Source organism: Setaria viridis, chromosome 1, assembly GCF_005286985.2.
Source record: "Setaria viridis chromosome 1, Setaria_viridis_v4.0, whole genome shotgun sequence".
NCBI lineage: Eukaryota > Viridiplantae > Streptophyta > Magnoliopsida > Poales > Poaceae > Setaria > Setaria viridis.
The window spans coordinates 34,739,460-34,874,295 of NC_048263.2; the positions used below are offsets into that span (position 1 = coordinate 34,739,460).

At 48.0% G+C, this 134,836-nt stretch overlaps 20 protein-coding genes across 26 annotated transcripts in view; 13 read left to right on the forward strand and 7 right to left on the reverse strand.

The window, feature by feature from the left end:
* The first annotated feature begins 3,596 nt into the window (after positions 1 to 3,596).
* LOC117833980 (uncharacterized) lies at positions 3,597 to 4,386 on the forward strand. Its single transcript, XM_034713576.2, has 2 exons — positions 3,597 to 4,021; positions 4,142 to 4,386. Exons 1-2 carry the CDS (start codon positions 3,751 to 3,753, stop codon positions 4,204 to 4,206), a joined length of 336 nt encoding a protein of 111 aa, XP_034569467.1. The 5' UTR covers positions 3,597 to 3,750; the 3' UTR covers positions 4,207 to 4,386.
* Positions 4,387 to 4,840: 454 nt separating this feature from the next.
* LOC117833964 (binding partner of ACD11 1) lies at positions 4,841 to 7,761 on the reverse strand. The gene is made up of 5 exons (XM_034713558.2): positions 7,650 to 7,761; positions 6,742 to 6,854; positions 6,594 to 6,669; positions 6,124 to 6,207; positions 4,841 to 6,038 (listed from the first exon to the last, which is right to left on the reverse strand). The coding sequence occupies exons 2-5, from the start codon at positions 6,846 to 6,848 to the stop codon at positions 5,115 to 5,117; spliced, it is 1,191 nt and encodes a 396-aa protein (XP_034569449.1). The 5' UTR covers positions 6,849 to 6,854; positions 7,650 to 7,761; the 3' UTR covers positions 4,841 to 5,114.
* A 257-nt stretch (positions 7,762 to 8,018) lies between these two features.
* LOC117833984 (uncharacterized) lies at positions 8,019 to 8,621 on the forward strand. The gene has a single exon (XM_034713589.2). The coding sequence runs from the start codon at positions 8,019 to 8,021 to the stop codon at positions 8,295 to 8,297; it is 279 nt and encodes a 92-aa protein (XP_034569480.1). The 3' UTR covers positions 8,298 to 8,621.
* Positions 8,622 to 9,506: 885 nt separating this feature from the next.
* Positions 9,507 to 15,564, reverse strand: LOC117833956 (oligopeptide transporter 4). Its single transcript, XM_034713548.2, has 6 exons — positions 14,911 to 15,564; positions 14,692 to 14,789; positions 11,089 to 11,667; positions 10,703 to 10,955; positions 10,392 to 10,574; positions 9,507 to 10,302 (listed from the first exon to the last, which is right to left on the reverse strand). The coding sequence occupies exons 1-6, from the start codon at positions 15,439 to 15,441 to the stop codon at positions 9,682 to 9,684; spliced, it is 2,265 nt and encodes a 754-aa protein (XP_034569439.1). The 5' UTR covers positions 15,442 to 15,564; the 3' UTR covers positions 9,507 to 9,681.
* Positions 15,565 to 19,908: 4,344 nt separating this feature from the next.
* Positions 19,909 to 25,256, reverse strand: LOC117858783 (oligopeptide transporter 4). Its single transcript, XM_034741951.2, has 6 exons — positions 24,602 to 25,256; positions 24,371 to 24,468; positions 21,584 to 22,162; positions 21,231 to 21,483; positions 20,924 to 21,106; positions 19,909 to 20,827 (listed from the first exon to the last, which is right to left on the reverse strand). The coding sequence occupies exons 1-6, from the start codon at positions 25,154 to 25,156 to the stop codon at positions 20,207 to 20,209; spliced, it is 2,289 nt and encodes a 762-aa protein (XP_034597842.1). The 5' UTR covers positions 25,157 to 25,256; the 3' UTR covers positions 19,909 to 20,206.
* An 8,449-nt stretch (positions 25,257 to 33,705) lies between these two features.
* Positions 33,706 to 36,192, reverse strand: LOC117833993 (polyubiquitin). The gene is made up of 2 exons (XM_034713600.2): positions 36,032 to 36,192; positions 33,706 to 35,020 (listed from the first exon to the last, which is right to left on the reverse strand). The coding sequence occupies exon 2, from the start codon at positions 35,018 to 35,020 to the stop codon at positions 33,869 to 33,871; it is 1,152 nt and encodes a 383-aa protein (XP_034569491.1). The 5' UTR covers positions 36,032 to 36,192; the 3' UTR covers positions 33,706 to 33,868.
* A 7,366-nt stretch (positions 36,193 to 43,558) lies between these two features.
* Positions 43,559 to 45,936, forward strand: LOC117836904 (probable xyloglucan endotransglucosylase/hydrolase protein 30). The gene is made up of 4 exons (XM_034716432.2): positions 43,559 to 43,926; positions 44,115 to 44,215; positions 44,858 to 45,066; positions 45,158 to 45,936. Exons 1-4 carry the CDS (start codon positions 43,731 to 43,733, stop codon positions 45,702 to 45,704), a joined length of 1,053 nt encoding a protein of 350 aa, XP_034572323.1. The 5' UTR covers positions 43,559 to 43,730; the 3' UTR covers positions 45,705 to 45,936.
* Positions 45,937 to 51,369: 5,433 nt separating this feature from the next.
* Positions 51,370 to 58,608, forward strand: LOC117834010 (lysine-specific demethylase JMJ706). Of its 2 annotated transcripts, none has more exons than XM_034713621.2 (11): positions 51,370 to 51,490; positions 53,149 to 53,506; positions 54,067 to 54,223; positions 54,313 to 54,532; positions 54,826 to 54,879; positions 54,946 to 55,025; positions 55,144 to 55,421; positions 55,540 to 55,941; positions 56,021 to 56,373; positions 56,454 to 56,681; positions 57,843 to 58,608. In XM_034713621.2, exons 2-11 carry the CDS (start codon positions 53,251 to 53,253, stop codon positions 58,212 to 58,214), a joined length of 2,400 nt encoding a protein of 799 aa, XP_034569512.1. In that variant the 5' UTR covers positions 51,370 to 51,490; positions 53,149 to 53,250; the 3' UTR covers positions 58,215 to 58,608. The 2 variants fall into 2 exon arrangements, with proteins under 2 accessions (XP_034569512.1, XP_034569510.1); XM_034713619.2 differs by lacking the exon at positions 51,370 to 51,490 and adding an exon at positions 51,529 to 51,837.
* Positions 58,609 to 58,758: 150 nt separating this feature from the next.
* Positions 58,759 to 73,850, forward strand: LOC117834019 (probable transcription factor KAN3). Of its 4 annotated transcripts, none has more exons than XM_034713630.2 (7): positions 58,759 to 59,764; positions 67,909 to 69,495; positions 69,586 to 69,662; positions 70,819 to 70,873; positions 71,035 to 71,206; positions 72,603 to 72,669; positions 72,939 to 73,850. In XM_034713630.2, the coding sequence occupies exons 2-7, from the start codon at positions 68,886 to 68,888 to the stop codon at positions 73,056 to 73,058; spliced, it is 1,101 nt and encodes a 366-aa protein (XP_034569521.1). In that variant the 5' UTR covers positions 58,759 to 59,764; positions 67,909 to 68,885; the 3' UTR covers positions 73,059 to 73,850. The 4 variants fall into 4 exon arrangements, with proteins under 4 accessions (XP_034569521.1, XP_034569528.1, XP_034569544.1 ...); XM_034713637.2 differs by having other exon boundaries at positions 72,606 to 72,669; XM_034713653.2 differs by lacking the exon at positions 58,759 to 59,764 and having other exon boundaries at positions 68,247 to 69,495; positions 71,047 to 71,206; positions 72,606 to 72,669.
* A 3,674-nt stretch (positions 73,851 to 77,524) lies between these two features.
* Positions 77,525 to 81,599, forward strand: LOC117834071 (uncharacterized). The gene is made up of 6 exons (XM_034713692.2): positions 77,525 to 77,682; positions 77,998 to 78,119; positions 79,743 to 80,248; positions 80,349 to 80,519; positions 80,673 to 80,805; positions 81,305 to 81,599. The coding sequence occupies exons 1-6, from the start codon at positions 77,608 to 77,610 to the stop codon at positions 81,342 to 81,344; spliced, it is 1,047 nt and encodes a 348-aa protein (XP_034569583.1). The 5' UTR covers positions 77,525 to 77,607; the 3' UTR covers positions 81,345 to 81,599.
* Positions 81,600 to 82,313: 714 nt separating this feature from the next.
* Positions 82,314 to 85,890, forward strand: LOC117834055 (TOM1-like protein 1). Of its 2 annotated transcripts, XM_034713676.2 has the most exons (5): positions 82,360 to 82,472; positions 82,655 to 82,766; positions 83,049 to 83,572; positions 84,335 to 84,577; positions 85,231 to 85,890. In XM_034713676.2, the coding sequence occupies exons 3-5, from the start codon at positions 83,054 to 83,056 to the stop codon at positions 85,642 to 85,644; spliced, it is 1,176 nt and encodes a 391-aa protein (XP_034569567.1). In that variant the 5' UTR covers positions 82,360 to 82,472; positions 82,655 to 82,766; positions 83,049 to 83,053; the 3' UTR covers positions 85,645 to 85,890. The 2 variants fall into 2 exon arrangements, with proteins under 2 accessions (XP_034569574.1, XP_034569567.1); XM_034713683.2 differs by lacking the exon at positions 82,655 to 82,766 and having other exon boundaries at positions 82,314 to 82,472.
* A 140-nt stretch (positions 85,891 to 86,030) lies between these two features.
* On the reverse strand, positions 86,031 to 90,078 carry LOC117834046 (4-coumarate--CoA ligase 2). The gene is made up of 6 exons (XM_034713665.2): positions 88,738 to 90,078; positions 87,360 to 87,558; positions 86,831 to 86,976; positions 86,624 to 86,691; positions 86,441 to 86,543; positions 86,031 to 86,342 (listed from the first exon to the last, which is right to left on the reverse strand). The coding sequence occupies exons 1-6, from the start codon at positions 89,836 to 89,838 to the stop codon at positions 86,223 to 86,225; spliced, it is 1,737 nt and encodes a 578-aa protein (XP_034569556.1). The 5' UTR covers positions 89,839 to 90,078; the 3' UTR covers positions 86,031 to 86,222.
* Positions 90,079 to 103,628: 13,550 nt separating this feature from the next.
* Positions 103,629 to 108,461, forward strand: LOC117834098 (uncharacterized). The gene is made up of 7 exons (XM_034713718.2): positions 103,629 to 104,037; positions 104,143 to 104,238; positions 105,195 to 105,615; positions 105,924 to 106,014; positions 106,502 to 106,838; positions 106,915 to 107,063; positions 107,588 to 108,461. The coding sequence occupies exons 1-7, from the start codon at positions 103,690 to 103,692 to the stop codon at positions 108,102 to 108,104; spliced, it is 1,959 nt and encodes a 652-aa protein (XP_034569609.1). The 5' UTR covers positions 103,629 to 103,689; the 3' UTR covers positions 108,105 to 108,461.
* A 354-nt stretch (positions 108,462 to 108,815) lies between these two features.
* On the reverse strand, positions 108,816 to 110,866 carry LOC117834109 (uncharacterized). 2 transcript variants are annotated; one of them, XM_034713728.2, is made up of 3 exons: positions 110,706 to 110,866; positions 109,978 to 110,160; positions 108,816 to 109,273 (listed from the first exon to the last, which is right to left on the reverse strand). In XM_034713728.2, exons 1-3 carry the CDS (start codon positions 110,763 to 110,765, stop codon positions 109,046 to 109,048), a joined length of 471 nt encoding a protein of 156 aa, XP_034569619.1. In that variant the 5' UTR covers positions 110,766 to 110,866; the 3' UTR covers positions 108,816 to 109,045. The 2 variants fall into 2 exon arrangements, with proteins under 2 accessions (XP_034569619.1, XP_034569627.1); XM_034713736.2 differs by lacking the exon at positions 110,706 to 110,866 and adding an exon at positions 110,470 to 110,661.
* Positions 110,867 to 114,404: 3,538 nt separating this feature from the next.
* LOC117834156 (secretory carrier-associated membrane protein 5) lies at positions 114,405 to 118,089 on the forward strand. Its single transcript, XM_034713784.2, has 12 exons — positions 114,405 to 114,631; positions 114,778 to 114,912; positions 115,009 to 115,071; positions 115,171 to 115,204; positions 115,318 to 115,440; positions 115,564 to 115,626; positions 115,814 to 115,907; positions 116,200 to 116,245; positions 116,338 to 116,405; positions 116,747 to 116,795; positions 116,970 to 117,035; positions 117,852 to 118,089. Exons 1-12 carry the CDS (start codon positions 114,578 to 114,580, stop codon positions 117,882 to 117,884), a joined length of 828 nt encoding a protein of 275 aa, XP_034569675.1. The 5' UTR covers positions 114,405 to 114,577; the 3' UTR covers positions 117,885 to 118,089.
* Positions 118,090 to 119,340: 1,251 nt separating this feature from the next.
* On the forward strand, positions 119,341 to 121,712 carry LOC117834135 (phosphoribulokinase, chloroplastic). Its single transcript, XM_034713768.2, has 5 exons — positions 119,341 to 119,988; positions 120,243 to 120,327; positions 120,434 to 120,518; positions 120,691 to 120,935; positions 121,170 to 121,712. The coding sequence occupies exons 1-5, from the start codon at positions 119,444 to 119,446 to the stop codon at positions 121,419 to 121,421; spliced, it is 1,212 nt and encodes a 403-aa protein (XP_034569659.1). The 5' UTR covers positions 119,341 to 119,443; the 3' UTR covers positions 121,422 to 121,712.
* A 392-nt stretch (positions 121,713 to 122,104) lies between these two features.
* Positions 122,105 to 123,996, reverse strand: LOC117834145 (uncharacterized). Its single transcript, XM_034713775.2, has one exon. The coding sequence runs from the start codon at positions 123,419 to 123,421 to the stop codon at positions 122,249 to 122,251; it is 1,173 nt and encodes a 390-aa protein (XP_034569666.1). The 5' UTR covers positions 123,422 to 123,996; the 3' UTR covers positions 122,105 to 122,248.
* Positions 123,997 to 125,412: 1,416 nt separating this feature from the next.
* Positions 125,413 to 126,815, forward strand: LOC117856222 (protein ALP1-like). Its single transcript, XM_072291154.1, has 3 exons — positions 125,413 to 125,975; positions 126,063 to 126,288; positions 126,370 to 126,815. The coding sequence occupies exons 1-3, from the start codon at positions 125,466 to 125,468 to the stop codon at positions 126,813 to 126,815; spliced, it is 1,182 nt and encodes a 393-aa protein (XP_072147255.1). The 5' UTR covers positions 125,413 to 125,465.
* Positions 126,816 to 127,246: 431 nt separating this feature from the next.
* LOC117856231 (uncharacterized) lies at positions 127,247 to 128,390 on the forward strand. The gene is made up of 2 exons (XM_072291429.1): positions 127,247 to 127,582; positions 127,663 to 128,390. The coding sequence occupies exons 1-2, from the start codon at positions 127,247 to 127,249 to the stop codon at positions 128,188 to 128,190; spliced, it is 864 nt and encodes a 287-aa protein (XP_072147530.1). The 3' UTR covers positions 128,191 to 128,390.
* Positions 128,391 to 133,400: 5,010 nt separating this feature from the next.
* The window catches only part of LOC117843481 (uncharacterized), a 4,528-nt gene continuing 3,092 nt past the window's right edge, over positions 133,401 to 134,836 (forward strand). The window contains exon 1 of the mRNA XM_034724086.2: positions 133,401 to 134,684. Coding sequence (XP_034579977.1) covers positions 134,104 to 134,684 — 581 coding nt within the window. The 5' untranslated portion in view covers positions 133,401 to 134,103. The remainder of the gene's footprint in view (positions 134,685 to 134,836) is intronic.

The window sequence follows — 134,836 nt, forward strand, 5'->3', positions numbered from 1 at the left end:
ATTCCGAGTGGTTTCCCATTGCCAATCAGAAGCCTGAGCTGCCATCGTGTACGGGTTATGGGCCAGTGTCAGTAGCCAAGTGGCAAAATCTGCCAACCTCGGAAGAACAAGTCCAAGTAAACAAGCTGTTGGTGAAGATCGCCAACCTAAAGGTACGGGGGCTAACACCCGCAGCCATCAGCATCAATTTCTATCAGAGATCGACACAACCAATCAAATATTGAGTACATCCATCGTACGAGTACTCAGGGCTAGATGACCCGACCCAGGAGGTCCCTAGCAAGGTACCTGACGAGGCAGTCGTTAGCTGGGTGTCCGAGTTCTTCAGGGGTGAGGTCAGCAACAGGGACGCCCCCAAGGCCTTTTCGTTGAGGAGGCCGTCGCCTACCCCGGTAAGTTTGTACTTATCTTTATTTTGATTTTGATGTGGTGTGTTACTTGTTTGCAATCTTTCTTACTTGGAGTAATGATTTGGCTTAGGATGACGCATTCAAAAAATCATAACTAATTCATATTAACTCGGATAGAGATAGTTTTATACAAAATTGTAGCTCTCGATGAGATTTACAACTTTGTAGTTCAAACTGTTTTCATTTGGTGCCATCCTTGTGCTCAAATAATCGACACAAGTTTCAGATCTAAAATTGAATTTTAGATCTGAAAATTTTGTCAATTATTTGAGTATCAAGATGACACCAAATGAGCAAAATCTACAATTTTTATATAAATTTTATCTCCATCCGAGTTCATATGAATTAGTTATGATTTTTTGAAAATATACTGTCTGAGGAGGGAAGTTACTGCCGGTTTAACTGGCGGTTGCTTGCTTCCGCCGTTTAGTCAGGCGGTAGGGTCTATTTCTGCAAATTTTTGAATTAGCTATTTATTTCTGCAAAATTGTAAAAAAAATAAAAAAAATTGGAACGGGTCAGACAGAGGGCTTGCTGCGCGACTCTAGGCTCTAGCACAGCCCAGGCTAGCCGGGTTTTTTTTCCTTTTTGGAGCCCGTGCAGGGCGTGCACCGTGCCCGGGCTTGCTTCTCCGAAACCGTCTGCCGCTTTACTGGCTTTTGGCGAAACAGCGGTCTATTGGCCGATCGAGACGTGAATTGCTGAGCACTGTGTTCAATTATTGGTATTCTGAGTCTTAGAATAATCCATCCGACCATCCCTACAGTTTCGGACGTACGGTTAGCTCTTGTTAAAAAAAAACAGCCTTGAGATATGCCATGCACGAAAAATACAACTAGTGAGATGCGTAACGTGCAAAGTACTAGACTCTTTATAAAATTGTGTATAGCACGAGAAAGTGCGACAAGTGTACCCGTACCTATAGAGTTTGCCCGCGTAGTTGCCAACAGCAAAACTAGAGACGAACAATGGGCTCGTGTAGGCAGCTCGATCCATCGACGTGTAGCTTGGCCAGCTGGCGTGCGGCTCGCCTGGCGTCCCTCCGCTCCCGGCGCGGGGCGACCTCCTGGTCATGCTTCGCGGCCAGAGCGGGTTCGGCGACTTCCCACCGCACTGCACGCATACGCCTGGCTTCCGTCGCAGCAAGGGCAGCAGCATCAGCAGTCCTCGCCCACGGGATCGCCCAGTATCCTCTCGACGTGAGCGAGCCAGCACTTCTCGTCGCCCCTGCAGCGGACGTAGCGCCGGCCATTGCGCTCCTCGACGCGGCGGACGATCCGGTCACGGCAACAGACGCGGTGGTGGCGGTGGCATATGCCCGTGCTGAAGGCGCACCCGCACCTGATGCAGTAAGCGTCCGTACCAAGGCGCCTGCTCGCTATCGGTTCCGAGTCATCTGCCCCCGTCGGCTCCATGCCAGAATCCTCCATGTTCTCGCGGGAGCTGCCTTCTTGGGTGGTTGAGCGGCACACGAGAGCTCAGGCTCAGCGCATCTTGGAGTCGGAGGGGAACCGCACAAGGCCTCGCTACTTGCAGCTTTCCGCGCCGATCTCGGCAGCGAAAGCCCGTTCCAACGTCTGAGGTAGGCCCGAGGGTGGACGGTATTTCATTTACCGTCCACGTCCACCCCGGACGGTAGATGAAATACTGTCCACCCTAGGATCGGACCGGCCAGCACCGACGGGCTGACGCCGTCATGGACGTGGACGGCGGCGCGGGCTCGGGCGGCGATAACTGCGTGGTGCAGCGCTTGCGGTGGGGCAGCGGCGGCGTCCTAGACGGCGGAGAAGCCGTCGGGGACGACTGGAGGAGGAGGGTAGCACATCAATCTAGCGACTGTCTTCTTTCCCGTATGCTATGCCTGATCATAAGCAAAATTTAGAACACCCAACACCTAGTAGTGGGCTTGCAAACGTACGTATACCGCCACCTCATGCTTAACAGCTGGTAGACTCCATCCAGGGGTCAAGAGGAATTATTTCCAGCAGGGAAAGAGGACTGAGCAGAGCAGCCGTCGCGGGTTTCCTAGGCTCGCCTTGTGTACTCTAGCTTGTTCGCAGTACGCGTAGGCACCAGGCATAATTTGTTGCCAAGTTGGGCTAGGCCAAGACTCAAGCGTGCGGTGTAGGGATTAAAACGACAGAAAACGATATTAGGGATATGAAGTGCATCAGTTTACCCGGTGCCAAATGTGATGCAAATATATGAACTGCTACACATAGGACAATTATGTTCAGGACGACAAATAATACTCCCTTCCTTTTTCTTTAATATATAAATTTATACGCAGTAGGGGAAACCCCTCCTGATTCCTAAAAAATGCTACACAATTATGGGAACATCTTATTACCGATGTGTAGCTTGGTCATCTTTTTTTCTGAAAAGGAGTAGCTTGTCCATTTGTCGCGCGGTACGCCTGGCATCCCTCCCCTTCCGGCGCTGGGCCACCTCTCGATCATGGTCCGCGGCACAGGTTGGCGAGCAGCGCGACCAGAGCGGATGTGGCACCGGGCCTCCGCACTGCACGCACGTGCCCTTCTTCCTCCTCAGCAACGGCTGCAGCATCAGCTCGCCGCAGTCCTCGCCCACCGGGTCACCTAATACAGGCTCCAATCCGACGAACCACTTCTCGTCGCCCTTGCAGCGGATGTGTAGTGTCGGCCGTCGTGCTCCTCGATGCGCCGGACGATGGAGTCACGGCCACAGCGTTGATGGTGGTGATTGCAGATGCCCGTGCTGAAGGCGCACACGCAGTTGACGCAGTAAGCGTCCCTGTCGGCGGACGTGGCGAAGTCGTGCGCGACGATGTGTTTGACGATGTCGTCCTCAATCGGTTGCCCGTTCGGGTAGTGCTTGGGGAAGGTAGGCCTGCCCGGCGGCCTCCACACCGACACGGATGACGGAGTGGGAACCTACTAGGATGTCATGGTGCCAGTAACAGCAACGGGAGTAGAAAGCCTGCGTGCACATGATGCAGTAGCGATCCCCCCGAGGCCAAGGTGGACGTATGTGATCCGCCTTCACGGCTTCACCCTGCCACCGACACCCGTGAGTCGTGCGAGAGATACGAATGGTTCGTGTCCAACCAATGAACCAAGGCTGCCCCCACATCTCTACCAGCAGGCCAGCTTTTAGTTAGGCGTGATTCAGCTCCAGCCAACATGTTTTATCCACCACCTCACCTGCAAGATATTTGCTCGTTCCTTTGCTTGCAGTTGAAACCAAACCAAACCAAACCAAGCACCCGCTCCAATCCCTTTCGCCCGCATTTAAGCGCGTCTGCCCCTAACCGCACTCACGAAAGCTTCTGGCCACCTCGCACTATCGCGCGCCTCCAAAAATGCACAGGCAGCTCAGCCTCTCGGCAAGCCCGAGGCAGCAGCAGGGGCAGCAGGACGACGGCAGCGGCAGCGGCATCGGCATCGGCATCGGCATCGGCGGCGACGCGGCGCAGGCGATGGCGGTCGGCGAGGACGAGTCGGCCTCGCACTCCAAGGCCGACAGGGCGCGGTCGGCGATGAGGGAGGAGAGGGCCATCCACCTCATCCCGCTGCTCACCTTCGTCTGCTTCCTCCTGCTCTTCCTCTGCTCGCACGACCCTTCCGCCTCTGGTACGTTCCCGGCTCCCCCATCCTCGCATCCGCATGTGATTTGCTCATCTGACGAAAGATTTCCCTCGCGACAATGCGAGCGTGTTGATTGTTTGCGATTCCGTTTCTGTTCGTTTCAAGATATGTCGAGCTTCGCTGGAGGCGGGGGACTGAGATCCGGGAACCGGAGGTTGAGGATGCTATAGAAATTCTTGGCAGTTATCAGATGCGTGTCCGTCCAACGTCTTTCATTTTCAATCACTGTATCTTGCGCTCAAATATGGTGCAGCATTTAAAGTTGTACTTGTCCGGCAGTAAGAAAAGCATGGGGCTTCAGTTCATGCCGCTGGTTGCTTTCCTTGGTAATAACTATCAGCATTTCGACATTTTCCTTATCATCAGAGTTGTCTGACAAGATAATTAAGGATAATACACTCTCACAGAAACACGACATGAAGAGATGGTATAACATGAAGATAAGGACCCTTGGGATAATGTGCTTACACAATGGCTGATATTTGTGGCCATATGGGACAATTATACTGTCCAATGTAGATGGAGGGTGATGGCCAAACAAACCGAGCGTTGCCCACACTTCGAGCAGTGGATAATGGTCCAAATTCACAACCTTACAGCTGAGACATGATTTGCATACAAAATATTTTTTTAGCAAGATCCAAAAAAAGCGCATATAAGGGCAACACGGTCTATGTTTCAAAGAAGGGGAAAAAGGGAATCAACCTCAGAACAAGGTTGAAATGGACAGGTACTGCCATACTTCCAGCAGAGATGCTAAAGCAATTCATCACAAAAGAAAAGAACTGTAGAAGACAACTCAAGTTGCAGCTTCATGAAAATAATACCCAAAGAACACTAATTGATTGTTACTACAATCTTATCACCTCCATTATGCCTGAAAACAACATTGAAGGATGACACTCAACAGCTAAGAGCTGAATGAAACTACCATTTACTGAAAACAACTCTGAAGGATGGCGAATGAAACTATCATTGCCTGAAAACAATTAAGCCCGAAGGTGAAGGATAGCAGATTCAACAACAAGTACTGAAAGAAACTATCGTAGTCACTCCAATCTGTATTTACAATAACGCATTACAGAAATCCCTGGGCAGATTCAGGCTTCTTGGGAATGTTGCTAGAATTCCCATCAGTTGTGGCCATGGTGACTGGAATAGTGACAGGACTTCCAGAGACATGGGTCTTGGCAAACTCACCACTCGGTTGCTTGTGCTCCTGCTCAGTTTGTTCAGCCATCAGAAGGCTATCTGGAATATTGGCCTTGGATAGTTCAGTCTCATGGTGGTTAGGCTCCTTCTCAGCTATTTCAGTGTTTCCTTGCACATGGGTCACTGCGATTTCACCCTCCTGATTTTTCTGTTCCTCTTTAACCATTTCAGTGTTGCTTGGCACGTTAGTCATTTGACGTTCACCCTCTTGATGCTTGATCTCCTGATGAGTCGTTTCAGGACTTTCTAGGTTTCCAGATCCTTCCTGATGCTTGCACTCTTGCTCATCAGCTTCGGAGCTTTCAGGCAAATGAGTCTTTTCAAGTTCACAGTCTCTATGCTCTCCCTCCTGCTCGGACATCATCCTTTCCTTTGCCATCGCACCAACATCAGTTGCAGTGGTTGCAACCTTGTTATAGGCACCAGCTACCCATGCCGCCCCTGTAAGGACATACCTGTTACTCATGATAGCAGAACCGGCAGTAGAGACGGTCTGTTCAGCAGCGGCTAATGCTGACTTTGTCTTCTCTGCAACCTGGTATTTCTCATCCATCTCCTTCATTTTCTCATTTACAACTAAGGTACTGGTGTTGAACTTCTGGCTTAGACCCATTGTTTTGTCAAGGGAAGCGACTTTGGCAGTTGCAGTCGATGTGAGTTGATGCTTTTCATCAAAAGCCTTTGCTTTATCAACAGCATCCATGCCAAGAACAAATCCTTTGGCTAGCATAGAACCAACAATATCCTCTGCCTTCCGAAGGGCGGATTCCATGCCACCAACATTTTTTGACTGATTATGCAAAAGCAGAATTAGGAGTTTGAGATTGCCGAAAACAATTTGCTAATGGAGAGATTTGAATATGGCATGGTTCTACCTCCAAATCAGCTAAAACGGATGCCGGCAGCTTGTATTCAGTGGCTGGTGTGATGATGACAGACATATCTGTTATAGTCGCACCCTGCATTAAAGCACAAATTTGCACAATAGAGTTTAACAGTGTACGAAATCACAAAGTTTATCATTAGTACAGGAAAATATATTATGTTGGGTAAAAGACACAAAGGGGAAATCAAAGGAAAGATAACTCATACTTAGTAACCAAGGACAAAATAAATACACTACACATTACAGTTTCATGGCAGAAACGATATATGCAGGCTGTATTTTCATATTGAACCCAGGACTCACAAGCTAGAAAACGAGAATCGTTAGTCTACACATCTTTCCTTCAACAAAAATCAATGGAGATAATATTACGAAATTCAGAGGTAAATCGTATTATGATCAGCATCATTATCAGTAATTCATAGCAAAGACTGTGTTAACTAATGGAAGAACCTATACCGTAAGAAGCATAGCCCTTTCTGCTCCTTGGTTATCTCCGAACGTTATGTAGGCAAACTGTGACCGTTCATCACAACTGCAAAGCATTCTTGGTCAAATTATGCATGATTTGTACAAATGATATCATGGAGATCATACAGGCACTAACCTTTGCAGTTCGACATGTACTATGTCACCAGAGAACGAAAAGAACTCGCTAATATCTTGCTCTGATGCATTAAGTGAAACATTGTGGACCTTTATCGTGCCAGTCATGCTTGCCTTCAGAAAAATGAAACAAAAAGAATTAATCAGGTGTTTGATCTTGACTAATGGTTGCCATACCTAGTAAGTGGGAGGAATGCAGACAGTTCATCGACAAAGAACTTCAGAATTTGGGGGGAAGGGGAAATCCACTAAAAATGTTTCTTTTGGAAAAATCGACTACAAAGGACTTTGTTTTCTTAAGTATAGTCACATGGATAACCTGTTACAGGGTTAGAAAGAGAGTAACGGTGATTCCTTTTTGGCGGCTATGTCTGACAGCCGTGGCTATATCTGGAGAGCAATAGGGTGAGTCTGAATGTAAAAACTGAGTAAGAGCAGGGCTTGCAAACCCAAATTCAAATGTTGTAAACTGATTATGACCTGTTGGACCTAGTATCTGCTAAAGTGCTAATGCATACGGACAGGGGCTGCTCCCTGCCACTCTTAAAAAGAATGCAAGAATCCACTTACAGTCTATAATTGAATCGATGCCAATGAATTGAAGCGCGCCTGAACAATATCACTTGAAGCCATAACACATGATTTAAATCAAAGATACGTAGTAATGCATTTTCTCGGAAATTTGAAATTGAATCTGCAAATGGACAGGATTGAAAACTCTAGGCACTCGCAAACAAAAACAATGAACAAGATTCAGACAACAACGACAAGAGCCCCTAGAGCATAATCGATCAGGTATCAATCTGGAACCAAGCTAGTCCTAACCAAGATCCCCAAATACACCTATGAACCCATCGTACTTGCTCCGAAAATCCAAGAAATAGCGAATTTCAAAATCTGCGTTCTCACCTCCGCGGATGCAATCCCAACGGCCTCGCGCTCCGTCTGGGAACAGGAATGAAATGGGGCGGCAGAAATGGAACCGTCGCGCGCGCATTTTGGTGGCGGTTTCGTAGGAGCACAAGGCTGGTGCGGTGGTGCCTAAACCTGGAGAGCGTGACGTGGCTACGTTTGGGACCACAAACCTCTGGGCCGTAGCCTAATCATGGGCTGTCAGCCCATTTACTCCCCTCGAAGATACAGGCCTAGCCCAATGACCGACCTCTCTCTTCTAGTCTTCCGTATTCTTCCGACCCCGACGCCGACGGCTTCCAAGTTCCAACCCAGAACCCTCTCGTTCCAGTCGGGGTGGTGCGGCGAGGTGAGCACGGCGGCGGAATGATGGCGAAGGGCGGCGCTGGCAGCGGGCTAATCTGGGCGACGGCGGAGGATCTGGCGCGGAACCGGCCGGTGGTGCTGTCGCTGTACCGGCAGATCCTGCGGGCGCTGAACTCGCCGGAGCTGCCGCTGGGGCACGCAGCGCGGCTGGCGAAGAAGGCGGAGTGCCGCGCCATCTTCATCTTTGGCGCCGAGGAGAGGTCGCTCCACAACATCCGGGACCTCCTCGACGCCGCGCGCCACACCCTCGGCATCCTCAACCGCGGCCGCCTCCCGTAGAGAGGAACGAAGAGTCTCGCAAGTCTAGCCGTTCCCAATCCCCATGGGTATCTCATCTACCATCTTTCTTTATAGGACCAATTGTAAGATTTGGTGCTGCTGCGTGCCGATAAATGGCTAAATTGGTGTCGTCTGCTCTAGTAAGCTGCTGCTCCATATGTCGACTTGTTTCTATGCAGACTGGTGAAAGGATATACTGTAACTTGCAAATTGAAAGAAAGAAGTTTTTCAGTGTGAAACTATGAATGTGTTGTAACTTGAGTCATCGAATAGCTGGTGGTTCTCTTCTTAAATTTGAGATTGGTATGCATGGTTTTGGAGGTATTCTGCAAAGAATGAGTAAATTGTAGCATGGGGGGTATTAGCATTAATAGCACGCCTTTGTGCTATCCAAATGATTGGTGCATTATGTCATTGTTTTTTGCACTAGTGTTTAGATTTGCAATTCGTGTGATCAACTGCATTTCACATACCAGAAATATGTGGCGTTAACATAACTGGAATGGGTTGTAAGTCCATAACTAATCTTGCAGCCATTTTTTGGGATGTTAGACAATTAGAACACAGGTAGGCACTGTCTGGACCCAAGTCCACAACTTAGCGGTAGGCTACTAGGCTTCCCTCTTAGGCGTTGAGGACAGTTGATCCACAACACCAGGGATTCAGGGACTTCCTCGACGCAGCACACCACATCCCTGACTCCTCAAGCATGACGCCCCACCGTATAGAGGAACCTAAAAGAAATGATCTCACGAGCATAGCTGCGAGCTGCCTAATCCCGTGACTTTCTCTTCTTTTTCAGGTTTCAGCCTACGCCGTTATGTGCTGTTGTAAGCTATGGTTCGCCTTTGTGTAGATGAATATCCAAAATTGGTGTCATTTCCTTGCTAGTTGCTCTATGTAACCTGCAGAACATATATATTGTAGTTGCGAACCATTTTTTCCCAGCGTAAATGTGCTGTCACCATAGGAACTGATACTTGTCTCTTTTGACTTTTATTTGAGGTGTGTAGTTTTGGAAGGTATGTTCATGGTATGAATAAATTTGTAGCATTCAAGAACTAGCATGCCTTTTAGATCTTTTCTTCTGTGAAATTGTTCTTCTCTTTACATTTGAGGTGCATGGTTTTGGAGGCTATGTTCATGGAATGAGTAATTTGTAGCATTCAGGAGCTAGCATGCATTTGCATTGCTGAAATGACCAACATGTTACACTAACACCATTGCTGTTGGCAGTTTTTCAGATCTTTCCTTCTGTGAAATTGACTACAGTATACAAGTCTATGACGTTTACATATGGGAGCTTTTGTATTATACTCCAAACAACACAAGGGAATTGATCAATTAATCTTGCAGCTGTACCTTGAGACATTAAACTCCCAGCTTAGAACACTGGGCAGACGCTATCAGGACCCAAGTCCATCCCTTTAGCCGTAGGGCATGAGGCCAGAGGACAGTGTTCTCCAGCTGTGCCCCACCAGTCGATAGTCTTGTTCTCCATAGTCAGCGAGAAGTACAGCACCACACCCATGAATGCAACTCCAGCATCGAGCGCGGCAGAGAGAATGTAGTTGTACCTTGTCCACCACTTCTTCTGGTAGCGGAACACAAAGAAATTGAAGATGGTGCCAATGAGCAGCCATGAGTTATAGTTCACAGCCGTTGCTGGGGGCATGCTTGCAGTGGCACCAAGGAGCACTGGCAGATTGATCAATGGTATCCACCTCTGGTTGGGGTACATCCTGTGGAGAGCGTATACAATAACTGGGCCTGCTGCGCCAATAAGGAAGAACCAGTTCAGGGCGCCATAGTTCCCAGCTGACCCAAAGATGCGCCTCGGACCAACAAGGCCCCAGATGACTGATGCATCGAAGAACACACGGTCACTAGGGCATGTCCATGGGCTCTCTGGTGGTAGTGAATCCGAGCAGATGTCCTTGATGGAGCCGAGTAGCCACCATGCTGTCCCAAGGTTGACCGTGCCAGCCACAATGGTACCAATGAACTAAAAAAACACATTACCTGAAGGTTAGTACCTTTTGTGTCTTTTATACATGTCATGAGTACAAGAGGATTGCATTTTTCATTTATTACCTGAACAAGGAACATGGACTTGGGAGGGATCTTCATATAGTGTCCAAGCTTGAAGTCCGAGAGGAAAGCAACAGCCTGTGACATGCTCATGTAGCCATAAACCTTGAAGCAGACGTTGGCAATAGGATACCCCGGCATAATCAGACCCATGGCATACTCAGTGATCACATTCAGACCAGGCGTCTGCGCAATGCATTTCAGAGGGTCTATCAGTTTTTTTTTTACATAAATGATCACAATGCAAGACAATACCTGAAGAATGTGGCCTTTTTTTTCCTTAAAAACACCAAGCATGCTGTTGTTTTACTTGCCTGGTTGGTTGTCGCAGTGATGATGCTGATGGGAAGGGTGAAGATGAATGCCATGCCACACGCGAAGATGAGGCCCCACCACGGGAGCTGGACCTCGCGCTTAAGTACAGTGCAGAGGAGGAGGGACACTGCAACTGAAAGCGCCATCAACGAGTAGAACCACCACGCAGGGATGTCATCGTACTTCTCCATCAGCTTCGTGTGGATGTCAGGCTTCTCCTTCTGCGATGCTTTGAAGCGGCGGTAGATTTCCCTGCACATAGGTATGGTCCCGTCTTAGAGAAAAATCATGCATTTCAGTTCAGAAGTCACTCGTAATCTGAATCTTTACTTCATGTAATCAGAGCATGTGTTTGTTTTCTGTGTACTAAGTTGAGATGTCATACTTTCCGTAGAAGAGCCCGACGTGCGTGATGGTGGCAGCAATGGTGGCGAAGCTGAACCCATAACTGAGCGCAAAGAATATGCTGAGATTGACTCTGCCGCGCTGATTGTACGCGTCCTTGTCAAGCTCAAACTGACTGTTCACAATTGAAGGGATATCGTACTTGGTGCCGTTTGACATGAACAGGTGCGAGGAGAAGATGGGGAATGTCTTGGCGTTGTACAGGTTGAACCCCCAGTATGCTATCGGCATGATCAGGTAGACGAAGAACACATAGCCAAAGAAGATGTTGACAGTGGCGAAGAAGGGCGAGATGAGGGGACTGAAGAGGAAGGAGGAGACTGTGGACCAGTCGAGTGTGAAGGCGCCGAGACCAAGCCCCTTCATGCCCGAACCCAGCTGCTGCGCCGTCACGGACTTGGAGCAGACCCAGCACACCCATGAGATGGACGTCAGCGCCGGGAAGAGGTAGCCTGGAACGGCGTACCATGCGAAGCTGCATGCCAGCGCCACCAAGAAGAACTTGGAGCGGGAGATCTGGCGCGAACCTTTGCTGGCTTCGTCCTTCTCGTGCAGTGCCCTGTTTCAAGGTTGAGACATGATCAGAGCTGTTGTTAGCGGCATTTCCACCGCCGAAACGTTACGTCATGAAAATATGCAGTATGTACTGTAACTACAGCTGCTCTTGAACTAGATTGTATCATTGTACAAATTAATCAATTATATATGTTTTATTGTGAGGCAACCAATTGTACAGTGAAAAGTTGCAGTCATTCAGAATTCGTCGAATCTGATTTCACAAGGTTGTTGCTTATGTAAACAAGATACTAGTCCTTAAATAGTATGCTCAGGGAAGTTTTGCCAGACCAAACGTATATGCTGCAGCTATAGAAGCAATTGGAGAAATTTTGATACAAGACGATTCTTACAGCAGTCTTCAGATTTTTCTCTCCCAAATGTGCAACAGACAGTCTTCTGATCAGTTAGCAGATTTCAAATCCCTTCGCAACAATACTGGATAACGTAGGTGATCCATCCCGTTTTAAACAATCGCTGTGCGAAATGGTAGATCACATATCAAATTCTGTTTAGTTGTTGTTTCTTGTTTGTTGTCAGTAATCTCTTTCAGTGCGAGTTAAGCAAACATCCAATTTCTAGCCTAACACGCATGAGCACGCAGGCCTGCACGCATGTGCAAGGATCCCTGTTGCTGCTGCGCCTTTTCAGGGCCACTTGGACGCGCCTGGACCACGCGCGAGCAGTCGGCTACCGGAAATTCACCCACTTGCAAGCAGTTTCTTTGATTCTTTCAGAATTAAGACACGCCCATCGCCCGGTCTCCCCTCCCCATCCTCTCGGTCAGAACTGTGCAATGCAAGTCAGTCCTCGCAGACTCGCCATCACCCGCGCGCGCGCGCGCGCGTGGGGCGGGCGTTCCGCCGTTCACATCGCGCCGGCTGCGGCGCAGGCCCAGCGCCAACGCATTCTCGCAGGAACCAAACAGGGCCTAGAACTGGCAGAGAAAAACGCCGACCCGGGATCGCTCTCCCCGCCCGTCAAATTATCCTGGACTAGGACCCGATGATGGGATCCAGCGAGGAAGCGCTGCACGCACGGAGCCCATCGCCATCGGGCGACTGAAAGCTTAGTTTGGCTTCTCATGTCGCGGAGACTTTGATCATTTGGTCTAGGCGTCTAGCGTCTAGATCACGGGACTACGGGAGATAAGGTATAGCCAAGTTCAAGGGCTCCGTCAGCCACACAATGCACTACACAAGTTGCCGTTTTTTTGTATAGATGAAAGATGAGCAACGTATAACTAAACTAGCTGCGGATGCGGCCACGGCCAGTGCGGGCGTCGCATGGCGCCAGGGCCTACTTGGCTTCATAGGAAAACGACTGCCCATTAACAAGAGAAACCTCGCCTCTATCATCTTTTTTTTTTTATACTTGCCTCTATCATCTTGAGATGCAGAGAAAACAATGCTGCGAATGGGACTCATGATGCCGGGCGACGAAGCGGGGCCGTCAGAGTGATGATGCCTCCGCAATCATGGGCTATCGCTTTGGAATCTCGCGTCCTGATGAAAGGGAGATGTTGATTCTTTTTTCAGCTTAATTAAGCGGTATCAGTACGTTTGGTTTGTATTGCAATGTAGCACTGCAAGAAAGATTCAGTATCAGGTAGAGACTAAATGATGGTGCCTATGTTAGGTTAGTTATAGTTCGAGCTAGTCCATAGAAAAAACTAGTACGAACTAGGATTATGATGGGAACTCTGTTCTCTTTAATGTGCAGGTAAAATTGTAGATTTGCAGTGGAGATCTCTATCCACTGACAAACTTTTTGTATCCGACCTGTCACCGCTGCACAGGTATAGCACAAAAGCTGAGGCACTCCTTTCTCTTGTGCGTGCGCTCGTCAAAAAGATCTTGCGACGAGTACGTCGACGAGAGCAAAAATCCTCCCCTACTCACGTTAGTCCTAGCTTTCTTTTCTGAAGAAATCAACCATGTACCGCCATATCAGTCGGCCTGGATAACGCCTTCTACCAGAGTGGACAATGCAATGCATGTCTGAAACAAAACTTGCCCGTTTTTTAGGACAAACCAAACTTGTCCTTGGTGCGTGGGAACACAATTTGCAACGACGAAAATTTCTCTCCAAGCACACTGATTATTGAGGACTCCATCAGACATCTATCGGCGCCCAATCCGTAAACCACCACTCAATCCAGAGCCTGCAGCACACACCTATGTTCGTGGTGGGGTACTAAGCCCATCTATTATTTGCATCAGTTGGTGAGAGGGCCATCATCTATCGTGAAGAGAAAGAGATCTTCCAACTCATGCACCATGATGATGCTCTCAAGATTCTTCCATTTTTTAAAATTTCACTTATTTAAATTTGCTTTTGTCTTGTTAGTAGAACACCTGAGTAGCACGTAACATGTCCAGGTTCGACTTTACGTGGGTGAATTAAACGGGTCTAAATTAAAAAAAATTATAAAAATAGGTATGGGCTACTTGGGTAAAAAAATGTCATCGGCCGTCGGCCAGTTAAGATTAGATTCTCCTACGTCAAACCTACGCTTTGGTGACAACTGTGGCTTTGTCTCCAGGAAACACCAACACCCTAGCATTAAGATCACTAATCTCACAAGAGAGTGTCAAAGATCGCTAAACCAAACACCTAGTTTTGGTTCCTTTGCAAGTTTTGTCAGTTTACTAATGGGTCCATTGTTTTTTCAGTTCCCTATCAACTTTGCGTCCTTATCAGCAGACTAGCCAAAAAAAAATCAGAAAATGGTCTAAAAGAAAGTTGTACTACTAGATGCTCTATGCAGAGCTACAGACGCGCACGAGCAGACATGCGTGTAGCTGTAGGAGAAACCAAACGGCCAACCAGAGTCCAAAGTGAAGAGCAGTAAAAGTTTAAAGAACCCCAATGGTAACCAAAATCCAACCAAACTGAAGAACGCGGGAAAAGAAAATTTAGAATGAAAAAAAAAACCCGAAGGCAAGAACACGGAAAGGAAACACAGCACTGGCATGGTTTTACTGAAGTAGAGTAAGTAGGGTAGCAGTAAAAAACTTGTGCTCACCGGAAGAGGGAGACCTGGACGAGCGTGCTCGGCCACCACATGTGCGCCGGTTCCACCACGTACTTGCGCATCAGCCCCGCCCACCCGTATCCGAGCACCTTGATGCCATTAAAGCAATAGCCAAGAAATTCCACGAACAAGTTAATGCCCGAGTTAATTAGCTGATGGTAATAAGAACAGTAACGATTAAATAACCTCTCAGAGACGTTATATAGGTACCTGCGTGGTGATGACGAGGAGCCAGGCGGTGAAGAAGGAGATGTGGCGGTGGTAGAAGGCGCGGATGATGTCGATGATCCCGACGGCGTAGGCGTTCCCGCCGCCGAAGGCGAAGCCGGCGTTGGCGAAGATGGAGATGAGCACGTGCTCCTTCATGTTGAAGGGCCCCGGGTTGAGGCTCCACTCGCCGCCGCCCAGCAGCTTGGGCGCCCGGTGCCTGGTGCGCGGCAGCACCCGGGCCATGAAGTGGCCCACGGGCAGCGACGCCACCTGCACCGTGATCTGCGTCACGACCAGCGGCTCTGTCCGGTAGACGAAGAACTGGTTGAGGAAGCTCATGAGCGCGCACGACAGCAGCCCGATGCTCCACATCCGGAACGTCCACACCGGCAGGGAGGGGTCGTCCGTCGACGGCACCGTCAGCCGCACCTGCTCGACCGGCGACGACTCCTCCTCCTCGCCGTCGCCGACGATGCCTTCCTCCTCCTTGCCGGCGGCCTGGCCGCGCTCGGCCGTGCCGACCTCAGCCATTGCGCGTGGCCGGATTGAATAATGCCCACCAGCTGGGCCTGTACTAGCTACCTGCACGCGCGTGCTGTGCTCTGAGCGCGCGAGCGAGAAAGAGCTTTCTGCGCTGCCGGCGCGCGTGGAGGCGTATTTATCGACGCTTTGAGCACGGCGGCGGCGAGTTATGCTAATTTATTAATTGGCGACTGGGAGAGGCGTCGCGTCACGTGGCCTGTGCTTTGTGGCTGCCATTTATGACGCGAGAAGGGAGGAGTATATGGAATCCGGAATCTGATAGCGTGTCAACCTTTTTGCTGGCGAGTGAGGGCCCGTTTGTACTTTTACTTATTTTTAGTACGTGTCACATCGAATATTTAGATACTAATTAGGAGTATTAAATGTAGACTATTTACAAAACTCATTACATAAGTGGAGGCTAAACGGCGAGACGAATCTATTAAGCCTAATTAATCCATCATTAGCAAATGTTTACTGTAGCAATATATTGTCAAATCATGGACTAATTAGGCTTAATAGATTCGTCTCGCCGTTTAGCCTCCACTTATGTAATCGGTTTTGTAAATAGTCTACGTTTAATACTCCTAATTAGTATCTAAACATTTGATGTGACGGGTGCTTAAATTTAAGCAAGTGAACCAAACCAGACCTGAGTGGTGTGGTGACTATCCGAATCCGATCCCAAGATTGTCAGCAGCCATGAGCCATGACAACGCAGATCGCCAACCTTTCGTCTCAGGGGTGTTTGTTTTTTTTACCTCCTAAAATTCCTATCACATCAAATCTTATACTAATTAGAAATATTAAACATAGATTAATTATAAAACTAATTGCACAGATGGAGACTATGCAAAAACGAATCTATTAAGCATAATTAGTTCATGATTTGACAATGTGATGCTACCGTAAACATGTGCTAATGATGGATTAATTAAGCTTAATAGATTCGTCTCGTGAATTAGCCTCCATCTGTGTAATTAGTTTTATAATTAACTCATGTTTAGTTATCCTAATTAATCTTCGAATATTCGATGACATGAATTTTAATCCGAATTAAAGATCAAAGACCTCCTCAATTGTTTTTCTCCTCAATCGTTTTTCTCCGTGACTCCATGTGAATGCAAACTGTTCGAGCTCTTGACGAGCAACGTACCGGCACCGCTGCGGTGCGGCAGTTCGGCCTCCGTGATAGCCACCGCGCGGCATTGCCTCACGTGGCCGTCCAGGGCGCGTCGTCTAGCTAGTTATAGACCGCGACGCGAGGCCGCAGTGGTCGTCCGACGCGCCCGCGCGCGCGCGTGCCGACTGCGCAGCGCGTCAACGGTTGGGTTTTTCATGTGCCGGCGCTGGGCGACGGGGAGGTTGAGCTGCAAGCCTGCAAGTGGGAGGGCAGCCTGGCGTTTTCCTCTCTCTCTTGTCCGGTTTTACTTAAATGGTTGGTTACTTGACCTGTAGGTCGTGTCATGTCGAATATTTGAAGACTAATTAAGAGTATTAAATATATGTTAATTATAAAACTAATTGCACAGATGGAGGTTAAACGGCGAGACGAATCTATTAAACCTAATTAGTTAATGATTTGACAACGTGCTGCTCCATCTGTTTAATAGATTCGTCCGCGTCTTCTACCATAGACTAATTAGGCTTAATAGATTCGTTTCGCCGTTTAGCCTCCATCTGTGCAGTGGGTTTTGTAAATAGTTTATGTTTAATACTTCTAATTAGTACCTAAACATTCGATGTGACGGGACTAACTTTAGGGGTGGGAACCAAACACCCTCTAGCAGTTTACGTGGCTCAGAGCCAAAGCTGCACGATGCTGCAGGCTGCAGCTTCGACCTGGATCCATGGAAGGCAATAAACAGTGTGGCACTGATGAAGAGATGATGAGTAGCCAAGCGGCAAGGAACGGCAAGAACCGATGATACAAGACGCAGACGATGTCAATGACGACTGTGTGACGGCATACGGCGTCAGGCAGGGCGACCGGCGGATAAACTGGCGCTGAACCGGGCGGCGGTGCTGTCGCTGTAGTTGCAGATCCTGCTGGCGCTCAAACCGCCGACTCCGCTGCCGGCCGGGGCACTCTGCGCGACTGGCGAAGAAGGCGGCCATCTTCCTCACGGGATTTTCCACAACATCATCGACGTGGGCGTGAAAGTGAAACCGCCTTGGATCCTCCCCCTCGCTGCTAAACCCTCTTGGAGTCTTGGTACAGTTTCGAGTCCTGAGAGAGGAGCAAGTCGCGTGGGGAACGCGGCCGCGCGCGCTCCGGCGAGCTGAGCGCGGAGGAGGTGTGGCGGCCGTCCGAGACGGGTCACCGGAGGCACCGGCCAGGGGGCAACGCGTTTCTGTCGGCGCAAGCAAGGGCGCCGCCGGGAAGGAGTATGCGGAGGGAAGCGCTTCCAGTTCCCGGGAGGCGGCGACGCCCGGGGAGCCACGGCCTGATGGCTGATGCGGTGGGTGAGGCGTTTGCAACGACCAGGGGGGTGAACGGTATTTCCTAGCCCTCGGTAGCGGTTCGATCGAGCACGTGCGGTCCAGATCTGGCGCGGGCGCGGATGACATGGTCAGGGAGGCAGGGACTCGGTCGTCCCGCCCGTCCTCGTCAGGCTCCAGCACAAAGCTCCGTTGCCGTATGTCTTCGCCGGCGCGGCCTGCCTCCAGCTCAGCTGGTGCAAGCAGCTTGTCACTCCTGAGTCCTGGGACGCGGCGCTCCGGCGAGCGGCGGGTGGCGGGCGCGGCACACGTGCAATGGCTCGTGCCCGCATAATCCCGCCACGGTGCTCCGAGCTAGACGTCATGCCGAGCTGCCGGCCACGGCGCGGTGATAGCGAAATACGAACACGGCCGCGGGGACGAGGCACAGCTACTGGTCGGCGCTTGGAGCACCCACCATTGTTGAACGGACGCCGGCTTCCTTCTGATCGCCCAGCGCCACGGTGTTCGGCGCGACGCCGCGCCCCTCGGACGCCGGCCGGACGCGAGCCACGGCCTGCAGCGGGCGAGGCGTCCCTGCAATGACAGGGATTCAGGGACTTCCTCGATTCTTCGTGCCACACCACCGCCTTCGCAATGCGCGCAGCCCGTGAGTCTCTCATTTCTTTCAGGAATCAGCTTTCCCTAATGTTGTGCGCTATTGTAAGGTCTGGTTCAATTTTTTTTAAAGATGAATGGCCTAAGAGCAGGCCCAACGGGGCTTGGATGCCACATGGAGGATGGAGGACGTGAGATGGGCGTTTCGCAGGACGTCAGATTACCTTGCAGAAGCGCCGATAGCCTGGGTAGGAAAAGGGGAATCTTCGGTGAGAAAACTGGTGGTCCAAGCTGGTGAGAGAGAAAATCACTGCAGAAAAGAGAGGAAAAGTGACAGGTGTTGCATAGGCTTGCGTTGGGAGACATGATGGTGGTTTTGATCCACCAGTTCCTACGTGGACAGTAACTTTTTGCTGGGGCTAACGCGCCCGTATTACTGCTTTGGGCTTGCTCTAGGAGCAGGCCCAACGTTACGTTGGGCTTGATCTAGGAGCACGACCAACGCGGGTGCTCCACTGGTTGCAGGCCAGCTCGGATGCCAGCGTGGGGTAAAAATTGGGTGCCCTGCCGGTGTCAGAGGCTCCTGCAGAAGCTACAGGTGCTTGAGGAGATAGAAGGCTGTTTAGGAGAGTCTTGTTTGCATGCGATTGGCTGGTGGGTGAGTGGTGGGCCTAGGAAGTGAAAAATAAGGCCTTGTAGTTGCCAAAGTTTGGAGGTGCCAAATTACTGTTACAGCACTGTAGCACACTGTAGCGTTTCGTTTGTATTTGTGAATTATTGTCCAAACATTGACTAATTAGGCTCAAAAGATTCATCTCGCAAAGTACAATAAAACTGTGCAATTAGTTTTTAATTTCATCTACATTTAGTACTCCATGCATGTACTGCAAGTTTGAAGTTGATGGGGAATCTTCTTTTTGCACAGTGTCAAAGTTGGGAGTTGGGGGTGAACTAAACAAGTGCTAAGATGGCTTCCCTGTGGAGGTCTCATAGAGATCAGGACTGTCACGTTGAATGTTCGATACTAATTAAAAAAAATTAAATATGAGTTAATTATAAAACTAATTGTAGAAATCCTGAGCTAATTCGCGAGACAAATCTATTAAATCTGATTAATCCATCATTAGCAAATAGTTACTGTAGCACCACATTGTCAAATCATGAACTAATTAGGTTTAATAGATTCGTCTTGCAAATTAGCCTCTATCTGTAAAGTTAGTTTTATAATTACACGGTCTAGTTTAGCCTAAACCTACATGTCGCGCACCTTTTTATCTGAGGCCGCCGCTGTTATATGCTTTGCGTTGGGCTGTGCTGTCATTTCCTTTTCAGTATGGATGCGCTGTTACATGAAAAGCTGGTATTCTCCTGTCGTGTTTGAGGTGCATATGTTTGGAGCGTATGCTTATGGTTATGGAAAAGGGCTGAGTTGAAGTGTAGCGTTCAGGAATTAGCATGCCTTTGCATTGCCCAAATGACCAACATATTACACTAACACCATTGTTGTTTGCAGTTGTTTAGATCTTTCCTTATGTGAAATCAGACTAAGTATATGAGAATAAAATTTACACATAGGAGAAGCTGATGAATTACACTTCATACAACACAATCTATGGCACCAACATAACTGGAATGGATTGGCAAATCCTGCAGCTGTACCTTGAGACGTTAAACTCCAATTTGCTCAGAACTTTAGTCTTTTCTACCTCTCTCCTGACATGGACTTACCTCCATCTTAGAACACTGGGCAGATGCTATCAGGACCCAAGTCCACCCCTTTAGCGGTAGGGCAGAAGGCCAGAGGGCAGTGCTCTCCTGCTGTGCCCCACCACTGGATGCGCTTCGTCTCCATGGTCAGCGAGAAGTACAGCACCACCCCCATGAATGCAACTCCAGCGTCAAGCGCGGCCGAGAGAATGTAGTTGTATCTCACCCACCACCCCTTCCGGTACCGAAACACAAAGAAATTGAAGATTGTGCCAATGAGCAGCCACGCGTTGTAGTTCACGGTCGATGCTGGGGGCATTATGGCCGTTGCACCAAGGAGAACCGGCAGGTTGATCATTGGTATCCACCTCTGGCTTGGGAATACCCTGTGGAGAGCATAAACGATGACTGGGCCTGCTGCGCCAATGAGGAAGAACCAGTTGAGGGCCCCATAGTTGCCAAGTCGGCCGAAGATTTCCCGCGGTCCAACAAGGCCCCAGATGACCGATGCGTCAAAGAAGACATGATCGTTGGGGCACGTCCACGGGCTGCCTGATGAAGGGTCCACATGACAGATGTTCTCGATGGAGCCAAGCAGCCACCATGCCACCCCAATGTTGACCGTGCCAGCCACAATTGTGCCAACAAACTAGTAATATAACACAGAATGTTAGAAACATTGATTTCTTTGTACTTGTATAACTGATTTGCTAACTAGATTAATGGATCTGGAATTTTTGTTTACCTGAACAAGGAACATGGATTTAGGAGGGATCTTCATATAATGGCCGAGCTTAAAGTCTGAAAGGAAGGCAATAGCCTGTGACATGCTCATGTAACCGTAGGTTTTGAAACAGACATTGGCAATGGGATAGCCTGGCATTATCAGCCCCATGACATACTCAGTGATCACATTCAGACCAGGCGTCTGCCCATCAAATGGTAGAGGTTTAGTGAACTTTTTAATCTCAGGAATCATCGGAATGCAGAAGAGTACATCATGTTTCTGCTCTTAAGAAAAAATTTGACAAACATGCTAAAATATTACTTGCCTGGTTGGTTGTTGCAGTGATGATGCTGATGGGAAGGGTGAAGATGAAGGCCATGCCGCAGGCAAAGATAAGGCCCCACCATGGGAGCTGAACCTCGCGCTTCAAGACCGTGCAGAGGAGGAGGGACACGATTATTGACAGAGCCATCAGTGAGTAGAACCACCACCCTGGTATGTCATCATACTTCTTCATCAGCCTTGTGTGGATGTCAGGCTTCTCCTTCCGCGATGCTCGGAAGCGTTGGTAGATTTCCCTGGATATTTGTATGTCACATTTCAGACACAATTAATTAATGAGTAAGTTTAATCTCAGCTTGTATTTGCTTTTTCATGTACTCAGTTGAGAAGACTTACTTTCCATAGAACAAGCCGACATGTGTAATGGTGGCAGCGATGGCGGCGAAGCTGAGCCCATAAGAGAGAGCAAAGAATATGCTGAGGTTGACCTTGCCAAGCTTATTGTACTCGTCCTTGTTAATCACAAACTGATCGTTCACGATGGATGTGATGTCATATGCCGTGCCATTTGACACGAACAGGTCATTGGAGAAGATGGGGAATGTCTTGGCGTTGTACAAGTTGAATCCCCAGTACGCAGTCGGTATGATCACGTAGACGAAGAGCACGTACCCAAAGAAGATGTTGACAGTGGCAAAGAAGGGAGAGATGAGTGGGCTGAAGAGGTAGGCGGAGACAGTCGCCCAGTCGAGCGTGAAGGCACCAATGCCCAGGCCCAACATGCCGGAGCCCAGCTGCTGCGCCGTCACAGACTTGGGGAAGACCCAGCACACCCATGAGATGGACGTCAGTAAGGGGAAGAGATAACCCGGAACTGCGTACCAAGCGAAGCTGCATGCTAGCGCCACCGCGAAGAACTTGGAGCGCGTGATCTGGCGTGAGCCCTTGGGGAATTCTTCCTTCTCGTGCAGTGCCCTGGTTCACCATGGAGGACAGGATCAGAGCTGCTGTTAGCTACATTTCTACATCTGAAATATGCAGCCTGCACTGTAACTTTAGCCTGATGATATGAAAACATGCAGTCTGCAATTATGCTCTGTAACTGTAGCCATAGGAGTAATTATTTTTTTTCAGTTTGAACCTATGTTTCAGTGAAAACTACAAGTAATTCAGAATTCATGGACCCTTCAACTGACTCTGAAGCTTGCTTTTGAAAACAGAAAAGTGGTTGATGAACCATGATTGATGGTACAGTCAATGTCAAATTGTCAGGTTCAATTGACGCAATAGAATGTTCTAGCTGGCCAAGCCAACCTCATGATCAATTGATCATTCTACCAGACAAAATATATGCAGAGAGCTATACAGCACAAGCGATGGAAAAATCCTGATACAAAAGCACTCTTTATAGTTGTCTTGAAATTTATTTCTATGCCCTTTTATATATATGTAGAGTGGACCATCTCTGATCAAGCAGTACATGGACGCAAATCCGTTCAAAGCATAAAGATGATTGATTGCCATGTTGTTTAAGCAATTGCTGTGTGTGCAGTGCAAGCAAGTGAGCCATTGCAGACAAACGAGTTTGTCCAGACTTGGCATCGCTGTCCCCGTCAATTCCGTAATCCTGGACTTGGACCCGACAGAGAGTCCAGCTAGGAAATACGTCACGCACGGAGCCTATTTGGTTTTCCTTGACGTTGCTGTCGTAAAATAGGGTCTTGATATCATTAGTCATGGGAGATACCAAAGCATGCACGCAGAGCAGCCTAGTGGCGACGTGTGAGTGCGTGTTACTGAACCAGTTGCGGATGCTGCCAATGTGGCAATAATGTGGCTGTCAGCAAGGCAATTTGGTTCACGGGAAAACGGTTCCTCCATGTTGTGCGCTTGTCAAAAGATAATTGCGACGAGAGGCGAAGGGCGCGTTTGGTTGCTTGTACGCGGCCTGATCAAACTCGGCGCATGCATCCGACGAGTGATTGGTTGGCTGCAGCACCGCTAGCCAGGTTCCGCGCGTGCAACTGAAGGGCGATTGGTTGCTTGCATCTCCGTCTGGCTCGTGCGTTCGCATGCAGAAATCAGCACTCAGCTCCTGAGAAACGAAACTGGATCTCGTTTCTTCAGAGCTGGCTCTCGCTCGCTGCTGGTCCGTGAGAGCCTCCCGAGAGCCGAGCCGGCCGGTACCCAGAAGAGAACCAAACGCGCCCAAAAATCTTCCTCACCCAGACTAGCTTTCTTCTCGAAAAGAAATCATCGTTGGCTGCCATATCATCTCATCAGTCAGTCGTACTGGATAACGCCTACTCATGCTGTAGCCTGTAGCAGAGTTGATCAGGAAAGCACGCAACGGGTGTCTGAAAATGGGACCAAACAAATTTGTCCGTGGTGGGCGTGGGACCACAGTTTTCTAAACAGAAAATTTCTCTCCAAGCATTAATCATTTAGGATTCCTTCAGGCATCCTCGATGATGATGATGCTCTCAAGATTCTCTGTCCTTCAGGTATCAAATGAATGACGTTTTTTTGTCTTGTCAATTTCGTCGGCCAGTCAGTATATTCTTCCATCTGGGACCAACTTTTCTGACAACACTCGGCGACGTTTGTTCCCAAGGATCGGCAGGACGATGCTATGCGTATAATACTTATAAAGATCGTTGACCTCGCAAGAAAATGGTAAGGATCGCTAAACTAACACCTTTTTGGTTCCATCGCAAGTTTTGCCACTTAACTATATATGAGCCCGTAGTTTTCTGTTCTCTATCAGCTTTACGTACGTTCTTGTCGGCAAACTAGCAAAATACTCCCTCCAGGCTGTAGTAAGAAATGGTTTAAAAGTTGTACAAAACTACAAATTGATGCTCTATGCAAAGCTACAGACACGGACGAGCTGCCTTGAGTGCAGCTGTAGGAGAAACCAAAACGACCAACCAGAGGTGAAGACTGAAGAGCAGTAATCAAATTTAAATAACCAATGAGGCAATATGCAAGGAACGCGTTGGTCTGGTCTCGCCGGCCTCCGAAAATCCAACCACAAACGGTAGCCAAAATCCAACCAAACTTACGAACGAGATAACTTTTAAAAAAAAACAAAATAAAAATACCAAAGGCAACAGCATAGAAGGGTCACACAGCACCAGCTTGTTTTTACTGAAGTAGTGTAGTAGTAAAACTTGTGCTCACCGGAAGAGGGAGACCTGGACGAGGGTGCCCGGCCACCACATGTGCGCCGGCTCAACCACGTACTTGCGCATCAGCCCTGCCCACCCGTACCCGAGCACCTTGAAAGCCATTGGAGCAAAAGCAAGAAATTCCAAGACCAAGTTAATGCCATCAGTACTACGGAGTACGGAGTACCTTCAAATCTTGCAGAAGCTAGCTATGGACTACGGAGTACTATAGGTATGTAGCTACCTGCGTGGTGATGACGAGGAGCCAGCCGGTGAAGAAGGAGATGTGGCGGCGGTAGAAGGCGCGGATGATGTTGACGATGCCGACGGCGTAGGCGTTCCCGGCGCCGAACGCGAAGCCGGCGTTGGCGAAGATGGAGATGAGGACGTGCTCCTTCATGTTGAAGGGCCCCGGGTTGAGGCTCCACTCGCCGCCGCCGAGCACCCGGGGAGCCCGGAACCTGGCGCGCGGCAGCACCCGGGCCATGAAGTGGCCCACGGGCAGCGACGCCACCTGCACCGTGATCTGCGTCACGATGAGGGGCTCCGCGCGGTAGGAGAAGAACTGGTTGAGGAAGCTCATGAGCGCGCACGACAGGATGCCGATGCTCCACATCCGGAACGTCCACACCGGCAGGGAGGGGTCGTCCGTCGACGGCACCGTCAGCCGCACCTGCTCGATCGGCGACGTCTCCTCCTCGTCGTCGTCGACGCCGAGGCCCTCCTCCTCCTCCTTGCCTGCGCCGCCGGCGCCCACGGCCGCGGCCAGGCCGCGGTCGTCCGTGCCGATCTCACCCATTGCGCTCGCGTGGGCGGCGGATTGGATGATGCCCAGCTGTGCTAGCTGCCCGCGCGAGCTAGAAAGAGGGGCGCCCTTGTGCGCTGCGGCTTGTGTGTTGTGAGGCGCGCGCGTATATATGATATATCGGTGCTTCGAGCACACGGCGGCGGGTTATGTTAATTTAATTGGTAACTGCCATTTTATGACGCGATGAAGGGGAATCCGGAATCTGATGCTGTGTCAAACCTATTGCTGGTGACTACTACCGGATTGACTCCGTTCTACTAGCAGCCACGGCCATGCAGTTTGATCGATCGCCAACATTTCGCTTTGCTTCATGTGAATGCAAAGCATGCGAGTTCTTTACAAGTACCGCACCGCTGCTGCTGGGCCTCCGCGACAGGACCCAGCGCCATTGCCGTGCGTCGCCGTCCAGGTTGCACCGCATCGCACGGCCAGCTAGGATGCAGTCGCCGTCGGACGCGCCCGCGCGCGCGTGCAGACTGCACAGCGCGTCGTCGGTTGGGTTTTCATGTCCCAGCGCCGAAGCAGCACGGCGCTGCAGCCTGGGCCCAGACCGATGGACGGGGACGTAGTTCCCGAGATGCGGGGAGGTGCAAGGCGCCTGAGGATTGGCTGGGAATACTAGCCATTAGCGAATCAAGCTGTTCGTATCCGGTTTGTCTGTGTTGTTCTTGTGCTAATCACGTGTGGGGATGTGTTTAATTGGCTATCAGCCTCTGACCATGTCCATGTGATTCCTTTGGTAGCATCGAGAGAAGGCAGTAGTGCCTTGCCGTGTGCACAAGAGTACATGGTCTACAAGGATCCCTGAAAATTTGCAATACCGTCAACATCACGATGGAGCTCTCCTGGACCACATCAGCGCCGCCATGACTGCGCTCCTCGACCTCGAGGACAATGATGCGGAGCAGCTGAACGAAGCACTACTCCACCACGCAGGCAACGGGGTGGCGAAGCTACTCCCGGAGGACGGTGCTCTCGATGCCTGAAGGACCGTCAACGGCTCCACTGCGCTACAAAACGTTTTTATGCATCTACATCGCTACTGCTTCTGCCACCGGCACCGCAGTCTTCGCCCTGCTAGCTGCGACCTTCGGGCAAAACACGAGACACAAACCGCCGGCCACATGCCAAACCACGACTTAAACCATCCTCCTTATCGCCCTGCTGGCTGCGACCTTCGGGCATCAAGTAGACCTATAACGAGCCTTGCTGGCTTCAACCTTCGGGCACTAATCTAGATTCTGTGGAAACGAACACTCCCAACGACACTCCTACCTTCCAACCGTGTGATGGCTGTGGCCATGCCCGGTTCTAGGAGAGCGAACACAACCCCAGGATGATAGTAGGCAACTATAATGTCATGTGTTGAACGTCTGCGAACTAAATGCAGTAGGGAGATGCCTCACGGTGCATGAAACGATCGCGGCTATGACGTGCCACATTGCATGCCTCTAAGAAACGAAGCTCCACTCCATCGACAGAAGCCTTGCACACTTCCTGGGCGGCTACAGGCTGAATTTTGCTTTCAAGCCGGCGCACGGTACCAAAGGAGGCATCCTGATCATCTGGAACGATAATGTGGTCGACCTCCAGGACATAGAAATCGGGCGATACTCACTCACAACCATGGTCGCCGTTAAGGAGGCTTTCCTCCGGCACCTTCGACACCTCAAACCGGCGCCTGATACAAACTGGGTTCTCTTGGGGGATTTCAACCTAATTTACAGAGCGCGTGATAAAAACAACCGCAACCTAAACCTTCGCCTAATGAGGAAATTCAGAGTGGCCCTAAACTTTTGCGAGCTCAAGGAGATACACCTTCAGAATAGAAAATTCACCTGGAGCAACAAGAGACGCATGCCAACACTTGTCTGTTTAGACAGGTTCTTCTGCAATCAGAGTTGGGACCTCACCTACGACAGCCACATTCTGCACACCCTATCCTCGCACTATGACCACTGCCCACTGTTGTTATCACACCAAATAGGGCCAAGGCGATCGACACCTTACAAATTTGAGAATTTTTGGGTGAAGCTACGAATTTTCAGGAGATCATCAAACAAGCTTGGAATGCGCCAACAATGGAATGCGCCAACAACACACACAGAACCGTTCCACCGTTTAGGCCACAAGCTGTATACAAATGCGAGAGTCTTACACTCCTGGATCCAAAACCTCCTATCAGATGCAAAGCTGAAACTCCACATGGCCCAAGATGTAATCTTAAGGTTAGACGTGGCACAAGACTCCAGACCCCTCTCAGACCAAGAGTTCACACTCCGAGCCAAACTAAAGAGAAGAGTTTTGGGTTGGGCGGTCATCGAGAAAGCACGGAAAAAACAAAGCTCCTGGATAAACTATCTCCGCGGCAACGCCAACACTAAATTCTTCCACCTCAAAGTAAATGCACGCAAAAGAAAAAACTTCATTCCAAGGCTAAGAAAAAACAATGGCTGGGCCATCTCCCATGAAGAAGAAAAATAGGTCATACAAGACCATTTCAACGGCATCATGAGCAGCCCCCCCCCCCCCCCCCGGCAAGAACCAAAGACCTCACATGGGAACCACTGAACCTACCTCATCGGACCTAGACAAATAATTCTCTGAGGAAGAGACATTTAAGGCCATCTCGTAGATGCCTCAGGACAAAGCCCCAGGCCCGGATGGCTTCACGGGCCTTTTCTTCCAGCGATGCTGGTTGATAATCAAAGGAGATGTCATGGCTGCAATCCACGCCTTCCACAACATAAGATGTGCGGACCTCAATTTGCTCAACTCCGCAAGCATCGTCCTAATACCAAACAAGGAAGGGGCAGAGAGCATTTTGGATTTTAGACCAATCAGCCTAATCCATGGGATAGTGAAGATCATCATCAAACTCCTCACCCTACACCTTGCACCTCACATGAACAACCTCATTGCACTGTGTCGGAGTGCTTTCATCCAAGGAAGGAGTATGCATGACAATTTCATTTACGTCCGCAATATTGCCAACGTTTCCATAGGAATAAAACACCAGCGCTACTAATGAAATGTGACATATCTAAAGCCTTTGACTCCGTCAGACGGGATTACCTTCTAAACCTACTCCAACAAAGAGGATTCCCGCCGTGATGAAGGGACTGGATAGTTGCGCTTTTAACCACATCTACATCGAGAATTCTTCTTAACGGCATCCCACTAGACTGGATCGAGCACAGTTGCGGATTATGGCAAGGAGACACCCTGTCTCCCTTTCTCTTCATCCTTGCGATTGACCCTTTGCACAAACTACTGGCCAAAGCAACTGATATGGGGCTGCTAAACAAGCTTGGTGGGAGGATTGCTCGATTCTGGGCATCAATGTATGCGGATGATGCCGCGATCTTCTTAAAACCGACGACCAGAGACATACGAAACATCAAGGAGTTGCTGATCAGCTTCAGAGAAGTCACTAGGCTATGTACGAACATCCAAAAAACAAGCATCACAACCATCAGTTGCAACGGCGTCGACCTTAATGAGATCCTCTTCGAGTTACCGGTCTCACAAGCTAGGTTCCCCATGAAATACCTTAGGCTCCCATAGCGATACAACGTCTCAAAAAACTCGACTTCCAGCCATTATACAACAAGGCCACACAAAAATTGTCAAACTGGCAAGGGCAGAATCTTACCATGGCAGGCCGATTGAGCCTCACTAAATCGGTACTAACCTCACAGCTGGTCTACCTGCTCACGGCACTTAAAACAACGCAAGAGATACTCCAAGACCTCGACAAGATTCGAAAGTGCTTCCTTTGGGCCGGTAGCAGGGAGTTAACAGGCGGGAAGTGCAGGATTAATTGGATAAGATGCTGCCTCCCGAAAGAAAATGGCGATCTAGGCATCCTGAACTTGGAAAAGTTTGCAAGAGCATTGCGGCTCAGATGGTTGTGGCACGAATGGGCATCGCCGGAAAAAGCATGGGTGGGCATCGGCGTACCCTGTGACGAGACGAACCGTCTTCTGTTTGCAGCATGCACCACAATCCACTTGGGAACTCAGCCTGGTTGTGGTTGCAAGGACGCCGTCCAAAAGACATAGCGCCAAACATATACAACATCTCAAGAAAAAAGAAAATAACGGTTGCTGCCGCCTTAACGCAGAATACATGGATTAGAGACCTCAACATCTCAACTACATTCTCTTCCTGCCATATTGAGGAATTGTGGACCTGTGGCGCCTAATTCAAAGCGTCCACCTCGACCAAGACAGTGAAGATCGCATTTCGTGGAAGCTTATAAGATGGCTTGTACTCAGCAGCTTCGGCCTACAAAGCGTAATTTCTAGGAAGTACGAACCAATGCAACTCAGCTCCATCTGGAAAGCCTGGGCCCCACCAAAATGCAAGTTCTTCGCCTGGCTTGCCACCTAGAATAGAATCTAGACAGACGCGCGCCTCGCCATGAGGGGGTGGACACACAGCCCAGCCTACGTTCTCTGCCGACAAACCTTAGAAACCAATATACACTACCTAGCTGAATGCAGATACACTAGGAGAGTTTGGAGTATAGTGGCGGATTGGGTTGGACAGCCAGACCTCAAGCCAACTAACTGGCAGCCGGCTGATGACGCTCTGGTTTGGTGGTTGCACTCTACCTCGGAAAGCGACTACAAGCCTAGTCCTGCTAGTCATTTGGGAAGTCTGAAAGAACGGAACTCGCGAATTTTCCGTAAGGTCGAAGCGTCGGCACATTATTTAGTGTCCAAAATTAGAGTAGAGGCTGAGGCGTGAATACGAGCGGGAGCTAAAGACTTGGCTCCCTACTCGTGAAGGTGTAACCTTTTTGTTCGCAGACGGCTTACCGGCTTATTTCTTGTTCTCTCTTCTATATCAATGAAATAGGTACAATCTCGTACCCGTTAAAAAAAAGAATAAGTGTAATGCCCAGCACAAAGAATTTTCAGTGAAGAGATGTGCAGAGTACGTGTGATTGTGTGAAGTTAGCAGCTGTGACATGGAAAATAAAGTACGCATACTGCCAAGGATCTGAGAACATAGGCTTCTAACTGTGATATGTTTAACCAGTCGTACGTGTATACCGTGAAATTTTCGCAAGCTGTATTTGGATGCGACCAAACGGCTACGTCGACCTCGAAGAAGAGGCATGGCATTTCGATCCACGGATGTTGGTTCCCACGACGAGCAGTAGGCGCGGACGGAAGCGAATTGTTGGCTCGTTCCTACCTAGAGCGACGGACAAAATGCATACCTCGGAGCATGCGGTGGGGTTTGTACATATGGACGCCACCGCTAGCCACGGTTCCGGCAGCCGGATTGGAACACATGCAAGTCAAGTCTAAATTAATTAGACTAGTGACGTGTGATCAGGAGTTAATGACTAAACAACTAAGCTCCTAAACTCCTCGTGTCACATGTCAGACTAGACACCAGACAAAAGATGAACCTAGCTCAATAGTAACGTGGCACGAAAGAGTTTGTAGCTCGATCTCAACAGGTTGCACACCCAACGCGTCGCGATCACGCAAACGCAATGCTGGCGCTCAACGGGAGGAAATGAATATTTCAGTCTGTACAAGTACAAGCTCTCGATAAAAAGCAGAGCTCCTCGCGGCAGTGGCCATTTTCTAGGCCACACCGCCATAGCTAATCACGTGCTGCAGACCCCCAATGCGCAGTGCCAGTCGGGCAGTCGGGCTCCAAAGAAGTGAGCTGAGCGAAAACGACGCGAAGATTCTGAACGGACGCTGCCACAAATCGGGCTCCATTCAGCAGGCATGCAGGGGTGTTTGGTTACTCTGACTTATTTTTAGTACACATCACATCGGATGTTTAAATACTAATTAGAAGTATTAAACGTAGACTATTTACAAAACCCATTATATAGCTGGAGGCTAAACGGCAAGACGAATCTATTAAGCCTAATTAGTCCATGATTTGACAATGTACTGCTACAGTAAATATTTGCTAATGATGGATTAATTAGGCTTAATAGACTCATCTCGTCGTTTAGCCTCCATCTGTGCAATTAGTTTTATAATTAACTCATATTTAGTTCTCCTAATTAGCCTCCGAATATTCGATGTGACACGGACTAAACTTTAGCTCGAGAAACCAAACACCCCCTTTAACGGTCGCTATCTCCGTTCCCTCGTTCTTCCGCTGACACAACATGTTACAGCTACTGGGAGTGGAACTGGAGTCATAGTTTTTTAGGGAAGGACTAATTAAATGTATTAAATATAAACTAATTATAAAACTAATTGCATAATGAAGACTAATTCGCGAGACGAATCTATTAAGTCTAATTAGTCCATGATTTGATAATATGATGCTACAGTAACCATTTGCTAATGATGGATTAATTAAGTTTAATAGATTCGTCTCACTAATTATCCTTGGGTTTCTGCAATTAGTTTTATAATTAGCTCATATTTAGTCCTTCTAGTATCTGAACATTCGATGTGACAAGAGCTAAACTTTAACCCGAGGATCTCACACGCTCTTCATGGGCACCGCGCGCTTGCTTTCTTCAGATTAGGTCTTCACTTGCACATGGACTCATGGAGCTGCACGCACGAGCTTGCAGATCAGAGTTGGGAGGGTTCCATTTGGAATTCCGCGTTTGCAGCTGGAGGACGCAGACACCCTCCGGGGAAAACAGATGAGCGCTTGTTTAGCTGGTAGGTAGAGGCTACGATGGCGCGCAGCTGGATAGAGATAGGCGAAAGAGAGACTGAACAGGGCGAACAGCACGTATAGAGAAATCCAAGCTTTCCCACTGGCCTAGGCGTCTAGCAAGTTGATTCAAGTTGTGCATTGCGATTCTGGGATCGGTATTAACGATTTCTGTATAACCAGCGCTATCTGTGTCTTGTTCAGTTCACCTCCAAATTCCAACTTTAACACTATGCAAAAGAAGATTCCCCATCACATCAAACTTACGGTACATGCATGGAGTAATGAATATAGATAAAATCAAAAACTAATTGCACAATTTTATTGTACTTTGCGATATGAATCTTTTGAGCCTAATTAGTTAATATTTGGATAATAATTCACAAATACAAACGAAACGCTACAGTTACACTACAGTAATTTTGCGTGCTCAAAGTTGAACAACTAAATAAGACCCTAGTTCGGATGGATGAGCTCGATTACCATACAAGTTGCAGGACCCCTGACGCGTGACGCCTGAGAGTATTCTGCATTTCTGCTGGTGTAAGCACTGATAGGCATATGGCAGGCGCAGATGGCAGCAGGCGAGCGGTATCTTCGAATCATGAACTAATTAGGCTTAATAAATTTATCTCACGAATTAGATATTCCATCTGTGTAATTAATTTTATAATTAGACATATTTAATATACTCCTAAGTAGTATCTAAACATGCATGACTGAATTTTAACCCCCTTAAGCAAACACCCCTATGGAAAAACTTGGAAGGGTTCCCGTCACATCGAATGTTTGGACACTAATTAGAAGTATTAAACCTAGACTAATTACAAAACTAATTACACAACCTCTAGGCTAAATCGCGAGACGAATCTATTAAGCCTAATTAGTCCATGATTTGACAATGTGGTGCTACAGTAATCATTCGCTAATGATGGATTAATTAGGTTTAATAGATTCGTCTCGCGATTTAGTCTAGGGGTTCTGCAGTTTTATAATTAACTTATGTTTAGTCCTCCTAATTAGTATCCGAACATCTGATGTGACAGGGGTAAAGTTTAGCCTCTAATATCCAAACATCCCCTTAGCAATACACTACATTCTTCTCCGTTCTCCCCATGTTCTCTTGTACTATGAATCGCAGGATGTTGCCATTCAGGGGCTCAGGGCAGCTAGGCTGGGTTCGTCACAGCTTCCTGATAATATCAAGTGGGCAGAAGTTGCAGCGCTAGGCTAGCAAGCCTTCTACGCTCCCGCGTGCTGCAGGAGCTCGCACACTCGCACTCCGGGTGCCAATCTACCAGCATGTTTTATTTGCAGTGAAGTTTTCAATTCCACTTAAGCCATGTTTTGAAGTGGAGTTTTCAAGCTTGTCATTCTCCAGGTCAGCATAAGTCATATTCTAGCACTACTGACAGATTTAGCCTGGGAAACCAGGCCGTGGCATTCACGCCTAACGCCTTCAATGGAAACCCTGGCACAAATCCGAACAGTAAAAATGTCAGATAACCATGCCATTAAATTGATCAATCAGAAAAGCTAGTGTACCCACCAGACCGTGCCACAAACATCATAGTTGAAAACTGATCAAGCAAGCGCAAAGTGAAACAAACGAATATGCTAAATGTCTGCTTTCCATGTTGAATACTGCACTCTCCCTTAACTAATGCAGTATCAGATATTTAGAGAAGTAAATGCCAAAGACCAGACAAGCTAATTCATTCATGTTGAATACGGCACTCCCTCTTTAACTTTTAGATCTAGACAAATGAGCACAAAAGCAACGAGCATTACCTTGCCAGGAAACAAACTATGATCACACAGAAGCCAAAAGAATATCACGAACGAGCATAAGTGCCACATTATAAAGCAACACAGGTATGTGAGGAAAGAAACCAGGAATACTGAGTACGAAAGCAAAAGTTATAAGAGTTTACACGATGTAACACAGAATACTACGAGGTACTAGGTCCCAAAGGAGTTGCAACATCACACTACAATTTCCAACCACATCAACTTCACAGCAGGACACTCATGCTTGATCCCTTAGTTAACAAGGCCACCACGGAGGCGCAAGACAAGATGAAGAGTGGATTCCTTCTGGATGTTGTAATCTGCCAAAGTACGGCCGTCCTCCAGCTGCTTACCAGCGAAGATGAGCCTCTGCTGATCTGGAGGAATCCCCTCCTTGTCCTGGATCTTGGCCTTCACATTATCAATGGTGTCAGAGCTCTCCACCTCCAAGGTGATGGTCTTGCCAGTCAATGTCTTGACAAAGATCTGCATCCCTCCCCTGAGACGCAGCACAAGATGAAGAGTGGATTCCTTTTGAATGTTATAGTCCGCCAATGTGCGCCCATCCTCCAGCTGCTTCCCAGCAAAGATAAGCCGCTGCTGGTCTGGTGGGATGCCCTCCTTGTCCTGGATCTTGGCCTTAACATTGTCAATTGTGTCAGAGCTCTCAACTTCAAGTGTGATGGTCTTTCCAGTGAGGGTCTTGACAAAAATCTGCATCCCTCCTCGGAGGCGGAGGACCAAGTGAAGAGTAGACTCTTTCTGGATATTGTAATCGGCCAATGTGCGCCCGTCCTCCAGCTGCTTTCCAGCAAAGATGAGTCGCTGCTGGTCCGGTGGGATGCCCTCCTTGTCCTGGATCTTTGCCTTCACATTGTCAATTGTGTCAGAGCTCTCGACTTCCAGCGTGATAGTCTTCCCAGTAAGTGTCTTCACAAAGATCTGCATTCCTCCTCGAAGGCGAAGGACCAAGTGAAGAGTAGACTCCTTCTGGATATTGTAGTCTGCCAGAGTACGGCCATCCTCAAGCTGCTTTCCAGCAAAGATGAGCCTCTGCTGGTCAGGTGGGATTCCCTCCTTGTCCTGAATCTTCGCCTTGACATTGTCAATGGTGTCGGAGCTCTCAACCTCAAGAGTTATCGTCTTCCCAGTGAGGGTCTTCACAAATATCTGCATGCCACCCCTCAGACGCAGAACAAGGTGGAGGGTAGACTCCTTCTGAATGTTGTAGTCAGCAAGGGTGCGACCATCCTCTAGCTGCTTGCCAGCAAAGATGAGCCTCTGCTGGTCCGGGGGGATGCCCTCCTTGTCCTGGATCTTGGCTTTGACATTGTCAATGGTGTCTGAACTCTCGACCTCAAGAGTGATGGTCTTGCCAGTCAGGGTCTTAACAAAGATCTGCATCTGTTTCAGAACAATAGAATAATGTCAGAAAGCTTGCAAACATGAGTTTTGAGCAAAATGAAATATAACTTCACACACAAAAGTCCATAAACTCAATAGAGAACACATATGTACCTATATAACTAGGACATTACAACAGTATCTGTTTGAACAGGCTAACATGTTCAAACAAAGGATGAGAATAAGACAGATGTGCCAAAATATTAACAATGTTCTGTCCTTCCTAGTGAAGGATCAGACAAATTTCACATCGAAAGCTCTGGATTACATATAGGTGAAATCGATGGATGAATAATAGCAGCCTTTAGAATACAAAGCCAGCTACATCATAACCCCTGAACTAGCTTCATTTACATACAATGATTCCATTCACAAATAAAATGACACGATCACCAAAATAGCTACTAAATCATACATTATTAATCACAATGAACTAAACCATGATCAAACTAGCCTCATGTTCCATGATTTTCAGATAAGTTAGGCACCAATAGACCAAAAAAAATCAGATAGATGTATCACAGAACTATAGAACTATAGCACTTAACCATCAATTTGTCCCAATACGTGACTTTCACATCTACTTTTTACCAGGACAACTTGTTGGCAAGAATAACAGGCCAAAAGCATGCAAAATATATTGGACCTAAATTTTAAGTAACTTGTACTACATGGATATCAAAACAAACTAGTCGACAGCAAGAACGACTGAGCCTAATCTAGATTCTTAGATCACGACATAACAGAACCCACTAACCCAGCCTCTGCAAGTAACCGCGTCACATGGCGTGATTAAGCAGGTAGCGCCGACGCCGCATACAAATCCTCGATTACTCCAAACATAAACTACGATGCGCAACAAACGAGCAAATCGCAAATTGCAAACAACTGGGTCGCTCGAGAAACCCTAGGCTTCAGATCGGTGCAAACCGCAGATATATGACATAATCAAGTCGCATCGGAGCAACATCTCAACCAGATTGGGATCGGAGCAAGGAACTGAATCTATACCTTGCTGGGGCGGAGATCGCTGTCGAGCGACGAGCCGGAGGCGTCCCTGGGAACCGCGACACGAGAGACCACAAGGTGATTGGGGAAGAACTGGGGATCGGAATCTGATCTGAGTCTTGCGGCATCGGGATGGGAGGGTATTTATGCCTCGAGGGCGAGGCGGGTCGTGGCGTGCCTTGCTGGTTAAGGTCGCAGCCCAGCCCGCCGGCCGTGTTGGACCACGCACGACTCCTCCGCGTCGGTGGTGGGTCGCTCTCGTGTGGCCTTCCAGAATTCACGAGGAGGATCCGGTCTCTTTCCATCGCCCGGTGACCGGGCCGTCGTTTTAGAGCTTCAGGCCCATGTTATGTGAATCGAAGCCCAGCGCAACATTCTTGGATTCTACCCGGGCCCCTACGAGCCATTCCTTTCTTCCGCCAACGGGTTGCGAGTTGCGACGAGGCGGTGGCCCAGTTTCAAGTTGTCCCGAGCCGCGCAGACAGCAGGGCCACGGGCCACCACCACCTCGGCCGTGCTGGGGCGCATACTGCCGGCTCCACCAATCACCAGTGTTCCGATGTCTCTGCTGACCGGCACGTCGAGCTGTTGGCCGTTGGATGTTAGCGGGCGTGAGTTTCCTGCTTGGCATTTACACAGTAGCAGCTCCATACTTCCATTCTTTCGTGTGAATATTTTTTGTTATGTTCATACCCTGGCCAAACACTGTTTCTGGCGTTAACCCCTTCAACTCGGAAGCGTCACGACGCCCGTGTCACCTGACCGTGCTCCGCTAGCGCGCGCGCCTGGGTGGCTGCGTGCATTACCCGTGTCGTCGCCTAGCGGACGTCGTCGTTTGATGATGGCCGAACGAGTAGTTACAGGGCCAGTTACCTGTAATCCACGTAATGGCATTATGACAAGCTGTCCAACGGCTCAGCGTGCTTGCTTCGGCTTGCGCGGCCGCACGTGGCACAGCTGTAGGCTAGTGGAAACCAGCCCACGGCCCCTCGAGCAGCTGAGCTTTAGCCCCATTCACCCCCGGCTCTATCTCTGCCTAGTGCCTAAGCATGGACCAGCACGGCCGAGATTAAGCAAGCGCCAAAAGAGAAAGGTTACCACAGGTCCACAGCTATAATATAAAAGCGCAGTAGAAGCTTCTAATCCTGGATACTTCAAAAACGGCATGCTGGTTGATAGTATACTGGTAGTATAAGCCTTTTTTTAAGGTTCTACACATGCTTGCTTTAGTGATGCTTACTGTTGTCTATCTGTTGTGAGAAACGGGATAGACGGGAGCAATCATGCATGGAAGAGTGGCACGGTAGGCAGTTGGCAATCTACTGAGAGGGGGGCCTCGCCACATGACATCTTTCAGGCGCAATGACCGGAAGGTTAGCGGAAGTTCACTTAGACGCTGGTGTGCCGCGGCACTGGTCTTGGGCACCGCGTCATTAGGAGATGGAGGGATTAGTGGTCCTCTAATCACCACAGCCCGCACAACCTTATCTTTTCAGCTCTTTGCGCTATCTCTCTCCTTTTCCCTCTCTTTCCTCTATTCTCTCCAATCCAGATCGCTGCTCCGCCGGCCGCCGGGGAGAGAGCGCTCGGAGCCCTCCCGCCAGTGAGGCGTGTCGCGGCAGTACTGGAGGTCCCTCTCCGCGCAGGGAGGGCACAAGGACGGCGGCCGCGGCGCTCGCCGCCCGCGGGCGGACCTGGAGCAGCAGCGGTGGGGCTCTCCCTCCACGCGAGGAAGGTGGCCCCGACGATTAAAATGCATAGCAAAAAGGAAAAAAAAAGAAATTAAGATTGCCAAAATTTAAGATTGAAAGAAATTAATGAAATTTAAGATTGCTAATTTAGTTATTAGCAGGAGCGGAGAAAACGGAAACTGGAATGTTCCCTGGTCCCTTCCTTATTTTCCAAAGAGTTCTATATGGTAAAATATGCAAATGAAATATACGCTTTTAATTTTTTGAAATAAAATGTGCAAAATAATATTTTGCGGATGTTTTCAAGCATTACCTATTTTTGGAAGCGCTCACGCGTAGATAGTGTTTGGTTCAATGATTTGTCACGTAAATAAATTACAACGTTAATCAATTATGATAGATCGTATTTGTTTCCGCAGCTCTATAATCAAATACCCTATAATCGGATAATAGCGCTGTAGTAATTTGATTCCACTGCAAATCGGACGTAACAGGAAATCGAGCTTTTGCTCATTCTGTTACTGTTACAAGCGCCAACCAAACGTATCAAGTAATCACTTACATTATTTACGTTACTAGAGTTTTTCCTTTACATTTGTATTTCCGTAGTCCAACAGTACCGTACCTCGGTCCTCCTCTCCCCCCATCGAGAAAAAGTGATTATTGGGGCGCACTAGCGCCTGGCATTGTCCTCTCTCTCTCTGCTACGTGTTGTGCATCCCTCACATTCACACGTGGTTCGCTCCCAACACCGGCGCCGGGGCACACCGCCTCCAAATCGTCACTTCCTTAGGCTGCCTTGGGAAAGCACTGCGCGGCACGTCTGCTCTGGGGTGGATGGGCGCGGTGGGGTTGCCTCCGCATGAGATTGCGATCTGCCTTTGTTGTGTGTGCCCAGCCCCCCAATCCGTGCGTGCTCGGGCAAGCTTATCCTCTTATCCTTGCTGTGCAAACTGCGATGCCCAGAGCATATGGGAGGCGGCTGAACAGTGACCGTTACAGTGATGGGCAAATGGCGTTGGTTCGTTATTGCACTGACAAGGATTGCTGCGCCTAGTGTTACCTCTAGTCGCCGTATAGCTTCGGTCCCCAAGTCCCGATCGTGCCTGGTAGCTGCAAGCTGTAGATTGTTGGGGAGGCGAGCAGAGGTTCAGAGCCTCCAAGACTCTGCAATGGAAACTGAAAGGAGAAATCGTCTATGAAACATCTGCCTACTGCTAATCTAGGAAGGAAATTCCTTCTGTGCCATCCAAATTTATCCTCATCCCTTCCATGCCATTGAAAATATAACTATCCCTCCCTCCAGTGCCATTAGTATATGCCATTGCCGTTTGTTTCTGTTAAATCCCACCGTTACATGACCGTTTGGAGTGCCCCTCCGTCTCTATCGCCTGCAAGCCGCACCCGCCCATCGAAATCTCATCTCACATCAATCGAAAAAAAAAAATCAAACCACAGTCGAAAGTTTCTCAATTTCTCATCGGGCAAAAGGTGCCCATAACATCATTTTTTGTTGTCCAGTGGCTTCGGTTAGCAACATGAGAACTTGAATCTGATGACGACAAGCTCGATTTCATGCATTGAAGGTTCGGTTTGGACGTGCTTCCTTGAATCTCAAGCGGGAGTCTAGTTCCGGCACCACCCTTGACCCTTCTCGCGGCATCGCAGGCTCGTGCGTAGTAGCGAAGGGGATACACTCAAGCGGAGCCGGGGTCACGCTGGGGCGGCGCGCTCTAGTTGTGCGGGGTCGTTGGCATTGGTGCCTGGGCCCGGAGGATGGTGGGGTCGCGCGTGCCAGGCGAATCAGGCGACTGGTGTCGGCGGCTGTGATCTCCAGGGGAGACCAGTAGACTGTAGACTGGAGCGAGATGCAGGGGACCGGGGACGCTGTCCGCGTCCTCGTCGTCGAAGCAGCACCAGCGTCCGGCCGTGCCCGCGCGCCTTTGGTGCCGCTGACCTCGCGGGCGGGACGGCTTGCCTTTGCCACATGATTTGATTGAGGAAGGAAAGCATCGGGGCACGGGGCAACTCGGCCGTGGCTGCTCGGCTCAGCATCGAATCGACGGCGCGCGTGGGCTCGTAATAGAGAGGAGCACCGCCCTTTATACTATAGCACCTTAATTACATTTTCATTCTCATTTTGTGTAAAAGTGTTAACTCGAAGATACTATAACTGGTTGACAAAGACTTATAAGTTAGCTCCTCCTTTACTCAATCGAACATGTGCAGCTACACTCATGGACCACACTGAGCAAATCAAATTTGGATCGGGTGTTATAGTGCAGGCTGCAACGCACAAGTGAGGAAGGGAAAGGCGCGACGCAGCCGGAGGTGGCCACGGCGAGGTGTGGGGAGGAGCGCAGATCAGCGGGCGAGAGGAGGGAGAGGATTTGGGCGTGCTGGGATGCAGCGGCAATCCTCGCCTGACCTTGCTTGCACAGAAGTCAGAGCAACAAATGCATTTGGTTTGCTTGACGTGCTGCCTAGGGGCCTGTGCAAGCAAGTTTTTGCTTGCTGAAGCAAGCGAGCCGGAACGGCTCTCCGGCACCGGTAAGGTAAGCCTTGCCTGGCAAAGTGTGGTCAGGCAAAGTTCTGTCTAAAACTAAATATGCCCTTCATCTGTTAACAGATGTAACCATGGAATGTTAGTAAAAGTAACGGTAGTGGCAGGGATGAGAAATTAAAACTGATGGCACTGGGATCGTCATATTTTCAATAGCATAGAGGGGATGAGTTTAAGTTTAACCTGAGATCCATGCCAGCAAAATCCGGCGCTCATGGGGCATGAAATTTTGCCACGACGTGCGCGTTTTCAGACGGCCCCATCTTGGACACGATCCAGAACTTGGACAAAGATGGAACCCTGTACAGATTGACGCAGGCGCAGGTTTTGTAGCTCGCGACGCGCGCCCGTGAAACCAACTAGTAGCACGCGCGCGGCTCTCATTGACCACGCAACAGTCGGCTTCACGTACCTCTAGACGACTGGACCTGGACGCAACAGGCGCGTCCGAGGACGAAACGTTCTCACAGGGCGAACAGCGCACCACCGTCTGCAAGCTGCCGCCGCTATGGCCGAAACGGCCAAGGGAACAGGCGGCTGGGCGGGCGAGGGAGACGCCGTCCGCGAGCGCGCGGCGGTCTGTAGCTGTGTTTTGAAGGGCACGGGCGTTTTGACGCCGCGCGCAGGCACGACACGACCCATGTGTGCGTTGTTCTCGGGGGACGACGGCGCACCTGAAAAGGGTGCCGCGGCGCCTGCCCTGTCGTGTTGGCCCAGGCCACTACTCATTAGTCGCGTCATGTGCTCCTTTACGGCCATTCTTTATGCACAACACCTTGCCCCTTTCGGTCCCGGCGGCGGCGCTACTATACGCTAATCATGTGCTGAAGACGCGTCGAGGAGTACAATACCTTTTTAGTATTTCGATGGAGCCATTGACGCGTGTTTGATCTTTTGTTGGTTGGCAGCTGAGCGCTACAGAAGCTTTCCTACTCTGGGTTATACGCATATATAATGGTGTACAGTCTTTGGTTATACACGCATTAGAGATTAATCGCGTTTACTACCGTGAAACTCATGGGCTACCTACTATTGTCTACTGCCTTGGATGCTACGACAGGAGAGGAGCACTCGTGCAGGACAAGGACGCAAACGGACAACGGTAAAAAAAAAAAGTAGAGGAGGGCGTTGCGGCGTTCGCGTGTGTGTACAGCTGGTGCCTCGTTGGACGTTGCATGTACAAGTGCGCTACGCGCCATCCTGGCGGTGGCAGGTGAAAGCAGCAGCAGCACAGGCACACAGTGGCGGATGGCGCACCGCGCAGTCGCTGCCTATCCACTGGATTGGCTCGGGACCGGTGGCCAGGACACGGTGTAAAAATAAATACGCGGTCAAATCACACCTGGACGCAGGACGTTGCAGCTCACCTGCTCCGCTCAGCTCGCCACACGCGCGTCACCCTCCGACTCCGAGTAATTAACCTCTCACCAGACGCCAGTAATGGCGCGCGAAACCGCCCCCTCCTCTGGCAAAATGCAATCGCGTCACCATCCGAAAGTCTCCCGGCATTAACTCGAAATCCAGCCAATTTGCTGCGAAAATACGCTTGGATGCCCCCATTTTTCGCATTACAGCCTTTTGATGGCTACAAACAGGACAAGGCAACGGGTAGCCCAGGACCAAGGCCCTTCCCCGTCACCAGCAAAGCTGAGCTGTTGCCTGCTCGCCCTTCCGTTACCCACCACGTTCCCGCTCCTTTTCCGTGTCAAACTGGCGCGGCACGGCACAGCGACAACCCCCCGCTATAGGCCATGTTTTTTGTTTCTCATGGACTTAAGTATTTTGCACTAAAATCTGCATTTTAGTTGGACTAAACAGCTAAATAATTGACTAAAAGTGAACTAAATCCTTTAATCATTTAGTCCACAAAATTGGACTAAAATGGATTAAAATGTGTTGGGACATCCCTACCCCTCATTTGTTACCCTCTCTCCCACCCGCCCTGCACCCAGTGGTCCTTCCGCCCGCCACCGTCGCCGCCAGCCTCCCTCCCACCTGACCCCCGCCGGCGTCCCTCCGCCGCCCCCGCCATCAGCCTCCCGCCCAGCCCCCGCCGCCTTCCCGCCCGGCGGCGGGACCGCCGCCTGCCTCCCTTTCGCCCGACTCCCGCCGCCCCCACCACCGCCCTCCCTCCTGCTGCACTCCCGCCGGCCCTACCGCTGGCTAGCAGACACCCCAGGCCGCACAACGTCGTTGCAGCGCGCGGGGCGGTAGCGGCGACGCAGTCGAGGATGAGGAAGAGGAGCTCGTCGGCGAGGGCGTCGATGGGCCCAGTCTCGATCTGTATGGAGTCCGACGGCGGCGTGCCTGGAGCACCTGCATGAGCGGATCCTTGGCCTCCCCCGTTGCCCTCCCACCCGGCACCGTCGCCGAGGCCACCACCATGAAGGTCCCCTGCCCCTGCCTCGACCCTGCAACCCGCGACCAACGACGCCGCGTGGTGCTGCAGCCATCGCGCCATGACCGCGTCCTTGGAGTCCCGCGCGGCGGCGGCGGAGACGTTGCCACTCTGAGACCGCTTCTGGGCCGCCGCCGCCGTGCTGGGACCGCTTCTGCCGGCAAGCAATGCTAATCAAGATAGCGTCTGTCTGGTGTATGACTGGAAGCAGAGGAGATGGCGAGGGTACATGGGGTAGGGAAGAAGGGTAAAAATATATTTATTCAATAGTATTTATAGACTTTAGTCCATTTTAGTTCATGGAACTAAAGTAAACTTGGACTAAACTTTAGTCCATGGACATAGAGGGCGTTTGGTTCCACCGACTTATTTTTAGCACCCGTCACATCGAATGTTTAGATACTAATTAGGAGTATCGTAGATTTTTACAAAACCCATTACATAAGTGGAGGCTACACGGCGAGACGAATCTATTAAGCCTAATTAGTCCATGATTTGACAATGTGTTGCTACAGTAAACATTTGCTAATGATGGATTAATTAGGCTTAATAGATTCGTCTCGTCGTTTAGCCTTCACTTATATAATGGGTTTTGTAAATACTCTACGTTTAATACTTCTACTTCTAATTAGTATCTAAACATTAGATATGACATGTGCTAAAAATAAGCAAAGGACCCAACGCACCCTAAAGGAACCAAACAGGCCAATCCATCACCATCCACAGTAGTGGAGGCGTTGGGCCCACGCCGCACTAACCGAGTCCACCTCAGCATGTGCTGCAGGTGCGGCGCGGCGCGGCCTTGCGGAAAGGCGGCTCCGAGCATCGCATCGCATCGCGGCCGCATATCTATCGCGCCCTTCCTCCGGCTCCTGGCCCCGGCCATTATAGCGAGGCCGCGTATAAAAGAAGCCAAGACTTTTAGGCAGGCCAGGCCAAGAAACGCGTCAGAGTCTGGCTCTTGATCGTAACGCCGGTGCAAGAGAGAGGGAGAAGAGGAAGGGAGGGAAGGAGGCGGCGGTAAGGTGAGGTCAGAGGCTGGGAGCAGCCATGGCGGTGAAGGCCGCGCTCTTGCTCGCCGCCGCGACGTGGGTGTGCCTATCGGCGGCGGCCGCCTCCGCCTTCGAGTTCGAGGACGTGCCCACCGTCGCCTTCGACGAGCGGTTCTCGCCGCTGTTCGGCGACGGCAACCTCGTCCGCTCCTCCGACGACAGGAGCGTCCGCCTCCTGCTCGACCGCCGCTCCGGTACGTGATGCTGAACTGCTTATTGCTGGTGCAGCTTCTTCTTCCATCCTTTCCACCCCCCCTATTTTTTTCACACAAACACGCGTCGCGTGTGTGCTCGCCTCGCACACGAGTCTCTCATGAGTCATGCCCTGTTCTTGCCGTTCATACGGCCTCTGAGACGACATGCTGCCGTTCGTTCTGCGCAGGTTCTGGGTTCATCTCCTCGGACTACTACCTCCACGGCTTCTTCAGCGCCTCCATCAAGCTGCCCAAGGACTACACGGCCGGCGTCGTCGTCGCCTTCTACGTAAGCATTCCCCATCGATGCTCAACATTTTCATTTCATCTCGGAACATCCCTGCCCAAAGCAAAGATTTTTTTTCTTATACTAGTATAGTAGCGTTAGCGTATCCCTGCTGCTCTTTCGAGCCGTTGGTTCTTGCCTTGTCACATGGCGTGTCAACACGGATTCGGCAACCGCTGCGGCGGCTGCGCTGCTGCCCAGACCGGCGGAGCCGTCGCAAGTTGCGGGCGCGCCCATGTCCTGCGCCGCGGTGCAAGCAAACAGCGCGACCCACATGGGCTGTTTGGACTCTGGAGCCCAGAAAGGCTGCGCCGCCTGCCCCCGGGAATAAATGTTCCCTCTCCAGTCAGTCATTCACGCCCTGATTGATTATTATTATTAGGCGCACCAGAAAAATAGTTAATGCTGATGAACTAATAGTACTCCGTGTTTGGTAAGTTTCTATTCACACCCCAGCGATAGATATGATTGCAGTGGATGGTGTTCTTGTGGTAGATGGAATATCCAACTGCTCTGTAGTTGCTCAAGCTTGCAGCGTACAGATATTCCAACGAACACATGATTGCGTTTTCAATTGCCATGACTTTCTTCATTGCTACTGTCTTGATGGAGCATCGGTGTAATGTTCTTTTGATGCTGATGCAGCTGTCGAACGGGGACGTATACGAGAAGACGCACGACGAGCTGGACTTCGAGTTCCTGGGCAGCCGGTGGGGCGGGCAATGGCGCGTGCAGACCAACGTCTACGGCAACGGCAGCACCAGCCACGGCCGCGAGGAGCGCTACCTCCTCCCGTTCGACCCCACCCTCGAGGCCCACCGCTACTCCGTCCTCTGGGCTCCCACCCACATCATGTACGTACTCCACGCACAACGCGCTGCACACTTTTCCGGCCGCGCAGAAGCGCAGAACACTGATCAGTGATTGATTCCTTTGCCCCTGCAGCTTCTACATCGACGACACGCCGATCCGGGAGGTGATCCGGCACCCGGACATGGGCGGCGACTTCCCGGCGAAGCCGATGGCGGTGTACGCCACCATCTGGGACGGCTCCGCCTGGGCCACGGAGGGGGGCAAGTACAAGGTCAACTACAAGTACGCGCCGTTCGCGTCCGAGTTCTCCGACCTGGCCGTCGTCGGCCCCCGCGCCGACCCGGTGCTCCGCTTCCCCCGCCGCGCCGGCGCCGGCGCGGACCAGGACCTCCTGGGGCTCATGACGGCCGACTATGCCGTCATGACGCCGCAGAAGCGCGCCGCCATGCGCGCGTTCCGGGCGCGGCAGATGACGTACACCGTGTGCTACGACGCGGTCCGGTACGCGTCCGGCCCGTTCCCGGAGTGCGACAACTCGGACGAGGAACGCGAGAACTTCTCGGCCTGGGGCGAGTCCAAGACCGTCGTCATGAGGCCGCGCGCCCGCGGCCGCCGCCGGGGACGCAAGGCTGGGGCCGGGGCCGGAGCCAAGGGACGCACCGGCGTGGCAAGCAGCTGAGATCAAAAGCAATTCCGATCGGCTGCGCAAGCTATTGGCACAATGGTTGCAGATGATCAGTTGATCCGGTACTGTAATTCGAATTCTTTTGGGGGGTCAGAAGCATATGCAGGTTGTAAAGGTAGGTGTAGGGACTAGTAGGGATTAATGCATTATGATTATTCTTTGATTCCTTCATTTCCTTGGGTGGCAGCTAATAATAATACAACATATGATCGAATTATTAACATTATGGACTAGGATTGAGCCCTCCAAAAGATTTTTGAGCAGCATGAATGATTAATCACGGGGATTTGGTGTTTGTGTTGGGGGCGATCCATTCCAGCAACGGACAGGAACATGACAACTGGAGGGATTGGTGTTTTCCGGCTCCATCAGCTACGTTCTTTCAAGTCACTCGTTCGTTCTGCAGATGCGTACTCCCATATGTCCCTCCCGTCGAATCGATCACAGCTGTTGTGTTTGGACACAGAACTGGTGGTGGTGGTGTTCAGAGAGGGTGGATGGGCCGATCGAACACATGGCTCGGGTGTAGCGTTGTACTTGCCATGTAACGCTAGCGTGCATGGTAGCAGCACCTACCAGCACGATCGCCAGAGAATTAATCTGCTCTCGTGTCTTTTCTGTTCGTCTTTGCATCTCGCCCTCCTTTTTGCGCCGGCCACTCGGATGGCTTGTAGCTGAATCTTTCGCCTCGGATGGGATCCGTGAACGTCATAAAGTAACATCCTCCTTTTTTTCGTTTCAGGTCTTCGAAAATGGTTATTATGTTATTCCTGCTCGTGTAGAGTTACTGCGGCTGAAGAAATATACTGCCTTTTTTCTGTCGAATACAATAGTGACATACTCCATCCATCACAAATTGTAGGCTGTTTTGACTTTTTTTCCTCTAAATATATAGTTTTTGCTATGCATCTATCAAAAATATCAAAGCAACCTAAAATAGATGAGATAGGAATCTTTATATCTTTGTATTAAAAACGAGAACTACATTATTCACGCTCGGTTACACCAAGCTGTCAACAAGAATAAATGTACGCACTCCGTGTATGTACTGGAAACTTTGACCCAAGATGTTCACTTTTGATAGTTTATGAACTTGTAGGCTTCTTTTCCGAGTCTCCAACGCATTTTTTTAGTAGAGGAGAGAAGGAAACGGAAGTTATGAAAGACGCGGCCCGTTTGGACGATGGCAGATATGGGTTAACACAAGTTTCAACTAGGCCTGCTCCGCTGCTCGAGAGCCTTTACGGGCCGTCTAGAGACAGGTCCGGAAATAAGATCTAGCCCAACGTTGGCCTCCCTAGCTCTCAGAGATTCCTCAGTACACGTACGTACGCGCTGATGCACAGCACGCAGTTGGAGCAGGTAGCCGCATCCGTACCGGCACCGCGCCGCGCACGAGGGGGTCGGTCCTCCCTCTTTGCCTGCGCACTGCGCTCGCTCGCTTTCGCAACGAATCGTCCTGAGATTCTTCGGTCGCCATGCGCGCTTGTCCTCCCCAACGTCACCTTTCCCTTTCCCACAGCACACTGACACAGTGCCAATGCATTCTCCTCGCCTTTGCTCTGCTCCTAGATCTCCAAACAGTGCAATGCTTGCGCTGGAGCGCTAGCGTCCGAGCTCGTCATCAGGCCGTGCTCGGCGCCGCAGCTTATCTCTCGGAAGTACGCTGACGACGAGGACGACGACGGCGACAGGACAGCAACGGGCGCGACCGGCCGAGGCACCTTTTTTTGCACGGCGATCTCAGGCTCCTCAAAATGGAAAAGGCGACCCATCCCTCGCGGGCCTCAAAAGAACGAACGGATTGAAAATCGTCGAATTCTTTCCCTTATTTTCTTGCACGAATTATTGGATACTTTCCGGTCCGGTACACCGTGTTATCTTTTGTTTATTCGTACCTAAATCCCGAGGTGCACGAAGAGAAGATGGGTGTTAGGCGAGACCAGCTTCCTTATCCTCACGAACTGATCCACCCACGCCACAAACTTCCCGGTGTAGCGTCCGAGATCAGCCCGCTCACCGTGCGGACTATTCCTCGTTCCAATACCTGGATTTTCTAGCGCGAGCGAATGAGCGATGATGACCCGCAGGAAGCTGGCTCGCGGATCACCGTGGCATTTTCAAGGTGCGCGTGCATGGATGGTAACTCGTTGATAGAGAACGTCGTCGCTCCGGGTAGGTCGGACACGGACGTGAACGGATGTCAGTCGCTCGTCTTGACGTCTTCATGGGCAAATTGGCCATCGAACTGAACTCCTTATAGTCTTATCCTTCCGTGCCTGTCTTTTACTGTTCAGCGACGAGTCGCTTTAGGCGCGTGTGGAAGCGATTATTCCCCGGCCGGAGTCAGCCGGACGGACGGGCTCACTCATCATCGCCCGACGCGATCACGAATCACGAACGATCCGAGCACGACGTGGACGTCCGCGGCCTGCAGGGGAGGAGTTTCGGTTCGGTGGCCGCGGAGCCCGGAGCCGGTCGGTCAAAGCCGATCGACCAGACGGAGCTAACCGCGGCGTGCGGTGGTGATTGGGTGCGTGGCACGGGGACGGGTGGGGTGGGGGGGGGGGGGGGGGGGGTGCGCACTGCTCGGCGCTCGCTGTTCCCTTTCGCCGTCGTCGCCTGATCGCGCTTGCTAATTCCGCCGGCACCCCGATTCGCTGCACGTTTCGCGACCGGCGCGCGAGGGAGGAGAACGAAGCCACAAAGGAGATCGAGGGCCAGGCCGGGCCGGCCGTGCGCGTCGCTGTCGGGCGGAGGGCGCGGAGCGAGAGCGACGGCACTTGGAGAAAGACCGGGCAATGACTCAACTAACGACGAGCGCGCGGTGGTGGCTTTGGCTCGTGAGTCCCGACTCGGAGCGAGCGCCGGACGGGGAGCAGTAGTGCTGCAGGTACAGGCGCCTTGGGACTTTGGCTTTGGAAAAGGGACGATACGCCTTGGCGAGCGACCAGACCCCGATATCTCTAGGAAATCAGCTAATCCCCAACAATTTCTTTATAGTTTTGGTTAGAGATGCAACCACTCTGAACAAAGTTGTTCTGTTTCGGGCTTTTTGAGCAATTCCGAATTCTGATCACCAGCTCGGAGAGACTGTTCAGCAATCAGCGTAAAGCACTGTTCCTTCATATCTAACCTGGAATTTCGGCCCATTTATTGCGTGTGGTTCTCCTGGCTCTCTTGAGAATCCTCACAACTGTACACGTACCTGGAACAGTAGTCCTCTTCCTATCTGCAGCCTTTTCTTGCATGTGGATGAGGTCAGCCTAGAAGCTACGCAGAGGACGATTAGAACATGCGCGAATAGATGTGCGCGCGCAAGGTCAGATTAAGCTCCAAGTCAATGTATGCAATTAGCACCAAAAGGTGCCTTTTGGACTATTATTTTTCTCCCATGATGCGTTGGCCAACTTGGCAGACTGCGAGCTGGCCAAAAGTAAAGTGAAAGGAAAAACAACATATCAAGCGGGGCAGAGATGCCATGCCACTTGCTCCCACTTTCAATTATTTGCGTCCACGTCATCCCCCCTTACACAAAGCATGGAATCTTTTCTTAGGTAAGTTGAAGTGGGTTGGGATAAGTCGGACCCAGATGGATCCATGTTTGGTTCAGAAATGAAGTGGGTTGGGTCCATCCCTACAGAGAATATTTCTACCGTATCCGGGTCGAGATGGTCCGCCCAAATCGAGCGGACCATCCCAACCCACTTCCATTCCGTTGTGCTCCGTCTTCTGCGACAGTTGGAGCGAGTGCGAGGTGCGGCCGACACGGGGAGAAGAGGTCGCCGGTGAGGAGGGCTGAGGCACGGTGGGGAAGGGCTGAGGCGCAGTCGGGGCAGCCCCCGCGCGGGAAGGTCTGGCCGGCGGGGGAAGGGCGGTTGGTGGGGGAGGGTTGAGGTGTGGGCGCACGGCAGGGGAAGCCTCCTCTCGGGGAGGCCCGGCCGGCGGGGAGGGAGGAGGCACAGTGGCGAGTTAGGGAGCTCACGACGGCGGATGGCAGGACAACACTCGGGGGGTCGATGAGGAGCGACGGGCTAGGGAGCTAGTGGTAGTGGAGGGCAGGGGTGCAGGGCGGTGCTCGGCCGCGAGGAGCTGCAGTAGCTCGCGGCAAGAAGATAAGCATCAAATCGAAAAAAATAAAGAAAATGAGAAATATAGTGGATGACAGATGGAACCCATAAATGACTGGTGGAGCTTGCTAATGAATGTGTTAACGATGTCAAAAATGGCATAATTCATCCCTCGCAACCCGTCTAACCAAAACAAAAAACTAAAATGAATCCGACTCACTCAATCAAGACGGGTTGGACCCAACCCAGAAAATAAGGACAAAGCCAGCCCATCCCATCTGGTCCCTAAACCAAACACATGCTTATTTTATTTTACAGGGACAATCCCTACTCCAAGCAACAAAAAGCCTAACTGCTCAGTGTAGTGCAGTGCCTTTCCTCTAATCAAGGCCGCTGTTCTTTAGAATTCGATGGTACAATTATAGAAAAAGTCTTTTTTTTTTGCTATTTTATCTCTCGAGTGATATCCTGTTTCGTTTATCTACCAACTACACTCTGTGTCCGACCGATACTGTATGCCTCAAACTTTATACAGCGCAGGTGAACGGTGAACCTGGTCCTGCTGCGGTTTGCTTCTACACTTGCGACTTGTTCAGGTGCCATGGAAATTTTGGCCGAAACAGACGAGTTGCTTTCAGCAGCTGAGACCGGGGTCTCGTACGAATCGCGAGTTCCCAAAACGTGATGGCCGTGCGCGCGCGGATTCGCTGCCGACAAGCCGGTTTTCGGCCAGGGCGGCCGTGGTGCTCCTCCGTCGAATTTTTCTTCGCCAGACGCCAGTTGTGCGTAAAAAGGCAGCATCGGCGCGCGCACACGTAAAAGAGAACGAACGAACGAAAGCAACCAGAAAAAAGAAAATCACAAATAACGACATGTGGGGAAAAATAACAACGTGCTGGGAGAGGTAATAAGATGCTTCGCTTCTTCTTTACCCGAGTGTGAAAGCCGCCTCTCCGTGCTTAAAACAGCTGACTAACACACGATGCCATTCTTAATCTTCGTCTGCTGAACATGACGTTAACGTGGCTTCGCCGTGCTAACCTGCTCCGGTACCTATAATGTTCTAGAGAGTTCCAGCTGGAAGGCTTTGAGCCCTACTAACGGTTGCTTAGACAAGGACTCGAATTTAAGTACAGGCGCACGTCGTTTAGGATCACTGACAGATTTTTTTTAAGCTGGAAAACCATGGCAAATTTGACTGTAAAATATTAGTAGTCTCTCCTTTTAAAATGTAAGTCATTCTAAATTTGCTCTAAGTCAAATTTCTCTAATTTGAGCTAAAATTATAAAAAAAATACATAAATACCTATAACATCAAACTACTTTTATATAAAATCTGACTAAAATAATTTATAATTTGGAAAAAGGCGAGTATTTTATTTTTGGAATTGCGACGGTGACATGGCCAGTAGCCCTGTACTTCGTATATGCCATAACAATCGCTGACAATTCTTGCTGCAAAATTACCGCGAGATACTCCGACAATCCAACTACTCGTACACCATACATTACCTGACGAAGGGCAGAACAGTAATTAGCGCCGCGGGAGAAGACGGCCCCGTGAGGCCGTGACGACGGCCTGCCACCACAACCACCCCATCTACCAGAAAAGGTGCATGAAAACCCACGCTAATCCGCATTCTAATCCGCGGATTGGTGGTGCGGTTGGATTAGCGAGCCCCCGAACGCCATCCGCGCCCGCCAGTACAGGTAGTTATCGCTTATTAATATCAGCCGCACTTTTCCTTTCCTCTCCTTTCATCCTCCTCTTCCTCCTTTTGGCATCTCCCTGGCGCTCGCTCCTCCTCCGCCGCTCGCCGGAGCACCGCCGCGGGCGCTTACCTCCTTCGCGCTTTCCCCGACGCCTACGCGGTTTCCGCGGCCTACGCGGCGCCGGAGTTTTCGGGAGTCAGTTCCGTACGCTCGGGACGCGGCGGATCGGAGCAGTAGCGAGCGCGGATCGGAGCGCGCGGGGACGCCGGTAGCGCGCTCCGCAGGGGAATGTGGGTCCCCGTTTGAGGGGGTCTCGGCCCGGGAAGCTGAGGCGAGATGAGACGGTGAGTGATCTACGGGTCTGTGGTCTGTGGATTGCTATAATCGGGAATTGGTGGGCGGGTGCACCCACACTGCGGTTGGGTTTGTTCGAGATGGTGCGGTTTCGCGACAACTTCGGTTTCTAGGGAATTGGTGCAGGAAATTTTCGACAACTGTTTGATTCGTCAGAATTGGCTTGGCTTTCTGGACTCTGTTCATGTTTTGCCAGGATTTTTTGTGATTATTACTTTCGGCCCGTTTCGAGGCGTCCGAGTCTACTTAATCGGCGTCGATTTGGGAGTGCGGTTCTGTGAGGAGCTAGCCCAGCAATTCTGGCGGTTCATCGTCGGGATTCGTTTTAGTTCTTCGTTAGTTTTGTGTTTCTGCTGCAAATTACGTTTTGCCGAACTGTTTTGATACACTGGGCTGCGCTGTAGCATATTTGGGCGCTAATTTCGCGAGTTCCCGCGCACGCCTCATTCCATGTGTTCTGCAGCAGCTCAACCCGTAGTTTGGCGTGCTGTCGCGTAATTCTATTGCTACTCATGCCCCCTTTCCTTTCTGGGTGACGAATTAGCTTCGGATGGAGAAACCTCTCTCTCTATTTATTGTAGAACTGAGCCTAATACGGCTAACATTTAATTTCATGGTTAGTTTTCGGGTGTTTCTAAATTCGAACTGTTCCATAGATTTGACCAATTTCTGGAAACGATTTGACCATTCAGTTCCTATTTTCGCCAATGTTTCTGCTATACTAGTTGATAGGTTTGATATGATTGAGTTCGCGGGTTATAACTCTAGGTGCTTAATTTGATCTCATTTATTTACGTGAACTGATCTGAGAAGGAATTTTGAAGTATAGGGATGGTTTTGACTGGAATTTTCCCACTATGTTTTGTGATTGAGATGGCACAGAGCTGTTGGATTCCCTGAATCAATAGGAGAGTTTGACTTATTAGCATCCCACTACGAGTATTCCGGGTATCACCACCTGCGTTGGCTACAGTGCCTTTTATGGTGTGAACAAATTCAGTGACACCTCACCTTTTGTAGAATTCAGTCCTCACCTTTAGGCATATAGACTGGTGTGGAAAAGGAACACAAAAGTGACACATGTTCAGGAACTACTTATTTACATTTTACTATTAGACTCTCCTTTTGGGTCGTAACATTCTGTTTACATGAGCTCAGACAGACTTTTTACGCTGTGCCCAATTCACTTTAGTTTGGCATCTTTTGTACCAATATTATTTTTAGTGATATTTACTATTTAGTAATGAAATGCATATACGGTTCTCTAGCAGGATTAGTAATTGTTTTTCTTGTGTACTCAGATCAAGGAGGCCCATTCTGTTGAGCTCAGGACTGGAAAGCATGAATGGATTTAGTCATTGTGCTCAGGGTGTTTAGATCAAAGGACCAATGCCTCCAGGATAATGGCAGGGAAGGATGGAGTTACTCTAAAACCCGTGTCGTGCGGGGCAAGGTTGCGCAGGAGTTGTGATGCATCACTGAGAGATGGAGGGTCCATGAGAGACCCATTCTTGAAGCACAGAGTAAAGAAGTTTGATCTATCTAGCCTAGATTGGATTGATGATATTCCAGATTGTCCTGTATTTTCTCCATCAACGCAGGAGTTTGAGGATCCAATGGTTTATCTCAGCAAAATTGCTCCTGTGGCTGCAAAATATGGTAATAGCTGCTTCTTTGTATCCTCCTTTTACTATATTCTTCTACGTAACAAGGTCAAGGATGATAATGATGGTAGACAGAGAACTAATGGTTGACAGGTGTAGTTGCATGAAAATGAAATAAAGAAATCAGCAATAGAAGTTGCTATACTTGGGCAATGGTACCACTCTCATCCATAAACTAGTTAATTGTCTCAAGTGGCAAACTCATCAAGTCTATGGACCAGCCAAGATAGTTTTGGAGTTTAAATACCTAAGTGATGCCACTTGCAAGTTTTGGCATCTTGGATGCAATCTTCACAAAATTAAGAAAAACCAGTGGCCTTTCTGAGATGCGCCCCAAAAATTTTGCTCATGAAACAATGCACTCAGAACTGAATCATACAGCTTCTTTGGTTGCAGTAGTATATGGTCATAATCTATGATTTTTCGAGTTTTATGTGCCTGCTGGGAAAAAAAGATGAGCCGCAGCCCACATGTGGAATTGTTCACAACTTTGGTTATGGATCTTTAATAGGTTTTTGTGAATGTATATTTCTGTGACTATATGCAATTTCACAGGTATATGCAAGATCATTTCACCTGTCTCTGCTTCGGTACCTGCTGGTTCTGTACTAATGAAGGAACTAGCTGGCATTAAGTTTACAACTAGAGTTCAGCCTCTCCGTCTTGCTGAATGGTCCAAGGATGACAAGTTTGCCTTCTTCATGAGTGGAAGGTTTGTATGCCCATTGATATTGCATTACCGCATGATAATCTTTTTTTTTTCCCGCTTGTATTGCATAACATGTTTGTATAAATTATCAGAAAGTACACATTCCGGGAGTTTGAGAAAATGGCAAATAAAGAATTTGTACGAAGATACTCTAGTGCTGCTTGTCTTCCATCAAGGTATATGGAAGAGGAATTTTGGCATGAAATAGCTTTTGGCAAGATGGAGTCTGTTGAGTATGCATGTGATATTGATGGTAGTGCATTTTCTTCTTCTCCCGATGACCAACTTGGGAGAAGCAAATGGAACTTGAAGGTACTTTTTTATGTCCCAGTTTTTACATGCTGTGTTTCCTATTTTGCTGTATTGGTTGGATAAAATCTGCTGATATTCGGTTTTATGGCCCTCTGCTGAAACTTGTCTTAATGTGATGTACACATTGAATTTACCTTTAATCATGTCATAGTAGGAACTAGTCTAAAAAATTAGGAATTAGTCTGTCTTTTCTATTTTGTCAAGATTTCTTTCTTTTGATCATTTGGTGACATTATTCTACATTTGCGATGATTGATGCTATCATAAAGTATTTTATTCATGCTTTAATCCAGAGATTCTCGCGGTTGCCTAACTCCACACTCCGTCTTCTCAGAGCAGCAGTTCCAGTAAGTAGACTGCACTGATGAATTTCCATCCTGTCTTTCGTTTACTTACACTTTCTATTATTTCAGGGAATAACAGATCCAATGTTGTATATTGGAATGCTCTTTAGTATGTTTGCCTGGCATGTGGAAGACCATTACTTGTACAGGTGCATGATCCATAGTTTTTGTCATGTTTGTACTTTCTACTACCTATTCTTGCCATGATAGTATGATACTGCTCATTGACCACTTCTGTTGTTCTCATGTGAGTTATCATTTTGCCAGCATTAACTATCACCACTGTGGGGCCTCAAAAACATGGTATGGTATTCCAGGCAGTGCTGCTTCTGATTTTGAGAAAGTGGTACGTGAGCATGTATATGATCACGAAATTTTATCAGGTGAAGGTGAAAATGCAGCATTTGATGTTCTTTTGGGAAAGACTACAATCTTCCCTCCAAATATTTTGCTGCATCATCATGTTCCTGTCTATAGAGCCGTACAAAAACCTGGAGAATTTGTTGTAACATTTCCCCGAGCTTATCATTCTGGTTTCAGCCATGGTAAGATCTCTTATGCAATTACCTGCAGTCACTTACTTTTCAAAACTATTGCACATCTCGAATCTTCTATTCTATTTTATGATTTATAAACATTGAAAACCTGTTGAACAAATTTCAGGTTTCAATTGTGGTGAGGCAGTAAATTTTGCTATGGGTGAATGGTTTCCTCTGGGAGCAGTTGCTAGTCAACGTTATGCACTTCTGAAGAGGATACCAGTATTACCATATGAGGAGCTTCTTTGTAAAGAAACAGCACTTGTTGCTGATGAGTTTCCCATGTCTGATCATCAAGATATAACATTAACTGGAGATGCACATACACAGAGCTGTATGAAGGCCCCTTTTGTGCAGTTGATGCGGTTCCAACACCGTGTTCGTTGGTTGCTTGTGAAAATGGGTGCTCGCACGCACTATAAAGCAGACATTGATGCAACAGTTCTCTGTGGGATATGCAAACGTGACTGTTACGTAGCTCACATTATGTGTAACTGCAGAGCTGATGCAATTTGCCTTTGCCATGGTAATACATTTTTTATCACTTGTTGCAGATATCAACTTCTTTTGTGATCATCGTATTTACTTGTTTACCTTATTTGAAGAGGATGAAATTAGGAAGTGCCCTTGCAGCTGTGATCGTGTTATATTTGTGAGGAAAGACATCTTTGAATTGGAGGCGCTATCAAAGAAGTTTGAGGAGGAAGTTGGAATACTGGATGAAGTAGGAAGCCGAATGTCTCAAAGTGATGGCTCTAGCACACATTCTTACTTGTTCGACGGCATTGACCACAATGCTAAATACTTCCCGTATTGCAAGATCCAAATAGATGCATCCCCTGAAATTCATACCTTTTCAGAGAGAGATGTTCTTGGATATGATTTGAATAAGCCATATCCTACAGCATCAACAATAACTTTTGCGCATGGACCCCACGACTATTCTACACAAAGTGATGTATGACCCCTAACTTTGTTTATACTTGTGCTCTGTATTATTGGGGTAACTAAAAATTTTATGTTACTTTATTTATACAGGAGTGTACTAGTTCTAACCCAAGAACCTTCTCTAGCTCATATCCTGAGAATGGAACAATTAATGCTTATCCTTTATCTATCCCTGATCAAGCATTCTCATCTGACAAGTTGGCAGCACAAGATAGTGATGATTCTGACTATGAGGTATTTAGAGTTAAGAGACGGTCTGGCATAGTTCTGGAGAAAAGATGTTCAGAAGATGTAACAACAAATTTAACTGAGAATCAGGTATCAGTTTTTTTTTGGTTGAATTTTCTACTCTAACTGCTACCTTCTCCATTTAAGAGTGGATGGCAATGCAGTATGCTTGTAGCTGAAACATTTGTAACTTTGACAAATAATGATAATGATTAGAGCGGTCATATGAAGTTAGCTTTTGTACTGAGGGAGGCCAGAAGACATGGTTTGATGGAGAATTGGGGAACATTGGAATGCAAGGTTAAAACAAAAATTGGGCTGAGAGAATATTGGGTATAAAATCCATAAGACCTTGGTCCTTGTTTGCTTGATTTCCAGGATAATATGTCCCTTCCTATTTCCATAAAAAAACGGCCCCCTTTATATGATGATGGATCACTCAACTTCTAATCTAACCAAGGTCCAGACTCAATCTGACTGGGTTCGTTATCCAGACTCAATCCAGGATAAAACTAGATCTTTGATTTCTGTTGGATTTGACTTCTTTGTCCTCCTGGACGTCTTGCTATTCGCTAGCACTGGACTTGGTGCCTGCATATCTGTGCTTGCCTTACCATATGTCGCCTATGCATCGTTGCTGCACCTCCTGTGTGAGTCCAAATCCACAATTTTGCAGCCATTCCAGACAAGCAGGCTCACCTTTGAGCTGCAGGACTTTATCTAACTCAACTTATTGTTCGTCGGACACTTAAACATCTTATTTTTCTTGGATTTCAACTTCTTATTCTTCGTAGACTGTTATCCACTAGTTTTGGATTCCTGCACCTGCGGGATTGTGCTGCAGCATGCCAATATGTTGCTGGTGAACCTGCTGTGATTCGTCCACAATACCACTACAGTATATTTGCGCGTCGAGCTCACCTCGCCTCGCTTGGCAAGGTCAGCCTTGCTGGCGAAGGAGAGCTATTTTGGCTCGCCCAGCTTGACATAGAAAAAGCTTGAAAGCTCGATCCCCGAGGCAGCTAGCTAGACAACCAAATCCATTGGTGCAGTGCCTATCCTTGCTAAGTCAGGCAATACAGTACCGAGCAAGAATACCAAACGCGCCCTTAGTTAACAGGACGGTTTCATTGAGTGAATAGACAGGAGACAAATGCTCAACCCTTTTTTTTCCCCAGAACTTTCAGTATTTACCTAGAGTCACACTGCCTACTCTCTTACTAATGGCTTCCTCATTGTTCCCAATGCTAGGTTTTGAGACGGTTGAAGAAAGCCCGTTCAGATGGCAGACAAGAGAAGAGGGCAACAGAAGTATCCTGTGGTACAAGAAGTGACAGTATGCGTATTGAATCACATTGTGTTGACTCTGTTTCTGGTAATAGAGAAAGCCTCATCAATGGAACCAAATTGAAGATGATACATCAGTTAGATGTAACTATTGTGGAAGATGATGTTGGTTTCAGCCAGAAATCTAATTATTGCAGTTACCTATCTCCATCTGTAGATCTTGGGCCAAAACGCTTGAAAATTCGTGGCCCATCCTTCCCCAGTACAATTTCTGAAGTGGAAATATCTTACAGATTCCAGGAGGACAGTGATTTGGCTAGTCATCACACTCAATGAGGTATGCTGCTATTGGTGCTAACTGCTAACACCACGTAAGTTAACATCAATCGTAACTTCTGGAAGATGAAGGCTCCTTTTTCACTGGATGGTTCAGATCTGATTCTTTCTACAGGCCTCCAATAGAGGCACTGTTATGGCTGGATTCATGATTCTACTGCCAGGTGACCTACGTGGCATGGGACATGAAAAAGCTATAGGCAGACAATTTTTCTGATCCTCCTTAGCTGTACATTTTCACTTATTTCCTTTTCTTGTAGGTTTTCCACTGTGAAGAGGTTAGTCTACTTTTAACGATTTCTTTCATTCTTTTTCCACCACAGATACACCTGTACCTAGAATGCTTAAATACATCGACATACTAAATGGATATTGTACATCTTTTAACGAGTCAGTCTACATTCTACTGGTCTTTCCTCCTTTTTGTAATCTGGAATCATTGCATTTCTTATTCTTGTGTCATTGTTGGTACTGGTACATTTGTCCCCAGATGTGTTGATAACTTTGATATATAAATCGATTGACGCTGACAGGAATTCACCACCACTGACTGTCATGTTGCATATGCAACAAAGTAGATGCTTTGTGATAATGTTGATGGGCATGGAAATGCTCGAATCAATCATGTTCTATGGAAAGTGGGTATAACAGAAGGAATAAAGGAGCAATTCAGTCGCAACTCCTTGCTCTTAGATCCTAATCTGCTTAAATCTGTCACATAAGATTTACTTTCTCTTTTAAATTTATTATATAATATTTGATTACCCAATTATTTTAGTTCCATTACAAATCTGATTGGTTAGCTATGTAGGTAATTTGACTTATTGTCCCATAATTGGCTTCCAATTGTAGAATGAATTCGTCCAATCTAACTCCCGGCAAGACTTGAGGTAGTCTAGGTAGAAATCACTTGCTGTTTCTTGTCTTAATGCTTTTATGAAATTCATCAAGTTAGGCATCATACCTCATATGATTAAGCTTTGCATAGCATACTAAATTACACTATCATGGTGGGACAAGCATAATAGCCCAGTGCTCAACTTCTTACTTTCACTTACCCAATGGACCATCATTCTCGTCCACCTGTTGAGAAACTGACAACACCATGAGGGCATATAAGAGCCATTAACTGGACAGTTTGGTATGATTTTTGCACGACTATCGTGGCTTTGCGTCCGTAAAGAGGCTAGTCCTTCACGAAAAGCTGATGATGGGGTTCATATGGAAAGATTTGATATCTTTTCTCACTTTGCCTATTCACTTTTCATTCTTTTGTGCATGTTCTCAAAAATATACATGTCATCAAATCATCGCATGTCTTTAAAGACAAGTAAAAGAAAGACGGATTCTCTTTGCTGCCACTCTCCAATGTCGATGATGATTAACTGCTGAGTGCTGACTGAAGCTTTGTCAAGACCCAAGAAGACTGCACTTTGTTCCCGTCCTGTTTTCTATGCGGCTTTCATGTCAGCCTCATCCTGATATTAGAAGACTTATTTCCTAATCGGCAAGGGCGCAGCATTAAGGCGGAGATATGCTTCATATAAACTGTAAGTGCGCCTAAGATGCCCTTGGTTTTATGTCATCTCTTATTTATGAATCTTGTTCAAAGATAAATGTTCCATATCCTAATTAGGAAACGACCGCAGCTCCTATGTCTAGGCTAATTGAAGAAAATAATCTCCTGATGGAATCTAGTAATTGCATTATTGCCCGCACATCACATCAGACAGGTCTAAATCACTGCTGCATCCAACTAGTCTGATTGAAGAAGAAAAAATCGATCCTTCCCAACTTTTTCACACAGTTGCCACCATGGTCACAGTCTAAATGCCTCAAGACATTTAGGACGAAAGTACCATCCGCCACTTTTGCCATGTGCTTATTGTCCAAAATGCTAATAACTCAAGCTAGGCATTGCTCGCATGGTCTTCTGCCTGCTGCTAGGCTACATGTGGTATCGGAAAGCTGCAACTGGCTAACATACTGGTATGGTTTAATAGAGTGGGGCCTGTCGAGTCATGCCTTGGCTTCCCAGTTTCCCTTTGCATGCACCTCTGCTCGATTTAAGTTGGTGGCAGAGTTAAGCCAGATGACGCTTCATTCCAATATTTTCTGCGCCGTTGTGGGCTCGTGGGTTCGGCCTCAGCATAGGTCCATGACCATGCTATGCACGCAAGCAGTGCACGCTGATGCGTGTACCTTGTTGAGTAAATTGTTGCATGGCCTCTGCCTCTGCCTGGCCATGAATGGATATCAAAATCCTCAACCAGATGTGACCACACTCTGGAAGGAGACAAATCATTAAAGGCCACAGAGTTCAAGGCCTTCCATATCTTGACCTACCTGCTCACTGCTCAGTACGATGGACCAAAATCCTGGTATACATACGCCTTGGTAGGTCATGTACTCATGTATAGTACTGGTATAGCGTCTCATTCACATGTTAGGAGTCAGGGCTGTAGGAGTACAAAACTTGGGATTAAGGGCATGCCCCCAACCGAGTTGTGCAGGCTTGTTTGGTCTGAAAGTTCTGCACGGCCCAGGAATTGAAATCTTTAGTCTGCTACTGTAGAAACTGGGGAACCAGGAGAGTACGTACAATTCACGTGTATGACTCAGTCTGGACCTTGCAAATTCAAGTGAGACTGAATTTACTGAAACCATGTGGCAGTGCTGATCTAGTTTACAGCACAGCCCTTTGCTGTACCACGACATTTAGCTCGTCTATATTTGAAAAATAAAACAGATGCTTCTTGTCACGCCGGGGCTAACTGCATGCGGTGCTTAGTCATCCAAATCCCCCGCTAAACAAAACAGCTAGTGGCCTAAGCAGATCGGGCTTTTTAATATAGTAATGATTATACAATCATCCCCCTTGTCGGCATCGGGCATATCTTATTCCTACTTACTAGATCAAATCAGATTTGTTCTGTAGTGGCTTCTATTGTCAGTTCGTGAATTGCTTAATGCAGTAGTAATATACCCGCCTCCCGCAGCATATTTTGCTGCCCTTTGACTGATTAGTCATTTCTCCATGTCAACGTCACGGATTTAAGTATTCATCTTGTCTGTGCATGGAATCTGGTGTCCTTGATTATCAAATCCACACAACACTTGTGGATGCCCTTGGTATATGAGTGTTTGCTACAGTCAGCACGAAGATAAAAACAGAACTGCCACAGTACACTGTACCAGCTCCAGTACATTAGCAAGGTCTGGATGGTAGACTAACAATACTGTAATGTAATCCTCCCCCACTCCACCATCATGGTCAAATTGTGGGCGAGGTGCTGTTTTGACTGTCGGTAGCTGGACAGGGACACGGACGGTGGGTTCCCCCGGGGATCTGGCCGTATGATGGGCGGGGGCCAACGGGCCAACCGGTCACGGAGGGTGTGATGGGGCATCATTTACAAGCGGCGCAGGCCGCAGGCGACCCGCTCCTTGGGCGTTATGTGCGTGACTCCACTTCACATTTACAAACAGCACCAGCTGTTGGCCTCACCGCTGCTGTCTCCATCCGTGCACATGGCGTGATGCCGGGGGATTGTTCTTCTTATGTTACCGCTGCTATGGCTTTGTTAAGCAATGCGTGCATGTCTCCCTGCCGTGGACTCTGCACACGTCACGCGGAAAGGGCGGTTGGGGAATCGCTTTCGCTTTAGTTTCAGTGTCCGGAAACAGTTGGGCACGTCGGTTTGGAGGCGATGTTGCTCGCTGCAAGATCATTTCTGATCCAGAACAGCACGACTGCCATGTTCATGCTACCGAGCCCGCCTGAATCGGGTACGTGGGAATAATGGTAGTGTCCGGTTATTTGATTGCCTGTGCTGTGTAGTTTCAGGTTTTTCTCCCCAAAACAAATTTTATGGCTGTGACTACTGGCCAGTTAGCTCTTTTCTCCTTCCACTGGTTGTGGAAAAGTGAGCATTAGTCCCGGTTGGAGAGACGAATAGGTCTCGAAAATCTAACCGGGACTAATCTTTCGAAACTAAAGGTCCCCCTCTTTAGTCCCGGGTATTTCATCCGGGACTAAAGACCACCTTTAGTCCCGGTTGGTATTACCAATTTGGAACTAAAAATGTTCCAAAAAAAAGTGGGCCACCAACATCCTGCCCCCTGCAACTCCGCCTTGACCACCGTACCACCGAGCTCCAACTCCACCACAGAAACAATCAAAACAATTAACACTTCACAAATTGAAGCAAGAGACATGCTAACACACAACCAATCAATTCGCACAAGATTCTGATTCACAATACATCACAATCATAAATGAATCATTCACTAACGAATCATGCACTACCACTCACAAAGGAAACATTCACCGGCTTCTCGTATCCACAAGCTCCCCTGCTCGCCATCTTGCCCGCACGTGCGCTAGCGGCGGCAGGCGGTCAGGGGTCGGCCGAGAAGGGCTCATGCGCCCGCGTGGCCGGCAACCTACCGAGGGGTATCCCGAGGTACTAGATTGGTTGGTGGGGGATCGCCAGATCTAGAACTCGAAGGTAAAAGTGAGGACACAAGACACAGATTTATACAGGTTCGGGCCGCCAGAGTAGCGTAATACCCTACGTCCTGTTTGGGGCGTTGTATATTGCGACCTGCGCTTGGGTGTTGTTTGGTGTTGAGGATTTGTTCTTTGTTGTGTAGCCTGATTGTTGGCTATTGATGATAGTTTTTTCAATCTAGGTATCCCTGCCTTCATTATATATTCAGGTGCGGGATTACTAGTAGGCTACAAGGTAGGATTACAGGGTACGAGTCCTAGTAGGATTATAGCGGAATCCTAGTAGGAGTCCGGTTTCTTCCTTTCTTGCGGGTACTGGGGATCTATCCCTGATAAGCCCCCGAGTGCTTCATAGTTGAATGTAGTAAGTCTTCGAGTACTTTTCAGATTCTCATCGAGTAATTTTGGTGCTCTTCGAGTACTTTGTCTGGTTGAATCTTCAAAATTCCTCAAAACTGCCATGAGGCTATGGTGTGCTCAAGCACTTGATCGTCTTGATTTTGTAATCTTCATCTTTGGAATGTGATATGGAGGGCGGCGAAAGTCACACTCCATATGGAGTAGGCCCCGAACCTTAGGTTGAATCGAAAAATACGGCTGAGGGTCAATAAAATCTTGAACCTTCTTCTTTCATCTTGAAAAAAATCAACTATGGGGAGTAGCTTATTAGCCCCGGAGCTTTGAAATAATTAAATAATCAATCCAAGGGTCTAGCGAGCTTAATCTTCACGCCAGTTATCATCTGAGTAGTTTTGCGGCGTCCAACCCCTGAGCTTATGCGCCAAGTGAGCCTGGGAGCCACACCGAGTAGTTATTGGCACTTAGCCCTCGAGCTTGGAAGCTAGCTGAGCCATTGGAGATATTTTGAGTAGTAATTGACGCTTAGCCTCCGAACCTAGGAGGTAGGAAAGCCATTGGACGTACGCTGAGCGTCCTGAAGAGTCATCGCTGAAGCTTGATCAGAAAAAAGATATGCATACATTATGCAACATATTGTGCAATATTAAAACTACTGAAATTTATTCAGTGATGAATATAAATGTTGTATGTCATGCTCTTATTTCGGCCATATTTCTCCCGAGTAGTTAGCCTGTTATGTTTCCCAGTCCCTGTTTAGCCATTGCCACTGCGTGTGAGATCTTTGTCTCGTGTACGCGTACTGGCACTGTTGCTACGGAGATCTTTGTCTCACATCCTACGTTTAGGTATGACAGAAGATTCGAGGCTTTCACGGATTAAGGCGTGTTCTGCGAGGATATTAGTGACCACTAAAATAAGACATTTAAAATAAGTAGTCGGCATTGCGACAAAAAGACTGCGCAATTGCACGTAAAGTAGTCATTGAGACTTTTTTGCCTTTTGGCGAGAAGAGTGCGTGTTGCCGCGCAAAGAATTAGTGCGTCCATAGGGTGTAGCCATTGAGTCTCCAACACTCAATGCATCAAACTCGTGTCCATAGCCTCCGTAATTCGATATACCAAGCCCGTAGCGGAGCTTCCGGAACTCAGTGCACAAAACTCATGGCTATAGCCTCCATAATTCGATGTACCAAGCCCATGGCTGTCGGTTAACATGCCTCAGGAATAATTGGCAAAGTGTAGCTCTGGAGGGTAATTTCCGGCAAGAGGCGTACATAAAAAAGTACTCAGCGCGTTGCCTTGCATGCGGAAAACAAGCCATAAAAACTATATAAAATAATTAAAAAAGTAGCTTGATTCGTGGACGATTGTTGACGAAGCCGTGGCGGTAGTCGTGAAACCGTGACGGTTGTTGATGAAGCCGACTAGTCGGAGTCAATTTCGACTAGTTGTTGATCACGTGGAACCCGCCCTCGACTAGTTTGTAGTCGAGACGAGAAGTTTTAGGTAGTCATTATTGTGTTGTTGAACGTTCCGGTGAAGCCAGCGCAATCATGCATGCTGAAGTCCCACGTGCATTTTTGCAGAATGTGTAGTGAAGAGGAACAGATTTCCTGGTGGTCGTACGTGTATTGAAACTCGAAAAAGTAGCCTTGCACGAAAAGTACTCGAGCTGATAGTTTCCTCGATCCGCGCACAAGCCGTAGATGAAATATTGATTGGCCTTCATTGCTTCAGTATAGGATTCAGCGACTGGAGGCAATTAGGTTAAGATGCATCGTCGGTGACTTCGACTCGGAGACGGAAAAATAATTCTGCCGATTTTTCCTTCTCACGCGCGTGGAGCAGTAGCGGATCATCAACTTTAAGCGACGCACGGAGCCACAGAGAATGATCAGCTATAGCAGTGTGACATGCAGACGAGCCGACAACCGATTGATGTCCCTCAAGCTTCTCGTATCCGTTTCGAATTGGAACTCGACGACTTGCTTCTCATCGAGTAGATTGATTTTGAAGATGAGGTCCTTCAAGCTCGCCCGATGATTTCGACGATCACCCCTACCTAGCGCGCCAGATATCGGTGTTTTATATCTTGCAACCTACCGAGGGGTATCCCGAGGTAATAGATTGGTTGGTGGGAAATCGCCGAACCTGGAACTCGAAGCTAAAAGCGAGGACACAAGATACAGATTTATATAGGTTCCGGGCTGCTAGAGTAGTGTAATACCCTACGTCCTGTTTGAGGTGTTGTTTGGTGTTGAGGATTTGATCCTCTGTTGTGTAGCCTGATTGTTGGCTATTGATGATGGTTCTTCCAATCTAGGTACCCCTGTCCTCCTTTATATACTCAAGGGGCGGGATTACTAGTCGGTTACAAGGTAGGAGTTCTAGTAGGATCACAGGATTACAGTGGAATCCTAGAAGGAGTCCAGCTTCTTCCTTAAGAACTATTCCTGACATGCGCGCTGGCAGCCCAAGGAGGCTGTGTGGCCGGCGGCCAGGGGGTCGGCTGGGGAGACCCGCGCGCTGGCAGCAGCTAGTGGAGGGAGGAGAGAGTAGGAGATGGAGGAGAGGAAGCGGTGGAGGGAGAGGGAGGCTAGTTGTGGGGAAAGGATAAGGTAGTGGGGAGAGAGATGAGGCCAGTGGGTGATAAAGGCTGCCTGACTGGTGTGGAGGGAGAGAGTCCATCGGTGGAATAAAAAAAGAGGGATATAGTCCCGGTTGTTGGTTTTAACCGGGATTAAAGATCGCCATTTAGTCCCAGTTGAAACGACCAACTCGGACTAAATCTTTAGTCCCGGTTGAAAACACCAATCAGGACTAAATGCCCCCACCATATTTCCTCGCTATTCCTAACCATTACAACCGGGACTAAAAGGGGCTCTTTAGTCCCGATTGATATTACTAACTGGACTAAAGAGCCCCGCGGAGCTAGTTTTTGGACTCGTGACTAAAGCTCTTCTAGTTTCGGGTTAAAAACGGCTGAGAGACTTTTGCAGGTAGATGGAAGGTGACCCTCTCCAAATCTGTCGCCATATCCGCCTATCCCTACAGTTAGCTCGTGTTGCCGCACAGTGTGTCTTTCTGCGCCATCACATTCGTGCTTTCTTTGCTCGGGCGCTATAGCCCTGATCCCTACCCGCGCGTGGTACCCCCGCTCTCTCGCTCGTTTAGTGTTATCCCAAATGCACCCGTCACGTTACTGTGCGCGACACGTCGCGTCACGTCACGTATGTCCTGGAGGAATGTTCAATTCTCCCACCTGGTACACGCACTTTGGGAGATCTCCCTCCCTGGCTCTCCTTTTAAGTCCTGCAGGGAAATTGATTGAAGCCGGCCGGGAGGTAAATCGTCGCAGCAGGGATCGCAATACGGCAGATTCTGATCAGCTTACCCGCTCGGCCAGATTAATTTTACCAGCCTCGCGTGCGGATGCCTCATGCATGTGAGCGTGGTGTATGTACTTAGCGGCCATGCAGGAACACGATTTGACCGACAGTAAGGTGCTTCTTTCCCGCGCCGCAGCCGCGTATTTAATCGGTCTCTGCGATCGATCGATGTCAATCGCGGCCGAGAACGCGCACATGTCCATTCCTGACACGCGCATTTGCTGCGGCCGCATCCGCCATGTGGCCACGAAGATTCCATACACGCGCCAAGGCTCCCTGAATGTTAAATAATGCGTACAGTAATCGGATTAGGAGTGCCTATTGTTGCTACATACGTTGGTGTGAGTCCCAATTATGTAAACTAGAGAATTGTTTGCGTGCCTGCTGTTTTTTGAATTGGTCTGGCATTATGATGAACGGGAGAATAGGTGCATGTCGTTGCCAAGTACTCCCTACTACACCTACTGCTGAAATGGATGTGGGAAACCGCAGAAACGACCAACAAAGCCAGTCTATCAAACGGTCGATCGAGAACAAGGATAATGAAGTGCGCAGGATAATACGGGGTATGGAAAAGAATAAACATGTCAAATGCATTTATTGGAGGACCACGCAGGTCAAAGAAAGAGACAGAAGCTGTTTAAATTACTACTAGTAGCCTTTAAAACACAATGCTTGCTACAGTAGACCGTTAGTAGGTACTCCTTCCATCCAATATAAATATAGCAAGTTTAGGATATGTTTGTAAGATGACATTTTAGCCCACAATTCCTGCAGAACATGCCATGTCAAACAAGGATAATTTCATATTACAAAAGAACCGATATGATAATCTAGCAAAGTTTATCTTGAGCAGTCAATCTACATAATTCTTTATGTAATGATGTTTATTTTTCTAAAAAAAGTTTGACAGGCAAGATTCCTAAAATAACATATATTTTGGATGGGAGGGGACACAGCACAAACACCAGCTAAATTTATGTATAGCAAAACATAAAATGTGTGCGGATATTTGAGGAATTTATATAAAAAATAGGTAGGAACCTCCCTGGCCTGACTTATTTTTTTAGGAATTTAGTTCAACATTTCCCATCAATGCAAGGATAATAAAAAGCTATGAGAACGGGAGGTGAGGTTTCAATGCAACCTATCTAGCTAGCAAAGCTGCTATCGTTTGGTTCTTTGTGCTGATGGTGCACTAGCATGTTTGGCTTGTTGAAAATAATACAGAAGTCCACTTAGATATATAATATAACCTTCGACCTGTCTGGATACACATAAGGCTAATTGTTAGCTGCTAAAAATTAGCTTAGTTGATCCAAACAGTAGGACTAACATGTGGGATAATTGTTAGACGAGCCCTCGAGTAATTCCAAATGAAAGGACTAACGCACAGAGATTATGATAGCAATAAAATCTTCCTCCTCTTGCAGGCATATATAGGTGACAACCATTCGATTGAAGATGATATAGGGAAGAAGCAAAGATGCAGGAAAAGAGGAGGGTTATATACTCCATCAATTAGTAGATCATTTGCATAACCAAGGAAAAAAAGGTGAAAAAGTGTATGTGGGTGTGCAGTGCACGCGCAAGTGTGTGTCCAACTTGTACTTTAAAAAGCTTATACTACCTATATTATTCGAAATCCGAAGATAATTGTGGATCACTATGATCTAGGAGTAATCAGCTGGTTAGCTTCTTTCTGTATTGACCACTGAATTATTAGCACCCAATAATGCCCACAAGAATAAGTACACTCACCTAGACGGCACCTAAATTGTATGGATGTCCATTAACATAGGGAACAAGCACATAGCCTGGAAAGGGAATGTTACCTCACCTCTTACATTCCCTTCCCTCCCACAGCATATATACATCCATCCCTGTCGAAAGTGTCATTCTCCCACAGCAATCTGCCCCGAAACACCCCCAAAAGCGCGTGTGTGGAGGGAAAAGAGGAGAGGCCGGGTAGAGCAAAAAAGAAAGCGGAAAGGAAAGCAAAAGGAGATGCATGGTGTGGGAGAAAAGACCAATCTATATCTTCCTTCCTAGGCCACCTCCACGCAACAAGCCTCGCCCCCTCCTTTTCACACGACACACTGCACATACAAATACAAACACACACTCCTGTCCTTTCCAGTCCAAGTTTCTTCCAACCCTCCCACCCCTCTCTCTAGCCTCTCCGCCTCAACCCCTCTCCCTCTCCTCCCCCTTCTCAACTCCTGCTCTCTCGCACTACACGCACTAGTCGTCTCTTCCCTCCCAAGCGAGAATTCCCGGCCTCCGCCTCAATTTCCATACTTCCCCAACCAAATAAAGAACATACTACACGCAGCCATACTCTCCTCCGATCCATCTACGACGAGATACACCTCCGGTTTCTCGTCACGCACTTCGAGAGAGCAAGAACATGGAGTTGTTCCCAGCGCACCCGGACCTGCAGCTGCAGATCAGCCCTCCCCCAGCCACCAAGCCAATGGAGCTAGGGTTTTGGAAGAGAGCTCTAGACACCACCTCGCCTGCGACCACAACTGCGGCGGCGGCGGCCGTCGCAGCTACCACGGCCCCGTCCCTCTCCTTCGCCTCCTCGGCGCCGACGACAGCCGTGGGATTCCACGCGGCGGCCGGCGGGCACCATCATCATCAGGCGCCGGGCTCCCACTTCGGCCTCCCGTTCTTGCACCACACGCAGCCCATCCTCCCCGAGGGCGGCGGCGGCGGCGGCGGCCTCCGGGACCTGGCGTCGATGAGGCCCATCCGGGGCATCCCCGTGTACAACACCTCGCAGCCGCTCCCCTTCCTCCAGAGCCACCCGCACCACCACCACCACCACCAGCATTGCTACGACGCGATCGCCGGCATGGGCCACTCCGGCGGCGGGCCGAGGTCCCCCAAGGCCGCCGCGCTCCGGCTCGCGGGGGCACCGGCGAAGCGGGGGGCGCGCGCGCCGAGGATGCGGTGGACGACGTCGCTGCACGCGCGGTTCGTCCACGCCGTCGAGCTGCTCGGGGGACACGAGAGTACGCGCCCCCTTTGCCTTGGCCTACGTCGCCAGCTAGATTGGGTGAATGAATGATTGGGTACTGATGCTTTTGCTGCTGGCTGTGCAGGAGCTACACCCAAGTCAGTTCTTGAGCTAATGGACGTGAAGGATCTGACCTTGGCCCATGTCAAGTCGCACTTGCAGGTGAGGGAAATCAACAACTAGTAAATTAGTACTGCTGATTACTGTCCCTTAATTTGTTAGATACAGTTTCAAAACGGAACGAACGAGCTTGTATTAGGCTGTTAGCTAGCTTCATCTCCCCTAGCTATCAACATGCTTTGCATTCCTCCTTGCATACTCCTACAATCTATGAATGTTCAACCTCTCCCCAAGTCCCCAATACAACGTACAGATCTTGTAATGTTTTTCCTAAATGAAGAGTAGAAAACTACATGGTACATAGTACTAGGCAAGATAACCACAAGCTATACTCGTTTCTTCCATGATAAAGTTGACCCCTTTTTTTTACAGTTTCACTTGTACTGGTAGCTATAGTACTGGCCGGTAGCTCATGCATGGGATAAGATCATAAGAGTAGCCATTTTTCACATCACTTGCCGCGCAGTAAATTCCTCTAGCGTATCACCAGCACCCCACCCCCACCCCATCTCTTCCTCCACGATAGAGAAAGCGAGCGAGATGGCTTGTGGGAGACGAGGTACGGTGCTCGCCACCACTGTAGCTGTAGCTTTTCCCAACACGCCGGCCGCGCAGCTTTTCAACGATAAAACCCCGGTAGAGAGATCACCGGCAGCTCAGGCCGGAGGGCACAAAAGCACGCAATGCGGCGACATGCCATTAAAAGCCCCACCGGACGGCGCATGGCGTGGCGCGGCGCGGTGGCGTCGTCGCAGCCGCGGCGGCCCGGCGGGCTGCGCGGGTGGTTTCGCCCGCGACCGATCCGTCCGCCATGCGTACGCGCACGCAGGGCCGCCGCAGCAGCAGCATTGATATGCATACTGCCCAAGAAGAGGTGGCAAGTACAAGCCAGCATCATTCCGCAATAATTAATCTTGCCCTTGGAGCTGCCGCTGGCGCGCTCGGCTGGTGCTGGCGCGCTGCACAGTAGCTGATCGAGCCATCAATGCCCCGCTTGGGCAGCCTTATTTATTCATTGGCCCTCCTTGTAGACCAGTACCCCACTTTGACTTCAATGTGCTTCCTCGATATTCCTATAGCTCGATCTTGCTAGAGTTTTTCTTCTTTTCTTTTCTTTTCTGCGGTTTGGTCATCACTCATCCGCATGTATGTCATCATCACCACCACAATATAATACATGGTTGTTTCTTGGTTGCAGATGTACCGGACCATCAAGACTACTGACCACAAGCCAGCTTCTGCTTCATCCTATGGTATGTTTACTAGGATGATCATACTGCATACCCTAGCTACGTGCCAGTGTGCAGTAGCAGCTGGGTCGGAAAAATTGATATTCAATTATCTGACTACTCCGTAGATAAATTCCAACCAGTTAAGAATTTATATGAGTATAAAGCCTGTAACATACTGGTAGAATATTTTGCAGGACAAGCAGGTGCCAAGACGATTATAGACATCCCAGACGACAACTTGTTTGACGTCACCAACACTACCAGCGGGTCTGAGTCGTCCGCTCAGCAATCTAATCCTGATGGCAACGATCATGGCTCCAGCATGTGTGCTCTCTGGAGCAACTCCTCGATAAGGTACAGAGATGTATATGACGCCATTCCTTTTTCTAAATCTATATGCGGATATTGAGTCATTTCATTTTGCTAGCCTGGTGTAATCTGTATGGTTAGTAGACCGTATTACCACATTATTACTACTTCTATCTAAATCCAAAGTACTTGCTTTCTAAGATATTCAGGGGTTTTTACCAGCAGATCTAGCTAGAGATATCGATCAATTACATGTGCTAGAGGCTAGACTCGCTCACAAGACTTAGTTGCTACCATTTCATGGGTTTAGGTAGTAACAAAGGGAAAGTTAGCTTACATTATTCATGTGAAACTATGTCTACTCGATTGTATAGGTCCAGGAGGTCTTACACACATGGTCATATGACGGCATAGTGTTAAAAGCACAAACAAAAGTACATACTCCTCAAAATACACATGTACTGCCAATTAACAAGTTTAGGCTACTTCCCGTGCATGCATGTTTCTCATCTCTCTACATGCAGTATGTATATGTTCTTCAAGAATCAGCTGTTACGTCACACGCACAATAGAGTACGTACTAGTCATTATTATTAGTATAACAATGTTCTAAAAAACAGTCAGCTAATGCACAGTTCCCGACATCTTTTCAGATTCAAACTAGTGGTCATCTTCTTTAGGTTCAAACTAGTCATCTTCTAGCCACTTTAGGCAAAACAATGGAGTATTCCTTTGTCTCATTTTCCTTGTTTACTATAACGACCACCTCCAAGTGCTCACAAAAAGCACCAGGGCTCGTACCTTTGTTCCATCTGCTCCCCATCATGGTGCAATGATCTCTCGAATATATTAAGCCCATGATTTAATAATATATGTGCTAGATAGCTATTGCAAAGTGCACACATTTTTCCACACCACCACAAAGAAACATTGCTAGATCGAATCTTGAGAAATTACATGAGAAACAACACGATGTACACACCTTTTTAGTGATCCTTTTTTTGTTACAATTATGTATGAGTACGGTTGCGATCACATTGTGTACTACGGTAATGAATAGTAGAGTACCAGTGGCCAGTCATGCCTCTATCCATATCTCATACATGAATGAACCTTCGTAACACCTAGGACATATTGGTATGTGAAGGCATTGATCGGTGTGCCATATCACATGGGAGGAGAGTAGCATAAGCTAGAATAGTATGTATACGCACAACCTTTTACCTCCAATTAGTCCCTGATCTGATAAAGTTAGCTTGTCATTTACAGCATCTTAACAGTGAAAGTAGGTGTTGCATGCATGCTTTGTTCCCTCTGCCTTCTTTTTCTCTCAATGGACTCCCACTACGGATGAAAAGATATGGAGGCATTTGATTCTCTCGATCAGTCCATGATAATCTTTTTCGATGATTGAATTCCTCTACTTTCTTCTTTGCTCCAGCAGCAGGGGGGCCTGGTTCCATGACAAATCAATAGATGCCACTCCTGGCGACATCAAATCCTTCGAGGTACGCAGCCCCCTTTCTTCTTCTTTTTTTTTTGCGAAACCGAGAGTCCATCATTATCTCCAATACCTCTCTGAAGGGCATCATGCCGTGCTAGTTAGTGCAACAGCGATCATTCGTTCCATGCGCCTTTGGACAGTGCTCCTTGTTGAGCTTTGATCAATGCATATTGTCGGTAGCAATTTGGACTCATCAGTTAGTGCAGTTATCACATCATTTCTGGTCTTTAACCTCACACTTTTTTTCTCCCTTTCCACTCGACGTTTTTTCAGGACGTGCAATCACGAAGCCTTGACGATGTCTCCAACCTGAACTCGTCGCCGTTCCAAGTAGCCGGGATGTTTGGCAGGACCAAGAAACCGAACCTGGACTTCACCCTAGGACGGATATGATCCGATCCGCCATCGGCATGTCACCAAGGACCGGAAGAGGAGACCAAAGACGGCTAGCTATCAGCATATACAGACCAATTTGCTTCTAGGCGGCCATATTTATGAGATCTGGCTGATGGTGCACATACACGGATGCATGTGTTCCCCGTATGGCCGTTGCTAGCAGAGGGAGGGGAAGAACCATAGCTTGAAGAAAGGATAAAGAGAGGCTAGGAGTAAAGAATAAGAGATAAGACAACCGTCGATCCAGGAACAAAGCTAGCTATCGCAAAAGGAGATGCATGGGGAGACATTGCATGGTGCGTGCGTGTGTGCAGTGTGCTTGCTGTTGTGTGCGTGGTGGTGGTAAGAGAGATAGCTCGAGATAGGCTTTATCAAAGGCAGCAGGCAAGGGCAAGGGGTAGCTTGCTTGCTTGCCTGCCTGCCTGCTGCTCGTCAAAGGGCATACGCATATTCTCATTGCTTGCTTCTGGAGTCTGGACTGGTGGTGTACACATGCACTGCAAAGCATGCATGAAGAGCTACAGATGCATGAGTAGTGGTAGTACTGCCTAGGTGGGAGCCGGTTGGCCGGCGGCTAAGGTTAACAAAAGTTTGCTCCTTCGTATCTTTTGTTATACTATATGCTCGTGCCACACACAAAAGTGCAAAGAGAGGTAGCGCATATATGTTGTTGTATGTGCTTGCATGCGTGCGTGTGTGTGTGTGTGTAATGGTGTGTAATGGTGTATGGACCATGGAGTATTCTTGCTCTCTGCTAGCTTTCAATGGAGGATAGAATAGATTCTTGCTTGCCCTGGGTTGGGTCTACCATGCGTACAACCTGGTCGGATCTTTATTAGTGACGATCCATGACGGAAAAAGAAGCTATGATCAATGCTAGTAGCTGAGTACAAGGTTCTCTTTCAAGTTTATTTGGTGCCAATTTGATTTCATCAGGGGGGAGAAAAACCAAGAACCTCAGCAGTAACTATACGCAACTTTATTTGCTACTAGAACAACGGATGCATCTGCACATGTTTTTGCTTATGAAAAAACTCAAATCCTTCCCTGAACGTCAGAAATAGGGACTTCTTCCCTCTACAAAACCGTGCATACGTAATGTGTACATACACCAAGAAACTTAAACCTTCCACAAGAAATGATTTAGGGTGTGTTTGGTTGCATGCATAGATGATCCTGGATGGCGTGGTTTAACCAATTTGCTTGTACCATATGGTTCACTCTAATTAGTAGAATAATGTATCAAGTGGGATAGCCTCTAATTAGTAGAATAATGTATCAAGTGGGATGGCCTCATCTTGGATGAGTTGGTCCAATTCACCCAACCAAATAAAAAGACTATTATTATTTTGAATCATTTCATACATAAATCAAATGATACAACCAACCAAACACACCCTTACTGTGTAACACGAGTCGAATACTGGTAGTAAAAAATTTACAGGTGAATAAGTGCATGCACATGCATGTACGCGGGAGCAAACTGCAAGAGCAGCAGGCGTGTCAAATTGGCCATTTGGGGAACACCCCTATGCATGGAATGGATGCGCGCATGCACTTGTCATCGTCAATCAATAAAGAAGAAGAGGGGAGAGGATGATCGGAAAAAGGCGAGCGTGGAGGGAAGGAAGAATTGAAGTCAAATCTTTTTCAAGGGCCGGAGGCCGGAGGGGAGGACGACGACGAGGGAGGCGGGGACGTCGACGCACGCTGCGTGCGTGGTGGCATGCAGCTGATGGACGACGACGCATGGGATGGATGGATGGATGGACGCGGCGGGCCTGATGCATCGATCGACCGGCTGAAGTGACCTCTCTTGGAAAGCCTTGATCCAACCACCTCCGTTTACCCTCTTCACTAGCCACCTACCTCTAGCTGCCTACTTTTGTTTCCTAGCTTCGTTCCCCGGCCCGGGCCTCCATGCATGGCTGGCTCCATGGATCGATGCCCGAGCCCAGCAGCTCCCCCCAGTTTTTTACCATTTCGAAACTACCACTGCAGTACTGCTGTTACCCAGCTGCCTGATCAACCTGACCCTCTTGCATGCATTTGCTGCATCCTTATCTTCATCTCTTCTCCTCGGCCATCTAAGCTAGCTACAATTTTCAGTAGGACGAATTCCCAGTGTAAACATTTGCTTGCAAAGAAAAGACTCAGAAGCCGACCGAGCATGCTTACTTGTTGCATGTCGCCGTGTATAGTACTACTACTAGAATTGCATGAAGTAGGTCAAGGTAGCCATGGCCGGCAGTCCGTGCTGCAAGCCAAGCAGCACAAGCAAACGCAGCATGCAACGCATAGCTCGCTGCAGAGAGACTCTGATGAGAACGAGAGAGCTTGCGTGGTTGACCGCGCGGCAAGCCGGCGACCGCCATGCACGCACCGAAACAAACAGGGAGAAGAATCCAGCGGCGCGTGATTTCCGCGGGATCCATGCTGTGCGCGCCTGCGCCCCCTCCCCCACCCACCCGTGCATGCAGCCGTGCATGCGAGCGCGCGCGATCGAGCAAGGCGCCCAGGGGCCCCGCGGCGCTTGGTAGCGTAGCCCTGGCTGGCTAGCGTAGCCCTACGCAGAAGGTCGCCATGAACTGGGGTCTGAGGCTCCTGGCTTCTCTTTGGGTCAGGTCAGCTCGCACGTTCGTACGCGGCATACGTGTCCGTGAGGGACGGGACGGGACGCACGGGACCGAGCCACTTGCTCCTCGATCGGTTGCCCTGCTTTGTTTCGCCCGCGTTCGAATTCGCACTGACTTTGAAGCACGCAGGCAGGCAACAAAAGCTACCAGCAGTAGCGTTTCACTTTTGCCTTCGCGGTCGCAGTCAGCCAGTCGCAGACACAGGATGCACGCCGCACGTGGTCATCATCCGTCGACGCTGATGGATCTGAGCTCCCGATCGATGCAGTCAGTCACGTACTGGAAGTTTCAAATCTGTTTTTAGTTTGGCAAAATGAATTACTCCAACGGGTTTAGCCGTTTAGGTTACGTGCAGTGTGCACAGCAATTTGGGATTGTAGCTAGCTACAGTAGTTATTGGTTCTTTGCTATTGACAAGGACTGAAGCGCAAGCCGGGGGCGGAAGAGAAGAATCTGTGGACGGGCGGGCGGCGGGGCGGGGGCAGAGACTGCACGCAGGCCGAGGAAGGAAGGAAGGGCCTTTGAGCAGGAGCCGCAGAGGAAATGCGCGCAGGGAAGAAGCGGGGGGAAATGAATGATGAGGCACTCCATTACGCTATGATTGGGGGGCGCCCCAAGGAGAAGCAACAAGCGATCGAGTAGCAGCAGCTGCCGCAGCAGCTACCCACCAGCTAGCCAGCCAGCCTAAACAATTGCTGCTAGGCCTGCCCCGCTAGGGGCAGCAGCAGGTGCGGCAGGTGCAAACAGTGGCCATGGCCGGCCGTGGGCCGCGCATGGCATGGCTGGCGAGAGAGAGGGAGAGGGAGGTCGCGAGAGGTCTCATCACGTCAAGCGAACGCGACGCGGGCAGAGGAGTGCCGGGCTGTGGGATGGGAGCTGGCGAGCTGCTGTGCTGGGCGCTGTGGCCTGGCCTCGGTCGCTGCGATCGAAAGGCAGCGGCAGCGTTGGCGGCCAATGGGGTTACTACCCATCCGTCCGTCCCCGAGCCCTGACGGCGACCAGACGCCCGCCCGCCCGCCCGGCATTCAAGGCCCCAACCGCTGTCCTCCTTTTCTGCTCTCTCTGCTGCGGCCTCCGGCCACACACCATCTCTCTCCCTCTGCATCTCCAACCACGGCCATGCTACTTTTCGGCTTTTTCCAAGGTTAAAATATATGTGGCGGTAAATAAAATAAAATGCAACATGTGGTCTTTGAGCTATAGTAAAAAAAATGCAGTTTTTATCGTCAGCATAGTAATGTAGGAGTACGCGTTGAGACCAGAATCAGATGATTGATTACCTACTGCTTCAGACGCGTGACGTGAGACTGAGCGACTGACTAACCATCAATCCTCTTTGTTTGGAAACTGATCGCCGCCCATTTCCGGCACTGTACGGACGACGACGCCCCGAGCTCACATGCACGCACGAGAGGAGCGAGGCAGCGAACATGCCATGGACGTGACGTGACCTCCGCGTCGTGCTCGCCTCCCTTCTCTGCTTTTCTTTTCTGCGCCACCGTGACATGACGGCATGACGCGTTGCTCCGAAAAAAATTGCCGCTTCCTTCTTCGTCGGGACTCACAAGGCCACAGCAATCACCACAGGCCTCTAGTATCAATGGGCCGTCCGGCCTACCTGTCTGTGGCACAGTCCGCCCGCCGCCCCGCCAGCAACGTGGTAGACAGCACACAGCCCACGGCCCGAGTTCACACTCTGTGGCCCATGGTCTTTGTTGGACCAACTAACTCATGGGAGTCGGCTCTCAAAAAAAAAAAACTCATGGGAGTCGTCGTGGGCCCAATTGGGCTAACCTGCAGAGTGCGGCGGTTTTCACTTGTCTGGCTTCGCGTGTGCGCCTTTCCCTTCCATTCTCGTCGAAGTGGGTACAGTCCAAGCAAGGGCGAAGAGAGGTCGGCGCGATTCGGAGATGGGCAAGGGCGGCGAGCTGTGGGACGACTCCGCGCTGGTGGACGCCTTCGACCGCGCCGTCGCCACCTACAAGGTACGCTTGCTCGGCCCCGGTCCCGACGGCTTCCCGGATCGCTGCCTCTCGCCGCAACTAGTGCTGCTAGGGTTTAGGGTTTTGAGGGCTTTGCGGGACGGCTTGGAATGGGCAGGGTACGCTGTAGATAGGTGGTTGGGTAGGTGGGGTGGGCACTGGAGATTTGGATTGGGGGTTGGAGAGCTGAGTCGATTTTGCTCTATTGGTTTCGCGATTACGAATTCATCTAGGGAATGTCATGTACATGTATCTCCCCCCTTTTCTGCAATTAGTTGGAATGTTTGTCTGCATCGGGATAACGTTGACGATTGGCAGGAAATGCATGGCAAGAGTAACCGAGCAACGCCATGTGAGGATGAAAAGCCAGAACATGCTGCTGCTGCTGCTGCTGCCACTGCACAAGTAGAGGAAGCCGTCACTGCTGAAACAGCGGATGAGTAAGTAGACTGATGCTTCTAGCTTCACTCGGTGTTGACAATTCGTTGTGTGGTGGACTGGTTGTTAGTTTGTGTCTATGCTATCTGAAACAAATGCAGTGTTGCGTTGTATTAGTACTTACTGATGGTAATGCTTAGAATTGCATGATTGTTGCGGTCAGTACAAAGAGAGTAGCCAGATGGAAAAAAAAACACATGTTTGCTGTTACCATCTTTGTTCCTGGATGTTCTATTTGGAGCTCACTTTTTGAGTAATGGAGAGAATTTAGGGTATGTTTGGTACAACTCCATCTGATTATGATTTTCCATGGGAGCTGATTCTCTGATAGAAGTGATTTTGTGGCTGAGGGTGATTCTCTTTGATTCTCTAGCATAAACTCTTAAAATCAGGATGTAAAATCACTTCACAGAATCAGGAGAAGCTACTTTTTTCAGCTCCTAGCCTCTTAGTTCATTTCAGAGAATCACTTCACAGAATTAGCAGAAAATCACTTCTCTCTGAAAAATTGTTTGGTAGAGCTCCTGCTGGATTCAGCAGGGAATTAGCTCTGGGAGCTCTGCCAAACGCACCCTTAGCTTGGGAGTGACAATGTTATGCAATCATCAATTAGGCATGTATTTTCTTCAGAACCTGACCATCACAAATTGTTCTTTAAGGCCATCTACTTTTGTCTACTGAATGTCTACCCGATACTCACAACGATTCAAAGAATATTGGAGAGCATGCCCATTTGTCATTTGTGTAGGAGAAACCTTAGAAGTAGTCAGATTCCACCATGATCTTGTATTTGCTAAATCCAACCCCTTTTTGGGGAAAACTAGTCACCAGATGTTGCCAGACAGTTTGTAGTAAATCATTTTACCTGATTAGTACCAATACTGCTAAGTGTCAGATTACTGGTGGTGCTGAGTTATTTCATTGAGAAAATTGCGAAACTCACCTGCAAGCTATGGGGGTTCAAATACCCTCCTGCATCTCAATTCCTACTACAAGTTTTATATGTTTTCAAATACCCCCATGTGCCCATTGACCAACTGACGTGATTGTTGCATAGCCTCACAGATGATTGTCTATTCCCTAATGAGCTTGCCAAATAGTTTTCTCAGAGTTTGACACGCTCGCCATCGATATCAAACCTATTTCCCCCAAGTTTGGGTGCCATCGCTTCCCTACATGATTGTCCTACTTGAGCGAGTTTAGGAAAACTTATTCATGCATGAAGCATCTCTAGCACCTCATGGTACGTGAGACAACTCAGATTGACGCTAGAGGCCAAACTATAGGTACATTGGCTGGTCAACGGGCACATGGGGGATTCAGAAAACACAAACATGCGGTATGAGATTGTAAGGAATTGAGATGCGGATGGGTATTTAAACACCCCAACCCCTCCCTCCAATTCACTTGCTGTTGTTTTTCCCTATTTTATTTCCAGTTTTGATACACATGGAATGCACAGCAGACTAAAGATGTTACCTTTTCTCTTCAACCTGATCTATCTTTCACATTTGCTGCATGCGCGTTTGTCATTTATGTACCCAATTTTAAATTCTTATGGTATTCTCTTGGTATCCATTCTTGTGAGAAGTGATCAAGTTTAGTTTCTTTTGTGCATTTTAAAGGCACAGAGAGAAAGATGCCAACCGTGATAACACAGCCTGTGGTATGGCGGAGACACCACAGCTGCCCTCTGAAGAAAAACAAGCAGTTGAGCAAGCTCCTCTTCAAGAAACTGATCCAGGCAAAGAGACACATGTTCCAGAGTCTAAGGCAATCTCAGATGCTACAGATGCTGATGGAAATGTCAGCTCAAGCCAGCAAACATGGGAGTACAACGAATTGCTCAGACAGTACTATGAGCTTGAGGAGAAGAGTCGGAATGTTCTTCAGCAACTCCAACAAGCGAACTACTGGAATTATCAAGCATCAGGATATTCTTCTACAACCCAACAGCAGCAAATTCCTGCCTATAGTGCCACAGCTCCAGATCCTCACTCTTCAACCACTCAATCCTCATGCTGCTACTGGAATGTGCCCCTGGTATCTGTCTCCTGCTGTTCAGCTGGCCAACCAAGTGAAGGTTCTGCTAGTATGCCACCTAGTGGTGGCTGCAGCGTATCATTGACTTGTAGGTGCCTAGTTTGGTTCTGCGCTTTGTTCGTCTTTTCATATAGATCCTGCCTATTCCTTTGCCTGTATATAGATTACATGATGTGCTTTTTTTCCAGGTGACCAGTGCCCTGGTGCAAGCACCACATACCCTAGCATTTCAAACTCCATGCAGCTCCCAACAAAGTTATCTCCCAATGATGATCAAGTTGCCAAGGCTGCAATGATGACCGCTGAAGGTGCCTTGAATTTTATGAGAAGTACAGTGGCTGGACAGCCTGGCTCCCAAGGTAAGTAACTTCTTGTTTGAGTTGCTGAAGAACATTCTGACTGTGCTTCTTCTGCAGATGTCTCAAAATATGTTTGAATCAGGATGCCCCAAAAACTCACATTCTCCTGCAATACTATGTTGTCTCACAAGTCACCTTTTCTCTTCAATGTAGGAAACGAGTCAGAAACTAGAAAGGAGGAAAACACAAGTATGGGCATGAACCCGAACCTTGACATAACTGGAGCAGATAGTGATCTTGCCGCTCTCTTAAATGCATGGTATGCGGCTGGGTTCTACACTGGCAGGTAATCCCTATCCCTTGAACTTTGGGTTTTGACCGTGCTTGGATTGCATGATGCCTTCTGTATCTCTGCATTAGTTTGTATCCCTTTGGCAAACAATCATACATGCTTCTTAATGCTTGTAGCTATCCGCACATTTTGGATTGTTATTTGCATTCACATATCTCCATTAATGCTAAGACATAGCTCCTGCCTCCTGCCCATGTTTCAAAAAAGAGAACACTTATTTGCACTAATAATTAAGGAAATATGAAGAGATTGCTTTTATAAGAGATTGCTTTTATTGATTGACATAAATTATTTAGGGATATAAGATCTTCAGAAACCATGAAGTTTTTAACTCAAAGCGCAATTTTATATTCTATCACACCTGTAAATCCATCAATTCAATTTATTATCTGAATTCTGACACTTTGATTCTTGATGCCATTTCTGGCACCGCTTGTTGCCATTGTACAATATATTCTATCATGGATCTGAAATGCCTGAATTCTGTTTATAGGTACCTCGCGCTCCAATCTACGAAAAATTCAAAACAATAGTTTATGAGGAGGGCCATGGTGTGGTAGATTTCTAAAAAAAAAATGTCAGTTATTGTTTCACCCATGTTGCCAGTGCGGCAATGCCCCCTACGGATGAATGTATCTACTCAATTTGTTATGTAACTGGACATTCCGATGGAGCCGTGCTGTTTTGCGCTTACTAGTGCTTTTTCATGCTAGAATCACGGTATGCTCATGTATGAACCTGTTGTTATTTGACAGAAAAGGCGGTGAAACGAGTAAACTGTTGCCTCAGTTTTCTAGCCCTCATGTATAAGAACTGGTAGCATTGTGAAATTGCTTTTGCAGTTACTGCTGGTGGTGATGTCTAAGAACGCCCTGACATCTGTAACCAGTTGTGCCCGGGATGCCATTTGTGCTACTTCGAAGTCGAATAGCTTCACATATCCCTGTTCTGCTTAGCAGCTTCCATCCCATCCCCAGTTGTCGATTGCAGGATTAAGCCGCGCGACCAGAAAGTGTTTGGTTCTTGTGGTTTGTCAGTTGCGCCACGTGTGAATCCTTTTAACCCGGAGCTGTTGTGATATTGCCCGCCGACCGGCCACGCCTGCCCCGCGCGTCGTGATGTTTGGCGGTGGTGGTCGGTACACGGCACCTTTCAAAAGTCGTGGCATGTGTGACTCGTCGTCGGCCCTGTAGGGAATAAGGAATTTTCTGCATCATCTGTGTACGTACTCGTTGGGGCGTTGACCCAGCTTGTGCGTCTTCTCCAAACTGCCAAGTCGGAGCATGTGGTGAATGCTGTACAGCCCTAAAAAAAAGAGTAGAATTTGGCAAAGCAATCTCTTCTTGATCTCTGCCATTTGAGGAAGAAGGTGTTGCAATATTCTCATTCATCCATTATGGTTAAAAATACGCAAATATCACTAAAAAGTTCAATTCTAAAAAAAAGTATACACAAATATCATCATACTAGATTGAAAAGGACGTGGTAACGGGGTTTATGGTTGGTCTAGAAGCAATAACCGGGGTGGCAACAAAAGAGGCCGCAACTACAAGGCACCGCAGGAGAACTCGCCGCGAAGCAACGACGCGGAAAGACAAATCCAGCCAAGAGGAGCCGCTCGCCGCTGTTGGATTATTCCGTTCCTCAATTCCGTCGCGGAGGTACGCTGCCCTGCGCCCCCAACCCCCCTGCTCCTAATCCGCTTCTCCTGCCCCCCCCCCCCCCCCCCCCCCCCCCCGAAATTCCGCATCCAGTACCCCGGATCTTTCCCCGCCGCTTCCCTCGAATTTTCCTCTCGCAACCCGGTTCATCTCCTCTCTCTTCCGCCGCTGCTGCGCCCCAGGCCGGAGTCTTCTCTCGTCGGGGGGCGTCAGTGTCCTTCGCCTCTACTGGTGCTGGACTGCCGTCGGGTGGAGATCGGCTTGGATCAGCTCTTTTCTAGTTTGTTGTTGTTGGTGAGTAAACCCTAGCCTCCTTGGACGGAATCTTCTAGGAGTTCGTTTTGCTTTGCGGATTTGGTAATCGAAACCACGTACATGGTCCAACTAGGTTTTTCTTCCATAGCGCGCAATATTAGTCCACCCAAGGTGCAATTTAGTGTCCAGAACTTGGGGGAGTTTCAACGCCCGCGTGAAATTGGCCCTGGCCCTGAGATTTAGACTAGTCATCACGTCCATGTGTTATCTTACTGTGAGATGAGATGCCATGTTTTGGGACTAATTTTGGGGTTTCTGCAGCGAAAATGAGTGACAACCTGATGGACAAGGTTAGCGCCTTTGGCGAGCGCCTCAAGATCACCGGGACGGAGGTCAGCAAGAAGATGACGGCCGGCATGAGCTCCATGAGCTTCAAGATGAAGGAGCTGTTCCAGGGGCAGACTCCGGCCGACAAGATTGTCGAGGACGCCACTTCGGAGAACCTGGACGGGCCTGACTGGAACTCAAACTTGGAGATTTGCGACCTAGTCAACACGGAGAAGGTTAACAGCGTGGAGCTCATCCGTGGCATCAAGAAGCGGATCATGCTGAAGGATGCCAGGATCCAGTACCTCTCCTTGATCCTGCTTGAGACTATTGTGAAGAACTGCGAGAAGGCCTTCTCGGAGGTTGCGGCTGAGCGGGTTCTTGATGAGATGGTTAGGTTGATTGATGACCCTCAGACAGTTGTGAATAACAGGAACAAGGCCCTTATGCTGATTGAAGCGTGGGGGGAGTCTGGTGATGAGCTACGCTACCTGCCGGTCTATGAGGAGACCTACAAGGTTTGCAACACAAGCCTTCATTTTGGTTACCCTTGTTTCAACCGAACCAACTGCACAACTTGTGTTATGTTTCAATCAACTCAAACTATTATCACACAGCAGTGGTTCATTTCTGCTACTTCATGCCAAAAAGAAAGTAAAAATAGTCTGTGCTCCATGGTGCAAGTGCAAGTATAGAGAACAATCCTATTCAGGAGCAACACGCTGAAGTGAGGTTGCTATAGAGCATTACATTGCTTCATTCACTGAGCATATGCTTCACGTGGATTTCATACTTTTAGTACTTTGGATTTATGGACATCTTTTTATGGTTATAGTTTTGTACGTCCAGCCAAGGTCACCAAGTACTTGAATTACTAGACCTTAGGCAGCATCAGTATCATTCCTATCTAGGTATATTATTTACAGGTTGTTTTCATGTCAGATTTGATGTTGTTACTTCCTCTACAATCTCTTACCTGATTATTTTAGACATGGGTACAATATCTAATTATGTCATTGGATACTCCTGGTTGTATTTTAGAAAGAAAAACTATGATTTGACATGGAAGGCCTTGTGATGTCATCCTTCCGAATATATTTGCAGTCAAGTTTTAAAGGTTTGGTTGCACTTGCACGCATTCTGGGACACAATATTTGGGAGGGGGAGTACTGCAAAATAGCAATATGATTTATCCTTGTTCAGTTTGTTTTGTACTTCAATAACCAAAGTAGTCCTTACCAATTTCTATAATATAACATGATCATTTCCTTCTTGTGTAGAGCTTGAAATCAAGAGTGCGGTTTCCTGGACGTGACAATGAGAGCTTGGCCCCCATATTTACTCCCCCACGATCAGTTGCTGAAGCTGACATTGATGCAAACTTGCAGCAGCAGGCATTTGAAGATGTGCATGTTCATACATATACTGCCGAAGAAACAAAAGAAGCATTTGATGTTGCTCGTAACAGCATAGAACTTCTTTCAACTGTTCTTTCCTCTTCCCCTGAGCAGGATGCTTTGCAGGTAATTACATTCTCTGTACTTGTGTCCCAATTTCATTTATTTTTTTATTACATTTGCCTAGGTTCTCTACCACCATGACATTAGTAGCTATTTCCACACATGAGATCTTTTCCTCATGGACCAGCAGTAAAAATGGTCTTGAAATTTGGATATTGCTTGTGTCGTGTTGTTGATTGAAAATACTTGGTTGATGTGTTTCTCATGCTGTACCTGAACTATGGTGAGTTGGTGACAAAGTGATAGGGTACTTTATTTACAAGTAAAATATTTTTATGTTCATGTTAATTGCTAATTTAATATAATGCTTACTTTATACAGTCCCTTTAGAAATCAGAATGATTAAAAAATTACTCCATGTTGCTTTTGTTGAGCAGTGTGCTAACTGCTTTCCTTGTTACAATCACATTCACTGCATTAGCAACTCCATCCCATGTAGGATTAGGGAGAACATTTCAAAATATTTACTCCTTTTCTGTTGTACATCAACGAACTAGTTGATTTTGTACTGTGCTTTAACATGCTTTACTAAAGGCAAACTGCTTTTCTCGTGAGCCGGAATGGAAGACTAATGAAGACTTTACTAAGCACCATTATTTGTTAAGCAAGTGCAAACTCTGTAAAGAGAGTTTTGACTGATTTTGTTACTGTCACAGGATGACTTAACATCCACTCTTGTGCAACAATGCCACCAATCTCAGCACACTATCCAGAGAATCATCGAGACGGTTGGTGACAATGAAGCTGTGCTCTTTGAGGCCTTGAGTGTGAACGATGAGATCCAGAAAGTGCTGTCCAAATACGAAGAGATGAAGCAACCCAGGGCCTCGGAGAATGCAGAACAACGTCCAGTGGTTATACCGATTGCCACGGAACACGAAGATTCCGCTGCTGTTGGCAATGAAGATGCCCTGGTCAGAAAACCAGCTGCTGCAAGGGCAAGGTCAGGTGGGGATGATGATATCCTGGATGATCTCGACGAGATGATATTTGGCAAGAAGGGAGGTAGCAGTTCCCAGGAAGCGCCGAAAAAGCCAGATCCGAAGAAAGATGATCTCATCAGCTTTTAAGCACCTTTCCAATATCGCAGCCAGTACTTGCTATTTTATGGTGCTGCACTCAGTCGGTAGAAGATTGCAGATTCTGTAGGATTTGGATCGCTTGTTTATTTGCATACGATCATACCTGCCCCTTTTACAGTTTGTTCAGTTGTTAAGTTGCTGCACTCTCTGAATCCTCTGGTTTCATGGGTGAGCCCATGAATGTATTGGATGGTGAATTATGCTCTGATGGAAAAAAAAAATATGTTGACTGAATCTTTGCTCCTCCCTTGGGTAAGCACATCACGGCTCCAAGCTCATGTCTTCTGCTCTGGCTAATCGAGCAAATGTTCGTATATGCCATTCATCTCTCTATGCCAGCGTTGTGGACTGCGAGGAAAAGAATTGGCATATGATGAGGTCAAAATCGGCCAATCTTATTGACGTCACATAGAAGGAGCATGCGCGTACAAAGCGAATGGATACATCTTAAAATCTCGGTACGTCATGTTTGTTTCACGGTCACACACATAAACTATCTGAATGGTACCACGATGCCACTACCAAATGAATTGCACGTAGCAAGCCAAGGCTCTGAGCCTAACTGCTCAGGCTGTCTCAGCTGCGGCGAGCTTGGCCCGCAGCTCTCTCCTCAGTATTTTCCCCGACGCCGACTTGGGGATGGAGTGGGTGAAGTATACCTTGTGCAGCCTCTTGTAGAACACCACCTGAAAAATCGGCACTCGCGTGCGCAAAATGTGATCAGGAACAGCTACGGTGGCGTCCATCAAGCATTTTGGAAGATGGCGACGCGATCATGGCACACCTGCTTGGATACGAACTCCTTGATGGCATCCTCGGCGATGTCGGAGTCGGCGGCGCGGACCACGAAGGCGACCGGGACCTCACCGGCGGCGTCATTCTTTTGCCTGCCATTCGCATAATCCAGTCAATTCTTCCCTCTGTGTGATTTGATGGTTTCGAAGCAAAACCGAAATGGTGATCTTACGGGACGACGGCCGCGTCGGCGATGGAAGGGTGGGCGAGGAGCAGCGCCTCGAGCTCGGCCGGTGGCACCTGCACGGGTGTCACAGCTGCACTTCTCAGCATCGAAATTGAAACGGACATACGGCAAAAATGCCGAAACAGTTTTACACTGTTACTGGTAGTCTGGTACATGCTTGTCAGGTGCTGGTTTTTCGGGCGTGCTCCGTACCTGGAATCCCTTGAACTTGATGAGCTCCTTGACGCGGTCGACGATGAAGACCTCGTCGTCGTCGTCGACAAACCCGATGTCGCCGGTGTGGAGCCAGCCGTCGACGTCGACGGTCCTCGCGGTGGCCTCCGGGTCGTTCAGGTACCCTGCGCCGCAACCGGGCCACGCGCACCCATCAGTCAGTCAGTCACCCGTGCACCGCGCGATGCACGTGGAGCAACGAGCAAACGCACTTGCAGCTGGCACTTGGTACCGGTACGTTAAACAATGTCACATGGATATTCGGATGCTAATTAGGAGAACTAAAAGCTAATTATAAAATTAATTGCAGAACCTCTATGCTAATTTGTGAGACGAATGTGGTGCTACAGTAATCATTTACTAATGATAGATTAATTAGGTTTAATAGATTCGTCTCGCAAATTAGACTCCATCTATGCAATTAGTTTAATACTCCTAATTAGTATCCAAACATTCGATGTGACAGGTGCTAAACTTTAGCAGGTATTCAAACAGAGCCTAATATTACCTTTCATGATCTGCGGGCCTCGGATGCAGATCTCGCCGGGGAGGTTGCGGCCGAGCGAGAGGCCCGTGTCCGGGTCCACCACCTTGAGCTCCGCGTTGCGCACCACCGTGCCGCACGACCCCGGCTTGGCCGGCGACGGCTCCCTGGCGAACGCCGGGCACATGGACAGCACCGGACCGGCCTCCGTCATCCCGTACCCCTGCGCAACCACGCTAGGGGTCAGGATCGATCACGTCCATTTCGTCCAAAATCACGGCGAAACCGGGCGGTTTCGCAGGGCTCTTTCCTTTGTTCGCGCGCGGGCGATCGCGGCGGCATGGCGTCGCGTGTGGAGAGTGGCGACTGGCGACGCGTCGGACCGTGCGCCGAGCTGCGGGTGTTGTTGACAGTGTGGTAGGTGGAACGAGAGGCTCAGGTGTATTCCATCGGGTTCGGTTGGTTTTCCCTGGGCCCCGGGCTACATGTTGCGATCAGCCAGCAACCAGCATTGCAATCATCAACGCCAGGTCGCCAGCGACGCGTACGTTCCTCCCCCAGGCATTGGCACTTTGAGGTAGATGTGAAAAATTTTCACGGCGTGCACGTACGGCCCCATCCAGCAAGTACCCAACACTCGCTGCCCTCAAAAAAAGTACCGAGCACTCGTGTTCCACGCTACCATTTAATTAGGAATGGCAATGTCTATTTGGAGAGTGTTTTGGGTCCGATCCTTAGCTACCTCAGCTCGCAAAGAAAGTTTCTGAATGATGGTATATCCTAGCTACGACAACATCAGGAGAGGTAAGTTAAAATCATTAGGTATGTGCCCGAATTCTATGTTAATTGAGATTTTCAGTGTTGTTTCTCTTTTTTTTTAAAAGAAAGATGGCTGTCGAATAAATTTAAATGGTGCGCTGCTAATTGAGATGCCACGGCATTATCTATATTCCTAGTTCAAATTATCGGGCATGTCCCATAATGATGCAAAGAGACAAAAATTATTGGGTATGTCCCATATAATGATGTAAAGAAACAAAGATAAGGTCGTATTTGGATCCATTTGGATCCATTAGTGCTAATAGTCACTCCGTATGTTACTAAGAGCAACTCTAGCAATATCCTCCTTGAAAGTATATGTGAAGATCTGTACTTCATTTATTTTAAATTGTAGATCGTTTTGACTATTTCTCTATGCATCTAGATATATATGTTATATCCAGATATATAGAAAAATTTATGCATCTAATAAAAAAGATAAAATGATTTATAATTTGGAAATTAGTGAATACTAATTTTAGCTCTAGTACGAACGATCCATTTAACGACGTTGTTCGTGTCCTTAAAAATCACTGCAGCAGGAACCTCACCATAAAAAGAAAGTGGTCAAGTGGACACTGACCTGCCCGAAGATGGCCTGCGGCACGCGCGCGCGGAGCGCGTCGACGAGCTCCTTTCCCAGCGGCGCGGCGCCGGAGAGCACGATCCTGATGGAGCTCAGGTCGTACTTCTCCAGCGCGGGGTTCTTTGCCAGCGCGAGCACCAGCGGCGGCACGACGGCGGCCACCGTCACGCGCCACCGCTGGATGCCCTCCAGCATCGCGCCCATCTCGAACCTGGGCATCAGCATCACCGCCGCCCCAGCCCGCAGCGCGCACAGCAGCACCGAGTTGAGCGAGAAGATGTGGAAGAGCGGCAGCACGCAGAGCGCGACGTCGCCCTCCCGCATGTACAGGTTCGGGTTCTCGCCGTCCACCTGCTGCGCCACGCCGGACACCTGCCCGCCGTGCGTCAGCACCACGCCCTTGGGGAGCCCCGTCGTGCCCGACGAGAAGGGCAGCGCCACGGGGTCGTCCGGGGATATGGACACCTCCGGGAGGGTAGCCTCGTCGGCGGACGCCACCAGCTCCCAGAACGCCAGGCAGCCCTCCGGTGTGTTCGCCGCGTCGTCGATGGTGACGACGGTGAGGGCATTGCCATCGCCGCCGTCGTCGCTTGCCGCGCCGATCCTCGGGAAGGCCTCGTGGCGGAGCTTGTCGACGTAGGCGGATTGGGTGACGATGAGCCTCGCGCCGGAGGCCCTGAACTGCTTGTGGATCTCCTGCGGCGTGCAGAACGGGTTGCCGGCGGTGGTGACCGCGCCGAGGAAGGACGCGCCGAAGAAGGTGAGCACGAACTCGACGGAGTTCTGGAGCAGGATCATGACGCGGTCGCCCTGGCGGACGCCGAGGACGCGCAGCGACGCGGCGGCCCTGCGGCACAGGAGGCGCGTCTGGGCGTAGGTGTACGTCCTCCCCGTGGCCGCCGCGATGAGGCACGGCGCGTCCGGGAGCTCCGCCGCCCGGGCGAAGCAGTAGTCGTGCAGGGGCAGGTGGCTGGGGATCTCGATGTCCGGAAGCTTCGACCGGAACACGGTCACCTCCGGCGCCACAGCCGCCGCGGCCACAGCCGCCGGCGCCGCCTGCGGTTGCGGCTGCGCCTCCGGTGCTGCCACCGTGATCATCTCCTCTGCTTTTCACGAAACAGAGACCTTCTTTCTTGGAATGGCTGCCGACGACGGGCAGGAGGCTGCACTGAACTGCACGAGAAAACCCTTTCTTGCGAGTTCGTATCCGTGCTCGGGATTAGCTACACGGCGGTGTTGCTTGAGACTGAGAAGGAGAGGGGGAGGTGGAAATAAATACAGCAATAGACTAGCAGCCAGCAGGGGAGGTAGGCGGGAGCGCGCGCGCGCAGGCGCAATGGAGGTGGTAGGTATGACATGAGGCAACTGGCAAGGAGATGCGTGGAAGGGGTGCGTACACGCCCCGCATCGGCCGTCCCTGCCTACGAAAAATGCGCGCATTTTTTCAGTCCGAAATGCGAAGTCTTGCTAATTTCATGCCAAGCTGGAGTCATCTTACACTGGAGTCATCTTACAATGTCCATGTTCTATCTCTCATTTTTGTTCTTCTCGGACCTGTGTCAACTGTCGAGAGCCGTTAGTCACTTTTCGCAGGGTTCGGCGCCGGTCTGTCCACGTATGACTTGCCACCGTCGTCCATCGTCCATGGCATGCCCGCCGGCGCCCATACGTCTTGGTCTTGGCTGTGGTTCGCTCGCACTCGCACGCGCAGTCGCACGCTCGCACCTACCCTCTTCGTGCCCCGCAGCAAAAAAAAAAAAGCTTATCTGCAGCTGAAAGCTCATATCACAGCTCAGCTCGTGTTCCGCAAGCCCTGCGCACTGCTGCTTCCCTGTGCGCTACAGGTCGATCTCGTGCTCCACCTGAGACATCAACCATGGAGGAGCAGCATGCAGTTCAGCAGGGCGTGGGCGCGTGGCGTTGCATGCGGATTCGATCAGCAAAGGAGTCGCTGCGTGTCACTATGCCGGAAACGATTCGATCAGCAAACGAGTCGTTACGTGTCACTACGCCGGAAATGATTTGTGCTGGTACCTTAATTTTGAGTGCTGGCGAGCATGGATGCCACCTGTGCCACCTACCAGCACAAAAGGTGAAGTGGCCAATCCGTTAAAACCCATCACCACAGATGCATGACATAACACAATGCATTTCAATTTATATTGATGAGGAGGGTCAAAAGTTTCTAACTAGCTAAAAACTTAATTGTACACGTCATAATATATTTTTAACATGTATTAGACTATATATATGCATTGTGTAGGAGTTTCAAATTTTTTAGAAGTGATTTGCAATTTTCTAAGATTTAAACGTTATAACCATGTTTATGGAAATTAATTGCGATTTGAACTAAATATTTCACAAATAAGATTCAAAATTGCATTAAAAATGAAAATAAGGAAATATGTTTCATTTTAGCTCAAATCATGAAAGTACGTGTGAAATTTCACAAGTGTTAATGTATTTATCACTTCTATTACAACTTTTGGTGGAAAAAAATTCTAATAATATGAAAATATGGTCGGAAAATTATATAAATTGGTATGGAGTCATTTTGTGAGTCTACAACCTTGATATAAAAATTTCAATATGGTTTACCAAAATTAGACTCTACATTATTCACAAATGTATACTTCACTAACAATATTTTATATAACTCAAGTCACACTTTAAGCTTGTCAACTAACTTAGCAAAAATAAATATCATATATATCCTAATATAATTTTTACATGTATAATACTATATATATGTATATATATTCTGCTGTAAAAGATTCATTAACTTTTAAACTAATTTAATTATCTAAAAAATTAAAAGAAAGAAAAATGTATATAGATTTGTGCTGGTGGGCGATAATGTCACCCGTCAGCACAGACACATCACCCGACGGCACAAAAGATCAAAAACTTTTGTGGACTCTGAGTACAGAGCCAAAAAAAATTGGCGCGTTCGAGCATAGCCACCTCTCCCTAATATTCTATATCTCTCTCATCATTTTGCTCATCTTTATCTCTTTCACCTGCTCTTAAGTCCTCACATCTCTCTCTCTCTCTCTCATCTCTAGGACCTGCAACAATGAGGGCGGCGGACGGCGGAAGCCATGACCGAGCGGCCGGCCTGTGGGAGCTAGGGCCACGATGACCGGCGCGGCCGGGTGGCGGGCTCGCGAGTGCTAGGTTAGATCTAGCATGGGGCAGATGTAGGCTGTGCGACCTGCCAACGGAGGAGCAGCGACGACGCGGGTGTTGATGCTAGCGGAGCACGCTGGCGAGGGCGGGTCCTTCACGGGGCTAATGCAGGTGGCGGGGTAGCTGGTGGCTGCCGGCGCTGTCGAGGGAGGGCTTGCGGGGCAGCCATTGCCGGCGGTGCGTTCGGCTGGTAGGTGCAGGACCCGACGGGGCAGCCGTGGATGGGGCTTACGTGAGCGGCCAGCGGTGGCAGGGCCCTACGGGGCAGCTGGTGGCAGCCGGCGCCTCTGGGGTCAGGGCCTGGTGGGGCGGCCATCACCAGAGGCACGTTCGGCCGACGAGGCAGCCGTGGACAACGCGTTCAGCCCCCGGGGTGGCATATAGGCGGACGGTGGATGGAGTGGTCGACATGGGCGGCGGCGCGAAGTGACGCAAGCAACAACGCTGGGCGGCAACGCGGCCTCGACGGCCAAATTTTTTATTTTCTAAAAATATCTTTGTTGGCAGGCTTCCTAAGCACACGCTAGCCCAAATCGTGATTGCACTAGCGGGTAGACATTCGCTTGCAAAGATGACTATTTATGCTGGCAGGTGCCAGAACAGCTAGCAAAGATGGGTTTTGACCACCACCACAAACGTTTTGTGGCGTAGTGTGTCAATCTGCCATGCGTGGCGGCTCGTGACCAAGAAAGCCCATGTAAATTGGCGACGGCGAGCACCATGCTGCAAACAGCGACGAGCAACTAGGGGCGCGCGGAGCCGCGTCACTACGCTAGGTAGAGCAGGCTGGGGAGCTTCGGAGCTGGAGAGATGCCGGTGGCCACGACCTCATGGGCACCATCGATGTGGCAGTTCACTGTGGCCACATGCATCATTTCGGGTGCAAGGCTCCTCGCGTTTTATGGCTGTGTGGGCGTCTCAAAGCGCATGGTGTTGATGCGCATTCATACGAGGCACGCTGCATTCAGTTGCAACTAGACGTAGATGCGAGAGCCGATCTTGACTGCGAGTGGCGAGGTGACTCCACCTACAATCCTGCAACCGTTGCCTCAGCTCTCCAGTAACCTTATCTGTAACAAGCTCTCCGTATTACCGAAGCTGCTGCAGCTCTTCGGTCACTGTGAAATTTGGTAACGTGGTTGCCAAGCTCGGCGTCCCACGGCTGCATGTTTATATGGAGGCAACAATGCCGAGATTACATGGAGTTTGTTTTAAATATAACTTGACTACCAAGCCAATATCTCTAAGCATATCTCTAGTATATCTCTAGGACTCTATCTCTAGGATTAGATGAGATCACAACTAATTCTAGCAGTCATTGCAGAATCACTAAAGTTGCCGAGTCAGATTGGTCTGTGTTTTAGCCAGTGCCGGGATTACCTAACGGCTTTTGAACCGTGCCTACATTATCAAGAACACTGGTCGCGAAGAAGAAAAAGAAACATTGTGGAATGGGTACTTTTTGTTTTATTGAGCTGATTGTGATCTGTGAAATTGTGTGCTACCATGAACGTAGACTCCTGTCGTTTTCAGGCATACGCCAGAGTTTGGGGATTGGTTGGTTTGCGATCAACTGTCGTGGCCAAACACGGTGCGGCTGTTTTGAGATGTCCATTTGCCAAGCGCCAATAAAGCCTTGGAATGCTGGTCCCTGGCAGCAGGATCCTATGGTTCCAGTTTTCGATGCTTCATCCGATGCCCTAGTGTCCATTGCAGTGACTAGCATCCAGGCGGACGGATGAGGTGGACACCACGCCAGGGACATCGAGCTTGATTTCACCTTGTTCTGCTGACATGGAGGCGGTCAGGCGGCACAACGCAGCAAGGAACCAGAAGGCGACGCCTTGTAGGGTAGTGCCCAAGTACCTGACGACTTGTCGAAGACGCACCTCATCGGCGGAGATGGCGGCCACCTGGTACCCGAAGAGGAGATGGAGGAGAGGAATGAGCCTATGAGGTACCGCCAGCGGAGAAGACGTCGCAGAGTAGCGGTGGCAGAAAGCGGAAGGGATCGGCGTCGCTGTGTGCCTAGGGTATAGATGTCTAGATGGCCCGTAGCCTGACAGCCCGCCTAGGAGCCCTTTTTTGGCCCAGTCCAACCGCGGCTTGGCATGGTAGCCTTCATGCCCGTGCTTGCCCAGCCCGCTACCTCGTGCCAGGCATGGGCCGCCACCCAGCACGCTGAGCGGCCCGCCTCTCGCCAAAGGTTGGGAGCTCGGGGAGGGGGCTTATATAATCTCCCCTCCCGATGGCCACCCCCCTCCCCCAACCATAGTTTCATTCCCCACTCGCCGTTGCCATCTCGCCTCCGGCTCTGGTGAGATCTCCGGCTCTCTGCGTCGCGAGACCGCGACTCCGCTCCGCATCTTGCACCTCTTCCTCCTATCTCCTCCTCGCGACCTCACCTCCTCGGCTCCTCCTCTACTATCTTCTCGTCACCTCCTCTCCTCCTCCTCAAGTCCATTGCATCTCGCCGTAGTTGGCTGTCGTCTTTGCCATCTCGTCGTCACCCTCTCGTCTCTCATCGGCTCCGAGCTCCGGCTGTGTAGGTAACTGCCTAACCCTAGTCGCTAGATCTAGATCTTGAGTTATTTACATCTCGTATCCGTGTTCATGTTCTTGTTATCATGTTCGTGTTTGTGTCCGTGTTCTTGACTTCCTTCACCTTCTTGGCTGCAGGTCTTGGGCTGGTGCACCACGGGGCCACGCGCCATTCAGGAATGGAGCTATTGAGGGTGGAGGCGGGTTGTAGGAGGAGGTCGTCGTGATGGATGACATGGAAGAGTACACCATCAATGACAACCTCACGGCCTATGGGCTGCCCGGCAACGACGAGGATGACGTGATTGCCGGCGGTGAGGCATTGTTAAGTAGCTCTGTTGCTCCGATCAATGTGGATGGCGGTGATGATGTCAGTGCTGCTAGAGGTGTAGGTGTTGGTGTCGACTCGTCAATGACTCAGACGTCATCCACCTTTACTGACACTAGCGGTCAATTGAAGCATGTCAGGTCTGCTGCCTGGAATGACTTTGAGGAGATCTATGAGACTTTGCCCAACGGCAAGAAGGTGATAATTGCTGCTAAGTGCCGTCATTGTTCTCGTGTTCTTTCTGGGCGTTCTTGTGCTAGTACTGGGCATTTGCTCCGGCACAAAAAGGTATGCGTGGCTAAAGCTAATCATGCTGTTGTAGTTCAGTCTCGTCTTTAGTTCAATGTTGATGATTCTGTCCATACCTAGGAGTATAAACCTTATGTTTCTTGTAGGGAGTTATGACATTTAATTGCTAGACTTGATTTGCCTCTCGGTTTTGGTCGCAAAGATGCATTTGATGAGTATATTTAACGTGCTCACAATCCTCATTTTGCTAGTCTCTAGGCAAACCACGACTAGAGATTTAGAAAAGTACTTCTTAGATCGTCGTGCTTCTCTAATTTAATGTTTGAAATATATTTCTTCTGTTTGTCTTACATCTGACACTTGGTCTAGTAATGCTAAGAAAGACTATCTTAGTGTTGTTGCTTATTTTGTTTGCGTTGATTGGGAGTAAGACAAGAAAATCATTGGTCTTAGGCTCATTGATGTCTAACATTTAGTGCTAACATTGTTGAACGTGTTGAAGCAGTTGTTACTCAGTTTGGTTTTAAGGATAAATTTTTTTCCGTGACACTTGATAATGCTTCTTCAAATGCTTCTGCCATGGCCAAACTCATTCTTAAATTTGTTGGTTACTTTGGTCCAGACCCTAAATCACTTGACAATCACGATAAAGACAAAACATTGCATGGTCTCTTGCACCAGCACTGTGCTTATCACATTATTAACCTCATTGTCAAGTCTGGTTTGAAGAGGATCAAGTCTTATCTTGAGGCTTTTAGGACTATAATTTCTTATTTGAACTCTTCTAACCAACGCATTGCTGAATTTCATAACTTTTGCATTGTTACGGGGTTCGCCCTCGTAAGTTTGGTTTGGATATGGATATGATATGGAATTATACTTATCTCATGATCAAGCACCTTATACCATACAAATACACCTTCTCTATCTTTATTGGTGCTAATTATGGTTTGGTTAATGGTGAGCCACTATTAAGTGATGGTCATTGGACTGTTGCTGAGAAGATTATGGAGTTTCTTGAAATGTTTTATGAATCAACTTTGCTTTATCTGGTGTTTACTATCCAACAAGTCCTTTGATGCTGCATCATATTATTGACATTGCTAGTCATTTACATACCAAAGAGACTGATCCATTACTCATGAGCATTGTTACTCCTATGAAACTCAAGTTCCTCAAGTACTGGCAGAACATCCCTCTTTTGTATTCCTTTGAATTTATTTTGGATCCTAGAGCCAAGATGAGAGGTTTTTATAATGTTCTCCAGTTTCTTTCTCAGACTATTGGTGTTGACTATTCTAGTTACATCAGTGAGGTAAAAAGTGAATTATATAAACTGTAAAACAAGTATGAAAACAAGTTTGGTGCAGTTAGGTTGTAGAGGCCCTCTCAAGCAGCAGGATCTACTGGTGACGGGTCCATATACCTGGGATCCCCAACGGGACTGCCTTCCCGCGACACTTGGCCCAACGAAGGGCACAGCAACAATGTACACTTGGGCCAGCCCGTCTACGCATAGCCAGGCCGAGGCCCCGATCTGACCACCGGCCGATTCCTCCGACAAGGAAGCCTAGTCAGCACCCTGACCGGAAGGAGCCAGTCGGGGGTGGGGCCACAGTCCGACACCGACTGAGTTCTCCTGACCGGGTCCTCCCGACTTGGGATGCACCATACCGCCCATACCGCTCCCCCCGACCGACTCGGTCGGGGCTGACCGGGACAACCAACCAGGGATGGTGGGACGGATAACGAGGAAGCACCCGAGTCAGCCGACTGTACGCAGAACCGTACCACGCCATGGCCTGCGCACGTCTTGCATAGTGCCGCCATAAACCTATTAGCTACGACGTAGTGGCCTGACGAGGAGAACAGGGACCAAGGATGCAGACCATACCATACCGAACGACGTGGGCTTCGACAAGACTAGGCAGCACTCGTACACTCACTCCTTATCCTTTCCGACCTGTAAGGCTATTCTCTTGTACTATAAAAGGGGATGGACCCTCCACCTCTACGACACGCACACTCTTACATTCTTACACTCTTGCGCGTTCACACTCTCACATACTTAGCGCACGTCTGAGCTCCTACCACTCTCTTCCACTGAGATGAGAACAAGGCCAGGACTCAGGCACCCTTTCTCATCATCCTCTCGTTTGTACCCCCACTGTAAACTTTGAGCACCTGGACTCAGGAATAAAGTTGACCGACTGACCCCGACTGGACGTAGGGCGCATTGCCCAAACCAGTATACATCCTGTGTCATTGTGTGCTAGGCCATATCCGATCTAACGCACAACAAAACTACAAATATTTACTTGTCGGCCAGATTTCACACCGATAACTGGTAAGAAAAAAACAGCATGGGGTAAGATATTTGGGGCTCTTGGTGCTAGTTCCAGTGGTTCTGATTCTTCAATTGTTCTTGCATCTACATCTTCTCCTGCTATAGGATCTATTTCTGAGTTGTCTTCTTACTTGGACATCGACACTATCACCTTTTATGATGATGATTTCAACATTCTAAGTTGGTGGCATGAGCACAAACTTACATACCCCATTCTGCCCATACTAACTAAAGATGTGATGTCTGTTCCAGTTTTCATTATTTCTTCAGAGTCTTGCTTTAGTCTAACTGGCAGGGTGATCGAGGAGCGATGATGACGATTGTTGCCTCATACGGTGGAGATGTTGACCTGTCTCAAAGACTGAAAGTTGGGAGATGTAAGGGCACAACATGAGGTCGAGAAGTGGATGCAAGAGCTAGAGGAAGCATTCGACAAGTTCCTAGATGAAGGCGAAGGGCAAGCTACTGATAAGCAGTAAGTACTTGGCTACCTGCACAACTAAATGTTTTGTTCTTTTCATCTACTAATTCATATTTTGTTGTTCAAGTTCCTAATCTTTGACTCTTTGTTTGTTAGGCCTACCCCTGCCACTACTGCTAATGCCTAGTGAAGAAGTGATAGCAAGCAACTAAGCAAGGCAGCAAGCTAGCAGGCTACTGGACAAGCTACTCCAACAAACTACTACTATCTACTGGACTTATCTTTTTGACTTCATGATCTATTCATGTGATGTAATGTAAACTTGAATTATAGAGCTGGGCTGTACTCTTTTTCCCTTTCTAAGGTTTTCTTGCAAGGGTGAGCTTTTACCTAGGAAGGTTTTTAATAAGGCAGTCAACACTTGATCACATAGATCAAGTGTTAAAATAGCTCTATAATTTCCATCATCACTTTCTTATCAGTTATGAAGTGATGAACTTGTGTTTATTTGGAGCCTATTGTGTTTATTTTGTGCCTCTTGGTCACTAGAACTTATGTTAAATTTTGCCTATTGTGTTTATTTGTGAAATTTGGAGCTGATGAAGTGGTTAATACTTCAGCGAGTTGTGGGCCGGCATGGCACGCAGATTGTGCATGTGCTTCACGAGTTGGCTAGGCACGAAATAGGCCCGTGGGCCTATGCCTGGGCTGTTGGTGCAGCCCGTGGGTTGGCACGACCCGTTTCGATGGGGGTGTAGTGCCGGGCTAGGCCTGCCACGAAGTTGGCCGGGCCTAGCTAGGCCCGTGCCAAGCTGGATCGGGCTGCCCGTTAGGACATCTATAGCTTAGGGTGCATCGATGGAAAGATAAGGATTTTTGGTGATCTTGCCCCCATTTTTGAACTATGTGATTTTGCCCTCACCTATTCACACGTCAATGGAATTTTGCCCCCGGGCTTTGCGTATTTGCCCCTATTTTGACCATTGACTAGGGGCAAAATCGCATTGACTTATGAGTAGTTGAGGGTAAAATCACAAAGTTGAGAAAATGAGGGCAAAAACACAATTACACTTCAAACCAGGGTATGAATACAATGCCGCAAAGAATAAAAGGTGCATTGATGGGCTATTGGATTGTTCGATGTGATGTTGGCCCATGTGTAGTTCTCATGTTGTATGCTCTTTTTTATTTTTTAGATCCTGTTTGTGGATTCACCAACTAAAATTTAACTGACTAGATTTAACTTAGATGATCCCTATGACCCAGATAAAGGAGCCGCTACCTCTTCTAGCTAATTGGAAGACAACTATCTTTTAGTTGGTTGAACCCAACTAAAACTAGCTAACGCGTAAATGGGGTTAAAAGATTGAAATGCCCACATTTGTTCCCCCAAATTTTCCACAGCGATATTAAATGAAGGTTAGCATGATCGCAAAGTAGTAATTAGCTAGTGGATCTAAACATCCTTAGCTAGTTAAACTTTAGCTAGCTATAAAGAGTCTTTACTTTTTATCTAGATAAATTTTAGTTAGGGTGAGATGTCGGTGTTTTATACCCGGCAACCTACCGAGGGGTATCCCGAGATAGTAGATTGATTAGTAGGGGATCGCCGAACCTGGAACTCGAAGGTAAAAGCGAGGACACAAGACACAGATTTATACAGGTTTGGACCGCCAGAGTAGTGTAATACCCTACGTCCTATTTGGGGTGTTGTATATTGCACCCTGCGCTTGGGTGTTGTTTGGTGTTGAGGATTTGGTCCTCTGTTGTGATTCTACGAGGTCTTGGCCTACTTATGTAGGGATCCCTACCCCCCTTTATATACTCCAGGAGGTGAGATTACTATTCGGTTACAAGGAGGAGTCCTAGTAGGATTACATGGTATGAGTCCTAGTAGGATTACATGGTATGAGTTCTATGAGGTCTTAGCTTATCGATCTAGGTACTCCTGCCATCCTTTATATACTCCAAGGAGCGGGATATCTAGTCGGTTATAAGGAGGAGTCCTAGTAGGATTACATGGTATGAATCCTAGTAGGATTACAGAGAAATTCTAATAGGAGTCCATCTTCTTCCTTCCTTGTGAGTAATGGGGATCTATTCTCGACAAGCTCCCGAGCGCTTCATAGTCGAATGTAGTAGTTTTTGAGTACTTTTTAGATCCTCTCGCCAAGTAGTATTAGTGCTCCTCAAGTACTATGTCTGGCTGAATCTTTAAAGTTTTTTAAAACTACCATGAGGCTATGGTGTGCTTAAGCCCTTGATCATCTTGATTTTGTAATTTTCATCTTTGGAATGTGATATCGAGGGTGGCAAAAGTCGCACTCCATATGGAGTAGCCCCTGAGCCTTAGGTTGAATCTAAGAATTAGGCTAAATGTCAATAAAATCTTGCATCTTCTTCTTTCATCTTAAAAAATCAACTGTTGGGTGTAGCTTATCAGCCCTTGAGTCTTGGAATGATTAAATAATCAATTCAAGAGTCTAGCGAGATTTAATGTTCACGCAAGTCATCATTCGAGTAGTTTTGTGGTGTCCAGCCCCTGAGCTTATGCTCCAGGTGAGCCGTAGGAGCCACGTCGAGTAGTTATTTAGTGCTTAGCCTCCAAGCTTGGAAGCTAGCTTAGCCATTGGAAATATTCCGAGTAGTAATTGGTGCTTAGCTCCCGAGCTTGGGAGCTAATGGAGCCACTGGAGGTACGCCGAGCGTCCTGCAAAGTCGTCGTTGAAGATTGACCTACAAAAGGAGATGCACAAATTATATAGCATATTTATAGAATTTTGAAAATACTACCGAAATTTATTCAATGTAAATGTTGTATGTTATGCTCTTGTTTCGACCATATTTCTCCCGAGTAGTTAGACTGTTACGTTTAGTCTCTCAGCCCATGTTTAGGCATTGCCATTGTGTGTGAGATCTTTGTCTCGTGTACGCGTATTGGCACTGCTGCTACGGAGATCTTTGTCTCGCGTCCTAGCATTTAGGCATGATAGAAGATCTGAGTCTTTCACGAATTAAGGCATGTTCTGCTCGAGGATATTAGTGACCACTAAGAGAAGATAGTAAAAATAAGTAGTTGGTATTGCGATAAAAAAGACTCCGTGATTGCCCGTAAAATAGTTATTAAGACTTCCCTACCTTTTGGTGAGGAAAGCGCGTGTTTGTCGCGCATAGGATTTGTGCCTCACTAGGGTATAGCCGGTGTGAGCCTCCAGCACTCAGTGCACCAAATCTGTGGTCGTAGCCTCCGAATTCGATTTACCAAGTCTGTTGGCGGAGCTTTCGGAACTCAGTGCATAAAATCCATGGCTATAGCCTCCGTAATTGGGTGTACAAGGCTGTCGATCAACATGCCCCAAGAATAGTCGGCGAAGTGTAGCTTTGAAGGTTAATTCCCATCGAGAGGCGTATACAAATAAATAGTTGGCGCATTCACCAACCATGCTGAAAACAAGCCAGAGAAAAATAATTATTGAAAAATAACTTAGCTTGATTCATGGATGACTGTCGATGAAGCCGCGACTTTTGTTGATGAAGCCAACTAATCGGAGTTGATTCCAACTAGCTGTCGATGGCATGAGGCCCGCCCTCGACTAGTTTTCTAGTCAAGATGAGTAGTTGAAGTAGTCGTTAGCGAGTTGGCGTAGACGTCTTGATCTTGCAGAAGTAGTCGATCGCATTGTTGGAGATTTGTTGGTGTTGCCCTGCAACCTGAAGTCCTTCTGGTAGCTTTTTTGGTGTGTGCATAGCTGAATACACCATTGATTTCCAGCGCCAGAAGGAACAACAGCAGTTGTTTCTTTATTTTGATGCTTGGCGTGCTCTTCCGTCTTCGATCAGCAAAGCTGGTCTCCGCTTCGAACTCAACTAAGCAAATTGATTCCTGTAGGATTCCATCTTGACGCCATCCAATTCTATTGCATCTCGATCTTGATGCTTGCAGACAATATGCGGCAGGTGAATTGCTCCACTCCGCACTCCGTTTCGAATTCCAATTCGGCGAGAATAGATGCCAGCTTGGAATTAGCCTGTCTGGCAACTTTGCCTCGGACTCCGACGCAGTTGCACACCGAGTCGTCGATTGGATAGGAGAACAACGTTCTTGTCTTGTAGAGTAGATTGATCTTGATGATTGTTGATGATAAGATCTTTCAAGCTTGCTCGATGATCTCGACAATCACCCCTACATGGCGTGCAAAATGTCGGTATCTTATACCCAGCAACGTACCGAGGGGTATCCTAAGGTAGTAGATTGATTGGTGGGATAGCCGGACCTGAAACTCGAAGGTAAAAACAAGGACACAAGACGCGGATTTATATAGGTTCGGGCCGCCAGAGTAGCGTAATACCCTACGTCCTATTTGGGATGTTGTATATTGCACCCTGTGCTTGGGTGTTGTTTGATGTTGAGGATTTGGTCCTCTGTTGTGATTTTATGAGGTCTTGGCCTACCGATTTAGGGATCACTACCCTACTTTATATACTACAGGAGGCGGGATTACTATTCGGTTACAAGGAGGAGTCCTAGTAGGATTACATGGTATGGGTTCTAGTAGAATTACGGAGGAATTCTAGTAGGAATCCGTGTTATCCTTCCCTGCAGGTACCAGGGATCTATCCCTGATAGATGGATCTAAACAGAACCTTATCTTAGGGTGTGTTTGGATCCTTGACTAAAGTTTAGCCCTATCACATTGAATGTGTGGATGCTAATTAGACGGACTAAACATGAACTAATTATAAAACTAATTGCAAAAGCCCTAAGCTAATTCGCGAGACGAATCTATTAAGCAATAATTAGGCTTAATAGATTCGTCTCTCGAATTAGGCTCCATCTGTGCAATTAGTTTTGTAATTATTTTATATTTAATACGCATAATTAGTATCAAACATCCGATGTGATAAGTTAAAAAGTTTAGCTCCAATGAAACAAACACCCCGTTAGCTAACTATCTATTGTTTAACCTTTGCCACGTTGGTAAGAGACCGCTTCATCTCACCGCAACGGAGTGACAACTATGGCTCCGTTTGTTTCCGCGGTCCGCTTGCGGTGCGGCAGCAGACCGCCACAACCCCGCCGAACGCCACGCGGTATGCGTGATTCTCCGCGCCGTGCGGCCCGCGCGCTTCAGGTTTTCAACGGGGCGCCGCGCGATCTGAGGACCGCGATTGTGGCATACGACCCTAATTCTCTTACTCTTCCCCACTCGTTTAGGTTACAACATTACATGGTCAAATTATTATAACTAGTTACCTACAAGTATCTGAAACCCAACTTTACAATTTCTAGAAAGGGAACCCAACTTTATTATTCAACACTTTTCCTTATTAAAAAGGTTCCACATCTCAAGTTACATGCCTACGTCTTGTCAGGAACATAAAAAAGAACAATATCGGTGAAGAAGTTTGCAAACAAAGTGTTCCATTTTGTATAGAACGGAGTTTTAACAACCTCGCAGAAAAACAGTTCATCATAGTCATAAGCTGGCAATGACGTTGATTTATCCAACCATAAACAATGTATTACAGACCACAAAGTATTCTAACGAGAAAATAAATAATGGTAATTTACAATGAATCATAGCGTGACGTAATATGCAACTGGCAACCATGTCCTCCTGAAAAATATCACAAACGAACTCTAGAGAGCCCTCGTGAAGTCCTGATCCTGCTTTGTGTGATGGGAAAATAAATTGCGTCCCAAGACAAGAAAGAAAAAAAAAAGCCGGCCTTCTTGGGCCGCAAGCCGACCTGCCGAACCGGCACCACCGCAACGCACAAATACGCGCATATCCGCCCACCGCGGTTTTGATCGAGACGGAAGGGCAGCCAGCCTTAAACCCTACTTGCCCAAACCCACGACCCACCACAGCCATGGCCGCCGCCGCCGCCGCCGCCGCCAAGGCCGCAGCCGCGGCCATCTCCGCGGGGGCCGCCGTCGCGCTCTGCACCGAGCGGGCTCACGCCGAGGGGGGTGGCTCCATGTTCCGCTTCCCGGGCTTCTCCACCCCCTCCCCCTCCCCCTCCCCCTCCCCCGCCGCGCCGCCGCCGAATCAGCAGCCCCCAGCGCCGGCGGACGGGCGGGGCGAGGAAGCCGCGGAGGAGGTGCCGAGGGTTTCGACTCAGCACGCTCGCACGAGCGCGGCGGGGTTCGATCCCGCGCCGCTGGAGCGCGGGGTGCGTGCGCTGGATCGGCTGGGGCAGTCGCCGGACCCCAAAAAGGTGGGATTCGTCGAGGCCTCGAGGGCCTTTCTCGGTGGTTCTTTTACTTATTTTGTTCTGCGGCGGGATTTTGATGGGAGGCTGTGTTGACCCGTGGTTGTGCAGTTGTTCGAGCTAATGAAGAAGCAGGAAGAAACGCGCCAGCAGGAACTCGCTGCGAAGAAAGTCGAGGAGCAGAGGCAACTGGCCCAGCTTGAGATTGTGAGACTTCTCTGGTCCCATCATTGCTGGCCTTCAAATTTCTTGGTTATGATGCTTTGGACGAAATAGCGCTTCCTCCAACTATCCTAACAGAAACAAAGCCTTTTAGTCTGAAGCAAGTGATAAGCAAGTTTGTAGAAATATTGTGTAAAAAATAATTTCGAGGTTTTAAGATTCTAAGGGACAATTCTAGTGTACTCTGCACTCTTGCGGAATCTCCACATTGACCGACACAAGTACATAATTGCTGTGGATATATCTTCAGTCATATGGTCCAATAGCCATAGTGTTGCACTCCTGTTGATGCTCTGATTTTATTGTGTTTAGTTAACGTACCGCTTCAAATGATTCTTTATGATAATTCTGGTTTGTGTGACCATATTGTATGTACGACCTGTTAGCTTTAGCTTCTTGGCTGCTTGCAATACAAATGTAGGGAATCAACACACGATATGTTAGATATGTTTATTCATTATTATACTCTTCTTTTTTGGTGGTATTTTAAAGAGTGGCCTTATGCTAGCAATTAACTTGAATTGAGTTCATGTCTGTGCATTGGTTCTCTTACTCATTTAGAATATTTGAGATCACGTCAAGCATATTTATTCAATGAATCGCATGGATCTGTGATGCAGAGGTTGCTAAATTGATGTTTACTGTTGCATACTTTCTCCAGTATAAAAAATTAGTATTGTTTTGCACGCTGACAGTCTCCAGAACATTGTTTTTTCAAGACAAATCCTTTTTTCTATGATTTTTATATGGCTGGTCTATGTATTTGTAAAGATGTTTTGGTGGAGGTGAAATTGTTTTGCAGCAAACATCCTAGGAAGACACATTTTTGTTTTTTATTGGAGAGAGTTTTATTACAGTAGTGTAACTTGCTGTATTCTCATTTTTGCTTTGTTAAGTCACGGATTAGATGTGCTTCTTTTGTAACATGAGCCATTTTGCAGGAGAAAAAACGGATAGATTATGAAGAAACTAAAAAACTTGATCAACAGCGAGCTAAAATGAAGGCACAGTCAGCTCAATATGAAGATGACCTTAAAAGGAAGCGATTACAGGCGGAGCATGAGGCACAGAGGGTGAGGAACCAGGAGCTCGTGAAGATGCAAGAGGAATCTGCAATTAGGCTAGAGCAGATACGGCGTGCGACCGAGGAGCAAATCCAGGAACAGCGGAGACAGACAGAGAAGGAGAGATCAGATATAGTGCGGGAGACTATTAAACTGAAAGCCATGTCAGAGGCGCAGGCGAGAATATTAGAAACAAAAGAAACTGAAGATGTGAAGCGGCGATTGCTTGTGGATCAGATAAAAGCTGACAGGGAGAAGTGGATCGAAGTGATAAATACAACCTTTGAGCATATAGGAGGTATGCCTTACCGAGTGAACAGTTTCTTATTGGATATTTCTGCAGTTCTTATTTATCATAAGCTATTTTTACCAATTTGTGTAACAAAACTTAGGTGATTTAATAAAACTTTCCAGATTTATTACTTTTAATTTGAAACTAGTATTTGGATCAGGTATCACCTAGGGAATAGTACTGTGGGTACCAGCATAGTGTTATCTAAGTTATATTGTATGCAAACTTGTGAAGCTAGAGGTGTTTATATGCTTATATTATGAATCCTTGGTGGAGGAAACTTGGTCATCCTTTCTTTCCGTTTTTCCCTTCAGGTGGTTTGCAGACGATATTAACTGATCAAAATAAGCTAGTTGTAGCAGTTGGAGGTTTAACAGCACTTGCCGCGGGGATATACACAACGAGGTAAAGTTCATAAGTAGTGTGGTCCACATTTTGATTTTTGGTGTTCTACTTGTCATAACTTTGATGTTTCTTAGTGTTTGTAAGTAGTAGTGAAGCGAATCCTACATGTGCATCTGCATTGGAGCTCATAATTTTATTGAACTGCTGCTGTGATCCACTTTTGAACTTCTGAAGTCAAGGAGTATGAAACCAACTATGATAATAGAATTACACCGGAATTTTTGAAAGAAACAGTTGCATTGTAACTTCTCGCTATGTTTCCACTAAATTTGCTGCTTCCTTTGCTTTGGATGATTCCTTATTAACCACACTGTTAGAACAAGGATGAAGATCTTATCGTTCATGTTAGCTATTTATGAATATGCTATAGCACTATTTTTCTTGGAGTCAATTTTTTTACTTTCAATATGTACCTTAAATGTTTTTGTTTTGGTGATTTTTTTGGCTAATTTTAATGCCCTTACATAGATTCACGTATTTTCCCCAGGGAGGGTGCAAGAGTAGTCTGGGGCTATGTTGACCGTATTTTAGGTCAGCCATCATTGGTAAGGGAGTCATCACGAGGGAGGTACCCCTGGTCTGGTTCTTTATCACGTGCTACAAGTAGCCTCACTAGCAAACTGAAGAATGGAAGCAACCCGGGGAAGAATGGGAATGGGTTTGGTGATGTTATTCTAAATCCTTCTCTCCAGAAGAGAGTGAAGCAGCTTGCTAATGCCACAGCCAACACAAAACTTCATCAAGCTCCTTTCAGGAACATGCTTTTCTATGGGCCTCCCGGCACAGGGAAAACAATGGCAGCACGAGAACTAGCTCGCAATTCTGTATGCTTCATAGACTCTACCCTTACAAAAAATGCTGGAACTGTTGCTATCCCTCTAATGTTGTGACCATTTACAGGGATTAGATTATGCACTAATGACTGGTGGAGATGTTGCACCATTGGGATCACAAGCAGTCACCAAGATTCATCAGTTGTTTGACTGGGCAAAGAAATCTAATAGGGGTTTACTCCTCTTCATTGATGAAGCTGATGCTTTCTTGTGCGAGTAAGTGAGCCAAATCCTCAGATTCTTTTCTAGTATTATGCGATTCTTTTAGCATGGCTGATACAAGTTTTCATGATTGATGGAATAATTCAGATCTATCATTGATATTTGCAATGCTTCTACTTAGTCACTCATCTATCACAATCGCAGAGTCACTGGCCTTATATAAACGAGTTTGACTAGTGTTGTAGAGTCCTATGTAACCCAGTTGGCATTGGTTAATGGAATAATGCCTCGTGCATACCATTATGGCTCTGTTTACTTATCCTTTAGCTATCTGATAAAAGAAGTTGCAACTTGTAATAACTGTGCGTGGCTCTATAAGTGATATAAGTATTTATTTTGCAAAAGAAGTGTAGTGCACCAATGATTTTGTGGCACCATTCAGCTATATTGTCATCTCCCCATATACCAAAACAATTGAGCTGTCTTGTTTAGCATGTTATAAGTTCTGATCATATTTCTTGTCCTGAACAACTTGCAAACTGTAGTGACATCTGGGACTGATTTTTTGTTCCCTGCAGGCGGAATAAGACTTACATGAGTGAAGCTCAAAGGAGTGCCCTGAACGCTCTCCTCTTCCGCACAGGTGATCAATCCAAGGATGTTGTCCTTGCACTGGCCACCAACAGGCCCGGTGACCTTGACTCTGCTGTTGCTGACCGAATTGATGAGGTCCTCGAATTTCCCCTGCCCGGGGAAGATGAGCGATTCAAGATCCTGAAGCTGTACCTGGACAAATACATTGCCAAAGCCGGTGACAAGTATGAGAAGAGTTGGCTCCGGTTCTTCCGACGCCAGCCTCAGAAGATTGAGATGAAGGGAATCACTGATGACCTGATCCGGGAGGCTGCCGCCAAGACTCAAGGCTTCTCCGGAAGAGAGATTGCGAAGATGATGGCAAGCGTCCAGGCTGCGGTTTATGGCAGCAAGGACTGCGAGCTCACTCCAGCCCTATTCCGTGAGGTCGTGGATTACAAGGTTGCGGAGCACGAGCAGCGGAGAAAATTGGCTGGAGAGGAGCCGAAGCAGAATGCTTAGGATGACCATTTTTTGCATTCACCCCCTTTTGCCGTGGCATGAAGCTGTGTTTTCCCGCGGGATAGATCACCTCATCGGGGCAGGTGTTCGTTTGCTCCGTCGTTATTCTTTTGCTGCACTCACCCCACTAGGGGGTATTTGGTGGTAGGCGATGGTAACTTGATAAGAGATGAGGATTACTTCGGCGGTAGGTCACACACAACAAGCTGGCCTTTTTTGTGAACGGGCATTTGCCTGCAATGGTCTGGTTCGCTGACCAATAATCCATAGTGGCTGCTATGTTTAGGGGTGGTTTTACAGTTTCTGCAGCTGTATCACAGTTCAGGCAGTGAATGAATGAGCAATTTCTTTCACCAATCTTTTGTCATCCGCTCATGCGCAACAATGTCGTATACGGTATACCCGGCTCTTCTGCAGGTTGAAAACGTTTCTGCCGTGCCACACCACGCTCCATCAGAACCTTGCATTATACGGATTTGTTTATTTTATTTTATTTTACCTGCCGAGGCAGAGATTACTGATGCAACCATCTTTGCTGGATCGCGCCGTGACTCAGCGACGCTTACGGGCAAACTAATTGATATTCGATGCTACTCCCTCCGTTCAGTTCCAAATAATTTAGAACGGAGGGAGTACCTACCGTTGAGCGACAAACCAAACCAAAATTACAGAGAACAGCAGAATCACCCAACACAAAACGAAGCATCTCGGTAACCACCAATCCACCATAGCCTTCAACACCAAAATGCTGTTAATCGTATTTATATAGATACAATCCACAAAAGATCTGTTGTGAGGTTCCAGTTTTTTCAGAAGTAACCTTGCTGTATCCAGCTCAGCTCGTGGCGCTTGACAAGTGGAACAGATACAGGCCCGAGGCAAAACACAGTCAAGACTCAAGATGGAAACTACAATGTGACGGGGTATCGCCCAACCCAAGCTCATTCAGCAGAACCGTGGCTCACAGGGACATCACACTCGTCAAGCAGCGCTCTGATGTTGTTCTCAGGGGCACTTACTGAGGGAAGTATGTGGCGCCTTGGAACTGCGGATCTCGACCTTGTGCTGCTGCTGTCAGCCTCGAGCTGCGACCCTTCCTGCACGATCGGCAAGTCAGTCCTCACCCTCACGCTAACTGAAGACATCTTTTCCTTCCATATCCTCCCATCCTAGCATCCATAAGATCATCATCAATAAAACCAATTATTAAGGGAACAATAACTTTGGATGATCTGATGTTTTGCTACAGAGGAAATGTTGAACTTCAAGCATACAAGAGGGCAGATTGTAAATGAGAAAGGTAAGATAAGATCAGGCATGTTTGTTGTTGTTGTAACACTAAATTCTGCAACAGAAGGAATTTCGCTAATATGATTCAACACTGAAGTCTGCAACACAAGAAAGTTTGCCGATATGGTCTCATTCAACACTGATGGCATCTTCACCTTTCATACCCTCCCTTCCTATCCTAGCATCCATCAATCAAGTAAGACCAATTAGACAACAATAAGTTTGCATTGTATGATGCTTAGGCTACAAGGGAAATGCTGAACTTGGGCAGATTATTAATGATAGACGCAACATAAGAATTGACAGCTTGGGCCTGTTCGCTTCAGCTTATAAGCCGGCTGAAAAGCCGAAACGTCTGATTTGTTGTGAGAGGAAAACACTGTTGCTGGTGTAACACTAGATTCTGGAACATGAGAAAGTTTGCCAATATGGTTTAACAATACATCCTGCAGCACAAGAAAGTTAGCTAATATCGTTTTTAACTCTAAATTCTGCAACATAAGGAGTTCACTGATACAGTCGTTTTTGTCAGCAACGTGATTCTCTCGTGCAATTTGGGCTAAGCATCAAGAGGAATGCTTACATGCAGTATAGAAGGCTCAGGAAGCGGGCATTTCACTGGTTGATCAAGATTGACAGGCTCCACAGGGCGCTCCACCGGCTTGAATTCAACGCCAACCTCAATACCGTGAGGACTCTCTGCAGGAACAGCTGCTGGGTCAGACTCTCCGGTACTCATGTTGGGGGCCAACGTCTCCACAACCTCCTGAACCATCGAAACGAAATTCCCAATCAATCAGGCAAGATTAATCAAGATAAGATACGAATTACTACTTCTTGGCTTTACCAAATCAAAACAAACAAATAAACAACTTGACTGCATAACGCTAATTTCTCGTGGACAAATTTGGAGACAAAACAAGCTCGCAACTTTCTCCAATTTTTGGAAGCAACAAAGGTCGATTAATACCAATTGAACCCCTCCGAACTAAGATCACCTAAAACCAAAAGGAAAAACATGCTAAAAGCATCCCGATTTTGAAGAATCGGAAGAGGAACAGAAAAGGCGAGCTACCGAGTCCTGGAGACAGCAGAATCCACCCATGAACGAGAATGAGATCAAACCAAACCAGCTCAAATCTGAGCCTTGGATGGCTTCATAGAACTGACACTAACCTAGGGTTGACCTGATACAGTTATATACAAGCAGATCCCTTCTTGGACTTGGGGAAGTAAACTACACCAGAAACGACATGGAAGTACAAGTGGGCAAAGTAGGGAAAGGAGAAAGAGGTCGAAGGGAGATCTCACAGCGACGCTCTTGGAGCGGCGGTGGGCGCCAGAAGAGAACCTGGAGAAGATTCCGACCATCGTCTTCTAGCCCCCGCTCTGGCTCGAAGCTTTCTCGGAGCTGAAGGAAGCTGGCCGCTTTTCTTGTTTGCGGGGAGCACTGATCGATGTGTAGCAGTAATTGACCTGTCGGAGTGTTTTATTATTTTATTATTATTATTTATCAATCTTTTTTTTGCTTTTTTCTTAAGCTCTGCTTATATTAGTTAAATAACATTAGAATAAAGTAGGTGACAGATAAGTAGGGGAATCTTTTTGACGCACCCTATTCCTTTCGATGTTTAGACCCTCGACTTGAGAAACGGCGAGTCCTACCAAACGGGACAAACGGAAAGAGCTTCTCCACCGAAGCACCAAGGAGCGGAGCTATTTTTGCACTGCATCTACGAAGAAAACAAAATCCCATTTGGTAGGACTTCTCAAAGTATTTCTCCACTAATTTTTGATAAAACTCTACTAAGGAGCAATTTCAAAATGATTCCACTACCGAAATTGTGGAGAAATCGCAAAACAGCTTACAATAGATAGGAGGAGCTAAAAATAATAACTTCACCGGCTTCTTCTCTCTCCAAGCATAAAGTGATTATACCATATTACTATTGAGAAGTTATTTTACCGAACATTTTGCAAAATGACTTCAACTCCATTAAAGAAGCTGTTCCTACCAAACGGACCAATACAACTCTTCCGGCTCCACCCTTTTACACCTGCCCGTTAGGATGTGCTCCTTAACTTTGTGGAAATTACACCCGAGATGCCATTCGAGGGAGCAGGGCGGCGCTGCGGCAGGCCTGGAGCGACGGGAGAGCAGCATGGTGCTATGGGACCGGAGTTGTGCGGTGCGGCTTGGTGGGAGAGAGGAGCGACGGGAGAGCAGCGACGACGCTGCGGGGCTGGAGCTGCGCGGCGCGGCTTGGCGGGGGAGAGGAGCGGCGGTGGGAACGAACGACATGGTGATGAGGAAAGAGACTAGACAAAGGAGGAGACCGAGGAAAGAGGCGGGTGCGGCGTCTGGATACAAGAAAGACGTACGGAAAAAAGAGAGAAAAGTAGTGAAATCCGAAGGGAGCGGTAAAAAGAAAAAGAAAAAGAAAGGGGAAAAGAAAAAAATGTGAGAAATTGATTTTTAATCTACAATTTATTTTCATCTCATATTATAACATTATTATGAAGGGTACGATCGGATATCTTTCATCTATTCCAAAAAAATAAATACGAGGAGCTGTTTTGCCAAACGTTTTTCAAAACGACTTCAATTCTATTAAAGAAGCCGCTACACTGGAGAAGTCGGAGCTGGATCCGAAGGAGCCGAAATCTTACCAAATAAACCCTTAATGTAGGTGCCTTTGGCAGGGCTTTTGAGGTGGTTTACCACCTGCTCATGCACAAATCATACCAAACGCACAAAATAAAACTAGCTTCGCTACGAAAGTTACCACAAGCTTATTGGGAAAATGAAACCCTACCAAGTACCAAATACATGAAATAAAACTGGTTTCACCGTAAAAGCCGCCGATTGTAAAAATGAGCTAGGCAATGTGAGCGAATAAGTGGCATGAGCCGGAAAAAAAAAAGGCATAAAAGCCACCATAAGCTGATTGGAAAAATTAAAAGAAAAGAGAAAAACAAACTAAGGATATTAAGGATATTTGACATCTTCTATCCATCCAAAAAAAATTGAAGAGAAGATGACCGGTCCCACTACCAAGGGTACCCCAACAGAAGGAACTAAGGCTCCCTTTGGTTGGGCTTCCAAACTGCTTTTGCAAAAGCCAACCAAAGAGGTAAAAAGTCATACATGCTTTTGCCTAAAAGTAGCTTTCACTCTAGTACAAATCCAAAAGCAGGTTTCCCTCCTGCTTTCACCTGCTTTTAGGCAAAGAAATTACCCACCTGCCATTGGTTATGTAGGATACCGATTCGTTTTCCCTTTCTATTTCCCATCCGTTCGTGACCCCTCGTCCGTCCGTGACCCGGTCGCTGCCCTCGCACCCGGCCGCCGCCCCAGCCGCACCCGGCCGACCCCCATCTAGCTGCAAGCAAGCGAGCAATTTGATTCCTGAGACAGACAGACAGAGAAGATAAGCATTGTATCCATGGCGGCGGTGATGGTTGAGGCAGGGCCGTGAGCTGCAGCGCTACAGCGACAGCACGCGCGGTCGCATCGTGGTGGGGTACGTCCCCTACCGCACCAGCGGCGGTGGCGAGGTGGAGGTGCTGGTGATCAACTCGTAGAAGAAGGGCCTCGCGGGGGGCATGCTGATCCCCAAGGGCAGGTGGGAGCTGGATAAGTTCATGGATGAGGCGGCCCGGCGGGAGGCCGCGGAGGAGGCCGGCATGGTCGGCGAGACGGGCCCGGCCCTAGGTCGGTGGTGCTACCGCAGTCGCAGCTACGACGCAACATATGAGGGGTTTGTGCTCCCACTCCACGTCACGGCGGAGCTCCACCAGTTGCCTTGTCAGCGGTAGCGGCCACGGTGAAGGCCGCGGCGATCCTCGACTCCGCCCTATAGGCAGGCGCGCGCGGGCTCGCTCTGGCATCGCTCGCTCCGAGTTGTGCCGGCTCGTGTTTTTCGGTCGTTTCCTGCGCGCGCGGCAGGAGGCTCTTGGTTGCTCTGCTGTCGCCGGCACAAATCTCCTTCTTTTGTAGACCTCCGAGGTCGGGAGACCCCCTCCTTTCTTCAAAACTGGCACCCGGTCCCTGGCCTATAAAAAGGAAACCGGGCCTTCTTTCTTCCACTCTCGACTCCACAACTCACTTACACACATTCTCACACTTCGCACAAACACTCGCTTGCAAGTACCCATTGTAAGCTCTAGTGCACTTGAATCCAAGTAACATGACTCATGCCGAAACTGGACGTAGGGATCTTTCCGAACCAGTATAAACCCTCTTTTCTTGTGTACTAGCCATTGAAATTGAGAAGAGCGCGGTGTATAATCACTAGTCGGCGGTACAAAATAACAGTAGAAATTGTTTTACCAAATATTTTTCCAACAAGACAAGCCAAAACTACAAAAGTCGCTTCACCAAAAAAGTCAGAGCCAAAATAATTTTAGCATGAGTCAGAATTGTGCCAAACGAACCGTAATAACAGAAAATAGCGCGGAGTAAACAACATAATACTCCCTCATTTAATGCATTTTTTATGCATAGGAATTAGGAAGCACATGGAGTCAAAGACATCCTCAAGATATTGTGGGAAAAGAGTAAGTTTGGGCCAAATATCAAAATTCAATGTCATTTCATTTTCAAAATGACCAAACTGGTCATATGGAAGATGTTGTACTCTAGTTGCGCATTTTTTTCTTTTCTCTCATGCTATACTTTATATGCTCATTTATAGGAGCGCTTAACGTCCAAATTTTCATTAAATTCTAGATAAATTTTATTTAAAAATAAATTTGTTAATTAGTTAAATAACTGAATCCTAGTATGAAATTTTCGATTTTTTTCAAAATTCATCTATTTCGTTGGCATCTTAAATTTTTCGCGTTTTGAATCCAATGCACCAACATTCACGAGCGTCTTTCAAAATCCCATTCCGTTCAACTGAGAAAAAGACGGTAAGGTGTCCCGGTCCCAGCTGCCAGCGAAGTCCGCGAACGAACTGAAGGAAACAAAAAACCAAGAAGATGAGAGCAACTTGAACCGGAAGCGACTCGAGTAGGCGGTCAGTCCACTCCCACCACGCCCGACACGCCCACCCCTCCCACCGCTTCCCTCTCTACTCCAGTAGTCCAGTCTCCACGCACACCAACGACCCAAGCCACCGCGATCAAAGCAGCCCGTTCGCCGCTCCGCCCGCCACCCGTCGTCGCCGGCAGCGAGCATGAACCACGATCCCAACCCCTTCGACGAGGGCGCCGACGACAACCCCTTCTCGGTAACCCCCTCTGCTCTGCTCTCCCTCCCCCCATCCCCCATTCCGCGTGGGTTTGGCACGAGCGGCGTGGCAGATCTCGGATGCGAGAGATCTACTCGCTTGGCTCTGGGGGCGTGCTAACGAGGTGCTGCTTTGGTGCCGTGTAGAATGGAGGAGGAGGAGGTGGGGGAGCGCGCGGCGGAGGCGGCAAGTCGCAGTTCGGGTTCCGGCCGGCGGAGCCCGTCGGGTTCGGCGGTGGCAGGGGCGACGCGACCGTCGACATCCCCCTCGACACCATGAACGTAAGAGAGGCTGATGCTCCGTCCCGTTACTACTTCGTTGCGTGATTATTGATCGAGCGAGCTTGTGTGGTAATGTGGCTGTCTTTTGGGATGAAGGATTCGAAGGGCAAGGCGAAGGAGCTGTCGCAGTGGGAATCAGATCTCAGGAGGCGAGATGCGGTATGCGTGCCTTGCTGTTCCCTTGGATTCTCACTGTTAATCATTGACATGGATCTTGACTGAATTTTCTATTCTTCCGTGGAATCTTTCGGGGTCAAGGATATCAGGAGGAGGGAGGAAGCCCTCAGGAGCGGTATGCTTCTGCGTTATACTAAAATTGAACTTAGCTCAATGGTTATCTTCCATTACGTTCACATGGAACAACGAATTGAGTGTTGTTCATTGACTTCTGATTTGATGCCGTAGCTGGGGTGCCCATGGAGGACAAGAACTGGCCACCATTCTTCCCAATCATCCACCACGACATTGCCAATGAGATACCAGCAAACGCTCAGAAGTTGCAGTATCTTGCGTTCGCGAGCTGGCTTGGTATGCATGCATCCTTGATTTTAGTTTTTAATGCACGGTGTGCTACATTTAGTGTTTCCAGGTGTTTGTACAGTTGTACTTACCATCTTACCGAGGGTGTTGTTTTATTGCTATGATGTACAGGCATTGTGCTTTGTCTCTTCTGGAATTTTATTGCTGTCATAGTCTGTTGGATCAGAGGGGGAGGTGAGCTCAGGATTTCTTTCTAGCTAGTTTCTGTCCTTTCTATATACTGCTTTTTCATGCACCTCCACATTTACTGTACTGTTGTACTTGACCTGCAGTTTAAGTACATACAAGTGCTCATTTTTATTGCATTGTTATGCTTTTAATGCAGCAGACCACTAAATCTTGGATAATTTCATCCTTGCAGATTCCAAACTATTTTTCCTGGCTACTATCTATGGTATGCTTGGCATCCCTTTGTCTTACTTGATGTGGTATAGGCCTCTGTACCGAGCAATGAGGTATGCAACTATTGGTTAATGCCTCCTGCTATACATACTGGTTAGAAATTCGTTCATACTGTTAATTTATGAATTGCACTTCCTTTCAGCTGGACATGCATAATTGCATAGTAATGATAGTATTGTAGTAGGCAATAGTACATTGTTGATATTCTGGTTTGACTAAAGTGAAGTACGAAAACAATTTTTTACCAGATGTGTTTAGCTTTAAATGATCTGATGGACCTTCTGCTTTATGTTTTCTAGCACTAACAGTGGTTTTGTACTAATTCTCTGCTAACATATTTGACAGAACTGACAGTGCTTTCAGCTTTGGATGGTTTTTCCTCTGCTACCTGGTAATTTCTTCATCAAGTCATGGTTTCTGCATTCTTGATATTGATGCTATGAACCTGATTTGTTTACTTTATGTATCTTCGGCTGTGCACAGCTCCACATTGGCTTTTGCGTATTTGCCGCCATTGCTCCTCCAATTATATTCCGTGGAAAATCATTAACGTAAGCTTCCTTGCACATCGCACATTTGATGGGAGTATAGAATTTTCATTGACTACCATCATTTGACTCTTTCTTTAGTCACCACTAGTGGTGTTTGTTTATGTTCACTCTTACGTAGTGCGATTAGGAACACCTGACATTACCTTTCCAAAATTAGGCTGTGCTTGTTAAGTTTTGAACTTGAACTTCACTCTAGTTTACTATTATGTACTTAATCTTTGAGTTGCTTTTCTTAATGCTTACAGTTCAGATAGATTGTCTATCTCATTATAATTCTGCAAGACTCAGAATTTTAGTTTGTCTATTTTGTTCTAATAGAAATATGCTTTGTTTGTCATCAGGGGTATATTGGCTGCAATTGACACTTTCTCAGATCATGCGATAGTTGGGGTGAGTACATCTATAGATGTTTTTTTAATCTTTTTGCAGCTCATTATTATAAAAGAGCAACTGCACTTGTTTTCGTCAAGCACTTTTGTGCTTTTAGTCTGCAAAGTCTTCATTGCAATTTATAAGTTCAGAAGATGAGTATCTGACATGTAAACCAATTTCCTTTCCCTTCAGATCTTTTACTTTGTCGGATTTGCCTTGTTTTGCTTGGAGACACTTGTGAGCATATGGGTTCTTCAGGTCTGTGACTCCACTATGCATGTTTGCCATTATATCTCTTCCGTCCTATGCATTGTCCTTTTCTTTCTCAATTTTCATGGTGTTATGAAAGTCCTTTCTGTTAGTTCTTGGCACTCAAATGCATGTGGGATACATGGGCATTTCAATCACGACAGCCATTTACGGTGGATTGTATATGTTTTATTTTCTGTTATGCTCATTTGAGATCAATATAGTTACACACAGAACAATTGTAAATGTTTGAATTTTAAATCTTTAATTCCTTTCAAATATAAACTTCTATAGAATAAGTATGTCTTTTATTATATGTGACTACATTTATCTCCAGGCTTCTAGCTATTCAATTCTATGCATAGTTCTCAATAAACTGAAGTTCTCCTTAAAATGTTGAAAACTATAGGTTCCTAATGTAGTTATGATTTCTACATCTATGAATTTGTACGAATTGTTTTGAGTTTTGCACCTGCAATTTTTGCATGGTGCATAGGTTCCTAATGGTTCCTTTGCTTTTTATGTGTCACCTCGTCTGTTTCTAATCCTTGTCTTTATAGTTTCTATGTTCTTTTTCGTCATAATATTTGTTTCAACAAGGACTGCACAAGCATACACAATTAAATACACATTGTCATAGAAGAATATAGGAAAGTTGAGAGTGAGCATGTCGAGTCATTGTGAACAATGTTACCTTTTTTATTTAAACCATCAACATGTGTGAAGAACTTTTGTTTATACCATACATTCTGCTAATACCAACACAGTTTACTTTCCGACCAATACCAACAGTGGTTTGATCTTCGTTTTGTTTGGTGTGTGCAGAAAGTATACATGTACTTCAGAGGGCACAAGTAGGCCATGGAAGGATTTCCAATACATATGCTTGCGCTGCGGTTCTGTGCATACACATAAGTACATGTCAGTCGTTGTATGTTATGACAATGACAATGTAATTTTTAACATTTAAAGTTTGTATTTTGGAGGGGTATGCCATTATATTGTAGTGTCGTTTCTGGACCGATCTATTATTTACTAGTATACAAAGTACACGTCGTGCTCACTTCTGTTTGCTAGTGTGACTGAGCCGTTTAAGTGTCTGTTGGTGCCTCACAACAAGAGCCCTGGTTGTTGGAACCCAAGATAGCAACCATCCTGGCCTCCTGGGATCTCATTTGTATGTTCTGTGACGTTGAATTAATCTCCCTGTCTTGGAGGTTCAGCTTCTGCCGGTTCTTGCCCTCAATGTTTCCGACTCTGCTTACGTGTCAACATCAGGAGTAGATGAGACTCTCTTTGGTAATATTCTGGTTCTCACATTTTCTGCCAGTCAGCATGGATGCAGCTGCGGCAACAGAGCCAGCATTGCTGTCCACACTGTCGTGACACGATTACGCAACTTTTTTTGGAGGATTTTATGTGGCAAATTGGCAGTGCAGTAGCAAATATTGTTCTCGGCTCGTGAATCCAAATGAATTCATTTCTCTTGACGCGCACGGGCATGTGTTTCGGAATGGCATATCTGAAAAAAGGAAACGAAGAAGGGAGATCCCTCACAGATCACTTGGGCATCAGGCGATGCGGACGCTGACAAGTCCTGGCCGTCGAGTGAGGCGGATGCTTACCTGGCGCACCCCCTACAGAGCAATCAGGTTATCGCGTGGACTGCAGGGGCACTGCGTTCCGAGACCAAGAACGTACATGTCGCGTGAACAGCACGGTACAGGGGGATCATCAGCAACATCCTCGATCCATTCCACCCAAAGTCCTCCCAGGTCTCTCATCTGCAGCCACCCATCATTCCCTCATCTGAAACCAGCCATCCTCGCGCCGCCACGTGGCGAAACCATATCTAAATTCATGGAACCACAACCAAGCTTTCGCTCGTGCGGCCCGGGCCATCACAAGTCAGGGATCAGCTAATCAGCAACGACAAAAGGAGCACAAGTATTCTCCAGGTATTAAAATTTCAGACACGTATAGGCATCTCAAATACGTAACGTATTAGCAGACGAAACAATAATAAGCAGAATAATTTCAACGTATAAACCCTCCAAAACCTGCTATGGCATGTTAAGAACACCAGGAATAGTGGCCACTGATAAAACATTTTCGCTTTCCTGAGCAAGAAAATTCAGCTTACATCCAGCGGAAGAATACTGACAAAATACACTTGTACTAGGAATGAAAGGAAGAACTCATTTTCAGCTCAGTATAGGACGCCCTTGATGTTATCAGAAAAAACAAAGTGAAAAATAGGGACACCACATCATCGACATCCTCTTGTCCTACTTATGTTCTTCTAGCTCCACATCCACCATTCCATTCTCACTCTCTTCTTCTCTTCAAGTTCCACTCACGAGGCTTGGAGGGAAGAAGAGAAGCTTAGCCCAGAACAAAGGCCGGCAAGCAAAAAAATGGCGATCAGCAGCGCGCACACCACCACCTCTCTGCACTCCCCATGCACAACCGTCTCGAACGCAGGATTCAGGCAGAAGCAAGTCATCTTCTTCACCAGCAACAGGAGAGGCGGCAGAAGGCACGGAGGGGCAAGAACCTTCCAGATTTCATGCTCCGTCGAGAAGCCAGTGGTGATTGGCCTGGCAGCAGACTCGGGATGCGGGAAGAGTACCTTCATGCGCCGGCTCACCAGTGTGTTTGGTGGTGCCGCAGAGCCACCCAAGGGCGGGAACCCGGACTCCAACACGCTCATCAGTGACACCACGACCGTGATATGCCTTGATGACTACCATTCCTTGGACAGAACCGGGAGGAAGGAGAAGGGTGTGACAGCCCTCGACCCAAGGGCGAACAACTTTGATCTCATGTATGAGCAGGTGAAGGCAATCAAAGAAGGCCAGACAATTGAGAAGCCAATCTACAACCATGTCACTGGCCTCCTCGACCCACCAGAGGTTATCACGCCCCCAAAGATTTTTGTCATTGAGGGCTTGCACCCAATGTAAGCTCAGTCTATGCCCATGCTCCACTTGCGGCTACTACTCTGGCTCATTCTCTCATAGTATATGGTGTTTGTTCTTTTGTTTCTTCATTATATTCATGGCTACAATAAGTTTCCCCAGACAAACTTCAATTCTCTGGTGCCTTGAGTTAAAAGAGCAAGTCAAAATAACAGGATTGTGTTAGAAACCATGAAAACAAGCAGAATTATTTTCTCTTTCTAATATCTAATTACCACTTATTTGTTTCAATCAGGTTCGATGAGCGTGTGAGGGACCTACTAGATTTCAGTATTTACTTGGACATCAGTGATGAGGTTAAGTTTGCATGGAAAATTCAGGTCAGCTGAACAGAAATAATTATATTTTTCTTGTTCCTCATGAGTCATAAAAGGGACTTTTATGCTGTTTTCTATCATCTAAAATATATCACCGATACTTTGGCAGCGGGACATGGCAGAGCGTGGGCACAGCCTTGAAAGCATCCAGGCTAGTATTGAAGCGAGGAAACCAGATTTTGATGCCTTCATCGGTACAGCATTCTGTCAACTTTGTCTTTTTTAATTGAAGTCGCAAGTTATGTTATGATCAGCCTAAGTTGTTTCTGGATAAAAAAAGACTATGCAACAAAATGCTACATCAACTAATGAAATTCAAACTCAACAAAATGAAGACATGTTAACGCTTACCACTCGGTGTGACAGATCCGCAGAAGCAATATGCTGATGCTGTGATTGAAGTTCTGCCAACCCAGTTGATTCCTGATGACAATGAAGGAAAGGTGCTGCGTGTTAAATTGATCATGAAAGAAGGCGTGAAGCACTTCAACCCAGTTTACCTCTTCGATGAAGGATCAAGCATCAGCTGGGTACCTTGTGGAAGAAAGCTCACATGCTCTTACCCTGGCATCAAATTTGCATATGGCCCGGACACTTACTTTGGCCATGAGGTAATTCATCTCTGTTTATTTGTCTTCTTCAGTCAGGAAAAAGTTTGTCTGTTACTTGGAAACTAACTTGACACCTGATAACGATCTAGCTAGTAGTTCAAATTAGGATTTAAAAAAAGACCAAACCACTTTTAAACTAGTGATCAAGAATTTCCTTGGCTGACAAACTAAACTGTTGATCAGTCTCTACCTGACCCAAAGTTTTTAGAGTTAGCATTTGCTTGATGTATTCAGGTATCAGTGCTGGAGATGGATGGGCAATTTGACAGACTAGATGAGCTCATCTACGTGGAGAGCCATCTAAGCAACCTCTCAACTAAATTCTACGGAGAGGTGACACAGCAAATGCTAAAGCATGCAGACTTCCCAGGAAGCAACAATGGAACAGGTCTCTTCCAGACCATCGTTGGACTGAAGATTAGAGATCTCTATGAACAGATAGTTGCTGAGAGGGCTGGTGCACCAGTTGAGTCAGCGAAAGTTTAATGATCTCCACATTCAGATTTCCTACACCTCTTCAAACTCAATGAGAATGAGAATCCTCGCATTTCCTGTAATTAGTTCGGATATATCACAGCTAGAAGGAGGTAGAAATGTCATTGCAGTGCTCAGGAAAACATGCAATGGAATTTCTAGAAATCCCTCGCCATGGGGGTGCTCTTGCATCTCTTTTTCACATGTTTGAATGTATACCTCTTCCATGCTTTTATGCAGAAAGAAATACAACTGCCTGGTGCCTGGTACCTCTCTGACCAGGAGCCAATGTTTATGCAAGAACAGTCAAGGATCGAGATAGAACATCTATTTTGATGACACAGGTAAATTTATAGGTGGCCCAGTAAGGAGCATGGTGTTCTGGCCAATCCATTCTATATTGTGGATCAGCATTACATTGAAGAAGTAACCATGGATCATTAGTGACAAAAGGGTTATGGAGTTACCCTCCAGATAGAAGTCACACAGAACACTATATATTTCAGATAAAGGACAAATGGGAACTTCAGAACAAATTAAATGAGAAGGACAAATGTTCCAAAAGAATAGGAGAGAATAATCGCATATAGGCACACAGAACAAAAAATATTTTAGCCTGACTCGTACCATTTTAGTGTTTCAGTATGAAAATACAGTGTATTTTTGCTACTACTAGTGTTTTAAGTCAACAAATGTTGGATCATAGCAACCAACTGCTTAATCACTCATTATTGCGGTAGCACATACTGTAAAAGCAACATCTTCAGTAATTCATACAACAGCTGAATCTAGATACGGTTGTTCTTACAGTTGATACAAGCATTGCCACACAAATATAATCAAAAGAAGAGTGGTGGATAAACCCATATCTTTGATGGCCATGGCTGCCGACCCATTGCAAATCTGCTAAATGGTCCATTGTTAGCATCGCCGAGAGGCGCCTCCCACCCTGGAGGGAATGATCTCCAGCGGCGCCCAGTAGCCACAACATAAACTCGGTTCTCCTCCACGCCACAGCTTCCCACATCCATGCACGCAGCAGCACTCTTGCCGGCACAGTCCACAAAGATGCTATACGCCCCAATGTTCTCCACTTCCTCCCACCTCATCCGTGCCATGTCAAGCCCGTAGATGGCCACCTTCTTCACTTCCCTTCTATCCTGATACAAGGAGCCCGATTTCGGCTCCAGCTTGAAGAGCACCAGCAGAAGCCGATCGCCAGCAGCGACCAGACGGGGCCCAAAGTGCCACCGATCGAACGTGGTGGCGTCTGGGAGGCCGGCGGCTGGCAGCATTTGGACGGTGTGGCCTTGGGGACTGGCGCAGAGGCGGAACTCGAGCAGCTGCGCGCGGTCGGTCAAGCCGAGGACGCGACCGCGGAATTCGAGGATGCCCGTGACGAAGGACGCGGGGCGGGGGAGGCTGTGCTTGGTCCAGTGGGGACCGGAGGAGCTGGTATCGGGGTTTGGGTCGGGGAAGGGGAGGGAGAAGAAGGCGTGCTTGGAGTGGAAGACGAGGAGGTGGGTCGGCAAGAGGGCGGCGTAGTGGCATGCGAAGCGAGGGGACGGGAGCACGATCTCGCGGCGGTCGGCGCCGGTGAGAGCGTCGATGATGATGATGCGGGGTTCGCCTTCGGACAGGCCGCGGCAGGGGAGGAGGAGGAGGTGGCCGCGAGAGGCGGACAGGAGGATCGCGCCCTCGGCGGCGAGGTCGGCGCGGTAGGGGAGCGGGCGCTCCAGGACGCGCTGGGAGAAGGCGCCGACGGCGCGGGATCTGGGAAAGGGATTGAGGAGGAACGGGGGCATGCCGGGGCGGAGGAGGTTGGCGGCGGAGGCGCGGAGCAGGCGGCGCCAAGGGCGGCAGACGGCCGCGAAGGCGTAGACGGAGCGGAGGCAGGGGAGGACGCGCCGCAGCACCTCCGAGAGCGGTAGCTCGGGCAGGTTGCCCCAGTCGCGGAACTCCGGCATCGCAGGCACGACGGCGGTGGGCGGGCGTGTCTCGAGCGGTTTCATTGTGGGGCTTCGCGTCGCAGGAAAGAAGACGGGGCTGCGCTGGACTCTCCCACTCCACGGGCCGGACCGGGCGCTCGGCAGGCTAGTTTGTTGTTGTGTGGGCTCAGAGGGAGGCCAGGGTAGCGAAAGAAGTTTGTGGTTGTGCGGTGCTCAGGACTCGTCATGGGAGGAAACGTGGACGTTTTCCTAATTGCCAGTCACCACGCATGCGTGCTGGGCTGCGAATGTGCATGGGCTTTCTAACTTGGTTCGCCTGCGAAAGCCCAGCCCAATGAACTTGGGTCGAGAGGTTTTGACTCCTGCTCCCGGCCGGCCAAGTCAACGATTTTTAAGGATCCGGAGCTCACTTCGAGAAGCTGAAATCGAGGGGGAGAAGATGCCTGTTAGTGGAAGCAAAGGTGATCTGCCCTGTCTTCTTCCTAGTTACTAACCCGGCAACCTAATTAAAATCTGGTGCGTGCTTCACATGTACTCACACGCCTCCCCAAGCTTGGATTGGTCTCGTCACAAGGCACTTGGATTCACGCGTACGTGTCTCATTAATCAGGACACGCATCGAAACAATACCATGGACCGACGGACCCATCAATCGATCGATTGCAGTCTTTGGGTACGCCAAGTACGCGAAACTTCATGGGTAGTTTTGCTATGTTCTCAAGTATCTTTTGTTTGTCTAGCTATACACTTCGAGCATTGGCATTTTAAGTTAAGTGTGAACCGGGCATCGAATTCAGTTAAGTGTGAACCGGGCATCGACGTATGGACGCGATAGGTGATGTACCCCACTCATTACTGTCGCTACTTTATTAAATACTCCCTACCTGCTAGCAAGAGATAATCTAAATATTCAGTTTGTAGTATAATATGCGATGCTTAGCTAGCTAGCTAGACAGTTATCCTTGGCACTAAAGTACGATTGCCTATACTAATTGCTAGCCACCTAGCTTACTAATCCAAAATATTGCGTGTTGTTAGGGTGTGTTTGGTTACCGGGTTGAACTGGGTCGGAACGGGTTCGACCCACTTCATCCCGCGTTTGGTTGAAAAACGATGGGGAACGGGTTGGACCCAGATGGGAATATTCCCAGTTGATTCGGGTCGAGCGGATTCCTCCAAAATGGACGGACCGCTCCGACCCAGTTCTCCCTCGCGCGTCCCGTGAAACCAGCTGGGGCCAGCAGTCACCGCTCCAACCCTATCCTCACCTCTCTCACCCCCTGACGCCAGGCGCACGCCGCCTCCTTGCCATCGCCACCGCCGCCCGTGGCATCCGCCGCCGCCCGCGCCCTGCGCCGCCGCACGCGCCATCCGCCGCCACCCGGACCTTCTGCCGCCGCACGCGCCATCCGCCGCCGCCCGGACCTTCCGCCGCCGCACGCGCCATCCGCCACCGCCCGCACCATCCGCCGCCGCACGCGCCATCCGCCGCCGCCCGCCCGTGGATCTAGCCGCCCGTGGATCTAGCCGCCCGTGGATCTCGCCGCCGCCGGATCTCGGCCCTGCCCGTGCCTTCCGCCGCCGCCCGTGGACTCCGCCGCCGGCCCCTTCCCCCCATCCGCCGCCCGTGGATATCGCCGCCGCCGGCCCGTGGATCTCGCCGCCGCCGCCCGTGGACTCCGCCGCCGGGCCCTTCCCCCCATCCGCCGGCCCGTGGATCTCGCCGCCGCCGGCCCGTGACATCCTCCGCCGCTCCTGACCTCCGCCGCCCCCCTGCCATCCGCCGCCCGTACTGGTGCCGCCCCTGACTGGTGCCGCCCCTCTGCCATCCGCCGCTCCGCAACGCCCCTGTCAAGCTCCATCTCCCCCACAAGTCCCGCCCCTGCTTAGCGCCACCCCTGACATCCGCCACCGTCGTGTCCCCTGCTCTCCAAAAGGTAAGGAAAGTCTACACCATGCTTGACATCTTGATATTTGAACTGTATTAGCTTCGGATGCTCCTGGTTCATAGTATTTTGGGAGATAAATTGAACAAATCATCCAGTAGCAGGACATCCTGGTTCAATGGTCTCTAAGAATAGGTGTTTTTTTCATTCTTGTATTGTAGATGGATAAGAGGACCAAGATTGTAAGTTGTGCTGCTGCTGCATACATGCTGTTGTCAATGATGGCGGTGATTATTCAGTCTAGGAAACGTAAACGATGTACAAGAAGATTTGGTATTACCTATGGGCCTATGGAGGCAAGAGATAGGATGAGAGTAGATTATCTAAATAACAAAATTTGGAAGGATGACACAACTTGCTTGAACATGTTAAGATTTAATAGAGGCAAGTTCTTTCGGTTTTGCAATCTTTTTAGAGAGCGTGGGTTGCTTCAAGATACATGTAACTTGTGTGTTGAGCAACAAGTGGGTATGTTTCTAAATACAGTGGGGCATAACCTTAGGAATAGGTTAGTAGGAACTAATTTTGATAGATCGGGAGAAACAGTTAGCCGTTATTTCAACAAAGTACTCCGTGCTATTGGGGAGCTGCGAGGGGAACTAATTAGGCCCCCGTCTTTGGACACTCCAAGCAAAATTGCAGGAAACAACAGATGGGATCCTTACTTTAAGGTGTGAGGCTTATCCCTCTTTTGTTTTGAGTTTTGTATTAATCTTACCTCATATGGTCCCTAATTATTACTTTTTTGAAAAAATTAGGATTGTATTGGAGCTATTGATGGTACTTATGTAAGAGCATCTGTTCCTAAGAACATTGAGCATGCCTTTCGTGGTAGGAAATCCGTTTGCACACAAAATGTAATGGCAGCTGTAGATTTTGATCTACGTTTCACCTATGTGTTGGCTGGTTGGGAAGGGGCTGCACATGATGCTCTAATTTTACGTGATGCTTTAGAACGTGAGAATGGCCTTCGTGTTCCACAAGGTAATAGAGTAGTAAACTCTCAACTTTTACATACAAATATCAGTTTATAGTATTATAACCAATCTGTCTATCAAATGATAGGCAAGTTCTACCTAGTCGATGCTGGATATGGAGCCAAACCAGGATTTTTGCCCCCCTTTCGTGGTGTTCGGTACCACTTAAATGAATGGGGAAGTAATCCAGTTCAAAATGAGAAGGAATTGTTCAACCTTAGACACTCATCACTACGTGTCACTATAGAGCGGGCATTTGGGGCACTAAAGAGGAGATTCAAAATTCTTGATGATGCTACTCCATTCTTCCCTTTTCCAACACAAGTAGATATTGTTTGTGCTTGCTGCATTATTCACAATTGGGTCATACAAGATGGGCGTGATGAGTTCTTTGCAGAGGATACTAATTGGCCAAGCTACAACCATGCTTCCACACGCACTGGCCAAGAAAATGAGCATGCTGCTATGGTTAATTTCAGGCAGCAGCTAGCAGATCAGATGTGGGCAGACCGTCAAAACAATAATGTTAACTAATATTTGTTTCGAAAATGAATTTTTTTCCAGTTGTATAACATCTTGGCTGATGTATTGCTATTTGTAAGGAAATGTTTGATGTTGAATAATATTTTTACGAACATGTTGCTTGCTGAATTTTATGTAATTTGTGGAGATAATGTACATTTTGTCTACGTATTCTATATTGGTGTAATCTATATTTTGGCTATGTATTGGTGCTGATTTTGTATTGGTCATAATCTATATGTTGGCTATGTATTGGTGCTGATTTTGTATTGGTGATAATCTATATTTTCGCTATGTAATGGTGCTGATTTTGTATTGGTGATAATCTATATTTTGGCTATGTATTGGTGCTGATTTTGTATTGGTAATCTATATTTTGACTATATTTTGGTGCTGATTCTGTACTAGTATTATTACTGATTGTGTTTGTATCTAGCAGAACAATGGAGGAAGTAGGTGAAGGGCGTGGGGGAACTAGTGGGCATGCTACATGGACATCCGCCATGTCTGCTTTAATGCTCTCTCACCTCAATGATTTGGTGGCTACTGGTTTGAAGACATCAAAGGGCTTTAAGAAACACCTTTTCAATGGTTGTGCTAGGGCTATCAATGAGAAGTTCACCACAAGGATCACTGGTGAGCAAGTCAAGAATCATTTGAAAACATGGCAGAAAAGGTATGCAAAGATAAATAGATTGAAGAAGTTGAGTGCAGCCCTCTTTGATGAAGAAAACTGCATGATTACACTAGATGAGGAGCACTACAACGGTCATGTCCATGTAAACTTACTATCTTTGCTTAGTTCTTAATTGATTGACCGGTGTTAAATTATATTAACTTATTTGTCCTCCATATGTAGGATCACAAGTCTGATGCTGAGTTCTTGAACAAGCCCCTCTTGCACTATAGAGAGATGGAGGCAATATTTGGTAATAGCATGGCTACTGGAAATTTTGCAAAAGACACAAGTGCACCTCTAGGTAGAGAGGAGGATGAGGGTGAAAGTCAGGAAGAGGGGGATGAGGTTACTGGTCATGGTCTAAGTGATGGGCCTACCAATCAAGGGGCAACATCTTGTGCTAGTAGACCAAGTAAGAAGGCCAAGGTAGCTGCAATGGAGGAGGATGGGCTGGTTGCCGCTTTCAAAAGTGTAGGTGAGAACCTTGCTGCTGCCATAAAATTGGTTGCTAAACCTGATAATGAGCTGCCAGCTGACCTATTTGACATCTTGAACCAACTTCCTGGTTTTACTTCAGCACACATATCTTTCTACTATGCTCATTTGGTGGCCAATCCTCACATTGGCAAAGCTTTCTATAATCTGCCATTCGAGCACAAGTTAAATTGGATCACAATGTTCATCGCTGAGAAGTTCCCTGGAATGTAAGGTTGATTTGTTGAGTGGGATGTTTCTTTTGTTATAACTTGAATCTTATATTAGTGTGTAAGTCTTGAACTTATATTATGTAAGGCTTGAATTTGGTGTAACTTGTTGTATTGCCTTGAACTTGTTAGATGTAAGTAAGGCTTCAACTTGATTAACGTTGCTCAAGATTGATGAATTGGTGTGCCTGCTTGCTGCCTCTGTTCAATTGGTTAATTGCCTTGACAAGTGATTTTCTACTCGGCAAATGCATGGTGTTATTCCCATCCCTCCTGGTGAATGTTCTGTTCTTTTAGGATGATTTATGCCTATGTGTTTATAACTAGAAAGAAAGGAGCATCAAATCCTATTTTTACAAGTATGACACAATTGCTACAAACATGAAAGTCTGGAGAAAAGCTTGCATTTCAATAGCCTATTTTGATATATTCTGTAGATCGGTTAAGAAGTTAAGAAGTTGATGATTCTATATTATTTTCTAAATTAAACAATACTCAATAATTTTTTACAGTACATAATAGTGCTAGAATGTTGATAGTTTTCTGTTGGTACGGCGTGTGGTCACAGGAACAATCGGCGGTCGTAGGGCAGCTATGTATGTGGTAATCTCACCAGATAGGTGAGCATATTCAGTGTCCAACCCGCATTCTCCAACCAAACAAGAGATGGAACCACTCCGACCCACTTTATCCCCCCAATCAAACAGAAAACTGGGTCCAACTCATCCCTGCAACCAAACAAGAGCTGGGTCGAACCCAACCCAGATAACTGGGTCGGCTCCGACCCAACCCACATGGTTCCAAAACCAAACACACCCTTAATTGCTAGACCTGAAGATGGCAAAATGTATATGTGCACCAAGGGATCGAGACGATACATTTATGCTAGCCACCTAGCTTACTCCATCTAGTGGCAAATGAGTGAAGTTTAATGGTTGTCCATTCTCCTAAATCAAGCATTTCACACTTTGGTTGCATATTGTTTTTTTATGGGTTTTGATCAGCATTATATTCTTGAAATTGATATGATGAGTAGATTTGTTTCGAAAGGTACTTTTATAAAAGTATGTTTTACTATATATGTTTACAAAGATTTGTAATAAATGCAATAGTCAAAATTGTGTTTCGTTTCTAAAAAATGTGTTTGGGGTACTGTGTTAGTGTCCAAAACATCACTTATTTGTGACTAGAGGGAGTACTTTCTAACAGGATTTACATAAATTGCTTGAAGTCAGTAAGAGTATTAGGATTTTTTTTGGAATAATGTTTTCCAAAGTTGGCCTTTTAGAAGACGCTGATGAAAAGCTGGTCCTAGAGAAACTACAGAAAAGGGGTGTCTTTTGTATTATTGGCTTTTGAATGATATGAGATGCATACCTCAAAACATCATCTCTCATAAGCCAGGAAATAAAAGCTAGCTAGCTATTCCAAACTAGTTTGTAGCTAAAATAGAAATCCAGGTTTTGCTTTTTAAAATTCAAAAATTTAAAAGCCGGTTGTGCTTCTGAGAAGCAAAAGCCAAAAGCTGGCTGAAACGACAAGCAGGCCTATAATTACAAACTGCAAGCACGCATACATGGTACATGCCCATACCAACTGGTTTAAGTAATATATAATCATGGTTAATTGGAGCAATATAGGCAAATTTATACTTGGCAACGGCTCCAAAAATTATGTCAAGCACACCATATTCACACTTTTGTTTTTCTTAATTTCTTTCTTTTTTTAACCAAGTGTCACGATCAGCTAAGCGGCCAGGTACGTCGACATGCATGCAAGGGGATGCCTTTATATGTACTATTAACACGTATAGGAATTTTTTATACAGTAGAAAAAGACACCAACGGCATCTGGGTGGAAATAACTAATATTGTGATTACGGAAGCATATTTGGACTGATCCGTAACTAATCTAAGATAATCACTGGCTTAATCTGATATGGCTTGTGAGGATAAGCATGCACAGGTCAAGTGCACAAACAAAAATAACCTTTTGCATTCATATATCATTTGATTTTTCTCCAAACATAGATGCCAATGCAAAAATATAGTGGTGAGATATATATGTTCATGCACACTGCTTTCTCTATATATTTATTTATTTCCATCCTTCTCCAAGCTAGGGAATAAAATAACAAGGTGAGAATGAATGCATGTGCACAGAACTGAACATGGCTTTTGCTTAATTAAATCGATCGTTGAAGGGTCTCACATCATCACATGGCATGGGCATTTATTTGGAAGTCTGATGACACATTCTGTTGATAACCATGACGGCATCGCTGAAGTCATCACGGATTCACAGCAGTTACATAAATCCCTTACACACACATGGATATGGATCGACTAAGATAGCTCTGTATAATTACGGGGCTGATTGGTTGCCTGTGCGGAGGCGGAGGCTTAGCCAGGTTGCTGGGATGCAGTCTGCGACTAGTTTGGTTGCCTGCACACTCATGCGAGCCTGATCCGGCTCATGCAAAAGGCACCTCTCAGCTTGGCTCCCGGGAAACGCAGGCAGTCCGTTTCCCGCGGGCCTGGCTCGGTGGGTACAAGTAATTTTCACTAATGACGATGTTAAGCAAGTGAGGAACTTATATTAAGTGGTATTAGTATTTTTCAAAGATGATTAAGACTTAATGAGGTAGAACTATTAAAGTAAACTTAAATAAAATAAGCATCATAATAATATTTATTTGTAATAGTTCATCTCATGCGGGTAACCAAACACCTTCTGTCCGTGCCTGAGTGAATGAATACAGGTAACCAATCAAACCTTCGTTACATCTGCTGAGCCTAGCTATCAGGAGCTTGGCTCCCAGATACGAGCTAGGCTAAGCTCAGCAGCAAACCAATCACGCCCCAGAACAAAGGCTCAAAAAGCTTCAGAAGTGAGCAATCAGTGAAACCGTAAAGCTCACTGTACTGTTTCTATGCCGGGATGCCTGCTGAGGAAGAATAAGCACTGCACATGCAAGGAACAGATCGACACGGTGCTAGCTTGATTATAACTAAACGGTCAGTGTCAGCTACTAATATAAGATATGTTTACAAGTACTCTTAGTTAATTAGCATCAGCATGTTGCGTTAATAGTATATGCATGCTATATGCCTAGGTGGCACATGGCAGGATGCTTCTTATTCCCTCTCTTGCTGCTTCTAGGCCCCCATGTCGTTCAACTGTGCGGGCGCATGCCTTTTCCACGATCAGAGTCGTCAGAGAGAGAATCCCACCAGTGAATCAGTGGCGACTGATGAGCAAAAAGGTTAGGGCTTCTTGGCTCCTAATCAAGCTAGCCTCTCTCTCTCTCTGAGAGAGAGAGAGAGCGAGAGAGAGATAGTACTTGATGCTAGATTTCGAAGCACATGCCTGAACGTGCATGCTGCGGGTGTTGTTGGGCGCAAAATTTTTTCAGAAATAAGTATAATCAATCGTGTGATGCTGAAAAGATGCATGGAATCACTTCACTGCCTGCTGCGACGCAAGTGGTGTGTTTCTTTAACGGTCTTCGAACACGACGCTCTCTTAAAATTCAGCTGGCTGTCGTCATGTGGCCATCCTTAATGAGTTTGTCTTGTCTCGATTATTTTATGGCAGTAATCAATTAACCACATGTTCCTGCATTAATTACCGTTGTTAGCTTTACGTGCGAGATGTGTTTACGCCTGTCCGTGGTTACTGACCACCAGGTCGATCGAAATTGACATGCCGGTTAATTTTTTGATCCGTCCTGCAGCAGGGAAGAGAGACAGCTCGCACATTTCAGTACCGTCGGCTGCAGCAAAGTCAAGAGCGTGATCAAGAATTGATCTGTGAGAGAGACTGAGACCGCTGCGTGGCCGTGTATTCGTTCAGAAATCAGAATCTATCCTGGCGAAAGGAACACATGGAGAAGATATTCCCAACGATTAGAAGAAATAGGGTGCCGTCAGTAAACAATTTCACGAAGCATTACCACGCACAGACACCAAAAGATACGCACGTACGCGACGCGCGTGCGGTTAAATGACGCGAGAATCTTCTTGCAGCTGGCCTTGACCAAGTCTCCTGCAGGACTCCAATTCTACCACGTACACGCACGGCGCGGGGTTCGAGGATATATATACGTATGTATTGCAACGCTGCTGGAGTCAAACTGCTGCTGAAATAGTAAATTTTCGTGCGTGCACGAAGGCTTAATTGGTTTATTTTACCGGCCAGACATATGTTTATTTGGTCTGAAATTTACATTACATATTACTCCTTATCGACATTCGACAGCATGCATGATGCTGAGATAAGAAAAAAGAAAGATGGGTTCCTTTTTTTTCATTTTTCTAACGATGGATGCATGCAATCTTCATTTTAGGTAATGGTGGTAATAATACTCAGTCTTTGCAACAACTAAGGATGTATGCACACTATTTTTTATCCTATTATTACTCGTAACGTACCAGGATTTATTTGAACCTTGGTGAGTGAAATGATGGGCGCACAAACTTCACCCTGCCCCCTCAGGCGAGTCCTGACCAACCTAATGTGGACTGACACCGTTCGTGTGCAAGTGTGCTTTACTGTACAAAATAGCAAGATCGAGTGCCTGCCTGCCTGCCTGGAGCTCTGGAGTCTGGACCACGCATGGACTCACTGAGCGCTAGCTAGCTGTTCCATCAAGCTGCACTTTTACAACAAGAGCATCGCCTTCGCCTCCGCCTTCGATCGGCAGTAGAGAGTTATTTTTTTATGAACCGCGGGCGCTCGAGCCGAGAGGCACAGGTCTGACGTGAGGAAGACGAAGGCGCGCACCGGCGCACGTTATCAGCCAGCAGGGCGTGGCTCCGCATTTTTTAATTAATCCGTGCTAATTAAGCATATCATTTGCGCCGCGCCACGGACGCCTGTTCAAACATGGCGTCCGCATTCTCTGCTGCGAGCCAGCAGAACCGCCAGCTGGTTCATTCAAGCTAGTGTTGAAAGGAATGCAGTGGCTTAGCATTTCCTGGATCGATCGACTGGGCCATTACAACAACTAAGCAGCACGATTAACACTAACCGCCGCCGACTGGGAAAGAAAGGACGAAATCCTGGTACCGACAGGCACGCGTACTCGCGCACCTGGCTACCAGCTATGGCTAGTGTGTGCACAGTGAACACATGTAACGCGTCGCCATACCATATGGCTTGCGCTCTTGGACCTGCTGGTCGCTGCCTCTCTGCCATGCCACTGCGGCAAGGCGGCAGGCGCGGCACGACAAGGACAAGCGTCCATGAGCTCCCTGATCCGGCGACCCCTCGATCGTCCCCCGGCTCCAAAATTTTTACCGCGCGCGCGAGCGGCAGCGCGCCATTTCTTACCTTTTTACTGCGTGCTCCGAGCTGGCGAGCTGTGTGTGCTGCTCCGCGCATCGAGAGCACTCGCAGTCCGGGGAAAAAGAAGTCAGCGACCATGCATGATGCATCTCCTACTTTTCCATCAGGAAAAGAGCACTAGCACTCCCAGTTCCCTCTCTCCTCTCTCTCTCTGCCACAATTTTGTCCGCTCCGAGCTAGCCCAACGTACTGTGCCTGCCTGCCCCCCTTGCCCTCCCTCTCCTCTCTCTTTCTCTCTCATCCGTTCTCTCTCTTCTCTCTCTCATGTCCTTGTAAAGAAAAGACAGTTTGATTGCACAGCTAGCCCACCGGCCACCGCTCATATCATACGCTTCCCCTCGCCCCCGCACGGCACAAACAAACAAGCCCGGCCGGATCGAGCGAATTCAGCCGAGCAAGGTAGCCTTGCGAGCAAGAAGCTCTCTCTCAAGACTCGAGCTCTCCTCTCTAACCCTAGATCAGTTGGCTTTATTCGGTTCTTCCGAATTGCCAACCAAGAGCTCACTCTCCTGTAGAGCGGCTCCGGGAGAAGATCAGTAGCTAGCAAAGCAAGGTTACGGAGGTAGCCATGTGCGACTACTTCTTGCAAAGGATGGAGGGCGACCACCGCCAGGCCAGCGGAGACCTCACCGACGTCGTCCGAGCCGGCGGCGCGATGCAGGCTGGTGTCGCGGACCTCTCCTCCGCTGCCACAGCGGGGTGGCAGCTCCCGGCGGCCGAGCCAGGAGCCGGCCTCTTCCCGCCACCCCAGCCGTCGCCGTCCGATGGCGCCGGCCCGAGCGATGACGGCTTCGGGGACGCGTTCGCCGGCCTCTCGGACGCCTTCGGCACCGGCGGCAACTTCCGCGCCTGCTCCTCCGGCGGCGCTGCCGACTTCTTCGACTTCGAGGCGCCTGTCGGTGGCAGAGGAGGCGGAGGCGCACTGGTGGATACCGGCGGGGGCGGAGTGGTGGCGAGGGGGATGCAGATGGCGCCGGCGCTGTCGCCGAGAGAGATACGGCCGTACCCAGTGATGATGGCGGGCGGTGACGCCGTGAAGCTCGGCGTGCCGACGATGATGCCCGGCCTGGCGGTTGGGCCGCCTTGCGCGTTCGACGCCGTCGCAGGGATGCAGATGCCGTCGCCGCACGGCGGCGGGATCAAGCGCAGGTTCGGCACCGTGATCGCTGCCAGATCTAAGCAATTCTTGATCATTGTCATGCATGAACCAAACCCTTCCCTAATTTCTTTTCCCGGGTGCGTGTGAATTTTGCATGGGATTTCTTGTGTAGAGTCAGGGTTCGAGATTCGTAATTCAGGGA

Excerpts from the sequence above, each read along its gene's own strand:
- LOC117833980 (XM_034713576.2), top strand. The coding sequence starts at position 3,751 with ATGCACAGGCAGCTCAGCCTCTCGGCAAGCCCGAGGCAGCAGCAGGGG. Across the intron at positions 4,022-4,141 it reads GCACGACCCTTCCGCCTCTG|ATATGTCGAGCTTCGCTGGA; the intron begins GTACGTTCCCGG and ends GTTCGTTTCAAG.
- LOC117833964 (XM_034713558.2), bottom strand. The coding sequence starts at position 6,848 with ATGACTGGCACGATAAAGGTCCACAATGTTTCACTTAATGCATCAGAG. Across the intron at positions 6,208-6,593 it reads AAAGGGCTATGCTTCTTACG|GGTGCGACTATAACAGATAT; the intron begins GTATAGGTTCTT and ends GCTTTAATGCAG. Across the intron at positions 6,039-6,123 it reads CCGTTTTAGCTGATTTGGAG|TCAAAAAATGTTGGTGGCAT; the intron begins GTAGAACCATGC and ends TTGCATAATCAG.
- LOC117833984 (XM_034713589.2), top strand. The coding sequence starts at position 8,019 with ATGATGGCGAAGGGCGGCGCTGGCAGCGGGCTAATCTGGGCGACGGCG.
- LOC117833956 (XM_034713548.2), bottom strand. The coding sequence starts at position 15,441 with ATGGCTGAGGTCGGCACGGCCGAGCGCGGCCAGGCCGCCGGCAAGGAG. Across the intron at positions 10,956-11,088 it reads GTCGGGCTCTTCTACGGAAA|GGAAATCTACCGCCGCTTCA; the intron begins GTATGACATCTC and ends ACCTATGTGCAG. Across the intron at positions 10,303-10,391 it reads AGTCCATGTTCCTTGTTCAG|TTCATTGGTACCATTGTGGC; the intron begins GTAATAAATGAA and ends GTGTTTTTTTAG.
- LOC117858783 (XM_034741951.2), bottom strand. The coding sequence starts at position 25,156 with ATGGGTGAGATCGGCACGGACGACCGCGGCCTGGCCGCGGCCGTGGGC. Across the intron at positions 22,163-24,370 it reads GTCCAGGTCTCCCTCTTCCG|GGCACTGCACGAGAAGGAAG; the intron begins GTGAGCACAAGT and ends ATGGTGAACCAG. Across the intron at positions 21,484-21,583 it reads GTCGGCTTGTTCTATGGAAA|GGAAATCTACCAACGCTTCC; the intron begins GTAAGTCTTCTC and ends ACAAATATCCAG.
- LOC117833993 (XM_034713600.2), bottom strand. The coding sequence starts at position 35,020 with ATGCAGATCTTTGTTAAGACCCTGACTGGCAAGACCATCACTCTTGAG.
- LOC117836904 (XM_034716432.2), top strand. The coding sequence starts at position 43,731 with ATGGCGGTGAAGGCCGCGCTCTTGCTCGCCGCCGCGACGTGGGTGTGC. Across the intron at positions 43,927-44,114 it reads CCTGCTCGACCGCCGCTCCG|GTTCTGGGTTCATCTCCTCG; the intron begins GTACGTGATGCT and ends CGTTCTGCGCAG. Across the intron at positions 45,067-45,157 it reads TGGGCTCCCACCCACATCAT|CTTCTACATCGACGACACGC; the intron begins GTACGTACTCCA and ends TTGCCCCTGCAG.
- LOC117834010 (XM_034713621.2), top strand. The coding sequence starts at position 53,251 with ATGGCAGGGAAGGATGGAGTTACTCTAAAACCCGTGTCGTGCGGGGCA. Across the intron at positions 54,224-54,312 it reads GCCTTCTTCATGAGTGGAAG|AAAGTACACATTCCGGGAGT; the intron begins GTTTGTATGCCC and ends ATAAATTATCAG. Across the intron at positions 56,682-57,842 it reads CAAATTTAACTGAGAATCAG|GTTTTGAGACGGTTGAAGAA; the intron begins GTATCAGTTTTT and ends TCCCAATGCTAG.
- LOC117834019 (XM_034713630.2), top strand. The coding sequence starts at position 68,886 with ATGGAGTTGTTCCCAGCGCACCCGGACCTGCAGCTGCAGATCAGCCCT. Across the intron at positions 70,874-71,034 it reads AGCTTCTGCTTCATCCTATG|AATATTTTGCAGGACAAGCA; the intron begins GTATGTTTACTA and ends ACATACTGGTAG. Across the intron at positions 72,670-72,938 it reads GCGACATCAAATCCTTCGAG|GACGTGCAATCACGAAGCCT; the intron begins GTACGCAGCCCC and ends ACGTTTTTTCAG.
- LOC117834071 (XM_034713692.2), top strand. The coding sequence starts at position 77,608 with ATGGGCAAGGGCGGCGAGCTGTGGGACGACTCCGCGCTGGTGGACGCC. Across the intron at positions 80,520-80,672 it reads TGGACAGCCTGGCTCCCAAG|GAAACGAGTCAGAAACTAGA; the intron begins GTAAGTAACTTC and ends TCTTCAATGTAG. Across the intron at positions 80,806-81,304 it reads GCTGGGTTCTACACTGGCAG|GTACCTCGCGCTCCAATCTA; the intron begins GTAATCCCTATC and ends TTCTGTTTATAG.
- LOC117834055 (XM_034713683.2), top strand. The coding sequence starts at position 83,054 with ATGAGTGACAACCTGATGGACAAGGTTAGCGCCTTTGGCGAGCGCCTC. Across the intron at positions 83,573-84,334 it reads TCTATGAGGAGACCTACAAG|AGCTTGAAATCAAGAGTGCG; the intron begins GTTTGCAACACA and ends CTTCTTGTGTAG. Across the intron at positions 84,578-85,230 it reads CTGAGCAGGATGCTTTGCAG|GATGACTTAACATCCACTCT; the intron begins GTAATTACATTC and ends TTACTGTCACAG.
- LOC117834046 (XM_034713665.2), bottom strand. The coding sequence starts at position 89,838 with ATGATCACGGTGGCAGCACCGGAGGCGCAGCCGCAACCGCAGGCGGCG. Across the intron at positions 86,692-86,830 it reads TCAAGTTCAAGGGATTCCAG|GTGCCACCGGCCGAGCTCGA; the intron begins GTACGGAGCACG and ends ACACCCGTGCAG. Across the intron at positions 86,544-86,623 it reads GCCGACGCGGCCGTCGTCCC|GCAAAAGAATGACGCCGCCG; the intron begins GTAAGATCACCA and ends TGCGAATGGCAG.
- LOC117834098 (XM_034713718.2), top strand. The coding sequence starts at position 103,690 with ATGGCCGCCGCCGCCGCCGCCGCCGCCAAGGCCGCAGCCGCGGCCATC. Across the intron at positions 106,839-106,914 it reads GAGAACTAGCTCGCAATTCT|GGATTAGATTATGCACTAAT; the intron begins GTATGCTTCATA and ends GACCATTTACAG. Across the intron at positions 107,064-107,587 it reads GCTGATGCTTTCTTGTGCGA|GCGGAATAAGACTTACATGA; the intron begins GTAAGTGAGCCA and ends TGTTCCCTGCAG.
- LOC117834109 (XM_034713728.2), bottom strand. The coding sequence starts at position 110,765 with ATGGTCGGAATCTTCTCCAGGTTCTCTTCTGGCGCCCACCGCCGCTCC. Across the intron at positions 110,161-110,705 it reads GCCGCTCCAAGAGCGTCGCT|GAGGTTGTGGAGACGTTGGC; the intron begins GTGAGATCTCCC and ends TCGATGGTTCAG. Across the intron at positions 109,274-109,977 it reads CTGAGCCTTCTATACTGCAT|GATGGGAGGATATGGAAGGA; the intron begins GTAAGCATTCCT and ends TATGGATGCTAG.
- LOC117834156 (XM_034713784.2), top strand. The coding sequence starts at position 114,578 with ATGAACCACGATCCCAACCCCTTCGACGAGGGCGCCGACGACAACCCC. Across the intron at positions 115,072-115,170 it reads ATCTCAGGAGGCGAGATGCG|GATATCAGGAGGAGGGAGGA; the intron begins GTATGCGTGCCT and ends TTCGGGGTCAAG. Across the intron at positions 115,205-115,317 it reads GGAGGAAGCCCTCAGGAGCG|CTGGGGTGCCCATGGAGGAC; the intron begins GTATGCTTCTGC and ends TTGATGCCGTAG.
- LOC117834135 (XM_034713768.2), top strand. The coding sequence starts at position 119,444 with ATGGCGATCAGCAGCGCGCACACCACCACCTCTCTGCACTCCCCATGC. Across the intron at positions 119,989-120,242 it reads ATTGAGGGCTTGCACCCAAT|GTTCGATGAGCGTGTGAGGG; the intron begins GTAAGCTCAGTC and ends TGTTTCAATCAG. Across the intron at positions 120,519-120,690 it reads AGATTTTGATGCCTTCATCG|ATCCGCAGAAGCAATATGCT; the intron begins GTACAGCATTCT and ends TCGGTGTGACAG.
- LOC117834145 (XM_034713775.2), bottom strand. The coding sequence starts at position 123,421 with ATGAAACCGCTCGAGACACGCCCGCCCACCGCCGTCGTGCCTGCGATG.
- LOC117856222 (XM_072291154.1), top strand. The coding sequence starts at position 125,466 with ATGGATAAGAGGACCAAGATTGTAAGTTGTGCTGCTGCTGCATACATG. Across the intron at positions 125,976-126,062 it reads GATGGGATCCTTACTTTAAG|GATTGTATTGGAGCTATTGA; the intron begins GTGTGAGGCTTA and ends TGAAAAAATTAG. Across the intron at positions 126,289-126,369 it reads TGGCCTTCGTGTTCCACAAG|GCAAGTTCTACCTAGTCGAT; the intron begins GTAATAGAGTAG and ends ATCAAATGATAG.
- LOC117856231 (XM_072291429.1), top strand. The coding sequence starts at position 127,247 with ATGGAGGAAGTAGGTGAAGGGCGTGGGGGAACTAGTGGGCATGCTACA. Across the intron at positions 127,583-127,662 it reads ACTACAACGGTCATGTCCAT|GATCACAAGTCTGATGCTGA; the intron begins GTAAACTTACTA and ends CTCCATATGTAG.